A 136413-nucleotide genomic window follows, 5' to 3' on the forward strand; every position below is an offset into this window, starting at 1 on the left:
GGCAAAGGTGGCTCTAACTTCCAAGGGAACCTCCAGGCTTGGGCCCAGGCTTCGGTAGGGCGGCAGGCGAAAAACCTCACCAATGGACAAAACAATCCATTGCTGGTGGAGATTGTCAACACCTCCCGCCAGAGGAGGAGAGCAGCTGTCCTAAGGAACTGCTGGGATCACCTGCCTAAGAACCGCATCTATGCTGACCGAGCTGATCTCCTTGCCCTGCGGCTCCCTGTGCTGGCATACTGTCATAGGCTGCAGTATCGTGGGGAAGGGAGGGAGGCAGTACACTTGATAGGTCTGAACCACACCCTGGCACCCCAAGCCCTAACCCTGCTCTGCCCCAAATGCCCCTGAAAGGAGGCAGACTCTGAAGCCTGCCAGGATGGGCAGCTATCGGGGCGGGGGGGGGGGGAGAGAGGGCTCTGAGAGGCCAAGGGAAACAAGCTCTGGGGTCACAGATGCAGACATGACCCACGCTCAACAACTTTTTCCCACAACTCACCAACATCCCCCCATTCCTCTAGAGTGTGGGCCATAAACCACTTGCTTGCACCAATGCCCCAGCCTTGTACCGTCCCTGGCTAATTACTGCCCCAGCACCAGCTGAGTCTGACATGAGCAGGATGTCAGGATGCTGAGTACCCTGCACTTTCAGCTCAGCACTAGCTCTCACAAAAGCTGGATCATTACACAGATTGAATCTATTCCCTCCCCCATGTTAAGTATTCTCAAACCTTTTTGTCAACTGTCTGAAATTGGCCATCTTGATTATCACTACAAAAGGTTTTTTTCTCCTGCTGATTATAGCTCATAATTAATTAGCCTCTTAGAGTTGGTATGACAACTTCCACCTTGTCACGTTCTTTATATGTATATATATCTTCTTACTATATGTTCCATTCTATGCATCTGATGAAGTGGGCTGTAGCCCACGAAAGCTTATGCTCAAATAAATTTGTTAGTCTCTAAGGTGCCACAAGTACTCCTGTTCTTTTTGCGGATATAGACTAACGCGGCTGCTACTCCCATGAAACAGGAAAGATGAAGGCATAGATCTCTGCAGGATTCCCCCAGAGGGCCCCAGCGTAGGAGAGCAATTGCTTCAAACTCTCCTCTGCTAGGAAGGATTGGACATATTTATGAGCAGTTCAGTGTCCCCTGCTAATGATGGTTGAACTGCTGCCAACAAATTCTGTGTTAATTGTGTTGGATGCAGCTGATGGATCTAAAAAAAACAGTACGGATGCTTTGTGGGAGAAGATTGGGCTAGCAGGATCAGCATGGTGTTTTCCCCGCACCCATGCGTACAGCCTCGCTGACAGGCAGGAAGGAAATTCATGCCTGCGGTTATAAAGGTGACTAAGGAGAGGTGTATTAACAACACCATTGTCATCCTGAGTGCCAGGGGCAGGCTGGAGAGGACCCTGAAGGCTGCCATCCACTCGCTGTACGTGGAAATCCAGAAGTGTAAACTGGACCAAGGTAAAGCCTGGTTGACCAACAAGTGGGATGCCAGCAACCACTTCCTCTCCAGGGGCAACTTCACCCATTTCGCCAACTGGTGGTTCATCCACCGTGCCCAGCTCAACTGTGTCCCGCTCAATGGAGCTGTCTGCCATGGGAACTGAGACAAGTGTTGCAGGAAGTGCAGCTACTCCAATGAGACACTGCCCCTCATCCTGTGCAGCTGCAAGCCCCACTCTAGAGCCTGGCAGTTGCACCACAACACCATCCAGAACTGCCTGGTGAAAGCCATCGCACCTCACCTGGGGGAGGTGTGCCATCCTCGGTACCGACAGCCAGCTACGACCTGACAGCGTTGTCACCAGTGAGGCCCAGAAAAAGATCATCCTTGTCAATGTCACGGTCTCCTTTGAGAACAGGACCCTGGCCTTTCGCGAAGCCCAAGCTCATAAGCTGGAAAAGTATGCTTCCCTGGCCAACACCCTGAGAGCGAAGGGCTACAAGGTGCAGATGGATGCCCTGATTGTCTGAGTCCTGGACGCCTGGGACCCCTGCAACGAGAGTGTGCTGCGGACCTGCAGGATCGGTTGATGCTACACATGGCTCATGCATCACCTCATGGTCTCAGACACCATCCAATGGTCCAGGAACATCTACACCAAACACATCACCAGCCACTGGCAGTACCAGGAGGCGTGAGCTGCAGTGACATTGTGCATTGACTACAAGAAAAGGACCAAGAGACTTTATCCGTTGGACAATATGAACTGGAACCATAAACTCACTGAACTAGGGTGACCAGACAGCAAGTGTGAAAAATCGGGACCGGGTGGGGGGTAATAGGAGCCTATATAAGAAAAAGACCCCAAAATCGGGACTATCTGGTCACCCTACACTGAACTTCAAATCTCACCAAATGAGGGTCAATCCATCCTCATCATTGTATCCACTCATTATACTCCACACCTGAACATAGCCATTCTATGAACAACATACCCTCATATCTCAATGTCTGTACTTTGACTCATTAACCATTTACCCCCAGTCCGGGATATTGCAGATTATGTATTCCTTACTGTCATAAACAGATAGCTAAGGGTTAATGTCTCTTTCACCTGAAAAAAAAAGTATCCTGAAACACCTGACCAGAGGACCAATCAGGAAACCAGACTTTTTCAACTCTGGGTGGAGGGAAGTTTGTGTCTGAGTTCTTTGTCTTCTGCCTGAATCTCTCTCAGCTAGAGAAGGATTTTTCTATTTCCTGCTTTCTAATCTTCTGTTTCCAAGTTGTGAGTACAAAGTTGGTTTTTTGTTTTGTATTTACATGTCTATAGTTGCTGGAGTGCTTTAAATTGTATTCTTTTGAATAAGGCTGTTTATTCATATTTCTTTTAAGCAATTGACCCTGTATTTGTCACCTTAATACAGAGAGACCATTTGTATGTATTTTTCTTTCTTTTTTATATAAAGCTTTCTTTTAAGACCTGTTGGAGTTTTTCTTTAGTGAGGAACTCCAGGGAATTGGGTCTGCAGCTCACCAGGGAATTGGTGGGAGGAAGAAGTCAGGGGAAAACCTGTGTGTGTTAGATGTACTAGCCTGACTTTGCATTCACTCTGGGTGAGGGGGGAAGAGAGATTGACTCTCGGTAATTCTGTTCTCCAGGCTGGGAACGGGGAGGGTGGAATCCCTCTGTTTAGATTCACGGAGGTTGCTTCTGTGTATCTCTCCAGGAACACCTGGGCGGGGGGGAAGGGAAAAGGATTATTTCCCTTTGTTGTTAGACTCAAGGGATTTGGGTCTTGGGGTCCCCAGGGAAGGTTTTTGGGGGGACCAGAGTGCCCCAAAACACTCTAATTTTTTGGGTGGTGGCAGCAGTACCAGGTCCAAGCTGGTAACTAAGCTTGGAGGTTTTCATGCTGACCCCCATATTTTGGACGCTAAGGTCCAAATCTGGGACTAGGTTACTGACATGAGTGGCAGCGTTGGGAAAGATAGAATCCAGAAGCCAGTAGGAATATTATATTTTTCTTTTCTCTGCTAGGGGCTTTTTAGCAGAGAGAAACAGTTTGGTTTTAAAAGGGAACCAGAGAGAATTTTTTTTTCTCTGCTCTCTCTGGCTGCTGTGGCTTGCATATTAAGCAAGCAACCATTAAGAGACTGTTAAGGGTCTTTTGTCACAATAGCACTCCCATTAGGAGGCAAATACCAGCACTATATACATGCAAATAAAGTGGTTTTTCTGGTTTACTTTACATTGAAAAAATTAGCTAGGAAGAAAGGGGAAAAGGCACTGTTGCTAGGCAGACCCCAGGAGGCAACAGAGCCTGCAGTTCAGAAGATAAACACCGGAGGGCACCCCAACACAAGAAAACAGGAACCATGCCTACCAAGACAAAAGTGGAGGCCGAAGAACAAATCAAAGAAGCTGAACACAGGCGAGAACTGGAAAAAAGACTACAAGAGATGGAGCTGAGAGAAAGAGAGGCAGCCTACAAAAGAGAGCAAGCAGCCAAAGATGCAGACCACCAAAAACAGCTGGAACTCCAGAGGGAAGCCCACCGACAGGCCATGGAATTAGAAAAGGCTAAGCAAAACACAGCCAACCCTAACAACCCTGCGCCAATAATTGTTCCACAGCACAGGAAATTTCCCACCTACAAGGCAGGTGATGACACTGAGGCCTTCTTGGAAAATTTTGAAAGAGCGTGTCTTGGGTACCGCATCCCTGAAGACCAGTACATGGTAGAATTGAGGCCACAGCTCAGTGGACCTTTAGCAGAGGTGGCAGCTGAAATGCCTAAGGAGAACATGAACGACTATAAACTTTTTCAAACCAAGGCCAGATACAGAATGGGGATCCCCCCGGATCATGCCCGCCGGTGTTTCAGAACCCAAAAGTGGAAACCAGATGTGTCATTTCCCAAACACGCCTACTACGTTGGGAAAAATTATGAGGCCTGGATATCAGGACACAATGTTAAAACCTTGGAAGAACTGCACCTCCTCATACAAATGGAGCAGTTCTTGGATGGTGTTCCTGAGGACATAACACGGTACATACCAGATGGAAAACCCAAAAATCTCGCTGAGGCGGGGGAGATTGGAGCCAGATGGATGGAAGTGGCAGAAAGCAAGAAAGCTACTGTCAAGGGGAACAAATACCCCAGGGGGCACACCGACCATAAACCCTACAACCGAGGGCAGCCAAAAACCCCACCTACAACCCAAGTAAAGCCACAGACACAGTATTCTTCCACCTCACCAGTCTCCAGTAACTCACCTCGGCCCAGTGATCCATCAGATGGAAGATGCTTTAAGTGTAATGAACTGGGACATATCAAGGCCAACTGTCCAAAAAACGCCATCCGAGTGCAGTTCATTACACCACCATCACACAAAAGATCCCCAGGCCCAGATGCCTCTCAAATACCCTTGGAGCAAAGGGAAAATTTGAGAGTGGGCGGAAAGAAGGTTACTGCGTGGAGAGACATGGGGGCACAAGTGTCAGCTATCCACCAATCCTTCGTAGACCCCAAATTCATCAACCCAAAGGCCAAAGTGACAATTTACCCCTTCATGTCACAAGCTGTAGACTTGCCTACAGCTGAACTGCCTGTCCAGTACAAAGGCTGGTCAGGAAGGTGGACTTTTGCAGTCTATGACAATTATCCTATCCCCATGCTACTGGGGGAAGTCTTGGCCAACCAGGTGAAGCGGGCCAAGCGAGTGGGAATGGTTACACGTAGCCAAACCAGGCAAGCTTCCAGACCCATTCCTGTTCCTGAGCCGTCCACAGACGCCCCGTCTGTGTTACCAGAGACCCAGACAGAGGTAATGGACCCGGATTCCATGCCAACCACTGAAACAGCCACAGCACCTCCAGTCCCAGGCCCGGAACTGGAACAGCAACTAGCACCAGCAAGTGCAACCACATATTCAAACTCAACGCCAGAGGGCGCCAGCAAGCCAGAACTGGCAGAAGCAACAAACAGCCATACCCAAAAGGCTCAGCCAGAGCCTGAAATACCCTCAGGTGCGCCAGTGGACAGCGGTTCACCAGCAATGGAAACAACCCCATCACCTACATCGCTTCCAGAGGGACCAAGCCCAAGTCCACAGTCTGAGGAAGAACTGGTAACCCCAGCCTCAAGGGAACAGTTCCAGACCGAGCAGGAAGCAGATGACAGCCTTCAAAAAGCTTGGGCGGCGGCACGGAGCACCCCACTGCCTCTCAGCTCTTCTAATCAATCCCGGTTTGTTATAGACCAAGGACTTTTATACAAGGAGATTCTTTCTGGTGGACACCGGGAAGAATGGCAGCTGCAAAAACAGTTGGTGGTTCCAACTAAGTACCGGGGGAAGCTCTTAAGCTTAGCCCATGATCATCCCAGTGGCCATGCTGGGGTGAACAGAACCAAGGACCGGTTGGGGAAGTTCTTCCACTGGGAGGGGATGGGCAAGGACGTTGCCAAGTATGTCCGGTCTTGCGAGGTATGCCAAAGAGTGGGAAAACCCCAAGACCAGGTCAAGGCCCCTCTCCAGCCACTCCCCATAATTGAGGTCCCATTTCAGCGAGTAGCTGTGTATATTCTGGGTCCTTTCCCAAAAAAGACACCCAGAGGAAAGCAGTACGTACTGACTTTACTGGACTTTGCTACCCGATGGCCGGACGCAGTAGCTCTAGGCAATACCAGGGCTAACACTGTGTGCCTGGCCCTAACAGACATCTTTGCCAGGGTAGGTTGGCCCTCCGACATCCTTACAGATTCAGGATCTAATTTCCTGGCAGGGACCATGGAAAAACTGTGGGAAACTCATGGGGTGAATCACTTGGTTGCCACCCCGTACCATCATCAAACCAATGGCCTGGTGGAAAGGTTTAATGGAACTTTGGGGGCCATGATACGTAAATTCATCAATGAATACTCCAATAATTGGGACCTAGTGTTGCAGCAGTTGCTGTTTGCCTACAGGGCTGTACCACATCCCAGTTTAGGGTTTTCACCGTTTGAACTTGTGTATGGTCACGAGGTTAAGGGGCCATTACAGTTGATGAAGCAGCAATGGGAGGGGTTTACGCCTTCTCCAGGAACTAACATTCTGGACTTTGTAAGCAACCTACAAAGCACCCTCCGACACTCTTTAGCCCTTGCCAGAGAAAACCTAAAGGATGCTCAGGAAGAGCAAAAGGCCTGGTATGACAGACATGCCAGAGAAAGTTCCTTCAAGGTAGGAGACCAGGTTATGGTCTTGAAGGCGCAACAGGCCCATAAGATGGAAGCATCATGGGAAGGGCCATTCACGGTCCAAAAGCACCTGGGAACTGTGAACTACCTCATAGCATTTCCCAATTCCTCACTAAAGCCCAGAGTGTACCATGTTAATTCTCTCAAGCCTTTTTATTCCAGAGACTTACAGGTTTGTCAGTTTACAGTCCAGGGAGATGATGCTGAGTGGCCTGACGGTGTCTACTACGACGGGAAAAAAGACGGTGGCCTGGAAGAGGTGAACCTCTCAACCACCCTGGAATGTCTGCAGCGGCGACAAATCAAGGAGCTGTGCACTAGCTTCGCCCCATTGTTCTCAGCCACCCCAGGACAGACTGAACGGGCATACCACTCCATTGACACAGGTAATGCTCACCCCATTAGAACCCCACCCTACCGGGTGTCTCCTCATGCCCAAGCTGCTATAGAATGGGAGATCCAGAACATGCTACAGATGGGTATAATCCGCTCATCTACCAGTGCATGGGCATCTCCAGTGGTTCTGGTACCCAAACCAGATGGGGAAATACGCTTTTGCGTGGACTACCGTAAGCTAAATGCGGTAACTCGTCCGGACAACTATCCAATGCCACGCACCGATGAGCTATTGGAGAAGTTGGGACGTGCTCAATTCATCTCTACAATAGACTTAACCATGGGGTACTGGCAAGTACCACTAGATGAACCTGCCAAGGAGAGGTCAGCATTCATCACCCATGCGGGGGTGTATGAATTCAATATCCTTCCTTTCGGCCTTCGAAATGTACCTGCCACCTTCCAGAGGCTGGTAGATGGTCTACTAGCAGGACTGGGAGAATTTGCAGTTGCCTACCTCGATGATGTCGCCATTTTTTCAGACTCCTGGCCCGAACACCTACTACACCTGGAAAAGGTCTTTGAGCGCATCAGGCAGGCCGGACTAACTGTTAAGGCCAAAAAGTGTCAAATAGGCCAAAACAGAGTGACTTACCTGGGGCACCAGGTGGGTCGAGGAACCATAAACCCCCTACAGGCCAAGGTGGATGCTATCCAAAAGTGGCCTGTCCCAAGGTCAAAGAAACAGGTCCAATCCTTCTTAGGCTTGGCCGGGTACTACAGGCGATTTGTACCACACTACAGCCAAATCGCTGCCCCACTGACCGACCTGACCAAAAAGACCCAGCCAAATGCAGTTAACTGGACTGATGAGTGTCAAAAGGCCTTTACCCAACTTAAGGCAACACTCATGTCTGACCCTGTGCTCAGGGCCCCGGACTTTGACAAGCCATTCCTAGTAACCACGGATGCATCTGAGTGTGGTATAGGAGCAGTGCTCATGCGGGAAGCAACAGATCACAACTTCCATCCTGTCGTGTTTCTCAGCAAGAAACTGTCTGAGAGGGAAAGTCACTGGTCAGTCAGTGAAAAGGAATGCTATGCCATTGTGTATGCCCTGGAAAAGCTACGCCCATATGTTTGGGGACGGCGGTTCCAGCTACAAACTGACCATGCTGCACTAAAGTGGCTTCATACTGCCAAGGGAAACAACAAGAAACTTCTTCGTTGGAGTTTAGCTCTCCAAGATTTTGATTTTCAAATTCAGCACATCACAGGAGCTTCTAACAAAGTAGCTGATGCACTCTCCCGTGAGAGTTTCCCAGAATCTAGTAGTTAAAAAGTGTTCTTAAAATGTAGAAGTCTGTTAGTTATATACTTAGTGGTATATGTAAAGGTGCATGTGTTGTAGTAATCTGTTTATTTTAAAGTTCTAGAAGGAAATTGCCACCAGTGAGCTTCCCCACTGTCTGCAATTTGGGGGGCGTGTCATAAACAGATAGCTAAGGGTTAATGTCTCTTTCACCTGAAAAAAGAAGTATCCTGAAACACCTGACCAGAGGACCAATCAGGAAACCAGACTTTTTTCAACTCTATGAACAACATACCCTCATATCTCAATGTCTGTACTTTGACTCATTAACCATTTACCCCCAGTCCTGGATATTGCAGATTATGTATTCCTTACGCCATCTGACCTTAAACCAAACTTTGCACCCCTTGATAGTCTGTATCTTATTTCCTGATAACCAGAAACTTCTACCCTTAAACTCTATACTGTTCATCGGTCAGCAGCACTGAATGTCTTTTAGGGCTAATCTAGTATGACCATGGGAATCTCTGCTTTCTGTTTCCTAGCTCCAGCCCTGAGATTCTGAACAGAAAAGAGATGAATAATTTTCTTGTCAGCTATTTTTATATCTTTCTTTCAAAATTCAAGGTGATGCGATGAGCCCTTTTACACACTCTTCCTGGGTGTGAAGGGGCAATTAACAAAGTCTTTGTCCTGTATTGTGATGTCCCACAATGGCCCATTTAGTTTTGATAACCATCCTGATGAGCAGGAGACAATCCCTCCCGACAGGTTCATAGTTCCTGACCAAACATTTGTTACAGTTGCAAAGCAACTATTATCTTATAGCAGATGATAAAGATATTATAAGTGAGATTAACGCATGCAGCAACATACAAGCATTTCATAAAGGCTAACCCCATTGTTAGAAGTCCAATACCCATCTTAGTCATACTGCAGAGGTGAGCTAGTATGGTTTCCAGCAATGAATTTGTCAGTGCTTAGGTGAGGCCTAAAGCCTTGGCAAGAGCTGGCCCCTGGTTTGCCAGCATCACACATGGAAGTACTGGGGGTTTAGGGAGGGGACAGGGGAGAAAGGAACAGTTTGGACTGCTACACTGTGCATGGGAGGGTAGGGTAGAAGGGACAGCAGGCTCTGAACTGTGGGGCTTTTCACATTCTGGGGGCTCCACTCCCTCCTTCCTGCTTCCTGCTGCAGAACGTGCACTGGCCCAGCCCCAGGATCTACCCATTGCCCATGTGTTATGCGCTCCCCCTGCCCCCACACCCTGCATGGGAGAGAAGTGCTATTGTACCCTCAGTACCTAAGTGCAGAGGGCCTGATCCTCCACTGAGGGCTTATCCCCAGCAGAAATGTAAATGAATTGCCTCATGGTATTTAAGTCCCAGAGCAAGGCCATGTCATCCTATGCTCTGTAACTAGAGATGTTTCTCTTCCCAGCTCTGTTCTGTAGGGACACATGATCTTTCACCAGACATCTTTGCTAGGGTTGCCAGATATCCGGTTTTTGACTGGAAAGCCTGGTCGAAAAGGGACCCAGGCAGCTCCAGTCAGCACCACCTACTGGGCCATTAAAAGTCTGGTTGGCAGTGCTGCGAGTCTAAGGCAGGCTAGTTCCTAGCTCTCCTGGCACTGTGCTGTGCCCCCAACGTGGGGAGCAGGTCCAGCTCCTAGGTGGGGGGGCCACAGGGCTCCACGCGCTGCCCCGAGCATTGGCTCTGCACTCCCATTGGCCAGGAACCACGGCCAATGGGAGCTGCGGAGGCAGAGCCTGTGGGTGAGAGCAGCGCATGGAGTGTCCTGGCCCCCCTGCCTACGAGCCAGAACTGCTGGCTGCTTCTGGGGCGCAACATGGTGCCAGGTCAGGCAGGGAACCTGCCTTAGACCCACAGCACTGCCAACCGGGAGCCACCCAAGGTAAGCCTCTGCCTCAACCATGAGCTCTGACTCCCTGCTCCAGCCCTAAGGCCCCCCAAACCTGGAGCCCCCTCCTGCAACTCCAGCCCTTCATCCCTGGTCCCACCCCAGAGCCCGCAACTCTAGTCCAGAGCCCTCACTCCCCCCACCCCAAACCCCAGCTCAGAGCCCCCCCCACACCCTGAACCCCTCGACCCCACCCCCCCAGCCCAGAGCCCCCTCCTGCTCCCCAAACCCCTAATCCCCAGCCCAACCCCAGAGCCTTTACCACCAGCCCAGAGCCCATACCCTCTCCTGCACTTCAACCCACTGCCTCAACCCACGGCTCCCCCCTGCACTTCGAATCCCTCAGCCCCACCCCCTAGACTACAGTCCCTTCCTGCACTTCAAACCCCTCATCCCCAACCCCACCCCAGACTCCGCACCCCAGCCAAAGCCCTTACCCTCTCCTGCACCCCAACTCCCTGCCTCAGCCTGGAGCTCCCTCTTGCACCCTGCACCCCTCATTTCTGGCCCCGCTCTGAAGTCTGCACCCCCAGTTAGAGCCCTCCCCACCTCCTGCAGCCCAACCCCCTTCCCCAGCCTAGTGAAAGTGAGTGAGGGTGGGGGACAGCAAGCCACTGAGAGAGGGGCAATGTAGTAAGTGGGGCCTGGACTTCGGGGAAGGGGCAAGGCAGGGGGTGGGGCCTCAGGAAGGGGTGGGGTTAGGGTGTTCATTTCTGTGCAATTAGAAAGTTGGCAACCCTAAGCTTTGCCTTGTGCATTAGGAAGCTACAACAATGTCTGGAAAAAAAATCATCTTCCCCTTTTGAAAATAAGGAGCATGGCGCTGCGATGGGACTGCTGAGACCTCCCGGTGTGGCATGTTGAGCTGCAATATAGGGGCAGCTAGAGCCTGGCTATTCCCTGCCTCTTTCTCAGGGCAGGAGCTCAGTCCGGAGTCCCATCTGGCTGCTACACAGTGCCATTTGCTGGCTCAGCTTTGCTTTATGGCATGGCCGTTAAAGGGAGGAAATCAGAAAGGAAACTAAATGGAAGTTTAGTTAATTCGGGAGAGAACCCAAAAGATTAACCTAGTGTAGAACACAGTGTAGACACCTCATTTAGAACACAACTGCATAATAGGAGAGGGAATGTATGTTTAATGGGACTTTATTGCCATCAACAGTAATTCAAGAGTAGAGTGTTTACTGAATATAATGCTAAGTATAGTGAGATTGGTTATGTACTCAGGAATTGCCAGGCTTGGAAATAAATGGACCCAAGTCTCCATCTAAGCAGTGGATATGCTATTCTTTTCAGCTAGTATTCTTGCAAATGGGGCCCTTGTATATAACAAAGCAGCCACTGATTAAGAGTTGTGAAGAGTGGTTCAGATTTTGGAGTATCATTTGCACTGCTAAGCTGAAGCTACTCAGGAGAAAGAAAGTGCCTTGTCAGGCTGTGGAATGGAAAGGGTTCCTCTGCAGTTTACAAAGGGTGCGTGACTCACCAAGGTCTAGCAAACTCTGTATTTGTCCTTATGCCTAAAGCTCCCTAGCAGGTCTAGGGACTGCTTCTGCAGTCTGATTTGCTGGAAGGCTGCCAGCAGCAACCCTGTCTCCTCCTCCTAACTGCAGTCAGTCAGTTCAGAGATGCCTCAGCTGATTCTTCTCTCATCACCTGGGTCTCAACTAGTCAAATGACCTGCCTGGAGGGTGAGCCGAAGGGACCTTCCCCAGGCCTGGCACTGAAGAACGTCTGAGCGGCAGATGCAGGAGGAGGATGCACAGCAGGTGCAGGCAGGTAAATTGTTTGGCATGTACAGTTTCTGTGTCGGGTCTTAGCAGATTTTCAAGAACTTAAGCCAGGGCCTAGAAGCTGCAAAGGCTGGGAATTGCTGTCCTAGACAATGTCAATAGCACCCAGTGCCCGGCAGAAGGACAGAATCTGACAGAAATGCTGCTGAGGGCTGTCCAAAATTGCTCAGGAATCATGCTACCTGCAACTATTCTGTAGGGCAAGACTGCAAGAACCCTTTCATGCATTCAGAACCACGTTGGGGTCCTCACCATGCCCTGTGCATGTATGCATGTGACACATGAGCGCTCCCATGTACGTGTGCTCCCAGTAAGATAGGCTGTGTGCATGTCCACCTCGGAAGATGCACCTGTGCTTTCTCTTTGTAGGTTCCTGTGTATATGGTGCCCATTGGAGGGCTCTGTGTGAATGCCCTTCAGCGAGCGCTGTGCATGCTAGGCACCGCTGGCTAGTTTAGGGTTTGTCGCAAGCCTAAGTTTTATCCTGGCCTCGCTTTTCAGACCCACAATTTTGTAGGAGCAACCAATGATGGGCACATTTGATGACATCATTTAGCCCTCCGCGTAACACGTAGCTAGGCTTATAAAGGGTAGCATTGATACCCACAAATAATTGCAAGCACAGAAGGAAGGCCAGGCTGGCAAAATCTGGCCCTTCAAGTCAATGGGACTGGTGCACCACGGTTCCCTAGGGGCTTTTGTAAGCCTGACCTGCATGGTGATCTCCTCACCATGACGACCTGGGCATTTCCATACTGTATGCATTGTTACCATGGCCCTTCCTGCTGCTGACTCCAGCCTATTTCTAGAACACCACTGCTCCTCATTTCACAAGGCCACTGTGCCCATAACCGTCGAGTCTTGGAACATTCTGCACAAAGAAAGCCAATGGTGAACTATGGAGAGGGGAGTGGTCCCAGGGTGAGATGGGGCAAGAGGCAGCCACTCCAAGAGAACTCTGCTGCGCTCTGGGGGCAGAGACAGACTTGGGAGCCCTCTGAAGGCATGGAGGGTGTTTTTGCCTGGGGCTGGATAAGGGGTGATATGGTGGGGAGCGATTGAAAACAGACTGACTGAACAGGTACCTTTATTTATTTAGTGGGAACCAGTGTTCCCTCTAATTTTTCCCACTCATGTGCGTAATGAATTTTGTTATGTGCACCAGTATGGAGGTGATGTGTGACCAAGGGGTTTGGAGTGTGGGAGGGGGCTCAAGGCTGGGGCAGAGGGTTGAGGTCTAGGGGTATGAGGGCTCTGGCTAGAGTGCAGGCTCTGTGGTGGGGCCAGGGATGAGGGGCTGAGGGCTGGGGTAAAGAGTTGGTATGCAGGGGTGAGGACTCTGGCTGGGGGTGTGGGCTCTGAGGTGGGGCTGGGGATGAGGGGCTCAGGACTGTGGCAGAGGGTTTGGATGAGGTCTCTGGCTGGGGGTGCAGGCTCTGAGGTGGGGCTGGGGATGAGAGGCTCAGGACTGGGGCAGAGGGTTTGGGTGAGGTCTCTGGCTGGGGGTGAGGGCTCTGGGGTGGGGCCAGGGATGAGGGGTTTGGGGCACAGGCTGCCCCAGGGCTACAGTGGGGACTGCCCCCAGCCCTCTCTCCCTGGAGCAGCACCTGGGATCATGGGATAGGCACCTCTCCCCTGACTACAGCAGGTCCGGACCGGGTTGGGGCCATGGGAGAGGTGCCTCTCCTCCAGCCATGGCAGGTCCGGGGCTGGGGGAGAGACATCTCTCCTCGCTGCAGCTGGAGTGGCGCTTAATAGGCTACTGCGTGGCTGTGCAGCTTAGAGGGAATTTAGGTAGGAGCAGCCCAGTCTGGAGGCTGCCTTGGGGCTCTTGACGTTATACTGAGTGGTGCTCTACTTGCAGTGTAATGGCGTTCCCTGGCTGACTAGGGACCTCCCTGCAACGGTTCATGTTCCTCCCGTATTGTACTGTACCAGTCATATCCTCAGCAGCTAGATTCTCCAGCCTGGTCACCCAGGCTCTGGCAGCTGGGAACACTCTCACAGCCCCTGGCTGGCAGCTCAGCACTCCCACCCTCCACCCCCATGGCTGCATTAACCCTCACCCACACTTGGCAATTCAGTGAACAGCACAAAGAAGAGGGACCCAGGTCAGGGTCCAGACTGATAGCTGTTGTGCCCTACACATGCTGGGAAATGGCTTAATATGAAAGGTGTTCCACTCCCACTGTGCTTACAACTCACTTGCTCCATGCATGGGGCCATCACCGCTGCTAAGCTGGAGTCTGAGGAACACATGCTTCCCAGCCAGGGTAAAAGAGAAGTGGCCAAGGGTCAGGGGGCTACATGGCCACAGCTAACCGTTATCAGGCCAGAGCCTGGCCCTACCCACATCGACATATGCTGGCTGTAGCACTTTAAATGATGGTGATCCTTCCCCGTGGATAGGATTACTGAATACAGTCCCCAGGCTAGCCAGAACTCGGCCGGAACAGCTAACGGAGGGTTCCGTCGTGAGATCAGGCACAGGTGGGGAGCTCCCACAGGTAACCAGCCAGCCCAGCCGCACAGAGCGAGTCCTTGGAGAGCAGAATCTTCCTTGCAGCCAGCGGGCTCCTGATCTGTAAGCAATGAGGGGTGCCTCACAAATACCAGTCCAAATTGCTGGACATTACACCAGTAACAAACAGGCACCCAGCAAACCAGGCAAAGGGAAACTTGGATCTTTTATTGTCCCAGGACATATAAGGCTGTAGAACTAGAGTGCAAGTCCTGGAGCAGTGGATAGGAGATGGGGGAGATGGATACAAATGGCTTTAGAAACTGATTCTTATCATATAGTGTCTTTTGCAGGGAATTAGTATGGCTGTTGTGGATAAACCTGCCTGGAGAGCAAACAGGTCTCTCCTAGTGCTGGTGGACTATGCCACTGGGGCCCCTAAAGCAGTGACCCACTTCTCCACCCAGTGCAAGCAGAGCCCTGATTACTTGCAGGGAATCTTCAGCAGAGGGAGTTTTCCTTGGGAGGTTTTATCTGGCCTGGAGACCAAATTTTTGTCAGCCCTGCTCCTCTGGGTAGTGGGAAATTGTGAAGCTAGTGTGGCTGGGGTACTTTGTGTGACATGCAGGGATGGTAGCAGCTGGAGCTGTGCTGAGCCTGATGAAGTGAAGGACATGGAAATGGGACACCTTTTTAAAGAGTCAGGGACAATTCTGGAACTTTTGTGAGTTACTATACTCCCTTTCAGCACCACGCTACCCCTTTTTCCAACATCTATACAAGTAGATACCAGAGAGGGTGAGATGGGATTGCCTTCTGCTGTTTGATGGAGGCACTGAGCAAAATATTAACTAATTGTGATTGTGTTCAGCCATCTCTAGTGCATGCTCAGGATTTCTTTGATGTAGGCCAAGGCCCTCTTTAGCCAATATACTGTTTCTCCCCGCTAAAATGTCCCTGCCTCATTCCATGCAGAGAGTGGCTAGTACGTTGGGAATGAGGCAGCTTCTCAATGTTTCTCTCTCTCCACTCATCATTCAGTGTGTAACCCTCAGGCCTTATTTACTGCAAACCATCCCAAATAGGCACTAAATACAGAATTATCAGATTCTGGGCCTGCTTATTACTACAGTACCTGAGTGCTTCGTTCCCAAATATTAGTGACTTTGTCTTTATGACTCCCTGTGAGATAGCAGTTTTTGAAAATGTTACCTATGGGAGCCTAGCTTGAGACACCCATCAGTGAGGTCCTCAAAAGGCAGTGTACATTTTTTCCTGCTTTTGATCTTGGCAGTCCCATTGGACACCTGGGAATAATAATACGCAGCTAAGTGACTTAGGAGCCTATGTTCCATTTTCTAAAGAATGCTAGGCACACAGGGCTCAGATGCTCAAAGGCGCTTAGGTATCTAGCTCCCATTGACATCCATGGGAGAAATGGGAGTTAGGTACCTAAAAGCCTTTGAGGATCTGGGCCGAAGAAGCCCAAGTCTCTCTGCAAGTCAATGGTATTTCAGCTCCTGCATGCCCCTAAGTCACTTTTGAAAGTGGGATGTAAGTTGTTAAATTATTTCAATGGTTTTGAAAATTTTATCTCAAGTGGCTGATTTTTCATAGGGGCCAATCACCCACAGAACCCATTGACTTCAGTCCCACGTGTGAACACTCAGCCCTTAAATGACGTATCTCTGGTTAAATGGGCAGAAAATGAGAAGTACAGAACTGGCGGCTACTTGTGGAAACGTTTGGTGTGATGATCTAGCCAACATCTGCATGGAGGAGAGCAAAGGCCAGAACCTAGGTCTCCTTAGTGGCAATCAGCTGCCTTAACCACATGCCCATTCTCATTCCTCCTGTAGTTTTCTGCCTCATTCCTGACACACTTTCCAACTTTTGCAGTGAAAAAGCAAAGGGTTCTACTGACTGTAGCTTCATTTACCGCTTAACTCCAATGCATTCAGGGAGCACCATCCAGCCTGTGCACTGAATAAGGCAGTGTTTCGGGGGGAGGGAAATAGCATGTGATCATTAAAGACAGCATCCTAAGGCACAAGAGACCTGAACTAAGGTTGCATGGATTTTTCTTCATTTTGGTGTTTCCTAATTTTTCAGTGCTTGATTTTGTAAGGTGATTAGAAGAATGTTAATCTAGTTTATTGTATGTCATTTCCCAGGTTATTTTAAAAGAAAGATGCACAATCTATCAATTTCAACAGTGAGAAAACCATCAGGCATCAACAGGGCTATCAGTCCATAGTCTTCACCCCCATAACACAGCCCATGAGGGCAGGGGACTGGACTCGATGACCTCTCGAGGTCCCTTCCAGTCCTAGAGTCTATGAGTCTATGAGCCCTCCACCACTTGAGCTAAGGGCTAACTCCATTAGTTACCAGTGACAGAAGGGTGTGAGCTTTTCTGTGGACCGGCCACTGGAGAGGGGAATGCAAGACATATGCCTAGAACTTAAATACCTTTTAAAATCTGGGCTATAGAAACTATGGGCAACCTATGCAGGCGTAGCCCTATTTCATAGGCATATAGCCAAGTAGAGGTGGCACCTTTCCCTTCCTTCTTCTGCCTGAGAAGCTGTGGGGCTAAGCAGCTGAGAACTGGGGGTAAATTTTCATAGATTCATAGACTCTAGTACTGGAAGGGACCTCGAGAGGTCATCGAGTCCAGTCCCCTGTCTTCATGGCATGACCAAATACTGTCTAGACCATCCCTGATAGACATTTATCTAACCTACTCTTAAATATCTCCAGAGATGGAGATTCCACAACCTCCCTAGGCAATTTATTCCAGTGTTTAACCACCCTGACAGTTAGGAACTTTTTCCTAATGTCCAACCTAAATATCTCTTGCTGCAGTTTAAGCCCATTGCTTCTTGTTCTATCATTAGAGGCTAAGGTGAACAAGTTTTCTCTGTCCTCCTGATGACACCCTTTTAGATATCTGAAAACTGCTATCATGTCCCCTCTCAGTCTTCTCTTTTCCAAACTAAACAAACCCAATTCTTTCAGCTTTCCTTCGTAGGTCATGTTCTCAAAACCTTTAATCATTCTTGTTGCTCTTCTCTGGACCCTCTCCAATTTCTCCACATCTTTCTTGAAATGTGGTGCCCAGAACTGGACACAATACTCCAGTTGAGGCCTAACCAGTGCAGAGTAGAGCGGAAGAATGACTTCTCGTGTCTTGCTCACAACACACCTGTTAATGCATCCTAGAATCATGTTTGCTTTTTTTGCAACAGCATCACACTGTTGACTCATATTTAGCTTGTGGTCCACTATAACCCCTAGATCCCTTTCTGCTGTACTCCTTCCTAGACAGTCTCTTCCCATTCTATATGTGTGAAACTAATTGTTCCTTCCTAAGTGGACCACTTTGCATTTGTCTTTATTAAACTTCATCTGGTTTATCTCAGACCATTTCTCCAATTTGTCCAGATCATTTTTAATTATGACCCTGTCCTCCAAAGCAGTTGCAATCCCTCCCAGTTTGGTATCATCTGCAAACTTAATAAGCGTACTTTCTATGCCAACATCTAAGTCGTTGATGAAGATATTGAACAGAGCTGGTCCCAAAACAGACCCCTGCGGAACCCCACTTGTTATACCTTTCCAGCAGGATTGGGAGCCATTAATAACTACTCTCTGAGTATGGTTATCCAGCCAGTTATGCACCCACCTTATAGTAGCCCCATCTAAATTATATTTGCCTAGTTTATCAATAAGAATATCATGTGAGACTGTATCAAATGCCTTACTAAAGTCTAGGTATACCACATCCACCACTTCTCCCTTATCCACAAGACTCATTATCCTATCAAAGATAGGATAGCAGAGACCTGGATTCTATTCCCAACTGTGGCAGAAATGACTGAACTCTTCCAAAAGAAAATTCAGCCTGAGGCAGAGAGCAAGCATAGAAAATTGCAGTCTGAACAACTGGCAAAGCAATCCAGCCTGGGGTTATAATTAGAAATGTTAGGCAAGCTTAGTAGTAGGAGTTGCTACTGTTAAGGTATAATATCATCAAGGATTAACTATTGTTGCCTTCTTAGTCTTTGCCTCTCAACGTCCAGCCTATTTCCTTTGAGATTATCAGACACAACCACAGAGGAATCACTTCCCCCGGGATGCATTGCAGCTACCTCTGGGGTGGAATACTGCACCTGTACAACTGTTCACAACAAGGCTAGGCACCACTTTAGGATACAAGGTGCAGTCTGGAAACACACAAGGAGTATAAGTACAATAGGCAGAAAGCAGTGTGACCAGGTCTCGGAGGTTAATAAAGTAGCTATTCTACACAAAGACTGGGGGAGTGGTAAATAAAGAGGGCAGGTCACTGATATAGAGCAACCTAGGCACAAGCAAACATGCATTTTAATACAACCAAATATAAAGCCATACATCTAGGTCCAAAGAATGGAGGACATGCAGGACGAGGGACTATCCTGGGGAGCACTGAGTCTTAAAAAGAATAGGCAGTCATGGTATATAGTCAGCTGTACCCAAGCTCCCAGTGGAACTCTCAGACCAAAAGGGCTAATGCAACCCTTCATGAACAGGGGAATCTCAAGTGGGAGTGGAGAAGTTATTTTACTTCTGTATTTGGCACTAGTGCAACTGTTACCAGAACACGTCCGGTTCTGGTACCCACAATTCAAGAAGGATGTTGATAAGTTGGAGAGGGTTCAATGAAGAACCATGAGAATGATTAAAGGATTAAAAAACATGCCTTATAGTGATAGGCTGTCAGGACTCTAACCAGGGTAGTCAGGACCAAAGGTCAGAGCTGGGTCAAACCTGAGGCTGAGAGTAGCAGAGGAGTCTGTAGTCAGGTTCCAGGCTAGGATCAATACCAAAGGTCAAGTGTCAAGGTCTGGGTAAGGAGGCAAGGCCCAAATCAAGCCAAAGCCAGGAGTTCAGAAGTAGGAATGGTAAAAGTAGTTATAGGAGATCCACACTGCTAGCTAGAGACTTCCTGGAATATCCCTGGGGATTATATATGGCAGGGAGCCAGTCAGGAGCCATGAGGTTGCTGCCTGTCTGTTCCCTTGAGACGGAACTTCCCAGGGGCTGTGTCCACAGCTGGTTGTGGGTAGTGGAGCTGGAGCTGGTTACAGCTTCTGCTGGGTGGTAGCATGGTGCTGTTTGCTGCCTAGCAGCTCTGCCGGGCTAGGTTTAAGACCCACTGGGCTTTACATAGACTCAAGGAACTCAATATATTTCACTTAACCAAGAGAAGGTTGTGGGGTGACTTGTTCACAGTCTGCAAGTGCCAGATAATCAGAAGCTCTTGAGTCTAGAGACACAGTTGTAACAAGATCCAAAGGCTGGAAGCTAGGTAAATTCAGGCTAGAAGAAAGGCGTGCATTTGTAACAGTGAAGGTAAGTAACCATTAGCACAGTTTCCCCACAGCTGTGGTAGATGCTCCATCACTGGCCATTTTTAAATCAAGATTGGATGGTTATTTGTTTTTCTAGAAGATCTGCCCTAGTTCAAACAGGAGTAAATTCAGGGCAGTCCTATGACTTGTGTTACACAGGAGGTCATACTAGATGACCACAGTGGTCCCTTCTGGTCTGAAATCTATGGAAAGTGCCAGAGAGCAAAAGAGGACAGGAACTTATTTTTACAACAATATTTCATGTGAAACATGGCATTTGCAGCACAGTTACACCAGCTAGTGCCATACTGGGGCACTGGTCCCATATTGTGCCACCTATTGAATTAGCAATAGCATCTGGTAGCATCTCAGAGGCCTTAATGAGGGAGACAAAAAAATTAGCACATCTAATAAAACAATTATACATCAAGACTACAACATTTGAACTTATCCCTTTGCTGGAAAACTGGCTTATTTGCTCATGACCCAGACAGATTGTGATGTGGTGGAGGCTGAATCGTTCTGCCAGGTGTATGAATAAATAATAATCATAACACTTTGCTCTTTTATAGCATATTCCATCTGAAGATCTTAAAGTGCTCCACAGACATGAATGAAATTAGCCTCATAGCACTGAGGGCACAGTTGTGGCTTTAGACCACAGCTACAGGTGGAGTCTGTCAGTCCAGCAGGGCTCCCATGAGCAGCGTGCCTACATCTCGCCCCGGGGATCTGGGAGTCAGGGTGAGCTTGGAGGGTGCTACACCCTTTGAAAGGAGGGAGCATGCACTCTGGCTGCCTGACATTCTAAAGAAAGGACAAGTAACATACTAGCTCGGTGTGGTGCAGGGGTAACTAAGGGTTTCGTCTGTATGTGGAAAGCGAGCTGGATGAAGGTGGATAGCTGATGGGTAGCCGGAAGGTGCTTGACCCACCCCAGCAGGGTGAATAGAGAAGACATGGGATTTCTAATCTATAGAGATAGGGTGGCTCAGATAGATTGGGTATTTTCCCATTTGGTGGAATAATGGCTTGGTGTGAGCAAGGTATCATTTCTGGGCTGTGTGTGGGAGATATGAGGTGTTGAGCTGAGTGAGGAGTTGAATCTCTGCTCTGTGTATGGAGGGTAACAAAGAAGATGGCAGTATCTATGGTTAACAATGAATGTCTGACTTGGAGAATGGTCTGTGGTTGTGTCTCTGGGTCATATGCCATGGGTGATAGATAAAAAATTAACAACTCAGCTGTTGATGATATAGATATAAGCCCACAACTAGGCATACATATTGATACAAACACTTACATTTAGATGCAGTGTATGTTGCTGTTTTGTTTTTTTAATTAAAATCTTCCCTATCTCATAATTTAATTGGCTTAATTTGCAGCAAGGGAGATTTAGGTTAGATATTAGGAAGAACTTTCTAATTATAAGAATACTTAAACACTGGACCAAGTTACCTAGGGAGGTTGTGGAATCCCCCTCATTGGAGATTTTAAAAAACAGGTTGGACAAACACCTCTCAGGGATGGTCTAGGTTTATTTGGTCAGTGGATGGACTAGATGGCTGCTTGAGGTCCTGTCCAGCCCTACATTTCTGTGATTCTGTGATCATTCATTCAGGGCCTGAATGAATAGGAAAACAATAGATGAATTTAGAAGTCTGTGCTGCGTGACATGCATAGCTGGTCTAGTTCACATCTGAAACAAATCCCAAAGCATGCTGGGATTGGAGGGAGAGGATTCATGGTAAGGGGTGTTCTCCTAGCAGCAAGCACCAGCTCAAGTGTCCTCGTGTTTCTGATGCATGTTTAGTATTTTCTGTTTCATTGCATTTCAGTACTTCTCGGCATAACAAACTCAAGAGGCTGCGTTGAGGGTGACGAGAGACCTGCCTGTAGCTGGGAGTGGCATGCAAACCAGAATGCTACGCCCAGAGCTGAATGGAGTCTGCCCTGATGAGGGAGACAGCTGCGTTGTGCATCCTAAGATTTGTGACCTCGAAATGGTTCCCAACCTCAGACGCAGCAATAGTGCCTTCTGTAAGAGCAAGGGGAAGGCTCACTTTGCCACTGGCAATAATGAAAAGGCAAGTTTAGACCAAGCCAAGGTTAGGGGGAGGCCAGCAAATACACTGACCATGTGTAAGAGTCAGAGGCATAACCAGGAGATGCTCTGAGCCCAGACGTGGGTTGGTGGGAGTAGGCTAAAAGGGCTTCTCAGTCCAGGAACAGAGTATCATTTGGAGGAGGTAGTAGTTAGAGTCATTACCTGCTTTTCTCCAATAGCCAGGGAGACAGACAAAGTGCCCTGGGAGACGTGGACACATGGAGGGGAACCGTTCTGCCAATCCAATTCACACAAGGTGAAAACAAACCCGCTAATGGCATCACTCTCAGTCCCAGAGCTGTTCTGATGCTTCTGGAATGAGGAAGGGCAGGGCATTCACATTCCTTAACCTTTGTCTGCAGGGATCAGTGGCTCACCTGAGCCCCTCTGGCCAACCCCCAGCTCAGGTGATGTCCCATCCCTCTACCCACCTTCCAACCCTAAGGAGTGGGGATTCCTTAAAGGAGCCACAACTCCTTTCTTCCTGCTTGACCAGACAAAGCCCCCACCAATCAGGGCTGGCTCAGGCTTTTTTGCCGCCCCAAACGGCGAAGGAAAAGAAAAAAAAAAGCCGCGATTGGTGGCACTTCAGCAGCAGCTCTACTGTGCTGCTTCATTCCTCAGCGGCAATTTGGCAGCAGATCCTTCACTCCGAGAGGGGCTGAATGACCCGCCGCCGAATTGCCGCCAAAGACCTGGACACGCCTCCCCTTCCGATTGGCCGCCCTAAGCACCTGCTTCATTCGCTGGTGCCTGGAGCCGGCCCTGCCACCAATTTAACATGAAATAACTCAAGTTAACCCGCAACACATTCAAAGTGTGAATAAGCTATTAGACTCAGCCCTCACTGCTCCTTCGTGTCTCGCCATCCTCAGTTTTGGGCACACATTTGTCTGTCTGGTACACAGTGTGCTGGCAGAGTCCTCACTCTGCTATCTGTCTAACTGAAATTGTCAAATTCCCCTTGGGTTTTTTGCTGTTATGACCTTTGTTTCTCTATGTACTGGCTGCGAGGCATTGCACGCTGAATCTGTGATGTGCCCCTTTTTCTGTGGATCAGTTGTAGGAACCTATGTAATCTGGTCTTTGTCTGAAACCGTTTAGGTCTGCTGTTTCCCTTATTCTCTCCACCCATTAGGAGAATCTCAGCTCGTGGATTCCTGAAAACATCAAGAAGAAGGAGTGTGTATACTTTGTTGAAAGTTCCCAAATGTCAGATACTGGGTAAGTCAAATGCACTGATGTTTTCCCCCTTCCATCTGCTTCTTGCTTTCCATCCACATTGCAGGAAAGTAGAGTCAACATCCAGTGTTAAGCCCATTTCTGCTACAAGGAGAGGAGTGCAATGATGGTCTGGGAGCTGCACAAAGAGAATACAGAGAAAGATTTCCTGGAGAAGAAATGTTGCGTTTCTTCAGCTTATTCTACAGTGCTAAGCGCAACTGGTTGAAAAATGTTGTTCTTATTCCTGTGGAAAACTTTGATGGAAACAAAAATAAAAAATGTAGTTTTTGTTTAAATTTTCTACAGAAAATTGGGATTTTTTTGGTGGAAATTTGAAAACGGATATATTTTGATTTGCAAATACAGCCATGATGCCTCATGGGAGTTGTAGTTCTGGTGCCTCCCATCAGGCAGGCCATTCAGCTGAGTGTAAGGTCACACCAGTGGGAGTGGAGTGGCATACTCTTCCAAATGATGTCCTCCAAGTGGTGTGACCTTACACTCACCATGAGTGCAAGGTCATGTCAGCAGTGGTGGGTCCATGCCATTCCCAGAAGTACCATGTTTTCTGGGAATGCATGAGTGGCTACCCTCGCTCTCTTTCTTTAAACTGACAATGTATACTTATACGTATGAGTTACCACCCTTTGAAAAGTGCTTTGAGATCTTCTGATGGCAAGCACTATATAAACAGCTAAGCATTATAGGAATTATTATTATTTATAGGCTGAGCTGTCTGGTTGGATATTTCCCATGACACACCACAGTCTCCTTTCTTGGAGAGGGAAGCTGGTGCAGCATGAGAGTCCCTGGTGATGGTGCACCATGGGAGGTGTAGTCCAGCTGGGGAGCTCCACACATACAAGGGAATGGAGATATAAAGAAACTGAACTATAACTCCAATAAGGCTCTGCAGCAGTATTTCCAGATAAAAATTTGGGCGGGGGGTAGCCAAAACATTTCAGTTTTTTGTGTGTTCTGTGTTTGAACAGAAAACTGAATTTTTCTGCAGAAGGCAGATGCTTTCACAAAAACATTATTTTAGTCAAAAATCCAACAAAATTGTTGAGCAGCTCTAATATAATGTCAGGATCAAAATCTGGGCAGCTGCTCTCCCAGGCAACAGGAGATGGAGGAGACGGCTTCTAAACATGGGGCTAAGGGGAAAGGCTTGAATCCTAGCTAATGAATACAGTAGGACTGTGCTAAGTGTCACTGTACAAAGTTGCAAACATAGGTAATCCTCATAAAATCTCCAGTGTTCCCACTGCACATTGCTGATGACTGTAGTGAGGTTGCATTTACTTCAGGAAAATATACTATGGTAATGTATTACTATTGTAACATTTAAAGGCCCCACTGAGATCAGGGCTCCATTGTGCTAGGCGCTGTGCATAGTAAGAGACAGCCCCTGCCACAAAGAGCTGACAAACCAAATAGACAGAGACTGGAAAAACCGTTATCCCGTTTTAGTAGTTCTGGAGCTGAGATCCACAGAGCTGAGGCTTGAGCTCGCACAGGGAATCAGTCCAGTGCTTAGCCACAAGCCTTGGCTTGTTACACTGTTATGAAGCATTGTCAGCTATAATAATAGGAAACCCTGGGTTCCTTCTGCAATGCAGGTGTGACTCCTGATTATGGTTGTTCACCTACTGACTAGTTCACAGCACTGAGCAGTGTCCATCAAGTCTCCTGGACACTGTGCAGATTAGTGAGCTTCTACCACACTTAACAAGTCAGTGGTGCAAAGCACTCTGCACTACAACTGGTTGGGAATTTTCAATCAAAACGAATTTTTGATGGAAAATGCAGTTTCCGCAAAGTTAAAATTTTCTATGCGAAAATTTCTATTTTGCCTAAATTTTTCAATATCCTAATGGAAAAATATTTCATGAATTATTTCATTTTGGGTCCATTCACCACTGGACTTCTTTCCCCTTTAGTGGTGCATTGCCTCATGGGAGGTGTAGTTCCAGTGATTCTCCCCCTATGATCTGAGCTCCAAGGCTGGACTACATGTCTCATGGTGCAGCATGTGGCATCCCCTCAAACTGACCTGTGTGGTGCATCATGGGAGCTGACTACAGTGCATTAAAGGAGATGTAATCTTGCCATGGAGACCTGCTACTGGGGACATTAGGACATGAAGCACCCAGAACTACACCTCCCAAGAGACAATGCAAAGCACTACCAGGATGTGTAGCTTAACATTGAACTATCTCAGAACAAAATGATTCACCATTTCTGAATCAATATTTTCCAGAACTTTTTGTTCCACGATTTTTAAAATATATTTTGGCTTAATTTGGGGTGAAAACAATGTCCAGATATCGGAATGTCCTGCAGGATGGAAATGCTGATTTTTGCTGCACTCTACCATGCACAATGATCTCTTCCTCACAGTGATTTTGTCTCCATAGCCAATGGCCGATGAGCAAGCTGGGCAGGAGATTTAACCTCCCTAGGGACTGGTGTTGGGCATTTTCAAAGTAAGCCACTGCCACTGCTTCCAGTCTGAGATTGCCAAGGGACTCATCTGCCTGTAACTGCCAGAGACTCCCCTTCTGAGTTCAGGGGGTTGCTGATGCTGTTTTCTTGCAGGAGGGTCATGTGTGAATGTGGTTACCCCAGGGAACAGCACCTGGAAAAGGCTACAAAGTCATCTGTTTTCCTGGGGAAAGAATGGGACCCCAAGAGGCACATCCAAGAAATGCCGACGGATGCGTTTGGTGATATCAGCTTTGCGGGTCTGGGACCAAAGGTGGGAAAGGTGGGTCAGTCTCTAGTGTCTAGGGGACAGGGATCCCATATTGAAACCCTGCTGCTCGGCACTTACGGCTGATGGAATGGGCCTATTGCCTGCCTTTGATGCTAGATGGGGAGAGGCCCCAAAGGCAGCCCTGGTCCCAGCAGAGAAAGGGAGGGGGCAGATGGGGTCACCTTGTTCACCCTACCAACAGCTGGAGCAGCTCTGGGGAGAGGGGAGGAGGACCAGGACCAGGACAAGTAAATCTGAGGCCTCCTCTGAAGCCATTTGGTGGATCAAGATTCAGTGTGCAACTTCCTCCACTTCTCCTGCCTCAGACTCCTGGGGGTCTGAATCTCATGGAAGTGGGAGGGAACAGGTACAGCATCCAGCTCTGAGTCAACCTCACACTCCCCAGGTCTTGGCACTAGAATAGCAGTAGCATACGTCGTGTTGTCATCTCAGCCTCTCCTTGGAGGGGGGAATCTGTCGCCTCGGGGATACTGTGCGGTGACAGAGTCAGCTGCCAGGCTGGACTGGCCCTGAGGTGATGCATGGGGCAGTGGAGGGAGATGTTCCTCTACACGCAGGCCTAGTCCTTTACAGGAAGGTGAGGAACTGGGGTGGGGAGAGAAAGGAACTGCCTAGAGGAAAGAAGTTTGATTCTTCCCATGTTGGCTAGGATGAGTCCCTGGCTGGCTTTTCTCTCTGGGTAGGTGCAGTGGGTTTTACTCCCTCCCTTCCCTGTGTTTTGCACCACCCACCACCCACAGTATGTGCGCGTCTCAGCGGACACCCCTCCGTGCATTATCTACCAGCTGATGACTCAGCATTGGGGCCTCGACGTGCCCAACCTGCTCATCTCTGTGACCGGGGGAGCTAAAAACTTCAACATGATGCCAAGGCTGAAGAACATCTTCCGACGGGGGCTGGTCAAGGTGGCCCAAACAACAGGTAACACCCGCCAGTGGTATATAGTCCCTGAGGGTGGGCAGAGCATTCCTGGGGCTGTGCTGGAGGAGAGCCCTGTTTATATCCCTGAGGGAAAAGAGCTGGGGTGTTCTCATTGGGGGATAATGTGTTAGGGAAGGAGCTCAGCTAATACGGTGGTGAGAGTGGTGTCAGAATTGGAATGGAATAGAATAGAATTCCGCTCATCGGTGGGTCAGGTAACGCTGTTCTACCAAGTCTAGAGGGTAACTCATCACTGATTAGCGACTGCACTTGGCAGCCTCGGGGCGGAGCAGAGAAAAAAGCTCCAGCCGCTCTCCTACCTGTGAGTTACTGCTAAGAAACGACCAGTCAGTTACAAGCATCTATTGCTCCATTGTCCAGGAGGCAGCTGGGGGCAGATGCGCCATGCAGGGGCTGAGTCTGAGGACCTCACAGAACTCCCTGGCCTGGAAGGGCAGGAACAAAGTAGTGTTACAGACCGAAGAGAGCTGCTGTTAAACTGGTCTGTTTAAGGTGGGCTGCTGGGTCCATGCAGAGCCGCTCAGATCAGCAGCATGTAAAACACAGCCGGGGCAATGACAGAGCCTGCCACTGTGAAACCCTGGTCTCTTCTCTCGCAGGAGTGAACTTCAGTCTGGATCAGTGCAGCCCGAATGGAACAGACCCCTACAAGCCCAAGTGCCCTGAGAGCAATAAGGACAAGCGGCCCGTCTTCCCCGAATGGCTGACAGTCATCTTGCTCTGCCTGTATCTGCTCTTCACAAACATCCTCCTCCTCAACCTACTCATCGCCATGTTCAAGTGAGTCAGACCCAGCGCCCCACCCCTGCTCAGTGCCCCTGTGGGGGGCCATTGCTATTGTAAATGGGGGAAGGGGCTGCTCAGTGCTGGAGCGTACCAAACTAGGGGGAGGTAGGGCAACAGCGTGCCAGGCATACTGCTGCTCGGTGGCAGGCAGTGAAGGGGGTAGGGGCTTCAGCAGCGAGGCGTTGCAGGCACTAGCCTGAGTGGGTCCCAGGAACCGCTCAGACACGGGGCTCAGGGCAAGGCCTTTCCTAGGGCTGGCAGGAAAAGGGAAGGTTGCACCCCAGAGACAAGAGGCTTCAACTCAGCTCAGCATGAGCCAAAGTGGCTCCTGTGTGGTCCTGGGACACTCCAGCTGAGAGTCTGGCTCTTTGGGCCTCGTGCCTGGGGTCCCCTCTCCCGGCCTGGCTCTAGCCAAACAAATAAGCATTGCGAGTTTCCAGGCCAGGCTCGGTTAATATCTCTCATTGGGGCCCCTCTGCACTGCTCACTGCCTAGCTGCTGCTGCTCCCCGATAAGCCCCACATGGACCTGAACCTGGCTGTCACAGCCTGTTCCACAGGGCTCTCCACATGGTTCCTGGGGCTTCTTCTCTGCAGCTCCCTGCTTGCCATAAAAAGTCCCTGCTTCCTGATCATGGCCCCTCCTCCTGCCTGGCCCAGGGCAGGGATGAACAGCGGGGAGGGGCTGCAGGGAGTTGTAGTGTCTTGCTTAGCTGATCCATCCCGCTGTCCTGTACTTGAGGGGAGCAGGTGCCCTGACCTGCATGTGTATGGAGGGTTTGGGGGCCGCAGGCTCACTGACTTCTATGTGTGGGCCCTTGGTGCACTGACCTGCATGAGGGGCAGATTGGGGGGCCCCAGGTGCACTGATGTGTAGGGGAAGAGGTTGTGGGGCCCCCAGGTGCACTGACCTGTGTATGTAAGAAAGTGGACTTGGGGGACCCCCAGAAGTACTTGTCTATATGTCAGGGGAGTTGAACTGGGGACCGTGGGTGCATTGACCTGTGTGTGAGGAGATGGACTGGGGCCCCCAGATACACTTGTCTATGTGGAGGGGGGTGGATTGAGGACCCCAGCTGCCCTGACCTGTCTGGGGGCTGGATGGACAGTCCCAGCTTCACTGGCTTGCCTGGGAAGGTGGACTGGGGAGTCCCAGGTGCCTTGACCTGCTTGGGGGTGGGGATTGGGGATCCTGGGTGTCCTGACCAGCTTGAGGGGTGGATGTAGGGTCCCAGCTGCACTGGCTGGCATGCAGGCTAGTTCCTGGGCATGCTGGCTCAGATGTGAGATGACCTGCTCTAGATGCAAGCCTGAGATACCAGCCAAAAGTGCTGAGGAACCTCGTGAGCTGATTGGGTGCTGTGGTGCCGGCACATTGTCAGGCACTCAGGCTAGGTCCACCTGCCCCTCCTTTGAGAGCCCATCCACCCCTCTGTGCCAGGGCCAGCCCCTGTGCTCTGCAAGCACCAGGAAGGGAGACCAGGAATGAAAGAAAAGTCAAGGCTGGAAGCCAGCGAGAAGGGCAGAGTGCAGTGCCTGGGGTGGTGCCCAGCGCTGGCTTGCAGACCCCCTGCCTGGCACCCACTGGCATGACCGTAGCTAATCCCTTGCCCCTGGGCCCTCCTCCCAGCTACACGTTTCAGCAGGTGCAGGAGCACACCGACCAGATCTGGAAGTTCCAGCGGCACGACCTGATTGAGGAGTATCACGGCCGGCCTGCTGCTCCCCCGCCCTTCATCCTCTTCAACCATCTGCAGCTCTTTGTCAAGAGGGTCCTGCTCCGGCAACCAGCAAAGCGGCACAAACAGCTCAGTAAGGAGTTCCTTGCCAGGCCAGGCCGGTTGTGATGCGATGGGGCCTCGCCTCCGTTAGGCTGGCTCGAAGGGCTATGGGGAGGTGCTGATGTTCTCCAGGCCAGACTGGGATCTGGAGGAGACATAATGCCACTAGTGTGTGAGTGGCATGGAATAGGGCCTGGGTCTGAGGGACCTGGGGGTTCTCCTCTGGGTCTCAGCTCTTCGGTTTCTTCTGCAGAAGAAAAGCTGGAGAAGAACGAGGAAGCGGCCCTTCTCTCCTGGGAGACGTACCTGAAGGAGAACTACCTGCAGCACCAGCAGTGCCAGGAGAAGCAGAACATGGAGCAAAAGATCCGAGATGTTGCGCAGAGGTACCGGCTGTTCTCGCCCCGTGTTCCCCTGGAAAAGACCTGTGAGTGTCAGTGCTCTCTGATGTCACGAAGGGAGCTCTGAGTGGGGGACTTTGGACAGCTGTCCCCAGGGCCCCCTTCCTAGTCCCCCTGAAGCCGGTGAGAAAAAGGCTTTTAAAACAATCTCGTCTACATGCATGTCTCACATACTTCAAGCCCCGGCATTCCCTGATGGGAACCCAGGTTAGCCTGGCTTCTTCACATGCCCCAGTCTGGTTCCCCCAAACAGCTATTCCTCTTTCTTGAGGGAGAGGCCCCCTTTTTAAACCCCACTGTAGTTCTTTGGCGCTCCAGTGTTCCTGGGCCTTCCCCATCCTGGCGTTGTCCCTTAACAGCCCTCAAGTGTTTGTGGAGAAGTGGCTTATCCTTTTCTTCTTGTTTCTCCTGACAGCCCCCTTTAAACTAAACTCAAGCAGTTTGCACAGTAACATGCCAATAACCAGGTCGACACAGACTATTACCAACCCATCATACCCTGCCCCCAGCTCATGGAGCTGGGATAGCCCTGGGACATTCCCATCCAGTGCGTCCGGCTCAGGTGTGACAGTCTGTGGGAGGATTCATCACACTGCTGGGACAATAGATCAGTGGTCTTCATTTGCCTTTCGCAGCCTCTTTCCTTATAAACCAGCTGTTTTGCTCCCATTTCCATCGCCCCCAGCGCGTTAACAGGCCGCTGGGGCTCCCTCCAGAACCTGTCTCCTCAGTCAGGGGGCCACTGCAGAGTGAGACACGCTTTTCTTTTCCCTTGGGGCTGCATGTGTGGCTCTGCAGCACCAAGCACTAGACCAAGGGATCAATGACTAGTGGCTTTGGGGCTCACAGTGCAAACTCAACCCAAGATAAGCCAAGCACTTGGTGTATCCACCACTGGAATGGCCATTGAGCCCTACCGAGGGTGCATTGCAATGCACTAGGCTTCTCTCCCTGGGTCCCTGGCTGGCACTGGCTGGGGATGCTGCAGGGGCATTGCACTCAGTGGTTTGAGAAGGCGAGCATCCCTCTGGAGTGATTCCTCCTGTAGACTCAATGGGCTCGGAGTGAAGTCCGGAGCAGAGGGTTAGGTCAGTGGAGGAGAGCAGTCTGATTATTAGGGCTCAGATGCACTGGAGACAAGCTGTTAGTTCTCTGGCCTTGGCCACAGGGAGCCCGGCGAGGCCAATGGAAGCCCCTCTCCAGCAGCAGCGGAGCTATAGGGTGGATGTGTGGGAGTGATTTGAGCTCTTGCACATCCAGAGGGTATGTCTGGGGTGTGAGGGAGCAGCTTGGACCTGAGGCTCCGTGAAGAGCCCTGTTCACACTCTAGCACAGGCCTGCACAACTTGCAGCCCGGGAGCCGCACGCAGCCTGCGTGGGCTCACTGTGCAGCCCGTGGGGGGTGAGTGGGCAACCAGCAGGTGAGGGAGAGGGGCTGAGGAGGCAAGCAGGTAGGCAGTGGCTGGGGGTGAGGAGGCGAGCGGGGGGCGGGCTGAGGAGGTGAACAGGCAGGCAGTGGCGGGGGGCAGGTGAGCCAGCGGCTGAGGAGGTGAGTGGGCAGGCAGTGGCGGGGGGCAGGTGAGCCAGCGGCTGAGGAGGTGAGTGGGCAGGCAGTGGCGGGGGGCAGGTGAGCCAGCGGCTGAGGAGGTGAGCGGGCAGGCAGTGGCGGAGGGGCAGGTGAGCCAGTGGCTGAGGAGGTGAGCGGGGAGGCAGTGGCAGGGGAGCAGGTGAGCCAGTGGCTGAGGATGTGAGCGGGCAGGCAGTGGCAGGGGGTAGGTGAGCCAGCGGCTGAGGAGGTGAGTGGGCAGGCAGTGGCGGGGGGGCAGGTGAGCCAGGGTCTGAGGAGGTGAGCGGGCAGGCAGTGGCAGGGGGTAGGTGAGCCAGCGGCTGAGGAGGTTAGCGGGCAGGCAGTGGCGGGGGGCAGGTGAGACGGCGGCGGGGGAGGAGGGCTGAGGAGGCGAGCGAGGAATCAGTGGCTGACCTGTTCTTCTGATCTGATCTGGCTCTCAGCCCCTCTCCAAGGGTTGCAGCTGTCTGGAGGTGCTGTCTTCCACATTCACACCTCATTCATTCAACAGGGCAATTGATTACAAAGTTGGGGGAAGATCTTATTCTACTTCTAGCAAAAAGACAGTTTTCTTTTACCTTAATTATACTACCTTAAGGGCCCGCTATAACATATTACCAAGGTTCAATACCGCTGTTTCGGTGGGGCAGCACTGAGGAAGGAGGGTTTGTTTCCACAGGGCGGGTGGCACTGGGGGGGAGGGGTTTGTTTCAGGGGGCTGGGCGGAGCTGGGGGTGGGGGGGGGGTTCCGTGGGCCGGGTGGCGCTGGAGGGGTTGTGTTTCAGGGGGGCTGGGTGGCACTGGGGGGTGTTCCGTGGGCCAAGTGGCGCTGGGTGGGTTGTGTTTCAGGGGGGCTGGGTGGCACTGGGGGGTGTTCCGTGGGCCAAGTGGCGCTGGGTGGGTTGTGTTTCAGGGGGGCTGGATGGCGCTGGGGGGGGTTCCGGCGGCGCTGGGAGGGGTGTTCGGCAAGGCCGAGGGGGTGTTCAGCCCTCAACTGTTTTCTTTGAAGTAATATGGCCCTCGCTGCTTTACGAGTTGTGCAGGCCTGTTCTAGCAGTTACTCCTGGCACAGTGGCTCCCAGACACTCCTGGGCTGGCACAGGTGTCAATGAGAGCAGGATGTGGCCCACTCTCTGCAGGTCTATAGAGCCGCGATAAACCTGCTGTCTGCCGTGGCAGAGGTGCTGGTGAGGGAGATGGTGGGTTGTTGCATGTGGGCTTGTGAGGGGATTTAGTGCACACAAAAGGTGCCTGGTAGCATTGGGCAGAGCCAAGCAGAAGGCAGGTGGGTGTGTGCCAGCCCTCGCTCAGCCCACATTGCACCTCGGGGTGAGCTTGCAGCATCCTGCCTCTTGCACTGTGGCCTCCGCTGTCTATGTGATCTGCAGAAATGGGACTCGGCGGCAAACAAAAGGCTACAGCACTAGCCAGATGCAGCAGCAAGCGAGCTCCTGAGCAGCAGTTCTGCATGGCTAGTGCGTGTGATCCGCGTGTGCTGCACCTCTCAGTATGGATCAGACTGGCCCTGCTGCCAGCGCAGAGAGGGCAAGGAGCTGGCCCTACTTCCATGCATCCTGCACCACTGTGTGCACACAGGGGCAGGGAGGAGCAGTCCCCCAGCACGGCTGCTGCGGTGCAGGCCTCTCTCCCAGATAGGACGTGCTGCTGTGCCAAGGGATGTGCTGCATTCACACTCAGCTGTGCTCCAGGGAGCGGGGGACACTGAGGCACAACTCTCTGCAGAGGTGCCCCTGGGCAACTCCACCCTTCCTCCTCATAAGCAGCACCCACCAGGGATGACAAACAGTGGGGGGCACTGGGAAGGCAAAGGCAGGAATTTGGCACTTTGAGCTGGCAGGCGGCTCGAGGAGCAGGGTGTCTGTGGGTAGCACTGCGTGAAGGTATGCAGGCTACCCTGACCCCAGAGCAGCACCTCGCTGGCTGTATGCCACTGCACGGGACGCCTAGTCGGTGTCTCATCCCCCAAGGCTCCTGTCTCCTCTCGCCTGCTTGCAGGGTAGACGTGTTGGTGGAGTTGCTGGATTTGGATCGGGTGAAGAGGACCGGACTGGTGGAGCAGAGGCTGACTGGTCTGGAAGAGCAGGTGAGACAGAGCTCGAGGCGCATCAAGAGGACAGATGTTGTCATGGATGGGCTTGCGTGGAGTGGGTGGCATTTGGGATTGGGGGCTATATAAGGGGCACTTGGGATTGGGAGAGGGGACTGGTCTGGGGCCTGGGCAGCCAGCCATGTTCAGGATGAGGGGGTCATGCGGGGGGCAGGGAGTGGGTCAGAGGCCAGAGAGTGGGTCACGGTGAGGATCAAGCAGGCAAAACATCTCATCCAACTGCTCTGGGAAGACTTGCACTACTGGGGGGCGATACAGTCCCATCCCACCCCCAAGCCTCAGCTCCTGTTCTTATAGACCCCTGCAGCAGAGGAAGCCCAGCAGAACTGGGCACTGATTTCAGTCCCAAGGTCAGAGGAATTACCTGGAGGGTTACGCTCCCTGAGATAGTCTCCTGCCGGGGGGAGGAAGGTGCTCCAACCACTGTCCTGACAAAGCGGGGCCATGCCCCTTCTGGCTCTCACAATCATGGTAAAATTGAGCTAAACCAAAATCCAAACACATCCCTACGCCTGGAAACGGGGCATCCATGCACCCACCCCCATGTCCAAGCTGAGCCCTGGGCAGGAGCTGCTGGGAGATGGCTTTCCCTGATGGTTTGCCCTGCTTTGGATAGATGTTGCAGACAGCCAAGACCCTGGCCTGGATCGTGCGGGCCCTGCGTGGGAATGGATTTGGTTCAGAGGAGGATGCCCCCACCATGGGTAAGTCCAGCCAGTCTCTGGCTGCCAGCGTGTCAGACGAAAGACCAGCCTTTGTCTTCTAGGACCCCTTTCTCCTCTCACTTCTCCAGGGTTCCCACCTGCGTCACTCCGCTGGCTCCAGCGCAGGCCTGATTGGTGCCAGTGCAGCTGCCAGGGCTGAGAGCAGGACGGGGCAAGAGACTCCTGGGTGAGCTGGGTGGCAGGCCCTGCCCCACTGCAGAAGGAGCACAGAGAGTCCTGGATGCCCTGAGCTGGGGAAAGAGAGGAGGGGTTTTTCTCAAAGGGCCTGCTCTTGTTCCCAGGGCAGGCAGCAGGCATTGCGCCCAGGCTGGGAGGCTCGCTGCCAGCTTCTGCATACCCTGTGTGGTGTGCCGTGGCAGCTGGGTGCTACACAGTGCAGCAGACTCCTACTAATTCCACTCCTCATCTCCAGCCCCACTGTATTGGAGATCGTCCTTCCCACCCCTTCCCCAGCAGCTCCCCACCTCCACTTGCCTCAGCTCCCTCCCATGCTGGATTCCTTCTCCGGGCCCTCGGGGTCTGTGCAGGGGGAGCAGGGCTGCGGGATGGGGAGGGGGCAGGGGCGAATGTGTGACTGTGCTGGGGAAGGGAGGAGAGGCAGACCCACTTCTATGGGGGCAGTGCAACAAATTGCAAGTTCTAGGCTCAAATCTTCAGCACCCAATGTCCTGTGCAGACAATGCCTGCCACTGAGGGGGTGGCCAGGGGCACAGGGTCTGAAGCCTACTGGCCCCAGCAGGAGACTTTCCAGTGTTCCCAGGCCCAGAGAACCTGGGTCAGGCCCAGAGAGTGGGGAAGCAAAGCCGTTCTCATGGGGAAACCCAGCTAACCCTGGCAGCAGGTGGCACGAACCCCATTGCTTTCACCCCAAATCTTCTCAGAAGTCACATTCCTCTGCTCCATGGAGGTCTCGGCTCTTTGCGTTTGTCTCCCAGTCCCCAGCAAAGCCCCGGAGCTGAAGGAGTACGGCTCAGAGGAGAAGCCCGAGGAGACGACAGCTCCGTACCATGTGAGCGCCCGCAACCTCCTCTATCCCAGCTCCTCCACAGTGCGTTTCCCAGTGCCGGACGAGAAGGTGCCCTGGGAGGTAGGAGAGCGCGACTGTAGGGAGCAGGGCTTGTGGATGGGAGACCTGCCCGGAGGAGAGGGGCTGTAGCCTGTGACGCTTGGGTTGTGTTGATGGAAGCATGCAGGTCCAGTGGGCAGAGCACAGAGCTGGAGCCAGGAACCCCTGTGCCTGGCTCTGATGCTGCCTCATTCAGTGACCCTAAGCCTAAGATGTCAAGCGAGGGGGCCTCCAGCCATCGTTCGGCCACGTGGTCTGGGGAGGGAGCTCAGCAGCTTGGCACAGCAGGCCAAGGGGAGTACGGACCTACCTGCGGAATTAAACGCCACACTTTGCGCACTTCTCACGGAGGATGCGGGGCTCCCCCTTGCCGTGCCCATGTCTGTGCTGTCCTGAGTCCCGTTTCCAGCAGTGAGTCGGGTACTCATTGCAGGTCCCACCCCCATGCCAGCATCCCCCTGGAGACAGGTGAGACTCCTGCAGCACTGGGTGCACTTGAGGACGTTCCCTAGAGGGCGCTGTCTGGGCTGCACTGCCTTAGGGGTGCTGGGCCTGGGGCTGCCCCGTCCCACTGGGAGGCCGGCCCACTCCCTGGGGATCCTAGAGGAGACTGAACTAAACTCGGAGCTCAGGGACCAGCTGTGCCAAGAACAGACGCCCATGTGAGGCTCAGTGAAATGGGGAGGGCAGAGAGGGGCTCAGGGGAGCCGTGGCTTCGGCAGCCCAGGATCAGGCCTTCAATGAATCCTCTCCTCTGAGAGCCCCGCTTTCACTTTGGAGTGTGGTTCTCCCCACCCTCGTCAATTTCAGCAGAATTCCCCAGCATCAGTGCTCCACGGCTGGGCTTGGATAGGATACCAAGGAGGCCAGTCTTTATCTTGCTCGGAGGGTAGTTCCTCTGGGCCACCTTGGGGTTTGCCAGCTCTCTGGAGGGAGGGGGCTGTGCCATCCTGGAGCCACTGGCGGGAGGGCTGTGCCCCTGGGCCGGCAGGACGTGTGTGAAGTGGTTTGTGTGCTCTGCAGGTGGAGTTCCAGATCTATGACCCTCCCTTCTACACGGCAGACAGGAAGGAGGTGGTTGCGTGTGATCCTCTCAGAGAGTGAGTGTGGGACCAGGTAGTCTCAGTCTCTCTCTCTCTCTCTCTCTTTCTCTATCTGTCTCATTCTCTCAACCCCTGACCTCAATTCCAGCCCCCTGCCTTTGTGTATCCATCTCCCCCACTGGCTGGCACTCTCCTGCTCTCTGCCCAGCCCCGGTTCTCTCCCAGGCCGGCCGGCTGGCTCCGTTGGTGTTTGCAGCTGCTCCTCAGTGCTGTGTGCTGAAGAGGACAGGGGCTCTGTTCTGTCTTCCAGCTCCCTGGAGTCTCTTTCGAAGATAAACTACAATGCGATGGACGGACTGATCAACCGGCAGAGCTTCCATGGCACATACGCCGTCCAGAACAGGCTGCCGCTGTGAGTGAGATGGGGAGTGGAGGGGTGGGCTTCTCACACAAACGCTGCCAAAGCAAACTGGCTCTGGTGCCTTGGTGCTCTGGCTCCGGCTCAGTGATACCATTTTCCCAGGCAAGGGTGGCTCCACGCACCAGCGCAGCAAGTGTGTGCAGGGGCTTTCGGCATTGCGCCTGTGGGATGTCCGCCAGCCCCATGGCTTCGACGGCAATTCGCCGGTGGGGACGCCAATGGCGCGGCACCGGCAGACCTCCCGCAGGCATGCCACCGAATCCACGTGACCAGCGCACCGCCCGCAGGCATGCCGCCGAATCTGCATGACCAGCACGCCGCCCGCAGGCGCACCACCGAATCCCCGTGACCAGCGCACTGCCTGCAGGCGCGCCGCTGAAAGCCGCTTGCCTACTGTGCTTGGGGCAGCAAAAACCTTAGAACCGCCTCTGCTCCCAGGGGTAGGGAGGAAGAGGGCAGCCCAACTTCAGACCAGTCACAAGCCACATGTGCCTCCTGTGGTCTCACAGTGCAGTGCACAGTCACTCAGATCTCATGGGCGGCATGTGAACACCTCCACTGGGGAGGCTAGTCCAGGGCCACCCAGAGGGGGCAGCAAGTGGGGCAATTTGCCCCAGGCCCCAGGCCCTGTGAGCCCTGGCCGAGAATCCCTTCCCTGGCTAGAGGCGCCTTTTTAATTTTTACTCAACCGGCGGCAGTCCGGGTCTTCAGCGGCAGGCCCTTCACTCGCTCCGAGTCTTCGGCGGCACTTTGGCAGCGGGTCTTTCAGTGCTGCCGAAGACACGGAGCAAGTGAAGGTCCTGCCGCCGCTGAAGACTCAGAGCGCCACCCAGTGAGTACAAGCGCCACAGCAGGTGGTGCCTTTTTTTTATGTTCACTCCCCCATTTTGCCCCAGGCCCCCTGAATCCTCTGGGTGGCCCTGGTAGCCCCTGGCCCTGCCCCTTCTACCCAAGGCCACGCCCCCTCCCCCGCAAGAGCCCTGAGCTCCCTTCCCCCTGTGGCCAGAGGAGCCCTGGCTGAACCACCCAGAATCCCAAGCTGCGGCTGGCCCAAGCACCAGCCCAACCCCTGGGCCGCCGGCCAGCCCAATCCGTCCCTGGCCATTGGCCGGCTTAAGCTATTCCGGGCCGCCGGCCACCCTGGTTCACCAGCCAGCCCAAGCCGTCAGCTGGTTGAGGTGTGGGGAAAGTCCAGGGAAAGAAACCCTAATGTGTCAAAGCAGGTTCTACAGGAGCAAATATTTCTACCCAATGTCACTCTATAAACTTCTCTCCATGGATGGGGACCAGACCATGTGTCTGATGGTGCCTCTGACACTGTGGAAAATAGTGCTCTTGATCCTAAACCAACCAAAGCTCCATGCAATTGTCCCCTAGAAGCCTCATGACAAAGTGAAATGGAAACAGCCAATGGCTCCCCAGGGAAACGGGATGGTGAACATGAACCAAGAGTCATGGCCCTTTCTATCCTGGTGGAAGCATTCCCACCTTCCAGTGCGCTCCCCACTGCTCTAGATAACTCCACTGTGCACTCATAACTAGAAGCCACCGTGACTTCTCCCATCCTGGTGAAGGCGTCTGGAATGTTCGTTTATGTTCATTTCCTGAAATTGGGTTGAGCAATTATCCTTTGATGGTTGGAATTTTCCAAAGCTCCAAGAAGCGAAAACGGGAGTGGAAATGTGTCTTCCTCCAGGGCTGTGCTGAAACATTTCCAGCGCCTTTGTTGTTTGCACAAACACAGCGTCACCCCGTGACATTGGCCGTTGAGTTCCATGAGCGACGGCATGATTGAACAAGCCAATAATCCTGGTGAAGGAATACCAATGCCTCTCTGGCTCTTTCTGTGCTAGGAATCCTATGGGCAGGACGGGGTTACGAGGCCGAGGAAGCCTACGCTTCTTTGGACCGAACCGTGCGCTGCACCCCATAGTGACATGGTGAGTACAGTGAGTGAGATCTCGGCTTGCACATCTGGGCACCATTCTCCTGGCACGTGGCAGTTACTGGACTAGAGCAGCACCCTCTACTGGCTGAGCTAGGAACATTATGTCTGTAACGCACGGGGCAGAGGCCTCTGTCGTACAGAAGGAAATGTATTGCTAAAACGATGCCTGTTCTTTGTTTTAAATAAAGAGCAGCCTGTTCTTATTTCATAGACCATGGTGCTATTGTGTAGCAATTATATCTTTGATAATCGTCTGTTATTTCTTAGCACTTACAGTAATCACCACTTAATGCTTTCAATGCACTTTACAGTCATTAGCTAATTGATGGTCACTGCACTCAGATAGGAAGTATTAGATCCCTGGAGAAGGTAAATGACTAGCCCAAGGCCACGTGGTGAATTGGGAGTAGAAAAAGGATTAGACTCCAGAAGTCGCTGGTGTCTGTCTGGCCCACGACCAGGCTTAACAACTTGTCTCAGGAGCTGTGCTTTCCCCTTGTTATCCTGGAAACAGGGCTGGGGGATCTTGGGAAACTGGCTTGTTTTCTAACAGAGGTAAAGGCTAGGAGTGTGTAATCTCCTTGATGACGTTCATGAGAGCCTGGGGTCTCCAGCAAAGTCCATCATGGCCCTCCCTGAGCACTGAAACTGATCTTCGCTGCCGTGCCACGGGGAGGTACTGGAGGAGCCAGCTCCCAGGGCAGCATGACACATTTCTCTTTTGTAGCTGGAGAAGGAACATGGATGGATCCATTTATAGAAAGAACCTAAAGAAAATGCTGGAGGTCTTAGTTGTCAAGTCTCCTGTGTCAGATCACTGGGCTCTGCCAGGGGTAAGTGCTAAGGAGCCCATCGACCTGACCTAGGTTTCAAAGGCTCAGAAAATGTAGGCAGAGAGATGTTATTGGCATCACAAGCTATACCCATGTTACTAAAATGTAAAACATAGACAGGCCCTGTGGGTCACTGCAGGAGGGAGATACAATCTGCCTTCAGCTGTGGATTCCGTGCATCATATCCCCCATGCCCAGAGGTCTCATAATTCTGCCAGAACAGCCCAGTTGTCCATCTGGCCTTAGCCTGTCCAGTGCAGAATGCACCTTATAATGCAATACAATACTACAAGTGGCATTTCATCGTCCCCCAGCCTAGCAGGTGATTAATAGTCTGTATCATTTTCCTCCTTGTTAGTTTAACAGCCAGTTCTGACTCAAGAGTGTCTGCTCAAAGCCTGGCCTCAGAAACATCATGTGGCAGTGAGTTCCAGAGGTGAATTAAGTTATGTGCAATATGTGCAAAACCATATTTTCAGGCACACCTAATGAGTTTCTGCCATGGGTGTCCCTTCACTCCTTGCCCAGAGCAGACCTGTGGGATGCTCCATGCTTGTTCCCCCATCTGGGACAGTGTATAGTTTGGGAACTCTGCTTCCTTAGTAGTAAGCATGGGGCCTGCTGTCTTTGCTACAGTCAGGGAGGAGTCCCAGCTGTCTGTGCAAACAGTGCCCAGTTGTGATGGTCTGGTTCTGTGCAGGGATCACTGGAGCCAGGGGAATCGCTGCCACTGAAGCTGAAGCGAGTCCTGAGGAGGGAGTTCTGGCCACAGTTCCAGAACCTGCTAAACCAAGGTGCAGAGGTATGCTGGGCACGCCACATGGCACCGTGTTGGGAAGCAGGACAAGAGTCAGCCGCACATTCCCATGATGATAACATGCCAGTTCCTCCCACGCAGGACAGGGTGACCCCAGAATGGGCCCAGGCGGCAGTTCTGTGTACATGACGCTGGTGTGGTCTGTGGAGGAATGGTAGAACAGGCCAGGATTGTCCTGCCGGTCACAACAACCATCGTGTGGGACTTGCTGTGTTTAAGCAGAGTTCCCAGGCAATGTGCCAGAGTTCCCTTGGGACACCACTGGCTGCAGGACCGTCCCATGACCAGGATGGTGTATGTGAAAGCAGGACTTTCCCCCAGCCCCCACTCTGTCACCAAGAGTGGCAAAAGTTCCCTATGAGTGGGCGGGACCGCCAGTGCCCAAACCCTATCCCTGTCCCCTATGCTGCCCCTTTTCCCAGAAACCCTGCCCCCACACAACCCCTACTCCTAGAGGCCCCACACTCATGCCACCCCTTCTCTGAGGCCCTGCCCCCATCCCATCTCTTTCCCCGCAACACCCCGTCTCCTGCTCACTCCTCTCCACCCCCTCCCCTTCTCTCTCACCCTAACGGGCAGGACCGGTGCAACCATTTAGGCAAACTAGGCAGCCGCCTAGGGCACCTAGTGATTGGGGGCACCTAAAAGCCCGCTCAGGTGAGGAGGTGGAGTGGAGGTGAGCTGGGGCAGAGGGCGGGGGCACAGGGAGGGCCGCCCACAGTAATGGGGGGGACGCACAGGGGAACCGCTCCCCGCCCTAGATCACCTCCACTCTGCCTCCTTCGCTGAGCACGCAGCCCCTGCTCTAAGTCTCCTCCAATCGGCGCCGCAAGCCTGGGAGGGGAGGAGAATTAGAGCGGTGCCAGCGTGCTCAGTGGAGGAAGAGGCGCCGAGGTGAGCTGGGGCGGGCTCCCCAGGTGCTGTTAGCTGCCGTGGAGGGGGCGAGGTTAGCTGCCGCGGGCGGCGGGGGGGGGCTCCCCGGGCGGGGTTAGCTTCCATAGGGGGAATCTCCTCAGGCGAGGTTAGCTGCCACAGAGGGGCTCCCCAGGTGGGGTTAGCTTCTGCAGGGGGGGTTTCCCCGGGTGGGGTTAGCTGCCACAGAGGAGGGGGGGGGTCTCCCCAGGCGAGGTTAGCTGCAGAGGAGGGGTAGCTGCTGCAGGGGGTCTCCCCACATGGGGAGAGTGGCGGGCTTCCTGCCGGGGGGGGCTGGGTTAGCTGCCGGGGGGGGGGGGCAGGGTGCGGGGGTGGCGCAAGGTGGAAGTTTTGGCTAGGGCGTGAAACTTCCTTGCATCAGCCCTGCTAATGGGGGTAAAAGTGGGGGTGCCATGGCCCCCTGGCCCTCCTGTTCTGGCACTCCTGAGCCAGGTCACAGCTGACCTTCTGCAGCACACTGAAACCCAAAGGGAACTCTTCCCAGCTGCCCTCTCTATCCCTCAGGTATACAAAGGCTACGTCGATGACCCCAGGAACACGGACAATGCCTGGATCGAGACAGTGGCCATCAACGTGCACTTTGAAGATCAGAACGACATGCAGATGAAGCGGCTGAACTCGGTAAATGCCTTTTGCCTTCTGTCCCACAAAGCACTAACTTCCATGAGGAAAGGCCTCAGGCCTGAGACAGGGCTGAGCAGGTATCTCCGCAGGACCTGAGCCAGCGTTCACTGAAGTCAATGAAGAGCCTCATGCCAACTTCAGTGGGTGTGAGATCAAGCTGCAGAGCCCAGGGAATGGCCCAGATCTCAGCAGTGTGGTGGTGTGCTCACATGTCTTGTGGTCCCATTCCATCCTGCTTCTCTGCCTGCAGGTGGGGGGGACCCAGCCTGGACAATGCAGAAAAGGAGCAGGTGAGAGAGGCATTTGCTCCTGGATAGCAATGGGGGTGGTGTAGAAATGGAGCTAGGCAGAGGAGAGACAGAGTGAAAGGGGCTGCAAGAGGAGAGAAAGAGGAGAGGGAGGAGAGGCCAGGGTAGGGTTGCTAACCCTCCTGGTTTGGCTGGGAGTTTCCTGGAATCGGGCTTGATCTCCTGGAGGGTACTGAAGCCAATCCAGGAGATTTTAGGGAACTAAAAGTCCAGTGGTGCAGAGGGGCTCAGTCAGGCTACCTACCTGCCCTGGCTCCGCGCCACTCCCAAGAAGCAGTGACATGTCTGGCAGCGGTTCCTAGGGAGAGGCACAGCCGGGGGTCGGGGGGGTCTCTGCGTGCTGCTCCTGTCCCAAGTGCCGACTCCGCAGCTCCCATTGGCTGGGAACGTGGAACTGTGGCCAAGGGAGCTGTGGGGGCGGTACTTACAGGCAGGGGCAGCACACAGAACCACTTGGCTGCCCATGAGCCTAGGAGCCGCTGACGGACATGCTGCCGCTTGTGGGAGCCACCCGAAATAAGCACCGCCTGGCTGGAGCCTGCACCCTGAACCCCTACCGCACCACAACCCTCTGACCCAGCCCACTCCCACACCCAAACTCCCTCCCAAAGCCCGCACCCCGAACCTCCTGACACACCCCAACCCTCTGTCCCAGCCCTGAGCCCCCTCCCACACCCAAACTCCCTCCCAGAGCTCACACCCTGAACCCCTCCTGCACCCCAGCCCTGAGCTCCCTCCTGCATCCAAACTCCCTCTCAGAGCCTGCACCCTGAAACCCCTGCTCCAGGTCAGAATCTCCTCCTACCCCCAAACTGCCTCCCAAAGCCCACACCCCCAGCCTCCTCCTGCACCCCAACCCCCTGCCCCAGATCTGAGCCCTTTCCTACACTCAAGCTCCATCCAAGAGCTCACACCTCAAATCCTCTCCTGCACCCCAACCCCCTGCCCCAGGCTCAGCCCGGAGCCCTCTCCCATACTCTGAACCCCTCGGCCCCATCCCCTAGCCCAGAGCCTGCACCCCATCCCCCTGCCCCAGCCCAGTGAAAGCAAGTGAGGGTGGGGGAGAGCAAGCAATGGAGGCAGGGGGGCTGGAGTGAGCAGGAAAGCGAGGCCTCGGAGAAGGGATGGTGCAGGTGCAGGGCCTTGGGAAAGGGGCAGGGCAGGGGGCGGTGCTAGGGTGTTTGGGTTTGTGTGATTAGACAGCTGGCAACCCTAGGCCAGGGAGAAGCACAGCAGTGGAGCAGGGCGTGCTGTTAAGTTTAGTGTGGAAGGACTGTACATGCAGCAGCAGGCACCATGAGACCAGACCCCAGGAAAATTCAATGACTTCCTTCATTCGAAATCTATTACCTGCCTGACGCTCTACCTCCGCTCAGCACTGAGGTAGAGCAGCCGGGCCATTGCTGTGTCCTGTGGGAAAGAACGGCATCTCATCATTGGGGAGGACATAGCCCCAGGAACTAGCTTTTATTCAACACCGTTGGAGTCCCCTTGTTAAAAAACCAGTAGTTAGTGCTTGTGCTAGTCTCAGGTAATCAAGGCTTGGGGAAAATAGCTCCTCCGTCCCTGAGCCATTCCGTCCCAGGCTTTGCTGTGCCAGCTGCGCGCCGAGTGCAGCTGGAAACACGCCCTCTGTGGCAATGTCAGCCTGCGTGTAACATCTTGGATTTCCACTCCCAGTTTCTCCAGGGCAGGGACCCAGAGCCGTGTGTCCGGTGGCAGCTGGTGGACAAGAGAATTCCGCTGTATGCAAACCACAAGGAACTGCTGCAGAAGGTGACTACTCTTTTGGGGGCCTATTACTGATATTACGGCTGCCACCTGGGATGGATTTTCCAGAGCTGGGAGAAGCGTCATGGAGATCTGCTTGCCTGGTCCACTTATCTCCTGTTGCTCTAGACTGGGGCTTTGGGTGTGTACCTTGGCTTAACCCTTCAGGCTCAGCGGGACCATGAATAACATGCCATGCTACATGACTCTCCTTCTCACTCTCTTGTATCATTACTTGCGAGTGAACGTTACACTCTCGTGAGTCACAGATGGCAGCGGCTTGTGCCAGGCCCTCCTCCTTGCAGGAGCTTCCCCACACAGCTCTGCCAACGCACAACAAATTTAGCTGGCAACTTCCCCTTTTGTTGTGGCCTTGGCTTTCTCCTGGGCAGAGCCTGACACTTTGGCTGAGTTAGCAGTGGGTTTGGGATGTGCACAAGTGGGGCCTGGAAAGAGACTTAACTCATGGGCCAGTTTTTCCACCCACGTCTGTACAGGTGAAAGGCTCCTGATGTGTGGTGCCACCTAGTACCCGGCCAGGACACCTGCATTCAGTTCCTTGCTCTGCCACAGACTCCCTGGGGGAGCTTGGGCCCATCACTTAGGGAGGGACTCACAAAAGTTCAATGTCCCATAGGTAGAGGAGCCCCTCTCTTAGGTATCAGCACCTCCCCTTGGCTGGCTTAGGCAGGTCCCACCTAGTGTGCCAGCTTTGTGGGGCACAGTCTCAGGGCCATCTCTCCCCATGCATTGTATAGGGACCCTAGGCACCGAATGCAGCTTTGTGGATCCCCGTGTGAGCTGTGATTTGGTAGGCTCCGCAACACCCAACGTCACATCACCTAAGTCCCTTTGTGACTATGGGCCCGAGTTTCTTTAGGCCTCAGTTTCCTGTTGGTACTGTGGCTCCTCTGGCTCACCTGTGGGGATTGTAGGCTCTGTACAGCAGGGGCTGTCTCTACCTGTGTTATGTACAGCGCCTAGCGCAATGGGTGCCTCATCTTTGCTGGGGCCCCCAGTCCCCACTTTCATGGCGTAAGCTAACACTAACGGGGAGGGGCAGCAGATCCCATGGCTGCCCTCACTCTGCTGCTGACGCACCTGGGCTACCGTACATCCTCTCGCTAAATGGCATTGTTCCATTCACCACACTCGCCCCGCTCCTAGGGGCACCTGAGCTTGGATTTAGGCCAGCATCTCACTCCTAGGCCAGTCCATACGGGGTCTTCCCACTGCCCCCTCCCTTTCATTACAGGTACCCTCTGTTTTTCTCTTGATGCCTACTCTGAATCTTGGCTGCTCCTGTGTATATCAGCCATGGTCATGCTCTCCTGGGGCTTGGAGAACAGCAGGGATCTTTCTCTAGGCTGGCACTGGTTCTGCTTCAAGGAATACGAAGCAGGAGATGTCACCCTTCCCCCTATCAGCCAGTTGATATGTCTCACTCTTAGCCCTGAGCTCAGACATCCTGAAGGGCATGTGCCTGGAAGACGCTCCGGAGCCCAGGGTTTCCAGAGCTCATGTCATTTCTCTACTTCTGCCAGAGGCAGACCTGGCTGTCAGACCCCTCCCTTGCACCCGATCACACTCACGTCACTCACCCTAGATCCAGAGGATGCTGAATGCTGTGGCTCCTCTACAGACTTATGTGTAAAGTGCTTTGGGATCTTTTGGACTAGAAGTGTCTATAATGTGTGTGCGAGCTACTTGGTCCTGTTGCCATCTCACTGGGTTTGACATAAAAATGTTGACTCCCAAGTGGGGTTATGGGACAGCACGTTACAAAGGAATTAACCCCAAACTAGGCTGAGCATCCACTGCTATTATTTATTTCTTGCTCTGGTTCTTAGGTTGTGTCCCTGGCACCCCTGTTAAAGCCCAGAATCCTCATATTTGGCCCTGAATATGCTGGGAACTATATTGTATCTGAGCTTATTCCTTGAACCAGCTCTAGTTGCCTTCCTTAGCTGCTAGCATGCCAGCGGCCTGGGCAGAAAGCACCTAGCCATCAGGGCCTAAATTGTGCCCCCAGCCATTGCCATCCCCTCCCAGGGCTGGAGCAATAAAACGTGGCTGGCGGGTGGTTCTGGAGGACAAGGGGGATGACTCGGGAAAGCCAGGTTATGGAGACAAGGTGAGTGAGATTGCGTATTTGGGTTTGAATTTGAAATAGCTGCTGTTAAAGTGTCAGCGTCGTAAATAGGCACATGTCCGGACCAGGCATTGTGGGGGAAGTAGTACCATGGGAGATAGACTGCAGATCCCTTTTCCGGTCATTCTTCCTTTGGATTCCTGTGCAGCCCCCAAACATCCACCTCGGGGTTCCCATTCCTTACGAAGCCGCTGGACACAGATCCTTGATTTCCCACCCTGACACAATTCAGCGCTAGAAATGAACAGCGTGGTCACAGCCTTTCGCCAGCCAGTCACACGTAGCTCCCAGGCAAGCCGACCAGGATCTCCAGATCAAAAACAGTTCAAAACAAGCTACGAAAGAGTTTGCATATAAACCTACTTAGCGAGAACATCTGTCGAGCCCCCTCAGTCCATTAGCTAGCTGTGGGGCAGGAAGAGGTCCAGACTCTAGCACTTTGGCCTCGGTTCACAAAGGGATTTAGGCATCTAAGTCCCAGCTATAGGCTCCACAAAACGTCCTCTGAAGTCTGTGGCTGCCTCAAGTCACGTTTGTTGCAGTAAAATATTCCGTGGGCACCAAAGTTTCTGCCTCTGAGCATGTGCCAGGCTGCCTCCAGGAGGGTGTCCAGGTGCCTGTCTCCCACCTAAGCCCTGGCATGACTCGTGGATAAGGAGGGGATAGGCGTTTGCCCACCTAAGTTGCATGTGGGACCGAATCCAATGGGTGCGCCCTAAGCATGCTTACTGGGTCAGGTGCCACATGTGAGTTTACACAAAACAGCTGAGGGAGGAGGAGCTCCCTCCTATGTTTTAGCCCAGCGATATGGGGACTCATCTGGGATGTAGGAGACCCCCATTCGTGTCCCCCCTCCATCCAATGAAAAGAAGGGATTTGAACAGGGCTCTAGCTATTCTGCAGTGCCCTTCTTCCCTCAGTCTCTCCAGCTGACGCTGTTGAATTGTGGAGAAATACTTAGTGTCATTGGAGCAGGGGGACTGGTGCCTGGGAGTCTCAGCTCCTGGGTAAGTGCTCTAACCAGCAGGCTATACAATCATTCTCATGCGCTCTTTCCTCACTTCTCCGCTGTAGGACAGCTTTAACCAGAGAGGCTGAGGGAACCCCACAGCCCAGCACCTGTGAGGTGACAGGTCGCTGTTCAGAACCCTCCTCCTCCTCAGGCATAGGGGAAACATGATGCAGGGGCTCTCCCCACCCCCGATGAGTGTGGTAATACTCAGCAGCCCAGCGCCTAAGTCCCTTTGTGAAGCTAGGCCTTGATGACTGTGGCTGGTCTCAATGGGATTTTTTCCTGTCATTTAGTCAGTCTTTGCCCAATCAAACTATTCCTTCCACAATAATACACTGAGCAGAACAACAGCATCTCACCTGCAATGACACACCAAAGTGGGCTTCAGTGTTTGCATAAGGGGACGGAATGATGTTTTATTTAATGCCTCTCTTAACTCAATTATTCTAACAATTAAGACCCATTGCATATGATGTCCTTTTAGTAAATGGTCACTATGGAACTTAACTCCCTCCGCGCTAGGGCCACATCTGTTACTGCGTGTAATTCCACACTCAGAATGTTGGAATTCATTGATTTAGACAGCTGTACCGAATAAAAACACACCGCAAGAGTTCTGGATGTTAATGGGATCCGAGATGGAGGGTTGCAGCTTCCAAGATAAACAGCTTTGCTTCGCCTCCACATGGCAGTGACTAGGCCAGCATTAATGGCATGACTTGCATTAGGGCCAGTCACATTAGCTCTGCAGGGTTGTTGTGCTAGAAGCTGGCTTTCCACTATAAGCCTAATTTAGTCATAAACATAAACTCCCCAATACCCAAACAATTTGTGGACAAATTCCTAGGCCACAGCCCCTAGCTTACTCCAGTACAGAAATGGTTGGGCAAGTCTGTAGCAAATCTGAGACCGTATTTAGACGAGATTAGCATTGTCAGACCACTGCATTATTTGGCTTGCTACCGATCTGGAATGGCTTTCCCTACAACCACCATTTGATCGTATTCCTTCCCTTCTGCCTGGAGCGGGGCCTTTCCACATCGGCCTGGGATTTCTTGGCATTTGAGGAGATCTCAGCACATTTAACATGGACATAGAGAATTAATTCAGTAAGTGTCCTCTCATGCCATTGATACATTTGTAATAAATACCTGTGTCCAGGGGGAAATTAGTCCTTAGTAGCCACCAGGCCACTGAGCGCTCAAGGGATGGCTTTACTCATGCAATATGCTTTGGGCCAGATCCTCAGCTGGTAGAAACTGGCACAGCTAGTGGTCATTTCTGCCAGTTCAGGATCTGGCCCGTTATCTGCCATGTGCAGAATGGGACTGGTTCTGCTTGCACATACACAGGTTTTGCACAGGTGTAATTCCATGGCCCTCTGTGGAGCTACTCCTGATTTACATCATTATAAGTTAGAGGGAATGCACCCCAGCCTCCCTGGCATGAATTCATGCTTTGTCACATAGGCCTTGCTCATCTGCTGCCCCGTCTCCTTCTCCATGTCTGGGCTGAAGGCCTGCAGGCCATGTGGGGAGGTACACTGTCTGTACAGCATCCCCCCTAGAAGTGATGCCACCATCCTCTGCCTGACCTTTGGACTCCTCTGCCTGTATCTGGGGGTGTTGACTGGGAAATAATGTCCAGCTTAGGCTAAAAAGACAGAAATGCATGTCTGAGCCTAGAGCAGGGGTGTCCCAGATCCAGCCCAGCTGAGGCATTTGAATGCATCACAAGCCAGGTTGGCTTGTACAGAAGTTCAGCTTTTGTTTGAAACCAACAAGTCCATTTCTAGCCCTGGCACTTGTAAAGAAAAACATCTGAACATGGATTTAGTATAAACCGCTGCAGTGCTGTCTGCCTGAGTCTGCAGGGAGCCTGAAACAACAGCTCTGAGCTGTGACCTCTCCTACCTGCTAGTCATCTAATTGGAGTGAGACCCTTACAACCCAGTGATGGCACTTCCCCTGTCATTAACTACTTCATCGCTGTATCTGGTGCAAGGTGAGGAGGTGCTGCTGCAGGAAAGGAACAGCAGACGGAGGAACAGACAGGGAAGGGGGAGAGAACAGAGGCAGAATTAGTGCTGTAAACCTTACGAGCATATCTGCCACTGATTGTGACACGAAGGTACTGAACAACTAAGGGATAATAACTAGATGTTTAGTTGCTACGTAAATGCCACATTCTACCCTTGATCTTTGAGAGTTCTGCAGGTGGAGGGGAGTGTTTAGACCTAAATTAATATGCTGACCCACAGAGCATAATTAACACTGGAATTAGCCCTCTGGCCATCCCAGGGCTAGCGCATTCCCGTGGCGAAGCTGTTAATATTCCCACAAGTATCAGCAGCTCCCAGTGAAGTAACTGTATTCTCTGTATCTGCCCATCACCCAGCCACCTTGCAGCTCCTGAGACAGGGCCATGGCATTGAGACTGGGGCAGGTAGTATCACAGATGCTAAGCCCGTCCTGTCCCTACAGGGAAGCTGAATGGCTGGGGGTGTCTTCGGGGGCACATGAGGACTTGGGGGGCGGGGTACAGTCACACGGCTCATTGGGCACATCAGCAATGCAGTTATTAACCCCCCAACATACCCTGCAGAGACGGTACAATGCCACGGGGACAGCAGTTGGCTGGTCCCTGTGCTGGCCCCAACCACTCAGCAACATTTCAGTACCAGGAGCCTCTGAGCAGTTGTGATGGGGACCAGTGCAATCCCGATGGGTTCGACTCTCCACATCCCCTCAGAGGGAGCCGATGGTGCAGCTTTAAACTGATGAGCGTAACAGGCTTCTCCCTCTGTGAAAGCCACAGAGCTGCTGGCAGGCCCGGGTCCCTGCTTGCAGGAGATGGTCTGGATGTGCATCCCCGAGACCTGACCTCTTCCACTGCATGCACCTCTGGCAGGGCTTGTGCTGGGGGGCTGAGTTTGCCCCAAGTGAGCCTGGCCTCAGCAGGGAGAGCACAAGGGCTTTGCAACGTGCTGGGCTAGTGAGGCAGTGCCGTGCAATGGCCAGCCGGGAGCCTGTCAGTACCAGGGCAGAGCTCACCCGCTTTGCCATGGCTCCTGGCTGGCTGACAGCTCCAGGGCTGGCCCCAGCGTGGCCACAACCCTTCCTGGGCCACACTTCCCTTGGCGAATGCTGCGCGGTTGGCACAAGTGCAAAGTGACTAGCCTGGGCAGGAAGAGGCAGGCCCAAGGCAGTGCGGATCACCCTGCTGTCGATAAAATGGTTTCCTTCATGCAAGCTACTGCAGGGCCGCCCAGAGGATTAAGGGGGCCTGGGGTCTTCGGCGGCAGCGGTCCCCCCACCGCCGAATTGCTGCTGAAGACCCAGCACTTTGGCGGCGGGTCCCAGGGCGGAAAGACCCCCCGCTGCTGAATTGCCGACAGCGACTCGGAGCAGAAGAAGCTCCAGGGGCCCGGGGCCCGCAAGAGTTTTCCGGGGCCCCCAGAGTAAGTGAAGGACCCCGCTCCAGTGGCCCCAAAAAACTCGTGGGGGGCCTCTGCGGGGCCTGGAGCAAATTGCCCCTCTTGCCCCCCCGGGCAGCCCTGATCTACTGGTCTGTTTGGAGCAGAGATGTCTCCCTGGCCCCTGCTCCTTGAGTGGCTGCTAGTGGATCAGGGCTAATGGGAGACCCAGAAAACAATGTGATTATCCAGCAGGGCAGCACCTTGAGGCTCCACCCAAGCTCAGTGCCCCTGAGAGACAGCCCCTGCCCCACAAAGCCTGGAGCTGGTCACTCAGGAGCAGGGGGATGGGGAGACACCCTGTATGCAGCCGCAGGATGGGGCAGTCACAGCACAGGTTTCCCCAGGGAAGCACTGCAGGTAAGCTGAGGGCTCAGTCTGCAGGGCACGTTAGAGGGGGCGCCCGGGGTCAGATGCAGGAGAGAGCTAACCTCACCCAGCCAGTATGGCAGTTGGGGAGCTCTCCCTTTGTGGGGACAAGGGGAGGTAGGGAAGGGCGTTCTACCCACAGACAGTCCATGACTCACCCCCAGAGGTGACAGTGGGGCTGAGACTAGACGCCACATCTGCTGAGTGCCAGCCAGGGCTGGCACCACAACCCTGCCCCAACTCTCACCACACATGGAGTGAGAGTCGCCCTTCTGTGAGTCTGCTGGATTCATTTCAGTGCCGGACTCGTCCACTCACTCCTCAGGGACAGAACCCAATGCAGCCAGCCACTGTGTCTCCAGTGGGAAGGGCTGGCCCATCCCTGGGACAAGGGAAGCCACAGCCAACGCCAGTGACTGCTAAGATCCAGCCTCTTGGGAGCAGTTTAAAACCCTCCTGTCAGCAGAAGACACTGCGCTGAAGACAGAAATTTGGAGGGAATTTGAAAGCACTCGTGAGAGAGCTGCTACTCCACCTCTCCCCATCTATTACCGATTGCCTGGTAATCATTCCCAGAACCTACTGCGACATACACACCTGCCAGCATGCATGACACAGGACGTGCGGGGAAGAGATTGAGGTTGTTTATGTGGTTATTACTAGGCTGTCCCTTTAAAAAATCCAAGGATGCGCAGCGAGGATGTCAGTGACAGGCAGATGCTGTCCAATTACATCCCATCTGCATGGTGTGTGGCTTGTGTGTATGCCGAGGCAAAGGAAAGGACCACAGAGATGGAGACATGAGGGCTGAACAGACAGCAACAAGTGGTGGATGGGGTTTAAACCCCGCTAGCCCTGCCAGATCTCACCCAGACTCAGGCATACCGGGCTGCAGGGACAGCAGTGACTACACGCTTGGCAGCTGAAGGAGGAGAATAACAAAACCTGAATGGCAGCCAAATGGTTTTACTTCAGCTCAGGTAAGGTGCCTTTTCATTGCTGATTTAGCAAACAAGAAGTGCCATTAGCATGTCAGGTTTCTAGTGATCTCCCACCCTACCGAAGCAGCAGTCTTGTATTCAGGGAGAGGAAAGCGGGCTGTTAGGAAATATGCCCTTTCACTAGTTATTAGCTACAAAGTACCCTGCCCAGCCTAGGTGACTGAGCATATTGCAAATGGGTCCGATTGGAAGCTGTGCCGCACTGGCATTCGCTGTAATGAAAGAACTCTTGCTCCAAACATTGCCAGGCAGCTGAGGAAGATGCAGACAGGCTGGTAGTAAAATTGTGCTTCCTAGTGAAATGAAGCTGGGCATAATCATTGTTCCCTGTTGCTTGGCGTGGCCATGACCCCTCTAGATAATCAAACTTTCAGCTCAGTGTCTCGCTTCAGTTTTCAAAAGCCAGTTTAACGTGGATTTATCAGGCTAAATTCTGCACTGATCTTACACCTGTGGAACCCCATTCATAGAAATGGTTTCTGGATCGAATGGAAGGAGTTGGCTTTGACCTATAAAGCCAGAAGACCTTGATTCAGCATAATACTTTAACTTCAAGCAGGTGCTTAATCCATCCCTATTTAGGAGAGTGTTTAAGCACATGCTTAAGTGCTTGGCTGAATTGGGGCCTAAATGCTTTGGGACCTGCTGAGTGGAGACCCTGCCTCTCTTGCCATGCCAGGATGGCCAGATCTGGGGTCAACAGAGGAATTCCATGAGGGTCTTGCAGAGCTAAAACAAGCTCCTCTGCCAGTCTGCACACACTGCATTAGGTGCTGCAGAAAGTGTGGGGTTAGATCTAGGCTGGGCAGGGCAGGCTGGGGAGTTGCTGTGGTTGAGCTCAGCTGGGTCTGGACCAATGCTATTGTTTGTTCTTGTATTTTGTGGCAGGGGTGCCCATAGCCTGGAGCAGGTAATCCTTCTAATTAGTGTATTAATCCAACTCACTCAGAGCCCCCCTGCGCTGAGGCAGGACCAAGTAAACCTAGACTAGCCCTGGCAGCTGTTTGTCCAAACTGTTCTTAGCAACCTCCAGTGATGGGGATTCCACAACCTCTGTTTGGAAGCCTGTTCCAGAGTTAACTACCCGGAGCGCTAGGCAGCTTTTCCTAATCTCTAACCTAAACCTCCCTGGCTGCAGTTAAACCCATTACTTCTTGTTCTACCTTCAATGGACATGGAACCATTAATCACTGTCAGAGGTGGCACATGAGTCTTCCATTTGGGGCGGCTCACACATAAGTGCCAGAAGCTCCCTAGAAGCTGGGGGCTGGGGGGTCAGCTGCGCCTGGACCGTGGCCCTGCCACTGAGGCCCCGTGCCCAGTCATTCTCTTCCCCCGAGGCCCTGCCCTCACACTGGCTCTAAAGCCCGCTACCCTAAGGCTCCGCCCGCCCACTGCTCACACCTCTCTGCTTCTTCCCCCGAGACTCCCCTCACCCACTGCTTGCTCCTCTCCACTCCCTTCCCAGAAGGGTGGGCCACCAAGGGGCCATCACTTTTTTCTGCCTTAGGTGAGTGGAGGGCGGAGGGTCCTCAGGGAAGGAGGCGGAGCAGGGACAGGAAGAGGGCAGGGCCTCAGGGGAAAAGGCCAAGCAGGGGTGGGAAGAGCCAGAGTGAGAGTAGGGAATCAGGGGAAGAGATGGAGCAGAGCATGGGCGGGGCTCCCTAATTCTATGGGGCTTTGCTTCTGGTGCCCAAAGGTAGCAGCGAGCTAGTGCGCCTCCGGAGGGGTGACCCATGCCACATTTGCGGTATTTCTCCTCCCTGCATCGCTGGCCTTTTGCGGGGGCTCAGCCTCCCCTGGCCTCTTATACATGCCATCCATGATCACCATCCTCTCTGTAACAGACCTTCGCAGATTTGAGGATGGTTCTCAGGTTCCCCCTCAGTCTCCTTTTCTCAAGACTAACCATGCCCAGTTGTTTTGCCTTTCCTCTCAGGGCAGGTTTTCTAAATCGTTTATCATATTTGTTGCTCTCCTCAGGACTCTCTCCAGTTTGTCCTCATCTTTCCTAATATTTGGCTTTATTTTGTTTTCAAATTAGTGTTAACTCCCATCCCCAAGTCCTATACTGATGAAATCACCATTTGTTTGGAGAACAGGCGTGTGTGTGTGTGTGTGTGTGTGTGTGTGTTAATTTCACTGTTGCCATCTCTCTCAATCCTAGGTGATATTTAGTGTTTTTTTCTTAAAGTTCCAGCTCCTGGAGTCATGTTATCCCATTATAATGTCAGCTTTCATTTTTTAAAGTAACTTTCTAATTGTCCTGGTTGCAAAGAAAAGCTTGAAATTGTGACCTCCAAAGGCTCACACACTAGAGGGCAAATCAAAACAACCCTGCTTTGATTATTTGTTGCAATCTCATGATTTGCAAGCCAATCTCACAAATTTGAATGGTCTGGTTCACAATTTTTTTTAACGCTTGAGGTTGGCAAGATTGTCCCAGCAACAGATTATAACATCTCTCGTGCAATATCAGTTCTGTGATGGGGCTCCACCTGTCCCATTCACTATTTAGTGGCAACACCTTTGCACTTGTGCACCTGGTCCCCAGGGCCAGGAAGGCTCCACAGCGGGGCATAGAGTGGGGAATTACTTCCCTGTGCCAGTGTGTATCTGTGTCACACTCTGGCCTTCAATAACTGCCCCTTTCATTTAAAAATCTGAAAAATGCAGAGAAATAACTTTCATCTGAATTGACCCTATCAGAGAAGATGGTAGATGACCTTGTTAGGGGATGGCGCACAGAGTTAGCAGATTAACCTAGTGCTTGCTTTGCTAATGTAGATCACACACTGAGAGATCTAAGTGTTTCATAGTGTCAAGAAAAATAATGTCAATTTCCCCTCCCTCTTTTTGCTGTCAGAAACGAAAGAGCGCACTTTGAAAGACAAGAGAGTACGTGACTTGCCTCCAGCTAGTCATGTTGCACACCTGGAGAGGTTAGCTGGCAAAGACTAACATTTCCCCAGCAGCCATGCAGAAGTGTGCCCCGTTGAGACGATGATCAGAATGTTCCTGGCACACCCGGCAACCTCACTGGCACAGCTGTCCTCCACCTGCGTTTTCTTCTGCCTCCTCCTGTGCATCCCTCCTGTGTGGACCGCCTGCCCCCAGTCCTGCCAGTGCACAGACCACTCGGGAGCCATGGCTGTGCTGTGCAGCTCAAAGCATTTGGATGAAATCCCAAAGGACATTCCCAAAGATGCTGTGTTTGTGAAGCTCGATGCAAATAAAATCACCCAGATCCCCAACAATGCATTCAAACACCTGAACCACTTGGAAGAGCTGGACCTCTCCAGAAACGCCATTGAGAAGATAGACATGGCAGCTTTCAGAGGTGTGGCAGATGGGCTGCGGACACTGGATCTTTCCAATAACCTTATTCAGAGTATTCCCAAGGAAGCCTTAGTCAAACTGAATGCTAAGATCCGCCTGTCTAATAACCCGTGGCACTGTGAGTGCGCTTTGCAGGAGGTGCTCTGGGAAGTGAAGCTAGATCCTGAGTCAGTGAATGAGATCACCTGCCAAACCTCTGTGCGTGAAGAATATGTCGGGAAACCTTTGATCCAGGTCTTGGACTCTGGCGTCAATTTCTGTAACATCCATCAAAAGACCACAGATGTCGCCATGTTCATCACCATGTTTGGCTGGTTCACCATGGTCATCACCTATGTGGTGTATTACGTTCGACACAACCAGGAAGATGCCAGAAAGCACCTGGAGTACCTTAAATCACTGCCTAGCACCCAGGTCCCCAAAGAGACCATCACCACGGTCCTGTAATGCTACGCACCAAGCACCGTGTCAAGAAATGCCTCGGGGAAGCAATCTGCTTCTGACCTGCTTGCACAAGCTTTTCTAGGAGGTTTTTATGTGACATTTGATAGAAACATGAAAATGTATTTTGTTATTAACTGAACCGTGGCCACAAGCTTGTAGGGGAACAGCAGTACCCCTGTTTACGTCACATCCCATGCTGTGGCAGGTTACTCATTGCTAACTAAGACACAACAGGATATGTCCTCGCCGCTGCAGAAGGTTAGAGAGCAGAATCCCTAGTCCTGTCTGCCTCTGTCATTCCAGAGGGTGGTGTTCCAGAAAGTAGAATGTGCAGCTAGAGATCACAAGTCTCCAACGTCTGGAGGGATTGCGGGGATCCTAAGTTGTGCCGCTGAGCAGTCAGCGTCTGCTCAGCACCATCAGTATGAGACCAACACACAGGGCCTGTGTCAGCAACTGACACAGCCGTGTGGCCCTGGAGCCTAAGACATCAGTAACTGCCCCAGGCTGCATTTCCCCTGCCCCACCCCAAGTTCCCTGCTAGAGGGAGCCCGCTGCACTGATAGAGGGGTCAGCCACCATTGCAGCGCCGGCCCCTCCTTGCCCCACCCAGGTGAGAATGCCTTGGGGGGGGCAGGCCGGGGAGCTGCCTGCTCATGCTATGTACTGGTTGGGCTCTGCACACGAGCATGTTGGGGTATATAGAAGAGCCTGGCAGCTCTGGGTGGAAGGCCCTGATCTGGGGCCCTGTGCTGGGAGCATCCACGGTCAGGTAGCTAGATGGGCGCACAAGCCAAAGCATCACATGTTGGTTCCTTCAGCTAGGGAGAACGCCCCAGAAGTGGGAGATCAGTGGGTCACCCTCAGTTTCTGTCATGCCAGAGAGACACACGCTCAGCCCTGGGGCTTCCTACCTGGGTCGCCGTTCAATGGAGTCGACTCGCCCCCACCTGTCCCCTTCTGGTCCTGGGCAACGTTCCCTGATGAGAGGAGAAAAACGAGCTGTTTGCCCAAGCTCTCCCCAGTACTGCCCACCCCAGTCATGAGTCAGACCCCCCCAATCATGAAAGCAGCCCCAAAATCAGGAGGATTTTGGTTTAAAGAGTGCAAGGATGGGTTTGGGCTAGTTTTGGATTTTTGAAAAAAAATTGTGTGACAATCAGTGCTGCCAGCTCTTCCGTGTGTGTGTGTGTGTGTGTGTGTGTGTGTGTGTGTGTGTACATGTGTGTGATAGTTATAGTGCTGCCAGCTCTGTGTGTGTGCATGTATGTGTGTGTGTGAGGAGAGCCTTATGAGAGTCCTTCTCCCAGAGCCCCCTCGTGGGGCATTGGTCACAGGAGGGGATGAGCCAGAACTGCTGGGCGATAGCTAGGTACTGGCTGGGCAGGTTAGCTAGTTACTGACCGCCTGGCTGTGGGGATAGCAAGTTATTGACCAGCCGTCTGTCTGGACAGTTTAGCTAGTTACTGTCTGGCTGTCTGGGCCTGGGGGGAGCTTATTACTGTCTGTCTGTTTGTCTGGGGCTGGAGGAAGGTAGTTTCTGTCTGTCTGGGGCAGGGGCAGCTCCAGGCCCCAGCACGCCAAGCGCATGCTTGGGGCGGCAAGCTGCGGGGGGCGCTCTGCCAGCGCCGCAAGGGGGGCAGGCAGGCTGCCTTCGGCAGCTTGCCTGTGGAGGGTCCGCTGGTCCCGCAGCTTCGGAGGACCTCCCGCAGGCCTGGACCAGCGGACCCTCCACAGGCAAGCTGCCAAAGGCAGCCTGCCTGTCGTGCTTGGGGTGGCAAAATGCCTAGAGCTGCCCCTGGTCTGGGGGAGTGAGTTAGTTAATGTCTGTCTGGGAGTGTTAGCTAGTTTCAGTATGTCTGGGTGGTTTAGCTAGTTCTGTCTGTCTTGGGGGGGGCGGGGTGAGGGGGTTAGCTAGTTACTGTCTGTCTGTCTGGGGGGTGGGTTAGCTAGTTACTGTCTGTACAGGCTTTCTGGACGTAAAGTACAATAGGGGACCTGTGTTGTCATTGTTTGGTTTCACTCTGGGTGTGCAAGTTCCTGTTTCCACACTTGCAGTTTTCTTTTTCCCCCAGCAGTGCTGTGCATGGGGAGCCAGTGCAGGAGGCCGGCTCATCTCCTCCCATGGACACTGTCCCAGGAGAGGCTCTGGGAGAAGGACTCTCCCCAAGGCAGCTGTGGATAATGAGAGATGGTTGGGCTACAAAGGAAATAGCCGGCCCTCACACCTGCCTACAGTTTTACTAGATTCTCAGTTATATCCCCAATGAACTAACAATGGAACGAACTAACAATGGGCATGTGTGCTGCAGAAATAGGGTGCAACCCTGATCCCCCTCCATTGCCTTTGTTGAGGGAAAGGTGGCTGTTCTGACGGTGTTCACACTCCACTACAGCGATGGCTGGCTTTGGTTAGTGAGCAGACCATGCGGAAAAGGGGCCGTTCTCTTACATTCCCACCCAAGTGCCTCCTCTGCTCTGCATACAGCACCTCAGGCAGGCACCAAAATGCTGTTGCTTTTCTAACCTTCCCTTTCTCAATAAAGTCATACTGAACTGCTGAGCTGCTCGGGTCTCGTCCTGTCACGTCATGTGTAGGAATGAGGAGGGGCCTTGTGGGACATGGAAGGGATGGGGCACAGTAGCCAAGGGTACGGTAAAAGCAAAAGAACCTGAAGTTTGCTATGCAGTGTCTTTTAAAGTGTCTCAGACACTGGGTGTAGTTGGGTCAATGGAGCAGAGCTGAAAGTGCATTTCTTCAGTCTAAGGCCCAGCCTGGAACCGATCCCTGGGACAGGGAACCTGAAGTGCTCACTGTCATAGCAATCTTTCTCAGATCTGAACCTTAGAGTTCAGGAACTGAGATACTAGCACCTGAATCCTCTAAGCTTAATTACCAGCTTAGATCTGATAGCACTGCCACCACCCAAAAATATAGTGTTTTGGGGCACTCTGACCTCCCCAACCTTCCCTGGTGACCCCAAGAACCCAGATCCCTTGGGTTCTTAAAACAAGGAGAAATAAACCATTCCTCCACCTTTCCCCCTCCCAGAATTTCCCTCCCTGGGCTATCCTGAGAGATACTTAAATCACCATACAGAGAAGCATCTCCCTTCCCTTCCACAAAGAGGCAAACAGATTCAAGGAAAACAAAGAGAGATTCTATCCCTCCCCCTCCCGTCTCCTCCCCACCCATCCTGGTGAGTAATCCCAACCCCTGGACTAAAACAAGGGAAACAAAACAAAATCAATCAGGTTCTCTAAAAAGAAATCTTTTAATAAAAGAAAGGAAAAGTAAAGAATTATCTCTGTAACTTCAAGATGTAAATATTACAGGGTCCTATAGCTTACAGACACCAGAAAGAGACTTCCCCCCCAGTACCAATACAAATCAAAATATTCCCAGCAACTACACATATAAAAGTTAACCAGCCAGATCCACAATTGCAAATAGAGTAAAAACAATCAAAAAGCCTAAACCGCCTGTTTTTACTTACTATATGAAAAGAAACTTAGAGAGCCTGTAGTAATGTCTGGTCCCTCTCAGACCCTCCGAGAGAAGAACACACAATGGACAAAAAACACACACAAAAGCGTCCCTCCGCCCAAATTTAAAAGTATCTTGTCTTCTGATTGGTCTTCTGGTCAGGTGTCCCGTTCCCTGCTTGTAACCCTTTACAGGTACAAGAGACATTAACCCTTAACAATCTGTTTATGACACTCACAAAGGAGTTTTTGCTGTACAATGGTGTGCATTTGTAACGTAGGCAATGGCTGCGTGTAGTAATAGTTACCACCAGGTGAGCGCGCACAGAGACCTTTCAGCATCAGGCAGCTGCTGTTCGGCTGCCGTGGTTTCAAATAGAAACGACGATAATGTTTGTTAAATTTTATGAAGCCATGAGGAGAGAGAGCATCTCTTGTCTCAACAAGGGTGACCCAGAAAGACATGTAAAGAAAGAGTTGGCCTTGCCAGCCAATCCGCATGGTTGAGAGAGAGAAAAGAAGAGCTGGTGGCACAAGAGGAAGGAATAAAAGCAAGAGGAACTGGGAACAAGAATGCAAACCCAAGGAAAGGAACTGTGAAGAAAAATGGAAGGTAAAAGAAAAGCCTTTAATAATGGGGATTAGCTGCGCAGAGCATTAGAATGTCACTAGTCTGTACGCACACTCAAGCCCCCCTTGCTTATTTGTAAATATTATTACTGCAGGAGACTCGAGTGGCCTCAGCCTGGGTCAGGGCCCCTGTACAGTGCCTGGCACTGTACAAACACATAGACGAGACATTCCCAGCTTCAATGAGCTTACTGGCTAAATGAGCAAAGCAACACACACAGCTAACAACTGCTGCTGCCTCACACCATCGGCTTCATTCATTCCCCAGCTGGTGTTTAGTTGTGCTGAGAACACTTCCGCACCTCCATTGTGTGTGAATAGCACTACCAGAAAAAACTAGCAGCAGCTCAGCAGAGCAGCAAGCGGTCAGGCTTTATTTTGCTACAGTGATTAAGGCTTTGTAAGCTCAGATCTCCTTATGGGGCTGATCCAAAACTCACTGGAGTCTTTCAGTGGGCTTTGGATTTGGAGCTAAAAATCAGCCTGCTATTAAATGCTCTGTGCTGAGCAGCTGGGTGTCTACTGATTATGGGGCAGGCGAGCTACTGAAGCATGATAAAAGAAAGTTCTGTGGCAATGTAAGCAGTGCTACCAATGATTAAGGTTGCCTGGCACTTCCCGTTACAAGACCCTGTTTTCACTTCTTTATAACTTTGCCAACCTTCAGTGGTTAGGCCTGAAATCTTCCTTGCCAAGGCAGCCGCGTGGCTGCCTCAGGCTGAATGTCTTTGGAAAATTTCAGCCAAAACAGTTCAGCCATTCCCAAGAACGAGCTTTGGGGAAAATGCATTGTTTTGTTCATATTAAAAGCAATCTGGTGATCTTTTCTTGGAACCACTCTAGCGTTTCAAAGTGCTGACCACACACTGCGTGCACCAGCCTCACAGAGTGACTGAGCATGCTTCAGCCTACGGCTACATGGCCAATAGGCCTTTTCCTGTCATTGCTGCTTCCAGCTACTTTAAGATGGGGCCGGGCATAGGAACTAAGGACAGGGAGTCACTCAATGACCTCCCCGATGACCCCCAGGCAATGTGGAGGAAGCCATCTGATTTGAATGCAGAAAGGACAAAAGCCAGATCAGGGGAAGGGAGAAGAGTAGCTTGGGACAAGAAGTCTGGTGAGACTGGGACTGAAGGGAGAGAGAGAAACTGGGACTGGCTGCACAAGGAGACTGGGAGTTTGAATATTAACACCCAGTCACAGCCGCTTTCCTTACTCTTACTGTATAGTAGGTGTAAAGGGGTCAGGGCTTTGAACACAGGGTCACCAAGAGGAGACATTTGAGACACACAGAGCTAGGGGCTAGTGCACTGGATGGGCCTGCTGCTGGCCCAGCCGGTTCTGGGCATTGCTTTATAGCTCCAGACACATTCCCTTTCCTCTCCCCGATCCCAGCAAGCCATGGCTCAGCGCAGTGCCCCCAACTGGGAATGCACAAGGCAGGCCAACCACCAACCTCTCCAGCTCTCCCCACATGGCAGCAAGCCACTGACCCCACAATCGGACTATTTCTCTGGCAGCTCAGTGTTGCTAGGCAATGCTTTAGCCCCTCCTTCTTGTGGTTTGGGCCAGTGATCATCTTGGCTAGCCTCTTACTCTGTCTAGCTGCGTAGGTCCTTCTATGGCCCCTCTCTGAAGTGTGTGAGCGTCTCACACACATTGAGGGATTCATCAGCACAAACCCCCTTCTCATTTCACTGCAAGATTCAAAGGCTTGTCAAGAGGATAGTAGCATCCTGCCTTCAGAAGACCATTAACCCAGGATATATGGGGGCACGGCCCTCTAGGGGGAGTTTTCAAGACAGCAAGATCAGGGGAGAAGGAACAGAATATGTTAGACTAAGAGCAGCAAGACAGCCCAAGTACTGAGCAGGACACAAATGTAGTTGATTAATCAGTTTATCAACTGTAGTTCCAGTACATTACAGCTTCTGCATTCTTCTATTTATCCGTCCATCCGAGATTTTAGTGCTCAGCGTACGAGGGGCTATAATCAATAAATCCTGGATCAGGCACATTTTTCTCTGCGTGTTAAACCATATTTCCATATCTCACTCCCAGGCCGTTACCCAGCAGTTGTCTATTTTCCTTATCTTGCCTTTCCATCTACTTGGGGCCGATTTAGGGCTGTTGTTCTTGACTCGTAGTAATGGAGAGAAAATCAGATTGTCTGTTTCCACCAAGAGGAGGAAATTAAATGGAGGAATCAGTGAACTCTGGCATCTGAACCCACTTTACACACCATCTACATCTTTGCTAAGGCAATTTGTTCTCTGACATATTGCAAATGCTGTCCCTGTCAGAAAGCTTCAAGAGCTGCAGCCCTGTACTAAAGGGAGGCTAAGACACATTGTTTCTGCAAGTGATGTGGAAATGGCTTGTATTTCTAACAGAGAGGGAACTGGTGTTTTCATGGATTTCCAAAATGTCCCCCGCACACACAGTTATCACTGCGGCAGTGCCTTCCCGGGGGCTGGGAGTTTTGTAATACTCCAGCTTCATACAGAAATTGTATGAAATAGGCGTGCTGGAGAACTTGTTTTTCCTTACAGCAGTGCCTAGGTTCATTACATTTTTCATTACACCAGTGCCTTGGCTAAGATCCAGTTCCCATTGTGCTAGGGGCTGCACAGACACCTAGTGAGAGATGGTCCCGGCAGAGAGGCAGGACATGGTTTGCCCAAGGTCCACAAAGCAGATCAGCAGCAGCGCCTGTAGAGTACCCTGGTGCCCTGACTGCCAGGTCAGTGCTGTATGACCATGGGTCTGGACCATGCTGTGTGTGCCAAGTATGTATATAACCCTCAGTCCAGCAGAGAACTCCGGCTGTGTGAGTAGTCCCAGTCTGGGAAAGGAAGAACCAGTTCCCCCATGGGGGAAGGGATGGTGTCCTATGTGGGTGTGGTAATAGGGACACTAAGCTGTTTTGCCAGCAGCTGCAGGAAATATGGCACTGGATGGAGACAAAGGGTGGTCAGCTTCCCTAGGCTTCCCTCAGACTCTGCTTGGGAGAGACAGACCAGGGGGCTATGAAGTGGGGATGGAGCCATTTGGGGGTCACTCCCTGGGGCGTGCTGAGAAATGTTCCACTGGAGAGTTGCCAGTTCTGAGCAATGAGCTAAGCCTGGCCCCGCAATTGAGACAGTGAGGGTGGAGCAGCTATCCCTGGGCTCCCACCCACTACAGAGGTGCCAGGAACCCTCATGTCACCACAGCGTTCGACTCAAGTGTGAAACTGGCAGAACTGTGCAATGACCCCCCTTGCACGCATCCCATGTTCGGAAGGACCATGGGACCTGCACGTCTAAGCCTAGACTACTGGCTAGTACTTAATAGCATCGCCCCATCGCACTCACAGGGCAGAACATGCCAGAGCCAGGCACATAAGACTTGCAAATCGGCTCAGGCTCAAGGCCCCTTAGGCCAGTGTCCCATCTGTGCTGGTGGTCAGCGCCGGCTGTGTTTGAAGACGGCACAAGAACCTTTTCGGGGGAGGAGGTAGCTCAGTGTTTTGAGCATTGGCCTGCTAAACCCAGGGTTGTGAGTTCAGTCCTTGAGGGGCCTACCTAAAGATCTGCAGCAAAATCAGTACTTGCTCCTGCTAGTGAAGGCAGGGGCTGGATTTGATGACCTTCCAGCTCTATGAGATAGGTACATCTCTATGTATTAACCACTTTAACAGGCAACTGGGGACTTACCTGAGCAGTAAGCACACATCTTGCTGAACTCAGCCAGCACAGGGCTGTTTTCTCACCTAGTACCAGGCCTGGATTAATCAATGGGCACTCATTGCCCATGCTCAGGGCTCCCATCTGATGTCCCCAGACTGCTGGGGAAAAACAGTAACCCGAGTGGTGCTGTGACCCCAGGGTGCCACTCACTACAATTTGGCCCAGTCGCCCACGAGTGGTGCGGGGCTCTGTGGGTGCAGGGCCGTGGGAGTATGGGATGAGCCGTGGGTGCTAGTGGAGGGGAGCCAGGCAGGGGCAGCCCCAGTCTGGGACTGGAGCAGAGAGCTGAGGTGGTGGTGAATGGCCAGAAGTGGTGGTGGGGGTGAATGGGGGATATTGGGAGGCTGTAGTGTGAGGGGTTGGAGGAGTGATGGGATGGGGGCTGTGGAGTGGGAGGTTGTGGTGTGAGGGGGTGGTGGAGGCGATTGGGAGATACTGGGATGCTGTGGAGTGGGGAGTTGTTGTGTGAGGGGTGGTGGCTGCGGGTCATTGAGGGGCTGTAGAGGGTGTGGCTGGAGGTGTGAGGGGGTGGTGGAATGAGTGGGGGATGTTGGGGGGCTGTGGAGTGAGGATTGAAGGAATGGTGGGGTGGGGATGTTGGGGGCTTGTGGAGTGGGGGTTTGGAGGTGCGAGGGGGTGGTGGAGTGGTAGGGGTGAGTGGGGGATGTGGGGACTGGAGGAGTGGTGGCTGTGGGATTTTGTGGGGCTGTGGGAAGGGGGGCTGGGTGAGAGAAGGTTGATGGGGTGAGTTCTGTGGGCTGTGGGGAGAATTGGGATGTTGGGGGCTGATGGAGCATTGTGAGGGCAATGGAAGAGGTTGCGGGCTGGGGTTGCAGGGTTGGGTTGCTGGGTTGGGTTGGGTTGGGTTTTGGGGCTGTCAGGGTAAATGGGGCTGAGGGATGTTGTTGCGGTATATGGGCTGGGACGGCATGCAGGAGTGCAAGAGAGGGGTGGCTGGGCCAAACCTGAGTGATGCTGTGCCCTGGTGCTCGACCCCTCCTCCCTGACCATAAGCACTAACCTCCAAAGGTTCACACCAGCTGGTAGAGGGCTGGCACGGGCATCCCGATGACATTCTGCCTAGATATTCCTTGTGAGAACCCCAATTTTCATAGCACACAGGGCCCCACATTTCTTTGCCCTGGGCCTGCCTGCAGCAGAAGGGGTTCTCGCTCTTATCCATTCAGCCAAAGCAATGTAGCTGTGCCGGCTATCGGTCTACGTGGACATGCCTCCCGCCCCACCCCCCGCATGCTACGCTCTAGGCCAAAGTACCCCCAGGCGGCACTGAGATGGCAGGAACAGCTGGTGACAGGTGCATGCCAAGGGAGTCTGGCCTAGTGCTGAGGGCACAGGACTGGAGCCTGGAGGGCTGCGTTCTAGTCCCAGCTGTGCCAATCCCCTGGAGCAGATCACCCCTCTGTCCATCCCTCTGCACCCATCATCCCGGGGCCAGCTTGACCATCAGCCCCTGAGGCTGGAGGGCGTTCATGGGGGGCAGCTGCAGCTCAGGGGGTGGCTTGAGGTTCTGGATCCCATGTCATCTCATATAGATTCTGGACAGGGACTCAACCAGAAGGCTCCTATGGAGGGGGCTCAGGATTCTCCCTCCCCTGCCCTGATCCAGCTCTCACCCCACACTCTCTCCCAGCCCCTCCCCTCACCCTCTGACCAGCAATCTCCCCTGCCCCCAGAGCCAAAACCACTCCCCTCCTGCTGCACCACACCCAGCTCTGAGCGCCCCCCTGCACCCAGCCCTGTGCCACGCCCAGACCTGAGCACAAGAGAGGCGGTCAGCCTGAAAAGCACCACCTCCAACAGCAGCCAGGCAGTTCTGGGAGCCCTCAACCCAGACACCTTCTGCACCTCTGCTTCCCCAGGAAGCACCAAAAGTTGGACCCACCCCTCCCAGGGGCTGGAAGGTCCTGATGCCCCCTGCCCCACTCCTCCCCAGGGTCTGGGAATTGCCACAGGTGCCAGGACTGCAAAGAGGGGTGAGGGAAGCAGGCAGAAGGGGGGTGCAACACCACTCAATTTTGGCCCAGCTGCCCCGAGTGGCCGGCCAGATTTCCAGCTTGTCAATGGAGGGACCTGAGCCCTCTACTCCCACCCCTTTGTTACACCCCTGCCTCTATAACAATTTAGCTAGTGCATGTTCTGGGCAACTCATCTTCAGGACCCACAGCATCTAATTGCAATAGACTTTAAAACCTGGAGTCAGACAAATTGCTAGTTGCAGACACAGCCGCTTGTCACAGTCATAGTTTACATGTAGCAATGAAATAGCCCCATGCGGCACTATGACCCAGGAGGTGGGAAAATAACCAGTGGGAAACCAAGGGAAAACATGTCTGAGCTTTTTTTACCCTGTCTGAGCAAGGCAAAAGTGTCAGGCTTTTATGGTGAGCTGAACCCAAACCATTCCCTTGGATTCAATTTGCATCTGCTAATTGAATCGTCTCGTCCCTGCGGCAGGACTCTAAAATACAGTCTGCCCATTTGTCAGGGGCGGGAAGGGAAGATGAAATATAACCAGGGCACTGAGCTTTGGCGCCAGTTGAAATAGCTGCATGAGTTGTTCTGGGACGGTAATTGGAGGCGGGGGAAGGACAAGTGGGTAGTGTGCTGGGGAGAGCAGCGGGAGGTGGGCACAGTGGGCTGCACGCTTTGAGGACAGTTCTTTCTCAGCTGGAGCATTCAAAATGTTCTTTGCAGCTGGCTGGAAAGCATGGCTCTAAACCAGACATTACTGCTTAGGAAAGCCTGACTCAGCCACTCGGTGACACATTGGGATCCAGCCTCACCCAAAGTCCTGGAATCCCTCCTGGCCACCTCTGCTCTCCTCCCTTGGCTAGGCGACACGGACATAGTTGAGGGAGAGATACAGCTCAGGGACTGAACCAGAGCGATCCCTCTCCTCATGTGGTAGCCCTTGAGAGGCTGGAGTTTCCAGGCAGAGAAGCATTCCAAGGAGCAGACTGGGGAGGTATCCCAGCTTTGTCAGTGGTTGTCTGACCCCTGGGAAGAAGACAGGGTAGGATTATAGGCTAAGGCCATGTCAACACTACAGCTGCTAAGCACAGCTCTGGTGCTGAGGCTGTGCTGTTATAGCACAACAGACATGTCCTATCCCCATCCATGCAGTTACTCCACCTCTCCGGGAGGCAGGAGCTAGGTCAATGGAAGAATCCTTCCCTCAGCTGAACGGCGGCTAAGTCACCGGAACTACCGCACACCTCGTTTCACTGCCCTGCGCACTGTAGCTAGGGTGATCTCATTTCTAAATGTCGCCCAGCTCTAGGCAGGAGAGAGGGGAACCACCCGCTGGCTGGGCTGGGGGCATATGAAGGGGGAATGAAAAAGGATGAGTGTGAGGTCAGTTTTAGCAGGCGTGGAATCACATGTCAGCACGTGAAGGCAAGGCAGGCACTTGGCAGTGGGGCCCTAGCTAAGATGGCAGTGGGTTTCCAGGTTCTAGCAGCACAATCAGCAGCAGTGGTCCTGTCACTCATTATACAGACCCTGCGCGCCGAGCAGAATGGGTATCACAGCTATTCTGGAGCGGGCCAGGCAGCTGGGACAGGGTGGGGGCTACCAGGAGAGATCTGGAGCGGAGAGCTGGGCTAGTCAAGGCTTATTCTCTCAGCATGATTTCCCGCAGCCATTGTCAGCTGAGTGCTGCAGGCAGGACGAGGAGCTGTGAGAATATCGGGCCACGCACAGGCAGCTGCTGCACCAGCTGCCCAGATGTAACCCTGCCAAGAGCCCTCCAGCCTCACCTGCAGTCCAGGGGTGCTGGGTGCTGGCTGGGGGTGCAGGAGAAGGCGTTTGTACTTGTGATGTGAGCAAGGCAGGGGCAGGGTCTCTAAGCCAAAAGCCGCGTTCACCACCCCACTGTGCCCCAGCAGTGTGAAATACATGCTCCAGTTTAGATTCCAAAGTGGGCAGCTAATGGGAAGGCTGGGTTTGGCTGTGAAGCACAAATGTGCACACCTGTGCATTGGTGGCCCGGGGGCCGGCACAGCCCCTTCTGCCCATTCACTGGGGGCCCGATGTCTGGCCCAGTCTCTTCTGTTCATGTATTAGGGGTCCAGGCGCTGGCACACCCCTTCTGCCCACACACTGGGGGTTTGGGGCCTGGCACAGCCTCTTCTGCTCACGCCCTGGGGGCCGGGGCCTGGCACAGCCCCTTCTCCCCACGAACGGGGGGCCGGGACCTGACATAGCCCCTTCTTCCCACGCACTGGGGCCCGGGGCCTGGCACAGCCTCTTCTCCCCGTGCACTGGGAGCCAGGGCCTGGCACATCCTCTTCTGCTCACGCCCTGGGGGCCGGGGCCTGGCACAGCCCCTTCTCCCCAGGCACTGGGGGCCGGGGCCTGGCACAGCCCCTTCTCCCCAGGCACTGGGGGCCGGGGCCTGGCACAGCCCCTTCTCCCCACGCACTGGGGGTTGGGGCCTGGCACAGCCTCTTCTCCTCATGCACTAGGGGCTGGGGCCTGGCACAGCCTCTTCTCCCCACGCACTGGGGGCCGGGGCCTGACACATCCTCTTCTTCCCACACACTGGGGGCCCGGACCTGGTACATCCTCTTCTTCCCATGCACTGGGGGCCGGGGCCTGGCACAGCCTCTTCTCCCCACGCACTGGGGGCCGGGGTCTGGCACAGCCTCTTCTCCTCATGCCCTGGGGGCCGGGGCCTGTCATAGCCCCTTCTGCCCTGCAGTACAGGTACAGGGGCCCCTTCTTATTTAGTCTTGCCCCACCTTCTCTGCAGTATTTCTCCCCTCGTCAGGACTCCTTCGTCAGAATCTCTGTTCCTGGTGCTTCCGTCACTTTAGTGGAATCCCTCCCTTGGAGCACACTGGGGATCCCCCAGAAGCACTGCCCAATGTGGGGGAGGACATTGGTCTTATGTTCATACAGAGCTTCTTCCCAAATCATCCCCAGGTGGTTCCATGCAGCCCACCTGAAGGAAACCGGCTGGCTGTTCGAGATACCCTAGTGCCGCATGCCGCCTCTCCTGGTGCTCAGCCTCCCAGAGCTGCTGCTTGGTGCACCAGGGGAGCTGGGGCGGGTCGGCTGGGGCTGTGATTAATACTGGCGATAACTCCATGCATGCTCAGGGTTCAAAGGGGGCTATCTCTCTGATCCAACGGTTTGGTAGGCCTCTGGTTGGCTAAGCAGAGGACCCCAAAGAAGGACGAGAAAAACAGGACAAAATTGGAACTGGAGAATTTTGCAATGCTCCCTCTGTGACTGTGAGTGAATATCTTACGAAAACAATTAAACAGATGATTCCATGGGAAAATGACTTCACCAGACTGGGGGGCGAGGGGCCAATGCTGCAAGGGTGATTTCCACCAGCTGAAGATCTGCCCTGCTACTCTAATGACTAAAATCCCTCTAAGTGCAAATCTCAGTGCAGACGTAACTGTGGAACTGCCACCACTGCCTCCATCATTGTAGGTGATAAATCATTACATTTCAATCTACCCGCATGGTTGTAAAATATACCTATTGATTTCTGCAATATGAGCACGTCACTTACAGGAAATGACTGGAAACAGCAACAATAATGGGAGGAGATTAGACGGACACTGCTTGCTGCCTCAGGATTACCGGCAGGTGGGCATGGAAACAAGAATTAATTGGAGGACATGGGCAGCATTACCGGAGGACATAACCATGCAAGGCTTGTGCATCAGACCAATCCAATGGAGGCTGGACACTCCTCAGAGCCGGTGTTCTCACCCACTGGGGTCTGCTGCAGAGTGAGCTAGGAGATGGCTGCCTAGGATAGGTTTGAACGTAGGTCTAGATTGTGCCCTCGGACCATCTCCGCTGCTGCATGTTATCCGAGCTCAGAACGGCACCAGCTTGACAGCTGCCATCCGACTCAAGCCATAGCTGGTCTTCCATGGTGCCCCGGCCAGTTTCTGGATCGAGGAATGGGAAAGGTGCTGTAGAACCACTTTCCCCTGTCTGTCCTGGTCCTGGTCCTGCACAGAGCAGGATTTGGCGCTGAGGCTCGGCTTCAGACTTTCCCAGCATTCCTGAGTTGGCATATTTCCAGCAGGGGAATAACTAGCCCGAGGAAAGCCAGACAAGTTGTTTCTTTGCCTGGGTTTGCCCCACTTCTGGCAGCAAACAAACATCACTGAATAGCTGATCAGAGAGTTTTCAGCTTCAGCACCTTGGAGAGTGGTTCCCTGGCACTCGAGTACATGAGGTAGGAGCCTGCCGTTGTGTGAAACGCTTCCCAGTCTCGACAGCCAAACGTCGGAAGACGATGAACCGCTACGAAGCCTTCATACCCTTGCCACCTGCAGCACAGAGGATATGTGTTAATACCCACAGCATGGGCTTGCATCTCCAAGGGGCCTCTCCCCACACTAGTGACTTTGAAGGGCTGTCTACATTGCAGTCAGCGGTGGGACTGCAGCAGGTGTAGACGCACCAGAGCTAGCTCTGACCTAGCTAACTCCAATAACAGCAGCAGTGAAGCCACTGCAGCATGGGCCAAGCTACCTAGATCAAAGCTAGCTCAGGTATGTCCATGCGTGCTGCAGTCACACCTCTGACTGCAGCCTAGACAGATCCTTGCTAGTTCAAACTGTCAGAAATGTTGTCCCACAAAGATACATTGGCTAGATAGAGAAATGCCCCTCCCAGCCCCCATCACTCCATTGCAAGCTTCCTTATCTGGAAGGGCTGTGACTGTAGAACTAGAGGAAGATCCCACTGCTTGAGGCTTGGTGCTATAGTAGGCCTCTCCCGTCAGGGATGTTTTGTGCAGAAGCGGACACTAGATTCATTCTCAGTCTGAATAGCTTCATAGCTCTGCCCCCCTACAGATGATGAGGCACTGATGACTGGTCATGAGATCCTGAACCTTTTCCCTCTAGGCTGATGGCTGAAAAGTCACCCAGTAGTGACCTAGAATGATCACCTGATAGCTGGGTGGGGTGGCCTATGGGAAATGGATTTGGTGACCTCAGTCCAGACCCTAGTGGACAGGGTCAGCACCACCCCCCAACTCACTGAGAGCAGGTGGGCAGGCTCAGCAAAGGTCAGTGGGCAGCCCAGCCATGGAGGCTCACACCCTGGTGGTGGCACCTCCCAGTCAGATTGCAGTGGGGCAGCACACAGAGCTCATGGGGCTGCTGCCCACACAGCACTTGTCCCCAGCCCGACAGAGGCCTTCAGGATGCTCACTCGGGTACATTTTACCAGTTCTGCATCCACTGTGAAAAGCCTGAGAGGAAAGGCCTCTGCGTGGTCCCCTCTAATCACTGTCCATGGGCACTGAACCCAACATATCCATTCGCCACAAGAGAGCAATGGAAGGTGCTGTGTCACTCCTCTCCCTGTCTCCTCCTTCGGGTCCATTGCCTTGTTTTGCTGCTTTTGGCTGAAATAGCCCAGCTCTGCATGGGTTAGAAAGACACTTGCTTTGCGCTAGGGCCCATTCAGAGGTATGGATCTGCAGTCAGGCAGCGAGAGTAGAAGGAAAGGGTAGAATAACTTCCCCTGTACATTTTCTGCTTGCTCTGCTTCTGGGCCACCTGTCCCCATGCAGAGCAGCCCAGATCCTGAGGAGGCAGAGCAGGGTGACGGGATGAGTGAATCACTCCAGCCTTCTGAGCAGTTTGTCTGCATTTCCTCTGGCCCTTGACTGCAGATAATTGACAGTCCCTCTCCAACTGCCTGTGGCTCTAAGATGGGGCCACGCTGCACGGGCATCATTACCTGTATATAATACTGTTCACAGAGAACGTGAATCCATCAAAGGAGTTTGCTACCACCAGAAAATAATCTTCTCCCACTGAAAAGAACTCCCAGTCCAGAGCACTGTGATAGGGAGCAAGAACACAGATGGGGCATTAGAAACATCCCTAGAGAGGCTCTCCAGGTCCCTTTGGGACACCAACCTGCATCCGGCCCAGGGCAGCACAGAGACACAAAGCTTGTTACCATATGCTAGCCATTCCTTGGGCTTTGTGATGAGTTGGTGGCTCCAGTCCAGTTCCTAGTGTCCCTGGGAGAGAGGCCATGACCACAACTGGCATGGAGTGGCCGCAGCAGTAGGAGGGGATGATGGGTATAAAGTACCCTCCTTCAAACAGAGATGGTTTCCCCAGGTCAGGGTGGAGGCACATTGGTGGGACAATTTCCTGTGCCACTGCCTAGAATGCACCTGTTTTGTGGACAAATAGCTGCTAATTCAACCCTTTCCACAAGCACTTCATCCATAGCAAGCCTGATCTCCAGTAACAGACAGCTGTGGTTGGTCCATATGTGGGTGTGAGTTATACATGCCACAGAGTCATGTCAACCCTGGCCAGGTGAAGGCCATCATACACCAAGCCTGGCAAACACAGACAGTGAGGGTCATTGCTGTAACTGTACTGTGATATCTAGCACCACAGGAGGTTAGGAGTTGAACGAGTGACAACATCTTACCTCCTTTCAGCATGGTCAAATTGCACTGGAGTGTCCAGACTCAGAGGAACTGATACAGGGAAGAACTGGGCCCATATGCTATATACAGAAGAGGCAAGATCACCCCTCCCTTAAAAGTGACTTACAAAAATTATGTCAGTCTGAAGGGAATGCAGCTATTTCCACATAGAGGCAGGTTTTCCCCGAACTGCCTTCAGTTATAATACATTTTGAAAAGAATTTTTTCAGCAATTGAGCCTAACATTTTAGTTCCTGACTATCATGTTCCAGAACTAGCTATCATTCAGCTAATTCCCAGCATGGGTCAGTGGAGAGGGAATGGGGTAGCCAGTTATTTTTTGTCAAGCTTCACATTTCTCAGCCAAGGTACAGTCGAGGTCCGGACTCCAGAGAAACGTTTTTCACATCGCAAACAATAATGATAAGAAGTAAACAAGATTTTGACGTCCATTCAAAAGCAGCTGGCGGTCTGGATTTGGCCTGCAGGCTGCCCATTGATTATCCCTGGGACAGGGCATGGATAGAACACAACAGATATTGCTGGTTCTTGTTATTAGGCCTGATTTTAAGAAGTGCTGAGCTGCCTCCTCTCCCATTGACTTCTGTGGGTGCTGGGCAGCCTGGACTATCAAGGCACTAAGCTTGCTGCTGCCATTTCCCTACCTGTAAAGAGGGCTAAAGCCCTTAGCTAAGTGGCTCGAAACCAGTGGCTGAGAACAGCCAGACTGGCACTATTTGTTATTGCCACGCTCCAAGCTCCACCCGCAATGGGATTGGCTGGCAGAGATTTCATGAGGCACCTCACCTGTCCTGCAGACAGCTCCAGAGTAGATGACCTGAGTGCTTTGCTCTGGGGAACAGAGTAGGATGCTGCTCATGCACAGGCCAAAGCACCAAGGGCTCACCCTCTTGCCTTTTCCATAACGGCTGCTGGTTGTGAGAAGGAACGGGATACGGGCAGCTATGGCGGGGGCCTAAAACACGTCTTCGCTTTGGTCTTGGCCAAAAGAGGCATGCTTCTCTTTGAGCAGCTGAGGTCCTGTTGGGCTAGGACCCCAGCTGAGCAGGCTGACAAACGATGGCCAAGTAGCTCACCTATGCCACGGTGCTGGTGGCATGGAAAGGCTGATTTCCCACAGGAGGAGGAGTTCAGTTAAAGACCTGCCAAGATGCAGGTGGCTCGCAGGTGTTACGACAACGCAGAGGGCTGGCAGCACTCATGAGGGAGGCTTGTTTGGGCTCAGTTTATTGCAGAGACTCTGATGGAGTCAACAGGTGGGAGCACGGGCTATAATGGCAGAGAGGAAGGAGGGTCAGGGCAAAGCTGGGAGGCAAAATCAAACCAGTATCTTAGATGCCTTTATACAAATGCAAGAAGTATGGGTAATAAGCAGGAAGAACTGGAAGTGCTAATAAATAAATACAACTATGACATTATTGGCATTACTGAAACTTGGTGGGATAATACACACGACTGGAATGTTGGTGTGGATGGGTATAGTTTGCTCAGGAAGGATAGACAGGGGAAAAAGGGAGGAGGTGTTGCCTTATATATTAAAAATGTACACACTTGGACTGAGGTGGAGATGGACATAGGAGATGGAAGGGTGGAGAGTCTCTGGGTTAGGCTAAAAGGGGTAAAAAACACAGGTGATGTCGTGCTGGGAGTCTACTACAGGCCACCTAATCAGGCGGAAGAGGTGGATGAGGCTTTTTTCAAACAACTAACAAAATCATCCAAAGCCCAAGATTTGGTGGTGATGGGGGACTTCAACTATCCAGATATATGTTGGGACAATAATACCGCGGGGCACAGACTATCCAATAAGCTCCTGGACTGCATTGCAGACAACTTTTTATTTCAGAAAGTTGAAAAAGCTACTAGGGGGGAAGCTGTTCTAGACTTGATTTTAACAAATAGGGAGGAACTTGTTGAGAATTTGAAAGTAGAAGGAAGCTTGGGTGAAAGTGATCATGAAATCATAGAATTTGCAATTCTAAGGAAGGGTAGAAGGGAGTACAGCAGAATAGAGACAATGGATTTCAGGAAGACGGATTTTGGTAAGCTCAGAGAGCTGATAGGCAAGGTCCCATGGGAATTAAGACTGAGGGGAAAAACAACTGAGGAAAGTTGGCAGTTTTTCAAAGGGACACTATTAAGGGCCCAAAAGCAAGTTATTCCGATGGTTAGGAAAGATAGAAAATGTGGCAAAAGACCACCTTGGCTTACCCTTGAGATCTTGCGTGACCTACAAAATAAAAAGGCGTCATATGAAAAATGGAAACTAGGTCAGATCACGAAGGATGAATATAGGCAAATAACACAGGAATGCAGAGGCAAGATTAGAAAAGCAAAGGCACAAAATGAACTCAAACTAGCTATGGGAATAAAGGGAAACAAGAAGACTTTTTATCAATACATTAGAAGCAAGAGGAAGACTAAGGACAGGGTAGGTCCACTGCTCAATGAGGAGGGGGTAACAGTAACGGGAGACTTGGAAATGGCAGAGATGCTTAATGACTTCTTTGTTTCGGTCTTCACTGAGAAGTCTGAAGGAATGTCTAGTATAGTGAATGCTTACGGGAAGAGGGTAGATTTAGAAGAGAAAATAAGGAAAGAGCAAGTAAAAAATCACTTAGAAAAGTTAGATGCCTGCAAGTCACCAGGGCCTGATGAAATGCATCCTAGAATACTCAAGGAGTTAATGGAAGAGGTATCTGAGCCTCTAGCTATTATCTTTGGGAAATCATGGGAGATGGGGGAGATTCCAGAAGACTGGAAGGGGGCAAATATAGTGCCCATCTATAAAAAGGGAAATAAAAACAACCCAGGAAACTACAGACCAGTTAGTTTAACTTCTGTGCCAGGGAAGATAATGGAGCAGGTAATCAAAGAAATCATCTGCAAACACTTGGAAGGTGGTAAGGTGATAGGGAATAGCCAGCATGGATTTGTAAAGAACAAATCATGTCAAACTAATCTGATAACATTCTTTGATAGGATAACGAGCCTTGTGGATAAGGGAGAAGCGGTGGATGTGATATATCTAGACTTCAGTAAGGCATTTGATACAGTCTCGCATGATATTCTTATAGATAAGCTAGGAAAGTACAATTTAGATGGGGCTACTATAAGGTGGGTGCATAACTGGCTGGATAAACGTACTCAGAGAGTAGTTGTTAATGGCTCCCAATCCTGCTGGAAAGGTATAATAAGTGGGGTTCCGCAGGGGTCTGTTTTGGGACCGGTTCTGTTCAATATCTTCATCAACGATTTAGATGTTGGCATAGAAAGTACGCTTATTAAGTTTGCAGACGATACCAAACTGGGAGGGATTGCAACTGCTTTGGAGGACAGGGTCAAAATTCAAAATGATCTGGACAAGTTGGAGAAATGGTCTGAGGTAAACAGGATGAAGTTCAATAAAGATAAATGCAAAGTGCTCCACTTAGGAAGGAACAATCAGTTTCACACATACAGAATGGGAAGAGACTGTCTAGGAAGGAGTATGGCAGAAAGAGATCTAGGGGTCATAGTGGACCACAAGCTTAATATGAGTCAACAGTGTGATACTGTTGCAAAAAAAGCAAAGGTGATTCTGGGATGCATTAACAGGTGTGTTGTAAACAAGACACGAGAAGTCATTCTTCCGCTTTACTCTGCGCTGGTTAGGCCTCAACTGGAGTATTGTGTCCAGTTCTGGGCACCGCATTTCAAGAAAGATGTGGAGAAATTGGAGAGGGTCCAGAGAAGAGCAACAAGAATGATTAAAGGTCTTGAGAACATGACCTATGAAGGAAGGCTGAAGGAATTGGGTTGGTTTAGTTTGGAAAAGAGAAGACTGAGAGGGGACATGATAGCAGTTTTCAGGTATCTAAAAGGGTGTCATCAGGAGGAGGGAGAAAACTTGTTCACCTTAGCCTCCAATGATAGAACAAGAAACAATGGGCTTAAACTGCAGCAAGGGAGATTTAGGTTGGATGTTAGGAAAAAGTTCCTAACTGTCAGGGTAGTTAAACACTGGAATAGATTGCCTAGGGAAGTTGTGGAATCTCCATCTCTGGAGATATTTAAGAGTAGGTTAGATAAATGTCTATCAGGGATGGTCTAGACAGTATTTGGTCCTGCCATGAGGGCAGGGGACTGGACTCGATGACCTCTCGAGGTCCCTTCCAGTCCTAGAGTCTATGAGTCTATGAGTCTATGTGGAAGCAGCTGGCTGAGGGGAGAACAGTCCTGCCTGGCCCAGGGCTCTGACATTGCAAACCAGGCTTTATGATGTATCCATCCTCCTAGGCTCTGCACTCAGACCGAATGGGGAGAAGCTTCCTTTCTGCTGAGCTACAAACAGCGTCTTGACACTCCCTTCTGTTCCCAGTCTCAGCACACACAAAGCTCCAACGCCAGGCCTCGAGGCAGCCTGATCCATAGCTTCTGGCAGGATCAGCACTCTGAAATCTACTCACACCCTGCCAGCAGAAGGACCTGGGCCTCCCCACTAGACCAGCCAGGAAGATCCACCTCAGCACAGAGAAATGTGTGGAGCAGAGTGAAGTGCCTGTATCTGGATGGGCCCTGGGTATGGTGGGTCCCCACTGGGCCCAGAGGGCCGAGGGAATGGACAGAGACAATGAAGGAGTGTTTTCTTTTTTCTTGTCTGGCTTTGCTGGTGATACGGACTTCGTAACTGAGCTCTGCAAAGGACACTGGGCCTGGGTTCTCCTCTGCCTTGCACCTTGGGCAGCCAGTTACATAGTGCAAAGAGGACGTATAATGCTGCCACTGAAATCCAGTGTGGGGAGGGGAAAACTGGGCCCAAAGTGGAGGCGGGGGAGGTTCCTCTAACCACCTTCTCCCAGTACTATGCTAGTAGAACTCACAGAGAGTAACTATCTAGATAGCTGTTCAGCCTACACTCCCAACTGCTAAACATCAGATAACCATTGTAGACAGCTGTGTCCTCCTCTTACACAATGGGGTTCATTGGAACAGGAGCGTTGGGAGAACCTTCATTGACAGACACAGGACTCTGCTTCTTCTGAGCACCCCAACCACCCCCAATCATCAGTCTCCCTCCTTTGCTTGAGTGGGAACATGCCTCAATTTCCAAATCTGGGGCCTGATCCTAAGCTGGTGTAAATCAGCACAGCTACTGAAGTCCATGGAAGTCGACTGATTTAAGCTAGGTCAGGGTATGGACCCTGGTGTTCCTACGCAGTGACACCTCTTGTCATGTTTCCCAAGGGGACAGGAAGCGTAATCATAGGTGTAGTTTGGGGGGGCCTCTGGGGACACTGTCCCCACAAACAGAGGGGAGGCATAGGGGTCACATGCCATTCCTTCCCCCATATCTCTGTGGGTGCTGAGCTGCCCTGCCGGGCTTGCTCTGTTCGGCCTGGGGGGCAGGGAGAGAAGAGGCTTTGTCATTGCCCTCATTTCGGCTCCCAGAAGGGAAGGAGCAGGATTGAGTGAGCAGCTTTTCCTGGGCCCTAGTGCCAATCTGACTCCTCTACAACCATGAGTGCCCTCGGGGGGCAGGGGACCGAGCAAGGGGTGTTTGGTGAGAAGATACAGTGGGAAAGGAAAGTCGAATGGGGCAGGGGGAAGAGAAGGGGAAAGGAAGATGGAGGGGATGGGGAAGAAAAGGGGATACGGGAATGGACAAGGGGAAGCAAGAGCCCAGCATGTGGTGTTCCCTGGGCAGCAGCAGCCCCACCAAGGAGGCAATCGCAGCAGCAGTAGAGCTGGGACATAGCTGCAGCAGCTGGTGCCAGAGTGGCTGCCAGCAGCAACTGGGGCTCCCCCATTATGCCGTCCTATCCCCCCCCAGCACCAGCAGTCCAGGTACCACTGGGGGGGAGGGGAAGAAGAGCCAGTGAACCAAGGGGACTGGCTTCAGCGTGCACATGTGTGTGCTTGTACATGGGTGCACTTTGCCCCCCAAAATATAGCAGTCAAACTACATCTATGAGCGCAATTCCTGGCAGATGCGGATATTATGTGAATCCCTGGATTAAATTCTCTGCCCTGTGCTATGCAGGAGGTCACGGTCCCTTCTGGTCTGAAAAATCTATGAATATCTGACTCTGTGATCACTGGAAAGGACATTGAATTGGGAACTCTCTGGGACCCAGTACAGATGTTTTTGCACTGAAAAAAGAGTTGGTACCTGTAGGTGAGAAGATCCTGAAACTTGACAAACATCTGTGCCGTGATGTTCAGCTCATAGATGGAGGAGTTGATGGCGTAGTAGTTGTTCGGCATTACGGTTCCACTGTCATAACTGTGACTGTTAGCCACAGCAAGGAAGATTCTGTCTCCAATGCGAAAGACCTCCCAGTCAGCAGCACCAAAAGTCTAGGATGAAATGAAAAAGTGAACATGGGTAACATCTCTTTAGATCATAGTCAGGCTTTTCACACCGTCCTACATGACATTCTCATAAACAAACCAAGGAAAAGGTGTCTAGATGAAATTACTATAAGGTGGGTGCCCAACTAGTTGAAAGACCATACTCAAGGAGAAGTTATCAATGGTTTGCTATGGAGCGTGTGCCTAATGGGGTCCTGTAGGGGCCAATCCTGTATCTGGTATTAGTCAATATTTTCATTAATACTTCAGATAATGGACTGGAGAGTGTGCTTATAAAATCTGCTGATGACACCGAGCTGGGAGGGGTTGCAAGCACTTTGCAGGACAGGATTCAAATTCAAAATGACCTTGCCAAATTGGAGAATTGTCTGAAATCAGTAAGATGGAATTCAATAAAGACAAGTGCAAAATATTTTGCTTAGGAAGGAAAGATCAAATGCACAACTACAAACTGGGGAATAACTGGCCAGGTGGTAGTATTGCTGAAAAGGACTAAGGGTTGATAGTGGATCCCAAATTGAATATGAGTCAACAACGGATGCAGTTGCAAAATAGATTATCATCATTCTGGGGTGTATTAGCACAAGCGTCATATGTAGGACCCAGGAGGTACTTGTCTTGCTCTACTTGTCACTGGTGAGGCCCCAGCTGGATACTGTGTCCTATTCTGGGTGCCACACTTAGGAAAGATGTGGACAATTGGAGAGAGTCCAAAGGAGAGCAACAAAAATGATAAAAGGTTAAGGAAAATGGACTATGAAGAATGGTTAAAAAAAACAGGCATGTTTAGTCTTGAGAAAAGACAGCTCAGGGGGTACCGGATAAAGTCTTCAGATATGATAAGGGTTGCTATAAAGAGGAAGGCAGTCAATTGTTCTCCATGTTCACTGAAGGTAGGACAAGAAGTAATGGGCTTAATCTCCAGCAAGAGATTTAGAAATTTAGGAAATTAGATATTTAGACATTAGGAAAAGCTTTCTAATTATAAGGATAGTTAACTCTGGAATATGCTTCCAAGAGAGGTTGTGGAATCTCCATCCTTGGAGGTTTTTAAGAACAGGTTGGACAAACACCTGTGAGGGCCGGTCTAAGTTTAGTTGGTCTTGTGACAACACAAGGGACTGGACTTGGTGACTTCTTGAGGTCCCTTTCAGCCTGACATTTCCATGATTCAATGAATAATTTTTAATGGAGGTCTCAAACCTATTACACAGGCGTGCGTATACCTGGTTTAGGCCACATTTCAGCAGAGCATTTAAGCACACGCTTTACTTCGAGCATGTGCCAAGTCCCTTTCCAGTGCATGCAGAACTTTAAGGCTTGAGAAACTGCAGCGTGTTGCATGGGAGGACCAAAGCATTGTACAGTGCTTCACCTCTCATCCCCAGCAGCTTCACACTGTGATGCTATTATACATGTATCAGGAACAGATGTCGTACGCGCTATTTCAGAGTTGGTAATCCAAAGGCTACAATTGTCACTAAATAATCTGAGCAAAGCTGTGAAAGAGAAGAGATTTTGGCAGCTTCAGGACAGGCTTTTGGGACACAGGTTCTCCTCCCCCACACTAGCACAGTCTCTGGGTGACAACCTTCCCCCAACATGAAACAGATGGGAAGCCCTACCTGTTAGAACGACACGCTTAGGAAGATCAATTTCCAGGCAATATGATTTTGAGGCCATAGTTTGCTTAGCTCTAGTTCTGAACTTTCTGCTCCTTTAGGGAGGATAGGGATTTTCACAAATCTTAAGGGTAAATTTAAAAATCAAATGGGAAGTTTGCAATTTCCCATTAAAAAGAAACCAAGCTCTCCAGACATGGAGCAGAAATAGGACTGAAATGCATCTCTGACTTGTGGGAATGTACCTGCCACATTTCACTGGTTGCAACCTGGAGCTTGTTAAATACTCCTCTATGAAAGAGAGAACATACCCCAAGAGGGCAATCGTGCCCTGCCAAAAACAACTTCCACACAGGAAATGGCTGTTATGGCCTGAAGCAAGTCCTGCTGCTGGTAACTGGCAGAGAGTGGCAGCTTTCTGAATCCTCCAGTGGCTCTTTCCCAGAGCAAAGTGTTCCAGCAAACCCTGATTTCCTCTCAGAACACTCGTTTCCCTGGCCTCTGGGGACTGAAACCTCAGCACCGTCATTGTGGATTTAAAAGTCACCCAGAAGGGAGGGAAGGCTAAATTGTATAAATAATGAACCTTCCAAGGAGCCTTGTGCAGGGGGGTGGCAACGCCACCAGGCGAGTGATTTGCTGATTTCAGCCAGTTGTTTACTCAGAAGGATACAGCAGGTGACCTTGGTGAGTCCCTTTCTTTTCTGGACCTTGGCACTGTCCAATTAGGAACACAGGCTATTATTCAGTAGGCAGAACTTTTACCCTAGCTCCAGCTAGGCCCCCGGTAGCTGCTGTCCTGGAGGTCACCCTTGGAGAGCACAGGCTGCAGCTCTAAGGGCTGGGTGAGGAGACCAACCGAGCACTGGAACTTGCTTTTCAAACGAGGACAGTCTGGCAGATGAATACTCAGGAGCTGGGTCAAACCTATGCTGTGTTCTTGGTCTTGCTGTGAAGGCAGCTCCTGGAGATAGAAAGAAACTCCCAGCACTCAGCAGAGACTGCTCCAGTAAACGGGATGAGGGTGACATTTAAGTCAATGACAAAACTCCCATAGACTTCAGAGGGCTGGAGTTTCACCATCAGTGTCAGGTCCTGCTTGGCTAACAAGCTGGGGAACACAGGGCCTGAGAGGGCAGAGGTGTGTATGAAGAGAAGGGCAGAGAGGTGGAGACTAACGGTTCGGTAGGGATGGGGGGAGCATTACGCTGCTGTCTCAGCCAGGGCTGCTCTCTCCATCAGTTTGCTCTGCTGATTTGGCAAAGTGACTTGGGAGAGCCCCACGCACCCAGCAGTGTTTTCCCAGGCAAGAGAACGCAGCATGGGCTGTACAGGTCACTTTTTCTATATCCAGAGTGATTGGAAACAGCTGTGGAGAGTTAGGGCTTGTTTGTTGTTCACATGGTTTCTGCTGCACGTTTGAGTCAGCCCATGGCAGGATGCATGAGGAGCTGCTGTAAAGCTGTGAGGAAAGGCAGGCCGTGAGCTCATTATGGCATGGACATTGTTTTCCCAGCAGTCTCTAAAGTGCCTGGCACACTACTGGAACTGTACAGAGAGCAAACTCTAATTGTGCATTACGAAAGCGGGTGTGTAATGGGGCTGGGGTTGAATCTGCGGTCATGTAGCCCCCCTGCCCCACGATCTACGATTCCTCTGCCCTGCTGCCCCAAACTGGTTTGCCACGTTACCCAAGGGGGTACCTCCCAGGCTGGTGTCAGCTAGCGACACTGTCACTGCATATAAAAGAAACCTGAACTCCGCAAGTCTTTAGGGAAGAAAACTTCCACAGTGCCCATGGGACTAGAGAACACTTGTCTCTACAATTATCATCTAGCATTGTCTCGAATACCTACAAGGCAGGAGACAGACTTCGGGTATTACACTCAAGTAGCAAAAGACAGGAGAACAAAGCCAGGGAAGAGTGTAAGGTTTGTTAGAAGGAAGAAGCCTGATTAGCTTTCTATGTTGATTTTTGTCCTCTGTAGGCATAAAATAGGCTTCTGCGAGTTCTGTGATCAAAGGGGACATTCTCAGCAGTTCTCGCTTTTTTCGCCAGTTCACGCACAAAGAGAGAGAGGCTGTTGATCTGTCCCCAGGAGATGAGTCATGCACCTCCTCCTACAGCCAGATCCCACTAGCCCCAGGAGCCGTGCTTCCTCCTACAGCCAGATCCCACTGGCCCCAGGAGCTGCGCCTCCTCCTACAGCCAGATCCCACTGGCCCCAGCAACTGCGCCTCCTCCTACAGCCAGATCCCACTGGCCCCAGCAACCGTGCCTCCTCCTACAACCAGATCCCACTAACCCCAGGAGCCGCACTTCCTCCTACAGCCAGATCACACTGGCCCCAGGAGCTGCGCCTCCTCCTACAGCCAGATCCCACTGGCCCCAGCAACTGCGCCTCCTCCTACAGCCAGATCCCACTGGCCCCAGCAACTGCGCCTCCTCCTACAACCAGATCCCACTAACCCCAGGAGCCGCACTTCCTCCTACAGCCAGATCACACTGGCCCCAGGAGCTGCGCCTCCTCCTACAGCCAGATCCCACTGGCCCCAGCAACTGCGCCTCCTCCTACAGCCAGATCCCACTGGCCCCAGGAGCTGCACCTCCTCCTACAGCCAGATCCCACTGGCCCCAGCAACTGCGCCTCCTCCTACAGCCAGATCCCACTGGCCCCAGCAACTGTGCCTCCTCCTACAGCCAGATCCCACTGGCCCCAGCAACTGCGCCTCCTCCTACAGCCAGATCCCACTGGCCCCAGCAACCACGCCTCCTCCTACAGCCAGATCCCACTGGCCCCAACAACCATGCCTCCTCCTACAGCCAGATCCCACTGGCCCCAACAACCGTGCCTCCTCCTACAGCCAGATCCCACTGAGCTGAGCAACCACACCTCCTCCTACAGCCAGATCCCATTGGCTCCACAACCGCACCTCCTCCTACAGCCAGATCCCACTGGCTCCAGCAACCGCACCTTCTCCTACAGCCAGATCCCACCGGCCGCAGCAACCACACCTCCTCCTACAGCCAGATCCCACTGGCCCCAACAACCGTGCCTCCTCCTACAGCCAGATCCCACTGACCTGAGCAACCGCACCTCCTCCTACAGCCAGATCCCACCGGCCCCAGCAACCACGCCTCCTCCTACAGCCAGATCCCACTGGCCCCAACAACCATGCCTCCTCCTACAGCCAGATCCCACTGACCTGAGCAACCGTACCTCCTCCTACAGCCAGATCCCACCGGCCCCAGCAACCGTGCCTCCTCCTACAGCCAGATCCCACTGGCCTCAAGAGCCAAGCTTTCTCCTAAAGCCAGATCCCACTGGCCCCAACAATCGTGCCTCCTCCTACAGCCAGATCCCACTGGCCCCAAAAGCTGCACCTCCTCCTAGAGCCAGATCCCACTGGCCTGCATGAACCGCACATCCTCCTAAAGTCAGATCCCACTGGCCTCCGTAAGCCACGCACCTCCTCCTGGAGCCAGATCCAGCTGGCCTCACTTAGCTGGGAGCTACTCAGTGTGAAAGGGAAGTCAAATCTGACTAATATCAACTTTTTACCAGGATTGACTGGAAGAGCTGAAACGAGCCACCAAGCCAGATATAGATGTGGGAGTCGATCTTTGTAGAGGTGCCATTAAATGTGTTGGCCACGACCAGGAAAGAGTAAGGTCCAACAGTAAAAAATTCCCAGTCATAGGCTCCAGAGGTAGGAATGGTCTGGTTGGCCTCAAAAAGTCCAGTCCTGGGGTTCCACCGATATATGACACTATTGATGTTGTGATTATCCCCTGGGGATGACAGAAAAAGAAGAGGGCATTAGCAAACGGAATGCAGTCTGATGATCAAAAGAAATGAGACAGGAACAGGACAGATCAGAGGAAATATACAAATGAGGGAAAGCAACTAAGCTGTCTATCCCTTAGGGACTAATTTCTTCCCAAGAAGTAAAGGAGTAGATGTTACCAATTCAGTTCCCTTCAGCCAATGGCAGTGTTAACCCAGCAAGGACAGCCAGGAGTAAGTAATACCTAAGTGGAAACCTCTCCTGGACATGTGGGGGCAATTCTAACAGTGCCTTGAGCCCTCTGCAGCTCAGTAGGGGTGCGGCTACAGAGTTTGGTGTGTGGGCACCACTGAAATGTTGCACTTCAAAGGGAATGTCCCAGCTACTCCAGGCAGCTGGGGGTGTGCCATTCGCCCTGGATAACTGCCAGGTGAGACTGGACCAGTCTTGCTGCTTCCGAGAGACCTGAGGAAAGATTGCCCAGGATGGATCAACAGAAAGGCAATCAGTTCCGCTCTGTGCCTGTACAGATATAGATACTACAGTGTAACCCTGCCTGTTCTCTCTCTCCTCACACACCCCCCAAATGGGCTTTACCAGCTCTCAAATCTAGAGGTGTGGCTACACTTTGGGCTGGGGTGTGATTTCCAGCTTGCAGAGACATACTCTGCTAGTTCTCCCTGAGCTAGTGCACTGAAAATAGAATGCAGCCAGGCAGTGTGAGCTGTGGGAAGGGCTAACCACCATCTGAGACTCTAGGCATGTACTTGGGGCAGCTAGACCGTCATGCAGCTCATGCCAAGCTATCCCTATGCCACGGCACTCCTTAACTGACTGAATAACTCCTTAGGGCTGAGGGCAGACAGACATAACACAAAGCAGCCCTGAGTCTGCTCTGAGTCATGCCAGGGGCTGGACAAGCCCCATCCTGACGCAAAGTTTGCTGAAAGTGACCTTTGGATTCAGCTGTGCTGAGTGCCTCTGGGCTGCAGCCATGGCACTAGCCCCATGCGAAAGCAAGAGAACTTCATTCCCAAATACCAAACCCCGTTCCAAAGCCCACCGCGCAGGAGAAAAATGAGAGGTGCTAACACTGTGACCAGGCATCGGAGGTGACACACAGCCGTGCGCAATGGAGAAATGCTGTTTGGCCCAAACACTAACACTGGCTGCATTGCCAGCTTTCCCTTTCCCAGCAAAACACTTGAGAATAGAGCTCTCTACCCTCCCTTCCATCCTCCTCACCTCCCAAAGGAACATCCTGGGCTGCCTGATTTTTGGACTTCCATTTCATCTCTCCTCCATGGAGTTACCCAGTGCTTTTGAGCAGGGCTGCCCGGGGGGGGGGGGGGAGTGGGCAATTTGCCCCAGGCCCCGCAGGAGCCCCCACAAGAGTTTTTCGGGGCCCCTGGAGCTGGGTCCTTCACTCACTCCAGGGGCCCCGGAAAACTCTTGCGGGGCCCAGGGTCCCCAGAGCTTCTTCCACTCTGGGTCTTCGGCAGCAATTCGGCGGCGGGGGGTCCTTCCGCTCCGGGACTCACCGCCAAAGTGCCCCAAAGACCCACAGCAAGGGGTCCTTCCACCCTGGGACCCGGTCTTCGGCAGCAAATCGAAGAACCCAGACCCCCTGGATCATCTGGGCAGCCCTACCTTTCAGCTCGCACCCCCAGGGTCTCCTGGCGAACGTGTGAGTCACTCCAGCCTGCCTCCAGGACACAGCCTAGTGCGTACTAATGCATGCGTAAGAACTAGAGCTGGTCTGAAAAAATACAGCCTAACAGTGTTCCATCGCACATGCAGTTCCATCAAAATCTAAACACGTCACAAAATCATGTCGATTTCACCAACATTTCAGAGACAGAGAGAAAATAGTTCCAGCAATCCCAGTGTTTTGTCTTGGCATTTTCTTAATGAAACATTTTCAGTTTTAACTATTGAAATGACCTTTTGTTTCAACATTTTTATGTTGTATTACATAATCTATTATAATAGACAATACAAGTTGATCCTTTTGATTTTCATACTGTCATTGAGCTAAAACAAGTCTCTTTCCTGAATTTTCTTTTCTTACAAGTACGTGGGTAGTGGAGGGCCCCTACAAGTACAGGGCTGATAGTTTTCATAGGCCAGTCAATATCTTCGATTCCTTTTTCTTGTGGTTCTGTGCCTAATTATTGAACAGCTGGTCACACAGGATGGTTAGATGTTTGATTCATAGACTTTAAGGTCAGAAGGGACCATTATGATCATCTAGTCTGACCTCCTGCACAATGCAGACCACAGAATCTCACCCACACACTCCTGTAACAAACCCCTAACCTATGTCTGAGTTATTGAAGTCCTCAAATTGTGGTTTGAAGACCTCAAGCTGCAGAGAATCCTCCAGCAAGTGACTTGTGTCCCATGCTGTAGAGGAAGGTGAGAAACCTCCAGGGCCTCTGCCAATCTGCTCTGGAGGAAAATTCCTTCCCGACTCCAAATATGACGATCAGTTAAACCCTGAGCATGCGGGCAAGACTCACCAGCCAGCACCCAGGAAAGAATTCTCTGTAGTAACTCAGATTCCATCCCATCACAGACCCCTGGGATTACTTACCTGCTGATAATCAAAGATCAATTTCCAAATTAATTGCCAAAATTAGGCTATCCCATCATACCATCCCCTCCATAAACTTATCAAGCTTAGTCTTGAAGCCAGATATGTCTATTGAGCCCACTACTCCCCTTAGAAGGCTGTTCCAGAACTTCACTCCTCTAATGGTTAGAAACCTTCATCTAATTTCAAATCTAAACTTCCTAGTGTCCAGTTTATATCCATTTGTTCTTGTGTCCACATTGGTACTAAGCTTAAATAATTCCTCTCCCTCCCTAATATTTATCCCTCTGATATATTTATAAAGAGCAATCATATCCCCCCTCAACCTTCTTTTGGTTAGGCTAAACAAGCCAAGCTCTTCGAGTCTCCTTTCCATTCCTCAGCTGAAGGCTGAAATAAATCTTTCCACTTTATATTTGCAGCAGTGCAGTGATTCACACCTTCTCAGGCACATCAGTTTAAACCTGCATTTTTTAATCACTCATTTTGGAGTCGTTGGCTGTAACGGTTATTTACTGCAGAAGCATAAAAAGAGAGAGTGACGGATATACAAGAAAAAGATGTCAAGGAGGTTTCAGTTATGGACATGATCATGTCTCAGGGGGAAATCAGACTTTAAATCAAGATTGGAGGCCTTTCTAATAATATGGGGGCAGGGATAGCTCAGTGGTTTGAGCATTGGCCTGCTAAACCCAGGGTTGTGAGTTCAATCCTTGAGGAGGGCTGTTTTGCGATTTGGTCCTGCTTTGAGCAGGGGATTGGATTAGATGACCTCTGAGGTCCCTTTCAACCCTGATAATCTATGATTCTATGAAAGCAGCAAAGAACCCTGTGGTACCTTATAAACTAACAGATGTATTGGAGCATGAGCTTTTGTGGGTGAATACCCACATTGTCAGATGCTCATGCTCCAATATGTCTGTTAATTTATAAGGTGCTACAGGAGTCTTTGCTGCTTTTACAGATCCAGACTAACACGGCTACCCCTCTGATACTACGATTCTATGATATGCTCTAGCTCAACCACAAAATATGGGCTGGACACAGAAATCACTAAGAGCAAGCCTCTGGGCTATGGTGTACAGGAGGTCAGACTATATGGTCTAACAGTTCCTTCTGGCCTTCCAATCTATGAATTTATTAACCATTTCCTCACACCACCCTAATCCTTTAACAAACCTTGCTCTTTTCTTTGTGGCTGTGCTGCTAGTAATAGAACAATGTGCTTTTCAGACAGATTCAGCTATTTTCATGAAACTCATTAAACCAATAGCTAGTCACTCATTTTGCTTTACATGCAAAACCTTTGCTAAACCTCTGAGTTCAGTAACTCCTCACTTAAAGTCGTCCTGGTTAACATTGTTTCATTGTTACGTTGCTGATCAATTAGAGAATGTGCTCGTTTAAAGTTGTGCAATGCTCCCTTATAATGCCTGCTTTGTCCACTGCTTGCAGAAAGAGCAGCTCGTTGCAGCTGGCTAGTGGGGGCTTGGAATCAGGGTGGACCAGCAGCCCTGCTCTCAGCTCCCCACTCCCCCAAGTTCCCTGTTCAGCAGCCGTCCAGCAGGTTATCAATTGCCAGCAGTTCAGCTGTCCCTCCCCCCACTGCCATGTGCTGCTCCTGCCCTCTGCCTTGGAGCTGCTCCCGGGAGCCTCCTGCTTGCTGGGGAGCGAATGAGGGGGGCTAATTTCAGGGTGTTCCCCTTCCCCCCATTTACCCCATCTCCATAGACCAGGGGTGGGGGGACACAACAGGGCTCAGGATGGAGGGAGCTTACTGGCAGCAGCTGCTGTCTCAACTTGCTGATCTACTTAAAAAGGCAGTGTACTTAGAGTAGGGTCAGCGTACTTAAAGGGACAATGCGCATCTCTCTCTCTCACACACACGGGGTATGTTTCTCTGTCTCTGTCTGCCATGCTGTCTCCCCTCCCTCCATTTGTGCTGCCTTGTAGAGTGTGAGGCTACATTAACAACAATGTGTTAACCCTTGAGGGCTCAGCCGAGTGCTAGTTCATCATTCAGCAGTAAGGCATTCCCTGGGAAATATCCCATCCTCTGACTCCACCACCTCAACCAAGTTTCACAATCATCATTGCTGTGTACAGTATTAAATTGTTTGTTTAAAACTTACACTGTGTGTGTGTATATATATAAATATAAGTCTTTTGTCTGGTGAAAATAATTTCCCAGGAACCTAACCCCCCCATTTTATCATAGAATCAGAGAATATCAGGGTTGGAAGAGACCTCAGGAGGTCATCTAGTCCAACCCCCTGCTCAAAGAAGGACCAACCCCAACTAATTCATCCAAGCCAGGGCTTTGTCAAGCCTGACCTTAAAAACATTAATTCTTAGGGAGAAATTAGATTTGCTTAACATTGTTTTGCTTAAAGTCGCATTTTTCAGGAACATAATTACAACATTAAGCGAGGAGATACTGTATTACTTGCCGCCCTTTTGTGTTAAATAATTTGGATGCATTGTGGTTTTATACTAACATTCCCCTCTGGGTGGCAGCGCACTGCAACTCTGTGGCTAGCCTCAGCATGTGGAGTGTGTTCAAACTCCTGCATCCTGTTAGTATGCACATAGGCTAGCAGTCAGTGAGAGCTGAAGACCATCAGTGCTCAATCTTGCAAGGTGCTGAGCATTTGGGACTCAGTCCAGGGGGGCTTGACATTTGTGAGAAGTGCCACTGAAGCCAAGTCCCAGGCACAGTCCCATTGAAGTTTAAAGGTAAGCACGTGTTTAAGTGCTTGGCTGGCAGTCAGCACCTCACGGTATCAAACATGCCCAGTGCTTGGGAAAACTAGCCCTTAGCTGATGACGTCTGGAGACGCGAGTGACACATGGGGAAAGACCACGCTGCTCTCAGAGGCCAAGGGAGAAGAGATGATGTGACAGGAACATGGACACTTTGGGGAAATAATGTGTAAATAATGACATTCATCCCATGCACAGCCAGCACAAAGTCTGGGCACACAAGTCCCATGGAGCCTCCATTCTGAGGAGTGAAGGGGTGCACAGGCATTATACCTAGAGACATTCCCCAGGGGTGGAGAATGATTGACAGCTGGAGTCTACCTATGGTAATTATCTGCTCCCATTACCACAGCACCTGAGCAACTCCTAGTAGTTAACATATGTAGGGCAGGGCTGTTATGCTCACCTTACAGATGGGGAAACTGAGGCCCAGAGAGGCTAAATGACTCGCCCAAAGTCCAACAGGCAGTCTGTGACAGCAGGGAACCCACATTTCCCACAGCTCAGTCTAACACCCTAACCACCAGACCCTGCACCTCCCTCACATCATGACCATGATGTGAGGCCTTGAGAAGTCCAGCTGGGAAACAGAGGCTTCCCCTGGAAATGAACAGCTCCCAAGGTCTCCTTTAAGTCCTCAACATCCCTGATTCCCCATTACAAACATGGGATCCATCATTCAGATTCACCCTCCCATATTTGCTAGCTCTAGGTTTTCCATAGGCAACTGCTATCTTTACTCCTGCAGCCCACAGAGCCTGTAGACTCTGGGATTGTGGGGCTCTCTCTCACCTGGCAGGTGTCTCTTACTACAGCACTTTCATTTTAGGGCCCCACCAGGCCTTGTCTGGTGGTCAGACACAGAGCATAGAATTGGGGCTTCAGCACTCAATTGGAGAACTGACTTCTATTTCTGGCTCTGCCAAGACCAAACAAGGGAAATCACTTCTCTGGGCCTTGATTTCCCCACCCTTAAAATGGAGAGAATGATACCGACTTCCTTTGTAAAGCATTTTGAGACCTACTGATGAAAAGTGCGGTATAAAGCTTAGCAAGCTATTACGGGAGATGCAGACTGTGTAAGAGGAAATGTAATTTCAGAGATTATTTTAACCCATTGGGAAATCAAGTGTGTTTTCACTGCTCCCCAGAAGAAGTACTGTCTTTTTAAAACTCTTCTGAGGAGCCACATAATGCAGCCCATCCATTGAATCTATTGCAATATCCTTCCTGGCAGAACAAACCTCTGAAGGGGGTGGTAGGTGAGCTATTAGGGAGATATCACAATGCCCAGCCGGCTTGTACGGGGGTATCCAAATCCCCATTGGTAGATCATCACAGCTGATGGTACACAAACGCCAGTGTGAACACGTGGAATGAAGTCAGGCCAGCATGGTATGCTCATGGTTGCTCCACATAGGATGGGGCTGGGGGTGGGGCATGCTGACACACTCGAATGAAGAAATGGCTCATAACTCGCAGTCCGAGAAGACAATACAAGCAACAGTTAGTCAACTACCCCAGAGTATATGGCAAGAATATAAATGTACTCTGAAGAGTGTTACAAGGCAGCCCCTGTGCTCCCTATGGTTGCTCTAACTTGAGAGTTAAAGGGACACTTTTCTCTCAGGATGAGATGTGGCCAGGCTGATGGTGCCCTTTTGATGCTGACACTTCACAATTATTAATGTCTCACAGATCAGCAGAAGGAACATCTTTAAAGGGCTGGTGTTTATAAGGCTCTTCTAGGTGCCACAAAACACAATTTGGGTAACTCAACAGGAGAAAGATGCTTCGCCGGCCTGGTGTTTCAAATACCCATTTGTACACTATCTGCTTTCTCCAGAGTGAAGCAGGAATGCATGTCAAGGACTGCAGTAAGGTGACTGGGATTGTGCCCAGTATGGAACCGTGACAAACACGAGGATTAGCAAGAAGCAACAACTGCTGGGTGATTAACGAGGAGTTTCATCAGAATCCCTCTGAAGTGGAATCCTTCACTTTAACAATGAGAAGGGAAATTGTAACTCAAATGTATCATTTCATATCTACAGCCAGAGGGAGAGGGATCTCTACAAGACAGAGATGCTGTTCCGACGATGGGCTAGAAGTGGGCTCTGGTGGAAGAGTTCACCTATGAATGACAGGGGATTAGGATCTCTTTGACCTAACAACCAAGGGAGCTCTGTTTGTGGATGGCTGGCAGGATTGGAAATTTCCCACAGAGTAAAATGGATCATTGTACACTCTTCCTCCCAGCAATGACCACATTTCTTCCCATCCCCACAGTTTGTTTGCTAACCGAAAATCACACCATCTTCTAGGAGGTGTTGGGGAGACTCATGATTGGTGGTTAAAGCCCTGGAGCTGGGAGATCTGGTTTCTGTTTCTAAGCAACTGGCTAGTTGTGTGATTGTGGGCAAGACATTTAATCACGCGGTGCTTCAGTTTCCCTGCCTCGGTAAGATGGAGACAATATCTCTCTCTCTCCGAATGGTTTAATAATTTCTAAAGAGTGCTTTGCTATCTGTAGGTGGAAGGTGTAAGAAGGTTCTGCAGGTAAAAGAGAGGTTGTCTTATGGCCTTCATTTACATTAGCTGGCTCAGGCTAATTAAGGTCAATATACCCCTGTCCCATGACAAGGATCAGTTTCGGTTGATTCCAGTAGCTACTGTCACATCTTCTTCCACCCCCTTTCTCCTGACAAACAAATGGAAATGAATCACAATATCCAGCCAAAACCAGTATCCAGTGCCCCTAGAGCAATGCTAACTCCTGTCTTTGCTGCAGACAGCACGCTGAGAATGCAAAAGGCTACCGTTTAAAACACTTTACCAGGCATCGGTCTTACCTGATGCAAAAGCGTTTTCCTAGGGTTTGGATTTTATGGGTGAAATCCTTGCCCTACTGAGGTCACTGGCAGAACTCCCATTGATGGCACTGGGGCCAGGATCCCACTCCACATTCCTGCTGTGGAGGTGCCCACACAATAACGGGGGAATTAAGGACACCATGAGGTTAGTCCAGAACTTCCCCACCCTGAAAGGGGGCATTACAGGAAGGATGGGTCCCTGAGTCCTCCTTCAACAGGCCCCAGCTGGCTGTCTCCCACTAAAACACCTGCACTCAGCACCTACCGACCGACCACTGCCAGGAAGAATAAGGGCGAGGTACCTTCTCTGTGGTTGGCAACCGCGAGGAAGGCCTCTCCCTCAATGTCAAAGGCCTCCCAGTCCCTAGCGCTGTGCGTGGCGATCCGCTGGTACGGGAAGAATTTCTCTGTTCTGTAGCTCCACTTGTAAATTACAGAGAACTGCTGACCCCTTTCATTCTGCTCAAAATTAGCCACTGCTAGGAAGATCTGAAAAATAACAAGCCAGGACATCTCAGTTTCTCCTCTTACAGGGAATGTTCAAGCACAGGTGCAGTGAAAATGGGGCACGCTTTGGAACACAGGGCTGGGTGCGGCACATGGGCACCTCCCATTGGATCACGGCAGGGCCTGGCCACAGAGCTGCTATTGCTCCCGGGGGTGGGGGCGGAGAGGGGGGCTGAAGGACAGTGCAGCTAAAGTGCACCCCCTTCTGGCCACATAGAGCAGCTCTCTCTTCCCTCTCCCCGTCCCTGCATCAGAGGAGAGGGAGAGGGAGGAGAGCCATGGAGGGAAAGGGTGGAAGAGAATGGACAGGGCATTCAGAGAGCTGGGAGGGCAGAGCAGAGTGGGTGAGCCTTTGGGCCCCTGTAAAGACTCTACCAAGGCTGCTTTGTGCCCCAACGGGGCCCTGTGGCACCAGCTGGAGGCATTCAGAGTCGGCCTAGTCTCAGTCTGCCCACCTTTCCTTCCTTCCTCAGACTGGCCCTTGTCAATGATATCTTTGATGTCTACTGGGTCCACGGGGTGGGGGAAGAGGGGAAGTGAGTTCTCCTGGTTAACAGTTACCACTGTATCACTCTGAAGGACACCACAAATTCCTTGCAAGGTGAGACTGCTCTGCAGAGCTCTACCGGGTAACAGAAGAGCCCCCCTGCCTTGACCCCAAATTCAAATAAAGCTTTTTTTCTGAGGTTCAGAAAAGCAACGTCCACTGGTTTCTCCCACCTCTGAATCTTCATCTTCTAGCTCGACCAATCAGACCCAAGGCATCTGTCACTAGCTCAGATAAGCATCTCTTCATTTTGGCACTCCCCTTAGCTGATATCCAACTCCAAGCTGTCTGAGGTTAGCTTTACAAAACCAGGCAAAGCCATGGAGCAGCCCAATCAAACGCTTGGCATTGCCACCAGCATCCCGGCCTGCCATAGCACAGCTCCAACAGAAGCTTTCCCCACAGTCGTGGGCAACTCGACCAGAGCTAATGGAATCATCCCCAGGAAATCCTTTCCGACTGCAAGCAGTTTGGGGCAGGAACTGTCATTTACTATTTCTTTGCACAATATCTTGCACACTGTGGCCCAACCTGGTTAGCCTCAAGGTGCTACCATGGTATAAATGTTTATGAAAATAAACAATAATATTAAACACAGACAGTCCCCCAACCTGAAGCAAATACTCACCAGCAACCACACACCACACAACAAAAACATTAACCCAGGAACCTATCCTTACAACAAAGCCCGATGCCAACTCTGTCCACATATCTATTCAAGTGACACCACCATAGGACCTAATTACATCAGCCACGCCATCAGAGTCTCGTTCACCTTCATCAATATGATATATGCCATCATGTGCCAGCAATGCCCCTCTGCCACGTACATTGGACAAACCGGACAGTCTCTACGCAAAAGAATAAATGGACACAAATCTGACATCAGGAATCATAACATTCAAAAACCAGTAGGAGAACACGTCAACCTCTCTGATCACTCAGTAACAGACTTAAAGGTGACAATTTTGCAACAGAAAAGCTTCAAAAACAGACTCCAATGAGAAACTGCTGAACTTGAATTAATAGGCAAACTAGACACCATTAACTTAGGTTTGAATAGAGACTGGGAATGGCTGAGTCATTACACAGATTGAATCTATTTCCCTATGTTAAGTATCCTCACGCCTCATGTCAACTGTCTGAAATGGGCCATCTCGATTATCAGTACAAAAGTTTTTTTTTCCCCTGCTGATTATAGCTCATCTTAATTAATTAGCCTCTTAGAGTTGATATGGCTACTTCCACCTTTTCATGTTCTGTATGTATGTATATCTCCTCAATATATGTTCCATTCTATGCATCCAATGAAGTGGGCTGTAGCCCATGAAAGCTTATGCTCAAATAAATGTGTTAGTCTCTAAGGTGCCACTGTCACGGAGTTTAGGGGAGACAAGGCCCTGCACCCCCGGCTTCCTGCGATTCACCATGACTCTCAGCCAGCAGTCAAGCAGAAGGTTTATTTGGACAACAGGAACACAGTCCAAGACAGGTCTTGCAGGCACAGACAGCAGGTTAGGTCCATCTGGGGCCCCCAGGGAGGCCACAGCCCCGTTGGGAAGCCCAAGCCCCACCAGGGCATCCCTCTCTATTTTCCAGCCAGTGTCAAAACTGAAACCCCCCTTTAGCCCCTCCTTCTCTGGGCTTTTTCTCTTTCCCAGGCCAGGAGGTCACCTGACCTCTTTGTCTCCAACACCTTCAGTTGGCACCTTTGCAGAGGAGGAGCCCAGGCCATCAGTTGTTAGGAGACAGAGTGTCAGGCATTTAGGTACCCTGGCCCTTTGCTCTGCAGCAACCATACACCCTTATCACGCCACCTAGATACTTAAGAACTGCATGGGGGAACCTGAGGCCCCAACACAGTATTCAGAGAAAACATTACGAACATTCCCAGTTCATCACAGCCACAAGTACTCCTGTTCTTTAAACAATAGTCTGTGGACTGATGGGGAATATTCTAAATGTAACCTGTCCTGCTTGGTTATGATTGGCCATATAAGTCACATGGTATTGCTTCTCTTCCCTGACTGGTTGAGCACAAAAGCCCTTATAATATAAATAAGTACACACATTTAAAATGTCCTTTCTGTGGCTACTCAGCATGCAACTTTGCCATTCTCTTTCTGCAAGCATTTTTGCCAGCTGAAGTGAATGGTTCTCATGTTTGCGGCAAGGGAGTACAAACAGGGCACGGAAGTGGTGGTGGCAGCAGAGAATTCATTTCAAAATTCAGAACCACGGGAGTGGAAATTGCTTTGCGTTATTTGCCCAGCTCTAACGCTGACTTTGCACCCCAGTGGCACCTGCAGAGTATGCTCGGGTACCGTGCAATCCTGGTGGCTGACACAGCACCAGTTCGACATCCCTGTGGTAGAGGATAGACAGGAACATGGCTGTGGGCACCTCTTCCTTTCTGTTCCTGTTCCTGTTTTCCTGCTCTCCTGCCATCCCTGTCAAGTCCCTGGTTAGAAACCCATAGAATTCTACCATACAAGCAGGAATTCATTGGCCCGAACACCTTGCCAGTGTAGCATTTGGCCAGTTAACTGTCTGTATTAACATGCCTCTTTGCCATAGACTTTTAGTTCCACTTATGTACAGTATTTGCTAAATCATTAGAGACCGGCCTAAATTTGGGGATGTCCAAAAATCCGAAGCTGAATTGCACATGGTATCTACTTGCCTGAATATGTGTGTGTAAGCAAGTGTGTCTACATGTGTGTGCACACTCATCCACACTCAATACACAAGTGTTTGTGTGATCACCAGCACTAGGGTGCCTATGAGTATGTCTGCCACAACACCCCAAGTCAGAGGAAGCTTGTACCACATTGGCTTTATGTAAAGGCTTTTCTGTGGTGCTCAGAGACCGCCCTGTCCACATTACTGAATTTATCCTCACAGCACCCGGGCAAGGAGCAGTGAGGGCACTTAATAAACTCATTCTGTTCTGTAGCTATTCCTGACCTCAGGGACTAACCACTGGCTGTCCCCAGGACGAGAACGTAGCCCCCATAGGAAAGCGATATTATTCCCATAGGAAAATGAGGCATAAAGAAGCATCACACAGGGTGTCTTGTGATAGAGCCAGGCACCTAATGTGTATCTCCTGAGTCCATCTTTGGTGGTCACCACCTCAGCCATAACACAGCTAGTTAACAATCCCACAAAGGCGTTACAGAAACACCGCTCCGCTGGTTCTTGATTGCTCAGGAAACACCCTGCCATGACAGCTATTGGCCTAGTGTTTCAGTGTAGGTCAGTGGTTCTCAACCTATTTACCATTGTGGACCACATGTGCAGCCCACAATGTGTTATCTGGGCCGCATCCATTACTACCTGTTTGGGCCTGAGGATGTCACATGGGCTGCAGCTCTGTGCAGAATGGGTCACAGGTTGACAATCAGTGGTGTAGACACTACCTACGATGATGGGAGGGGTTCTCCCGTTGCTGTAGGTATCCACCTCCCTGAGAGGCAACAGTGAGGTTGATAGAAGAAGTTTTTCATCAGCCCAGTGCTGTCTACACCAGGTTATTTTGGTCGGCACAGCTGTGTTTCTCTGGGGTGTGGATTTTTCACCCCTCTGAGAGACGTAGCTATGGCAATGTAAGTGGCCAGTGTAGCCAATCATAGCTCCAAACCACATGTCAAAGGTTTGTCCTGGGTCTGGATAACTCAGTCTCTTTTCTGGGAGTAAGTTGTATAGCACCATCAGAGCTGGACCACCCAAGATGGCTGCTAATCATCACCCTCCTTCTGCCTCCCTTTCCAGCCATTCATTTGAGCTATAGTGTTGAATTGAGCCAAATAAACCTTCAACAGTTTTTAAGTTATTTGAGCTGGAACAGTCTGACCGCTCCCCTCTGGCCCTCTGCGTGTTACAAACAGGGTAGCAAACTGTTGTAAATGTCCTCTGGCTGCCCAGTTCATCAGCCAGGCGATTGCCTTCTGCTGTGGTCAATGCCCCTTCGATTTCCTTCAAGGGACTGAATTGCTGCAACTCATCACAGTAGGCAAGTTCCAAATTGGCCAGAGCTTGTGTGGGCTACACTATCTCATGGCAGAATTTCTGCCCTGTGGCAGTCAAATTGTTGGTCACTCTGTCAATCTGTTTGAGCATTCCAGCCTGGGTGTGTCGTAGCTGGGTTTCCCAATCCATCTTGGCGCTTGGTAGTTGCTGTTCCAGAAGGGATCTCATCTCAGCATGCAAGTCATCTCTGAGCCCTCTCTGGGTAACCTCCAGCTCTCGCTTTAGATCCTGCTTTAGGTCTTGTTTTAATTTGTGCTGGGGATTTTTGATTTCTGGAAGTAACTCCATTATTTGTTCCATCTTGGTTCAACAGGAACAGCAGCTCACAATCTCTCTAGTCTCCTTGGAAACTTGGTCCCGCTCCTACACGTGTGCTGCCCCTCTTTGATCCAAGCAGTTAGTCAAAGCTGGAAGGATACATGGATGGAGGCTCCTATTTTCTTTGCTGCCATCTTGTTTAGTTACAAGGAACGGACAAACTCCTGCTTCTCCAAATACAAGAGGACCAAGAACAAAGGGAGCAGTTTCTTAGCTCACAGGCCCAAACCTCTTTAGCCAACAGACCCACAAGGTCTCTCTCTAGCTTTGCCAGTGAACTTAGGCTCCCTGAAGGGAGACCCATGCCAGTGTTGCTTCCCACTGGGCCCTGGACTGGGATATGTGGAGAGGGAAGGAACAGGGGTCCCCCTCGCACACCCACTTACGGGCTGTTGCCCAGATGCAGATGGAGAGCCAAAGATTCCAGATTAGGGTCACGTACCAGCCCCTCCACTGCCCTAACAGAGAGCAAGGGGCTGGAAATTGGGGCCTGGTCTACACTACGCGTTTATACCAATTTTAGCAGAGTTAAACCGATTTAACGCTGCACCCGTCCACACAACGAGGCCCTTTATATTGATATAAAGGGCTCTTTAAACCGGTTTCTGTACTCCTCCCCGAAGAGAGGAGTAGCGCTAAAATCGGCATTACCATATCGTATTAGGGTTAATGTGGCCGCTAATCGACGGTATTGGCCTATGGGCGATATCCCACAGTGCACCATTGTGACTGCTCTGGACAGCAATCCGAACTCGGATGCACTGGCCAGGTAAACAGGAAAAGCCCCACGAACTTTTGAATTGCATTTCCTGTTTGCCCAGCGTGGAGCTCTGATCAGCATGGGTGGCGATGCAGTCCCCAAATCCAAAAAGAGCTCCAGTATGGGCCATATGGGAGATACTGGATCTGATCGCTGTATGGGGAGATGAATCTGTTCTATCACAGCTCCATTACAGAAGACGAAATGACAAAGCATTGGAAAAAATCTCCAGGCTATGATAGACTGAGGCCACGGCACAGTGCCATGTGACAAGCGTAACGGAAAGCCAAAGAATCAAATGGACGCTCATGGAGGGAGGGAGGGGGTACTGAGGACTCCAGCTATCCCACAGTCCCCGCAGTCTCTGAAAAGCACTTGCATTATTGGCTGAGCTCCAAATGCCTGTAGGGTCAAACACATTGTCCGGGGTGGTTCAGGGTATAGCTCGTCAATTTACCCCTCCTCCTCCCCCATGAAAGAAAAGGGAAAAAAATCATTTTTTGACTTTTTTATATGTCACCGTATGTCTACTGCATGCTGCTGGTAGACACAGTGCTGGGGCAATGAACAGCAGCACCTTTTCCCTTCCCCTCCCCGGTGGCAGATGGCACAATATGACTGCTATCCATCGTCATCATCAGCCCATGAGTGCTCCTAGCTTGCCTCAGGTGAGGTCGGCCGGGGGCGCTTGGGTAAAAATAGGAATGACTTCCGGTCATTCCCAGTAGATGGTACAGAACGGTTGGTAACCGTCTTCATCATAGCAACTGGGGGCTGAGCTTCATCAGCCCCCTCCTTTCATGTCTAAAGAAAAGATTCTGTACTGCCTGGACTATCAGAGCAGCAGGATGCTGGGGTCCTCTCCCCCCCACCAACGTTTAATGTCTTGCCTGGACTATTATAGCAGCTGGAGGCTGCCTCCCCCTCATTTTATCTCACTAACAAGTCAGTGTTTCTTATTCCTGCATTCTTTATTACTTCATCACACAAATGGGGGGGGATACTGCAACGGTAGCCCAGGAGGGTTGGGAAAGCAATGGTTGGGGTTGTTGCAGGGGCACCCCCTACAATGGCATGCAGCTCATCATTTCTGCAGGATCTGACATGGAGTGGCTGTGCTCTCTGGTACACTGGTTCTCTAGCACACTTGCCCCATATTCTGGGCAGGACTGACTCTATTTTTAGATACAACATAAAGGACGGAATGACCCAGGGGGTCATTCCCATTTTTGTCTTTGCACCCCAGGCCGACCTCAGCCAGGAGCACCCATGACAGCAGCAGACGGTACAGAACGACTGATAACTGTCATTTCATCGCCAATTACAATAGCATGGCAGACGGTACAGAACAACTGATAACCGTCTCTGCTATCTTGCAAAGGCAAATGAATGCTGCTGTGTAGCACTGCAGTACCGCCTCTGTCAGCGGCTTCCAGTACACATATGGTGACAGTGATAAAAGGCAAAACGGGCTCCATGGTTGCCATGCTATGGCATCTGCCAGTGCAATCCAGGGAGAAAGGGCGAGAAATGATTGTCTGCCGTTGCTTTCACGGAGGAAGGAATGAGTGATGATATTTATCCAGAATCACTCGCGACACTATTTTTGCACCATCATGCATTGGGATCTCAACCCAGAATTCCAATGGGCGGGGAAGACTGCAGGAACTATGGGATAGCTACCCACAGTGCAACGCTCCAGAAATCGACTCTAGCCTCGGTACATGGAGGCACACTAACAAATTAATGTGCTTAGTGTGGCCACATGCACTCGACTTTATACAATCTGTTTTACAAAACCGGTTTATGTGAAATCGGAATAATCCTGTAATGTAGACGTACCCTGGGTGTGCTAACTGCTAGGCTGCCTGGCTCTCCAAGCACCCTATCACAAAGCCTACAAATGACAGACATCTGATCTGGACGATCATAGGCTTAAAAGGACTGCAATTTTATTTTTAACTGAACTTTGCTACAGAATGAAGGAAAAAAATAGCTTTCAGCAAAGCTCACTAACCCATCCAGTGCATGTGCCTCTCACAGCAGGTTTGTTTAGAGTGAGCAGCCACTCAAAGGCACGCAACAGGGGATTAATCCTGCAGCAAGGATGGATTTAGGAAGAGAAGAATAAATCGCCTGTTTGCAATCTGTATGCTAAGGCATCCCTGATGGGATTGCTGTTGGAGTAGGTTAATGCCGGAGACAAACCACCTTAGCTGTTTTCTTTTAATAAAAGCTGTTATTTCTACTGTTAGAAAACCTCCCATTGCAAAGATTTCCCCACATCTAGGGAGAAGTCAGAAAGTGCCTATGTAATCACAATGTTAATTTCCATCCAATACTTTACCTATTCATTCTCCAATAGCTTTCCTCTCACAGGTTGTGTAGCTGTAACATACCCTGTTAAGAACCCTTGATTCAGTTATGCGGTAACTGACCTCTAATTGTTAGGATGCTCATACTGTTGGATTGTAATTTGCTGATGTGGCTGAACCTCATGTGGGAAATAGCAGACACTTGATGAACAATGTCGAACTAACTTGATGTCTTTTTTTGGTGACATTACAAGTTTGGTTGATAAAGGCAGTGGTGCTGATGTAATACACTTGACCTCTGTAAAGCATCTGATTTGGTACCACATAACATTTTGATTAAAAAACTAGAACAATATAAAATCAACATGGCACACATTAAATAGATTAAAAACCAGCTAATAGCTCTCAAAACATAGTTGTACACAGACAATTGTCATTGAACAGGTGTGTTTCTAGAAGAGTCCAACAGGCATTGGTTCTTGGCAGGGGCACTGGAACGGGGGGGGGGGGGGGTCAGGGGCTATGGCTCCTCCACTTTTAAAAGAGGGAGGCCTATGCCCTTCCGCCTTTTATCAGCCCTAAGGATGAGCGACGGGGGGAGGGGAAGAGGTTCGGTGGGAGCAGGGCTTCCGGGTAAGGGGCAGTGTGAGGGCAAGGGAGAAGGGGTGGCACGGGGGCAGGGACGGCATGGGGGCAAAGGCTCTGGGAGAAGGGGCAGTGCAGAGGCGGGACCTCAGGGGGGAGGGACAACAGGTCTTTTTTTTTTCTTTTTTTTTTAAATCCAGTTGATTTTAAAATTGCCAGTGGCGGAGAATCCACCCTGGTCCTTGGTAAATTGTCTCAGTGCTTAATTGCCCTCGCTGTTAAAAATGTGTGCCTCGTTTGTAATCTAAAATTGTCTTGCTTCAACTTCCAGCCATTCAACCTTACTATCCCTTTCTCTGCTAGACTGAAGAGTTCATTATTAAATATTTGTTCCCCAGATCGGCAATCAAGCCACCCCTGAACCTTCGCTTAGTTAAACTAAATAGATTGAACTCCTTGAGTCTTTCACTATAAGACAGGTTTTCTAATCTTCTAATCATTCTTGTGGCTCTTCTCTGACCCCTCTCCAGCTGATCAACAAGACCATATCCCAAAAGCAACAATACATATTCCTTGACAAGGAATGACACCAGATGCCTTTCAATGCACGTTCACTTTAAGAAAAATGAGATCACTGTGTCTTCTATGTAGGTTAAAGCTTCTAGCAACCCACGTGCAAAACTGGATGAGCTGCTGGCAAGAGGGCAGAGAATACAAGCAACAGAAAAGCTTGCATCAGCTCAAGACGTGCTTTCAGCAGCAACCTAAAGGACTCTTCATCGACTTCCTCCTGTAACTTATATTTGACTGTTTGGATCTCCTTTCGGAAGGTTGATACACTGTACTCAGGGCCGGCTCCAGGCACCAGCTGACCAAGCACGTGCTTGGGGTGGGGCGGCACTTGGGGTTTTTTTTTTTGTTTTTTGTTTTGGTGGGGCAGCGCTGGAGGGTTTTTTTTTGTTTGTTTGTATTTGTTTCGGTAGCGTGGCACTTTGGGGGGCGGGGGGTTGGGTGGCGCGGTGCTCGGGGGGCAGGGGTTTGGGTGGCACTCGGGGGTGTGGGGGCTTGGGTGGTGCGGTGCTCGGGGGTTTGGGTGGCGCTCGGGCGGGTGGAGGCTTCAGGTGCTGTGGTGCTCGGGGGGGCGGGGGTTTGGGTGGTGTTGAGGGGGCTTCGGCGTTGCGGTGCTCTGGGGGCGGGGGCTTGCATGGAGCTCGGGGGGTGGGGTGGCGCAGCACTGGGGGGGCAGGGCTTCGGGCGGCACAGTGCTTGGGGGGAAGGGGTTTGGGTGGTGCTGGAGAGGTGCTCTGGGCAGTGTGGCACTCGGGGGGGCAGGGCTTTAGGCGATGCGATGCTGGGGGGGGTTCGGCAGCGCTCGCACGGGAGGGTGTTACGGTAGGGCATTACGGTAGGACAGTGCTCTTTTTGTTTGCTTGGGGGGGCCAAAAAGTTAGAGCTGGACCTGCCTGTACTTGACATGGCCAGTAGAAATATAGGTTTTCTCTAGGAAGGGCCCCAGAAATACAGCAGAAGTGAATATCTTCGTAATTTTTAAAAGGACATTTTAAGAACCTATCCCAACTTTTCTTCCAGTAAGATGCTATTACATTTTCTGGACAGCTAGATCAACTATCTATTTTATTATTCCTATCACTAAGGCTTCCACAACTGAGACATCCAGGGTACCCAGAATTAACTGAAGAGTACATCCAGGACCTTTAAGAAAAAGGGGCCAGTTCTTTCCCTTGCCACATGAGAAATTGGACAGGCGTAAGATCATGATACAGGTGCTGCTGCAATACCTGTTTACAATGGAATGAGAGTGGCAGAGAAGAGAAGGAGGAGAGGGAGGCACAGGCAGGCCACCATTACTGCCATCCTCACCATGGGATGATGAATTCTGGATCTGCAGAGTTCTACTCTTCAGCTGCACAAGGAGCTGGGTTGTGATTGTTGGGGGGGTTGGACTGGGAGGATTTGTGCATGGTCAGAGGAGATGTACAGAGGTTGGGGAGGTCATAAGCAGTGCACGTGTATAGTTTGGGGGGGTTGTTTTCAACATGTGTTTCAATCATAGCACATTATGTTCATGAGTGTGAAAAGACACTTCTCAAGTGTTTGCAGACAGCCGGCTGGCTCTCTCACAAGCTGCGGGCCCAGCTCCCTACCTCTGCCTGCAGGCACCAGAGCAGAAGCCAGAGAGCAACCACCTGAGTAACACATTCCCAACAGCGGGATTCGAAGGGTCAGCTTTGCAAAAGAGCCCAGGACCAAATTTTCAAGGTCTCTGCACTCCCAACTGGGGCCACATTTTCAAAAAAGTTTGGCCCCCAGCAGGCTCCAGGGAGAGCCACAGGAGCTGCTGAGAACTTTTGAAGATTGTGTGGCTGAGCAGTGCTGGAAATCTGCCCCTTCAGACAGGAAGCACAAAGTGAGCAAGAGAATGAACATCCACCACAGCATCACCTGCACAGAGCTGCCAGCTCTCAGCCAAGAACAGCCCTGCTAACATTCCCAGGTGGATGCCTCCCTGGCTGAGTTTGTGGTCTCTGAAACCTGGGGCCCAGCTGTTATGGTGGGCATTGGTGCTGGTAAATTTCTGATGTGGTTCTCCTGCTCTCTCAATCTGCTAGGAAAGTGCTGCCATTCTTCTACCAACGCCTCTCTCCCCAGATCAACATACATTTTCCTGAATCCAAATATTCATGATCATCATCCAAATGTCAGAACGTTCAGATCCAAACATTGTCTAAATCCAAATGTGAGCCTCTTTGCCCATCCCCAACAGACAGCACGTGCGGATGGCTGAGCATGTAACATATGCATGCAGCCTGCACAGAAAGCTCCCATGAGGCCAGAAGCAAGGTGTGAGCAGTGTGCAGAGCAAGAGGTCAGTGTGACGGAGGTGGGGCTGAGATGTAATAACATAAGAATAATGCTACTACTGATCTGTGCTACTACTGATCTGTACTAATACACGAAGTTTGTATGTGACCAGGTCATGGGCAATGTGTACTTTAGGCAGAGGTGAAAGTATGCTGGTACGCCTTGGTACTCTGTACTGGCAAGAGCCAGTACACCGTACCGGGGCGGCCCAGCTTCCCCAGGCGGCAATTTAAAGAGCCCAGGGCTCCCAACAGCGGCTGGAGCCCCGAGTCCTTTAAATTGCCTTCAGAGCCCTGCTGCTGGAGCCCTGGAGTAGCTGTGGGCTTCGAGGGTTATTTAAAGGGGGGCGACTCCTGCTACCTCTACTGCCCTGGGCCCTTTAAATAGCCGCTGGAGCCCCACTGCCACTACCCCAAGGCTCCAGGGGCTATTTAAAGGGCTGAGGCAGTAGAAGCAGAGGAGTCGTGGGCCCTTTAAATAGTCTCCAGAGCCCTGGAGTAGCGGGGGCTCCAGGGGCTATTTAAAGGGCCCGGAGCTCCCCTGCCTCTACCGCCCTGGGCCCTTTAAATAGCTGCCGGAGCCTGCCAGAGTCCTGGGGTAGCTCTGACTCCCCCATCCTTGCCCCTTCCACCCGAGACCCCTTTCCTTCTGGGGGCCAGAGCTGGCCCCAACCCAGCCTCATACTGGTAAGTCGCTATTTCTACTTTCACCCTTGACTTTAGGACTATATTGAATAGCAGAGGTGGCAGGAAGGGAACACAAATAGATAAGAAACCTCCAGGTAAACCCTTGCAAGGGGCCTCCACTAGTGAGCTAGGTTACACAGCTGTTTTCCCAGGTTGGCACAGCTGGGTTGAAAGGACTGAAACAGATCAAAAGTGACTGACGAGGAGGCAGTTGTCAGAGCCTATTTGTGGAGAAACAGACTGACACAGAGACAGGCCTTGTGGGATGGGTCTGTAGCAGCTGGTCCCTCCTAAGGGCCAGGTCAACCGACTGGTGTAAAGGTCTTTACCATTTAAAATCCTCTCTCTTGTGCTGTGTCCTTGCTGCTAAGAGGAAACAATCTGTTTTAAGAAGGCTGTTTGGTCAGGTCCTGTGCTATCCACTGGTCAGCCACTGAGCCCACTGGGACTGCTAAGCAGTCACTGGGCACTATAGCCCACAGCCCACTCTAAGACTAGGACAACCGTGGGATTCCACACAGGGCAGGTGACGGCATGAGCTCTGAAACCAGGAGTTGGGTGCACTAGGGGAGACATAATCTGGGCCACGGGGACAGCTGGCCCTGAACCATGGCAGCCACACACATAACATAAGGTGTGATTCCATTTACGAGCACATCAGAAAAGAGAAAGTAAACTACAGCAGAAGCAATGTACAAGGTACTGATTCTCTACTCCATCATCCACCACTTTTATGCTGGAAACAGACTGGACAATCCATGGAGTCACAACAGCATAAAACTAGTGCAACGGAGAAGAGAATCTGGCTCCAGATCTAGTAAATGGAAGCATGTCCTGGCTAAGATTCTAGAAGGTTCATGTTACAGACATGGATCTCTGCCCAGGTTTGGAAACCAATTGTACTTTTCTAGACAGTGGGGACTTTACATAGTTTTGTGGAATCAAAGGGGGCATGTGTCACACAGCCCAGTTCTCAGGAAAGCCAGTTATTAGACTGTGACAGTCATACCCATTAGACTTATTAAAATCCATCCACAGGACAATTCTGCTGGATACATAACCCACATGGGAACAGGACATTGCGACATTCACAAATATGATTTTAATAGAAACCTATTAATGTCTGAGCTGAGAGCAGACAGAGTCCACCCAAAATCAGCCGCAACAAATTGTTGTTTCAGAGAGTCTCGAGAACAAAATCATGGGCTTGAAGGCTTCATACAGACCTACATCCCATTGAGAATGGTAATTTAAGAAGGACTGACTGATGAGCTTTGAATGCGATGGAGAGACAAACAAGTACCTATTTCCTATGGAGTGTCAGTAATTGATATCAGCTTAGCACAGATTTTTGCTGATTTGTACAATAGTAAAACAGAAAAGTGACATTCCCTTCCCCATTATCTATGTACAGTTGAAGATTAGCCAAAGACATGGGAACAGCCCCATTATACCAGCACAACTCTATTGAAATTAATGGAGCTACACCAGTTTACACCAGCTAAGGACCTGGCCCTAAAACATTAACTCTTTCAAGACCCAAATTTGGGTCAGCCCTTCGGAGAAGAAGCTGTCATCTAGCGTTTGCAATTTGACACAGCACCAAAGGAACCCTAAAAGCGGAATTACCTTTTTTCCTATGGTGAAATAGCACCAGGACTGAGCTTGGTAGGTGGGGATGTTTTGGTAAGACTGGAATTTCCCATCAGTCCATTTGTAGATAGCTGACCCAGGTGGAGTATACCGATTGGCTGTGGCTGCAAAAAACCCCACCTTTGGAATGCCGAAGATCTCGATGCCCATGGTTTCAGAGTTGGTCATCAAGTTCTGATATTCTTCTACATAGTCCAGCCTCTCTTTGACTAGGAAATAACAAAAAGAAAAGAATGGAAATGAAAAATAGATGCCTCCTTAATTCAACTGTGTTCCAAAGTTCAATGGAGGGCTATATTTTTTATTATTTCGTATGCATGGCACTGAGTAACCAAATTAAAAGCCCTGTGCTGAAGGACTTGAAAAATAAAAGGGCAAGTTAATTTACTATTGGGCTCTACCTGCACAGTTTCCCATTATGAGAGGGTAAAAAAACAAACACCCCCCCCATGTTTTTAGTTTAAAAAAGGGTGGGGAAGGGGCACTGAACTATGAATCTCATTGAGACCATCGGAAGGAACCACCTGGAAGGGAGAAAAGCAGGTACAGCCATACACTTTAGGAGAGAGCTGAGATCAGCTGGAATTAAACCCTCTCCTCAGCACCCCAAACCCAGAACTGTGCAAAGGATTCCCCTTTCGCGGACACCAGAACTCCAACCTTCCTATCAGCCATAGGTGGGAAAACTACTGGGAGGAGACAGCCAGAAACTCAGCCAGACAGAGCTGAGCCTAGCAAAAAAAAAATAATAATTGTGGTACTATCATGCCACAAACACGTCACCATCAGATTGTTCTCTCTGCTTGTATGTTATACTCCTTTCCCTTACCCTCCTCTCTCTCATTTATCTAGATTGTAACTCCTCAAGGCAGTGTCCAGTTCTGGTGTCCCCCATTCAAGAAGGATGCTGATAAATTGGAGAGGGGTTCAGAGAAGAGCCACAAGAATGATTAAAGGAGTAGAAAACCTGCCGTAGAGTGACAGACTCACGGAGCTCAATTTATCTAGCTTAACAAAGAGAAGGTTAAGGGCTGACATGATCACAGTCTGTAAGTATCTATACAGAGAACAAATATCTAATAATGGACTCTTAAGTCTAGTGGAGAAAGGTCTAACACGCTCAATGGGTGGAAGTTGAAACGAGAAAAATTCAGACTGGAAATAAGATGTTAATTTTTAAGAGTGAGAGTAATTAACCACTGGAACAATTTACCAAGGGCCACGGTGGATTCTCCATCACTGACAATTTTTAAATCAAGACTGGATGTTTTTCTAAAGGATCTGCCTTAGAGATTATTTGGAGGAGTTCCCTGGCCTGTGCTATACAGGAGATGAGACTATCACAATGGTTCTTTCTATCCTTGTAATCTGTGAATTTTAGGCAGGGAGTGTCTCTTACACTATGTATAGCACCTAGCAAAATGGGGCCTGATATTGGTTAGGGTCTTGGATGCTACTGCAATACACATAAATAATAATCAACCTAAAAGCACATCCACAAGGAGAAGGAAGTGCATGATTTAGGCACCTGCAAAAACTGAAAGATAAGATGGAGAAGTTATGAAGATTTGAAAATATTCCATAGCCCATGCACAGTAGAAAAGAGCTTTTAGACTACAGGGTGGTAACCCAGTAATCCTCTTTTGTCCTAGGCCTGTAGAGATGTTAACTACCCACTTCACCTTGCATGATCTCTTGCAACATGGGTAACTCCTTCTCTGTTCCACGCTTGTATGTAGCTGTGACACTCCGAGTTCCTTTCCCAGAGCTGAAGAAGAGCTCTCTCTAACTTGAAAGCTTGTCTCTCTCACCAACAGAAGTTGGTCCAGTAAAAGATATAACCTCACTCAGCTTCTCTGTCATTAGCTTTTACACAGACATTTCAAACATGGATGTAGTATGCATGCACACACAGCTATTTAACTACCCACTGAAATTCCTCCTTCACCAAGAGAATTCAAAACATGCAAGCATAGGCACCGACTTTAGCAACATTTCTCAAATGCAGCCACTGTGGCCTCATGTGGCTGCCAGGGGCTTTTCATGTGCCAACGACAGCCTCCAGGGGGGATGAGGGGGACAAAACATTGGCCCCTCCACCGTCCTGCGCCGCCTCTGGAGAGAAGTGGGGCACAACACTGCAGGAGCAAGGTGAGTTCTTGACCCACCTTGGGGGAGGGGGGTTGGGCTGCAGGCTCTAGCAGTGAGACTTCAGGAACCTGGCTGTGCAGTCCCAGGCTCTGACTGCAGGGCAGGGGGTACTGACCCCACACCCCCACCGCCTCTTGCCACACAGCCATGACCTCCAGCTGCAGGGTTTCAGCCTGTGGCCCCTGGTTCCAGCTGTGTGGCAACAGGCGTTGGCTCTCGGCTCCAGTCCCGGGCTCCAACCATGCAGTGTCAGGCACTGGCCACAGGTGCCAACCTGCAGCCGCAGCCGCACGACAGCGGGCTCCAATCATAGGGTTTTGGGTGCCAACCCCTGGCTCTGGCAGCAGAGCTTCAGTCTGCTTCTGGCCCCCAGTTCCGCCGTGCGGTGGCAGGCACCAGACTCCAGCCACGTGGCCCCAGCCGCTGGTGCTGATCCCTTGCCCCAGCTGCACGGCAGCAGGCACCAAAGCACAGCTCTGTTCCTGGGCTCCAGCCACGTTGTGGTGGGAGTTGGTCCCAGGTGCCGACTCCTGGCCCTGGCCACACAGCAGCGAGCGCTAGCTCCAGCCACTCAACGGCGGGTGCTAACTCCTAGCTCCAGCACCCAGCTCCGAGCTCTGGCCATGCGGTAGCAGGCACTAGTCCTGGGTGCTGACCCATAGCTCTGGCTGCATGGCAGTGGGCAGTACTAAGTGTGCTGTGATTGGGGCGGCTCCAAGCACCAGCGCAGCAAGCATGTGCCTGGGGCGGCAAGCCAGGGGGCTAGGCGGCGTGCCGGTCATCATGAGGACAGCAGTCAAGGAGTCTTCGGTGACGTTTCTGCAGGAGGTCCGCCAGTCTCTCATCTTCGGCAGTGCGTACGCCGAAGGCACGTGACCGGGAGATCACCCACAGAACCACTGCCAAATCCGCATGACGGGTGGACCTCCTGCAGAAACACCGCCAAAGGCACCCTGACTGCTGTGCTTGGGACGGCGAAAAAACATAGAGCTTCCCCCTGGCTGTTATATTAGCAAATATACAAATATCACAGTTCACCGCAATCCCCAGGCCCCACTAAGCCGTGCATGGGGCAGGGAAAGGAGAGGGGAAGGGGGATCAGGGCCGGCTCTAGGCACCAGCAAACCAAGCACGTGCTTGGGGCGGCACATTTTCAGGGGTGGCATTCTGGTCATCCACTTTTTTTTTTTTTTTTTTTTTGCTTTGGGTGGCAAAAGCCTAGAGCAGGTCCTGAGGGGGATGCAGCATTATTTTTGTTATTGACTCAGCCAAAAAACCCTACAACTATAAATGACAATGATTTGGATGTAAATCTGTGCATATTTAATTGTTTTTCTTAAAGTTAATTAAGTATTTTAGGAAAAAAGTATCAGTGCAGTCACCACTGAGAGTTGGTGGTTGCACTCTGAGGCCACCAAACAATTTGTTATGAGAACCCCTGGACTAGAGGCTGGAGCACACACAGAAAAAAAATCATGGATGCTCAGCACCCACCAGCCATAGCTGTTCAGCAGCTGGGGGACGTGTTTGGGGGAGGGTGAAGAGCAGCAAGTGGGCGGGGCCTTGGGGAAGGGGTTGGAGAGGGTCAAGAAGAGACAGAGAGGACGGAGGAGCCTTGGGGAGGAAGCAGAGCAGGGGGGAGGAGAGGTGGAGCGGGGGTGGGGCCTTGGGGCAGGGTATAGTATGTAGCTGTGGCAGGGTGTAGTGGGTAGTGTGGCAGGGTATAGTGGGTAGTGTGGCAGGGTGTAGGGGAACACCCCCAGGGGGAAAAAAGAAAACTTAGCATCTATGCATGCAAGGAATGTTAAAAGCTGCTTTCTCCCCAACCATAAGACTTCACTGAAATCACATGGCTTAAAGGAAAGCACAGGGAGGTTTTGAGTCTGCAGCTGAAGTTCCAGTCCCACCCCTACAACTGACCCTCTTTAATAATACTTTGTACATAGCATTTTGCAAGCATTATTTTTCACTTGCTCTTTAAAGCTCTGAACTGTGCAGACCCCAGCTATGTGTAAGACCTCTTTCATAACAGAACTGTTTAATACTTAATACATAGCATTGTTCAATCCTAGATCTCAACGTGCGTTATAAAGGCAGGTGAGTCTCATTACAATGATTGAACTTGCCTTCACTCAGTAAGTTCTTCACACACAACCGACCCACTGACACACAAACAGCTAGTTGAGCTAGTTCTCCTGCAGGAGTGGAAGGCAGGAAGTAGATAAATGTTGCTGCCATTTCTAAATATTGAGAGGTGCTTTTGTGCTGCAGTGATGGGGTCAAATCCACATCCAGTTTACAGGTGGGTACACACAGGGCCACCGAGAGCGGGTTCGGGCCCCGGTGAAAAAATTTTTTTCGGGCCCCCCAGCAAGGGCAGACCAGCTAAACAGGGCCAACAAAGCCAGGGAAGCCAGGCCCAAGGCTCCCTTCTGGACCGTCAGCCCCCAGTAATTTGTACTGGCTCCCCACTCTCCATCAGCCCTGGGTACACAGAATTGAAATGACTTCCCAAAAGCCATTTCATAACAGAGCTGGGAATAGAAACCGGGTGCTCTGAACCCTAGTCTGGTGTCCTATGCAGTGCAGTTCTAGAGATCAATTTTCCTAGTACCAAGCAGTCAAGCAGTTTTCAACCAGATGCTGAATAGGTGTGAAAGCCTGACCTTTGGTCTTTTAATATTCCAGTTGTCATATCATTTTATCTCTTTTGAAAACCACAAACCAATAAACACTAGTGCTGATGCAACACTAAGGTTGAGAAATCAGAAGTCAGGAAGTACAGAGTAAGAATAAAAGCCCATCCTTAGTTCTGACAACTTGTGTTTATGCCATAAAACATGATCCCTCTTTTTATCATTATATATTATTTACCAATTAATATAAAATATAATAGAATGCAAACTGGGATTTCTGATCAGACTTGACTTACAATAAATAACAGTACATAATTTCTTAAAACTTGGCTTGATTTTTAAGTCTCTGTGCAATCTAGAGAACAAACCAGGTTTGAAATTGGTTTAGTAGTTTAAAAATTATGAAAAAGTTTAAAGCTGAATGGTTCAAAACTCCAGACAGTTTCCTGCTTGCACAAAGCTTTCTTAGCAGCTCATCCACAGAGCTGTACTGGTTTTTACCTCATAACCAGCTTATAATTCTACACCTCAAACTGAGTGACTATAGACTTCTAAAGGGAAGATTCAGGCATAGAGCTGAGTGAAAAATCAGAATTTCCATTCTGGGGGAAATGCCACAATTTCAACTTTTTCTTTTTTGCAGAATGAAAAGTTCAGAAGAATTTTGATTCAGAAATTTCAAAATGTCTTGTGACTATATCTGCAGTCATGTGACTCCCATGATGCACCATGCTACTCAGGGTCAGTCCTCACTGCAGAGTTAACTCAAATGATCTACACTTAAGTTACTCCTCTTGAGTTAGCTTAGCTTCAGTGAGAAACTAATAGCCATGCTGTGAAATGACATGCTAGCTTCTGTGTCCACATTAGTGCTGCATTCACTTGTATATGATGCTAAAACTTCTGGGGACCAATCCCGTGGTTCTTTGCACTGCACTAAGGTCAGTTACTGTATGAATCTTTTCCCAGTAAATTGTGGAGAACTTGTCTGTCCTTTTTGGGCAAACAGGGGAAATTGTGCGAAGGCTCTGGAGGACTAGCCGCACTTGAGTGGCACTAGCTTGTATCCATACTACAGAGTGATAATGTTGGCAGCTAACCCCTGGCGGGCTAGACAACTGGAGTTAAAATCACCATCAGACTTGAGTAAAGCGGTTTTGTTTGTAGATGGGACTCAGGGCAACACTCAAGTTAGAACATGAGTTAACTGCAGTGAAGACAAGTGCTAAATCAAAGAGGAGACCATGTTGCATCATGGAAGATGTAGTCCAGCTAGAGACCTGGAGACTAGGGAAGAATGGGGACATCAGGCATCCAAACTGCAACTCCCATGAAGCAGTGTGCCACCATAGGGAGATGAAATGTAACGTTGAACTGACTTGAAAGAAACATTTCCGTTCAGCGAATCAAAATATTTCAATTTGCATTGAACCATCCTGAAACAAAATAATCTATTTTAATTTTCCATCAGGAAAAACTGAAAAATTTCACCCAGGAGTTGAAACTGCATTTTCTGTCCCAAAACCCCACATTTGGATGGAAAAATTCTGACCAGCTCTAATCAGAACAAAAAAGGAGTAACCCAGATTGGTGGATTATTAGCACGATCCAGAATGGCAATAGGGGAAGAAAACAACTCAATGAGCAGACGCTTGAGGGGTATCACCTAACACCAGTAAAGGTCTGTATAAGTGGGGAAAGAGGCTGGGTGGTGCAATGGGATAATTCACTAGCTATTTCTTTCAGGAGATCCAGACAATTTAGAGATGGACCAGAGGAGCAGTGCCAGAGGATGGACCTACATCCATACTGTGACGTTGCACTCTATATGTTTTATGGAAATATGCTTATGAGAGTGAATATGATGTAACTGGAATATGTTTTATGCAAAAGGTATCTTGTAAGTTATCAAAACAAAGGTTATAACCTACTGACTATATTCCTCCTATTTGCATGCATGTAACATTCTTGTATCTGAAGCTAGAAATATGAAGTATAACTCTGAGGTCCTATTGTAATTATGTGAAAGTGGGCTATTAATGGTGGTTTAGAATCTTGATGGCTCCCATTGACTAGGACAATTGGTTGTAAATGGTTTATTTACCTGCAAGCCTTCCTGTGTACTTGTGGGCCAATCCAGGAAGAATGGAGACTAGGGGTCTTACACTGGCATGTGGCCACGTCACATAATACTGGAATTCATCTTAATCCTTGTACTTTTCCATTAATGAGGCGAGGGTGGAGCCAAGCACAGACAAAAGATTCCCACCTTGAGCCAAAGCTATAAAAAAATTCCCTGCTTACCACCTGAGATGTCTGCTGGAACTAACAAGGACTGTACCAGGGGAAAGGATTTGGCCCAGACTAGGAAGGAGTCTAGTCTGTGAAAGAAGCTTATTGGAACATCTCTGAGGGTGAGATGTTACCTGTATAAGTTTCTCAATGTATTAGGCTTAGACTTGCGTGTTTTTGCTTTATTTTGCTTAGTGACTTACTATGTTCTGTCTATTATTACTTGAAACAGTTTAAATCCTACATTTTATATTTAATAAAATCACATGTTTATTAATAAACCCAGAGTAAGTGATTAATACCTGGGGGAGCAAACAGCTGTGCATCTCTCTCTATCAGTGTTATAGAGGGCAGACAATTTATGAATGTACCCTGTGTAAGCTTTATACAGAGTAAAATAGGTTCATCTGGGGTACAGGCTCCCAGAAAGGCTGAACACTGGGCACTGGGAAAGTCCCCGTTAACAGAGACGCTCCTGGGCTGAGTGAATCTCAGTTTCAGTGAACTGCAGAGAGGCATGGTCCAACCTCTGGGTCTGTGCTGGAGTGTCTAACTCAGCAAGACAGAAGTGGAGAGGCGCCTGTTCTTGTAGGAGGGTTGTTCTCAGTGGTATCCCAGCTCATAGAGTGACAGTCTCAAGAGGAGTCTCTGTGACAGAACCCATCACACATACAATGAAAAATGAGGGCAGGAGAGCAGTGAAAAGATCTTTCTGTACCTCTGCTGAGATCTCACACACCCACTAGCAAAGAACAACCCCACACAAGAGACGAAGAGAGAAAACACCTCATCTTGCCATACTTACACCTTTTGATAATCATTATTATTCATATAGCACCAAATATATGTTAGGTGCTGTCACGGTTCAGGGCAACTGCACCTGTGTTTCCCCTCAGCGGTACAGCAAGAGCCCCCAGCTTCCCAGCCATCACCTCTCTTGGGTGGAGACCTGTGTCTCTTTTCTTCCTGAACAGGGTGTCTTCAGGCTGAACAGTTCCCAGCAATTATTCTAGTATTATTCCCAGGAAAAGACAATCTGTCTAAGCACACCTGCTTGCTTTCTTTCCAGGGATTAATAGTGTTTGCTGATCACAATTAAGCTACCGCACAGCTCTTCCTAAGCAAGCACATTTATTCTTTGGGTAAAAGCACTCCAGAGGAAACTTATTAAAAACAATAAGTGCATGCAGACAAACTTACCAGAGGTCACTCCAACTCCACCATAGCAGGAGTTCTTTCACACCCCACAAAGCAGTCTTTTCTATGGTTAGAAGCCTCAGCTCCGAACCAGCACCAAGTCTTATCAGGCCTCAGATGGTCAAATCTTTCCAACACTAAAGACTGGGGCCCTCTGCTTTGCTGGATCAGGGAGAAGGCCCTGAGTCATCTTTCTGTGAAATCCTTTCTGTGTCTGTTGGTTCCTGGAGAATCCAGATTGTGTCTCTGAACTGCCCGCATGTAACAGGTGATCAACAGACAACAGGTGCCCCCCTCAGGATGAAGCTTCAAAGACTGAGTGTGTAGGTGGGGGGTTGTAACGCCCTCACCTCACGTATTTCCTAGGAGCTCCACTTCACACTTCTGGTCCCCTAAAAGTCCTCGAAAGTTCCTAATCCATCCCAGAGATTGCACTGGTCAGTCTCCTGTAGAAGCTCCACAATAACACATCTACACTTGCATTTTTAATACAATAGATCCCACGGTATTAAACTTAATTCAATAACATTTATCTTAATTTCATAAGGTGCGTCCAGGGGAGCGTGAGAGCAGTCACAGGTGCTCCCAGATGAGGAGACTGAATCTAAGCTCCATAGAGCTCGCAATCTAAATCTCTACCACTAGGAGCAACAAAGTGAGCCATAACGGCAGAGCTACCCACAGGTCACAGATCCCTTACCTTCTAGCATGGTGACCCATGCACTCCCATCACATAGATAGAGGCCTTTCCGAGAAGCATTAAACCACAACTGGGCCTTTTCATTCTTCGTGCAGGGAGGTCGGGATCCCAGAGTCACTTTCATGTCAGTCTCTGAACACAAAACAAAAGCAAACAGGTCCCTTTAATGCCCTCGATACAATGAAAGTTTAAATCGGACCATTAAAAATGGAGACCCACTGCGCACGCTGCCCTGCCTGAGTGTATAGCGTAGGGTGGCCTGGATTGGATAGAGACTCCTATGGATCACAGTGGGTTACATGGCTTAGGACCCACACCCCACAAAGCGCCTAGGCACACAATTAACTTTAAGTACGTCAGCGTAACCCACTCATGTCAATTAGAGTACGGCTGTGCTTAATGTCAGCATGTGCTTTAGCGTTGTGCTGAATGGGGCCTTCACTCATGAGAAAGAGACTGCATGTCCACTTTGCAGGAGCAATAGCAAGGGCACTGTTCCAAGACAAAGCCAGACTCAGCAGATATGCTGCAGATCTCCAAGGGCCTAATCGATTCCATATCTGTTAAGGCCCCAGGTCCAGAAATTTGGAGATATCATACAAATGTACGAGAGCTTAATTTGCATATTGATCACTATGCATTGCCTCATTTCCATATGTTTTTAAAGTGGAAAAATGTTTCTTTTTTTAATTTTCTCCCTCTACTCTGAGCTCTCCCCCTAGTATCTGTTATTCTGTTACAGGGACAAGCAGCATATCCAAGTCAATCCTAGGGGACGTCTACACTTGGAGCTGGGGGCATGATCCCCAGCTGGAGGGGACATGCCTGTGCTAGCTGAGATGGAGCACTAAAAATAGAGGATAGCCACAGCAGTGTGAGCAGCAGGAAGAGCTAGCTGTCCCGAATATGGGCCTACAGTGTAGGGCATGTATGCACTCAAGGCACTAACCTATCGCACTGCTCACGCCACCATGGCTAGTCTCTATTTTTAGCATGCTAGACTGATCAGGGCTAGCATGTGTATGTCTCCTAGAGCCAGGATCACACTCCAAGCCGTACCCCTAGGGAGACTGGAGCATAAATACAAACTGGAATTAAACACTTGAGCCCAGACGCTGCAGGAGGAGAGGGGGATGTTCTACTATCCCAGCCAACCCCCCCAAAATGCCATGGGGTAGGGGGGAGAGGACGGCGTCTCTCTCTGAGGGCTGTTTGAGACCTTACAAACTGGGCTCAGAGTCTGTCTCTAGGCCTTGCTCTGCCAGTGCAGATGGCTGTGCCAGGCTCTGGCCTGACAGCCTCAACTCCTTCTTTGACAGCCCCCACCCGCCCACACAGAGGGAAATGCTCCGCCCCCAGCATACCCCAGCTGGTGTCTTCTGCATGGGGGGTTAGGGGAAGGAGGCAAACACTCGCTACACACCTGTTTGCCTAGTCTCTATGATCTCAGCTAGCTTGTTCCAGCTCCAGCCCCAGCCTCAGCCTGAGTGTGGGTGGGGAAACATAACACCCCCTCTCTCTGCTGAGTCTCCCCATTTCCCCATGAAAGCAGCTGAGATGGAGAGTCTGCCAGGGAAATGGGAGCTGTTCTCAATTCAGCTGCTAGTTCAGTTTCTCTGAGCTGCCTACTGCAGAACTCTCCAGAGCCCAGTGTCACCTAACTCCGATTTGGGCTGGTGGGGCGGAACTGCTCTCTCTTTCTCTCCTCCTTCTGGCTCACATCACCCGCTGCCACAACCACCCTGCGGGCCACAGAGAGTACTGTCAGATCCCTCTGCTCTCAATGCCCGGCTCTCCTTTGCTATCCAGCGACTCCCGAAACTCGGGCCTGATTCTCCTCGCTTTTACACAGGTGCAAATCAAGAGTAACTCACTGACATCCGAGGAATCACACTGGCGTGAGCCAGAGGAGAATCAGGCATGGAGACTTACTAATGGATTCATCCCAGAATTCCAGAGTGAGCTCCCCGCTCTATTCGAGCCCAGACCTCACCATCCTTCCGCATGCTACAAGCCCTGGAAGAAGCTGCGCTATGCTTAGAATGATAGTAATTAGCCTGACGGAGAAATAGAACCACAGCAGTGCTTAGAATAACTGCATAGAGAGTAACGCTGGGCTGTTTTCTGAGCAAGAGAGACCAGCCCAGACCTGTTTCCACAGAGCTCCGCACAGCAGTGCTCTTATGAGAATATTAATGTACATTAGAGGCATTATATCCCCAGGACAGCTCTCACCAGCTGATCTGCGATTCTGAGGGCTGTGCCTTGCTCCCTAGCAATTCTCAGAAGTGGCCTTTGCAAACTGACATGTACCACAAAGATCAGACTCAGAAATGCAGCTTCTCTTGCTATTTCCAAGGGATAAAACCTGCTTCCTTATTGACAGGGCTCTGCAGAATTTGCCACACAATCCACCCCTTGCCAGAACTGGACGCTAGCCTAAGCTTTCATGTTAAAAAAAAAAAAATTACGGTGGTAGCTATTATGGTACTGACAAACCCCTTCCACACAGGAACAGAATGCAAAACACAATAGTGCTGTCTGCCTGAGCCTGCAGACAGCTCGGCACAATGGATATGAATGGCCTGAACTGTCTCCATGCTACTTAATGAGCTCTTTGTGCTAAAGTCTAATGAAGACTGAATGCTGGATTTATTTCAGGAGTGGGTCTCTGGACTGCTGTATGGGCCAGCTCTCTTCCCTGCATCATCCCGCTGGGCCTCCTCTCCATATGCCCCATCCTAAGACTATTCTATAGTATCAACTCTTACCCAGACCAATAGATTAGACCAAATCAGTCATTTCTGGGCCAAGCCATTTTGGAGTTATGACAAGCCAAATAAAACCTTCAGAAGGGGAAAAAAACTTTCATTTTTAACCTTCGTCTCTCTCAAAACCTTTGATCAACACGCCATTCACTTTTCAGAGAGATGCCCTCCCTAAAGTCATCCAGGAAGCTCGTAGCAGAACAAGAACCTGGATCTTCTGCTGCCCAGGCCCCTCACCTTAGTCACTGTACTATCCTTCTTCTAAATATGCTACTGTTTTGAGATAAGATTCTTCCTATACTGTACTGTCAGGAAATTGCTTAGGGAAATAGTTAACAGCAATATGCAAGATAATGTAAGTGTTGTTCTGGGAAAGGAGATGAGCTGCAGATATTCCTTCCAAGCGTGGCACAGGTACATAATAGGAAATACCCTCAAGATTGCTCTGTTCCATGACTGATTCTGCAAGTTTCCAAGAAAAACAATAGGATAAAATCAATGGAAGACAAAAATTCCTTCCCCTGAGATGCGAAACACCTTGCAGCTCTTGCCTTCTTGCTATGCAGCCTGCTCACCATGGTTGGCTTTCCCATCAGACTAGCATCAGGCTACGAGCAGTTAGAAAGCAGCAATAAGCTTCTGCTCTAATGTTCTGCTAATGCACGATGGTGAAGCACCTCGTGAACTATCAGTAGCATGTTACTGACCGTAAGGGTATTTCAGCACCTCATTGCTCGCTGGCTTCACTGGGAGATCCTGCAGTACTGGGGGGATGGAGAGCACTGCTAGCTTAAAGTTCATGTTAGTGCACATCCTTGAGGTAGCATCAGATCCTGGCAACAGGACTAGCTGTCTTAACAAGCCCTGAAAAGAGAGGAAGAAAAACTAGGGAGATCAAATCCATCAAGACTGCAGGTCATGGTGAATGATAGGTGATGGTCTGTGGTTTGAATTTTCCTTAAACTCCTGCAGTCCAAGTGGGTGTGATTCATGAACAAGGGTCAGAGTTTAATGATACCATCTTAGCTTTCCAAGATGTCCATCCACAGCAGTTCTAGAGCCATCATCACATCGCTGCCAAATTAGGGACCAAGAATGACCACAGGCAACTGTCCCCTTGCCTTTACAAAATCCAAATCCCTTCTGTAGTGGGGGGACCAAAACGAGACACAATACTCCAGGTGTGGCCTCATCAGTACTGAAAAGAGGGGAATAATCACTTCCCTTGATCTGCTGGCAGTGCTCCTACTAATACGGCCCAATATGCCGTTGGCCTTCTCGGCAATGAAGGCACACTGCTGACTCATATCAAGCTTCTCGTCCACTGTAATCCCCAGGTCCTTTTCTGCAGAATTGCTGCCTAGCCATTCGGTCCCTAGTCTGTAGTAGTGCATGGGATGCTTCCTTCCTGAGAGAGGGAAGGATAGCTCAGTGGTTTGAGCATTGGCCTGCTAAACCCAGAGTTATGAGTTCAATCCTTAAGGGGGCCATCTAGGGAACTGGGGTAAAAATCTGTCTGGGGATTGGTCCTGCTTTGAGCAGGGGGATGGACTAGATGATCTCCTGAGGTCCCTTCTAACCCTGATATTCTAAATGCAGGACTCTCCACTTGTCCTAGTTGAACCTCATCAGATTTCTTTTGGCCCAATCCTCCAATTTGTTGAGGTCACTCTGGATATTCACCATGCCCACTTCTCTCAGAAAACACACAAGTTAACCTGGTGTTATTGCCAATGGCTTGGCAAAGTAAAAGCAGCTTGAAATACAGGCCTGACCATGGCACATGGAAGAAGGATTATGTCCTTGCTGCACCACCGTATGAGCTCAGGTCCCTCCCTTTGCTCACAGAGGATGGTAATTTACTGCTGGCATGTCTCAACAACAAATTACTTCCCCAACTCTCTTCACTGGTCAGAAAAGGGGAAGTGGAGTCAGTGCTCTGCCCATTCCTAGTCCAGCCCCACCCATCTGCCCCACTCACTCCTGCACCTGGCCTCAGGGCCTGGTCTCTTGTGTGGGGCAAAAGGCTGGCATTCATCCCCACAGGGACACCCAGGCCAAGCCACTGCCCTGCCCTTCAACGGCTGCTCTTAAACCATGTCACCCTCAAGGTGAGCTTGGGGCAGAGCCCCAGCGTGGAGATGGCACTCAGACCTCTCCAAGTCCTTCCTCCTGGGAGCTGCGCTAGCAGCACTCCGAGCCCAACCCAGCTCCTGAACGGCCTCTGTCCTCAGGGCCATGACTCTGTCAGCAAAGATGGAGGGAGGCAGGCCCCGAAATGCCACCAGCCCCTTGCACAAGCAGAGGGCCCAGCACAGTGAGGCCTCTTCGCCCCTCCTGAAGCCTCACCAATACAGCCAGTTCCCTCACGCCCAAGTTTCCCACCTCAGTCCTCCCAAACTCCTAGCCTCTCCTTCCTCCAAACTCCTTTCTTCCTCTTCCCCAGCCCCCTCATTCTCTCCTCCCCCTCCTACCAACCCCCCAAACCTTCTTCCCTAAACTCCTACAAATACTCCCCTCCCCAGCCATCAACCCCCCAAATTGTCCCTCCCTCAAACCCCCAAACTCTCCCTGTCCCCACTCACCAACCCCCCAAATCTTCCCCTCCCCCCACCAACACCCTCATTTTCTGGAGGGCCCTATTTCCTGGAGCTCTGACAGCCCATTCAGAGGAAAGAACTTGGCATGTCCTGCAGGTGACTCAGCAATGGCACCCAACAGGTTGCTGGATTGTGTGTTCAAGAGCAGCAAGAAATGACTCCATTAGCAATCCTTTTCCTCCACGGCGTGCTCCACCTCTGAGCCCCTTCCACAACCTCCTTTGCAAGAGTCGCTCACCAAGCTCTCCACCTGTGCAGCCAGTAGTGGCAACTCAGTGGACCCTGGCTGATGGCTCTGACCCTGTGATCACAGGGTGGCTGAAGGCCATTCTCTTGCTTTCAAGTTATCCATGATATCGCAAGCATGCTTCATTTCATATTTGTAGCCTGTGGATGTGGGCCTGGGGAAGGGAAGGTCTCCAGGGATAGATCACTGGGTGTGGAGAGTGTTTTATTTGATGTTGCTATTTCAGTGAAGGATGAGACGGGTTTCAGGATAACCCATTTATCCAACTAGCACCAAGAGATGAGAGACAGGAGAAACAAAATTACTGTCTAATGTTTTAACAACTCACCTGACTGCATAGCTGACTCTGGAAAACAGCTGTGAGATATTGCATCTCCTAACTGTCAGGACGGTTAAGCACTGGAACAAATTGCCCAGGGACATTGTGAAATCTCCATCATCAGAGATTTTTAAGAGCAGGTTGGACAAACACTTGTCAGGCATGGTCTAGATAATACTTAGTTCTGCCATGAGTGCAAGGGATTGGACTTGAAGTCTCTTCCAGTCCTATGATTCTATGATAGGATAACTAATTTTCCAACAACATTCACTCCCACATTTAAATGAACTCTCTTTGGCCACATTTGCGCCCTACGTGCTTGCTTTCCACACTCAACGAATTGAGATTTACTCACATCAACGTTCAGAGAAACCCAATTTCAAAGTCAAACACATGAGTGTTTGTGGGGAAACTAACTTTAAATCCCCACCCACAAGTATTTGGAGCTCCTTGCAGTCTCATCCAGCCACAATACCATGTGACTTTCTGGCTACCACTGCTCAGATTTTAACTGGTGAGTACTGAAATTCTCAGGGATACCAGGTCTCAGTCAATTCAGAAGGTAAAAAGTCAATTCAATACAACATTGACTGAATAAATGTGGATAACTAATACGTTAACGGAAAATCACCAGGGCTCACAGATATTCACCAAGCAGCAGAGATGCTAAATCTTGATGCATGTGTTGTGAATGATTTGCTCTGCTCTCTCAAGGAGCTCACCATCAAGTTCCTGAGAGAGGGTGAAGCTGAGAGGCAGAAGTGTTGCAGTTTTTAGCACTGTGAAATAAACCCCCTCCTGAGTAGTCTAGACCATGCATGTAGTGCCCAGCCGCTAGACTGAATCCATCCTGCCACACTTGGCTCTTACATTTGTATGTACAAAGAGCTCCCACACACTCCTAGGCTTTCACAGCTGAATAAGCTGCATGGGGGCTGGAATGAAAATGAGGTTTCCCCCCAGCTGACTAGATGCTGATATTGCAAGCCCAGGCACACTGGATCATTTCTCTGCACAGCTCTGCCAATGCACCTGAATCTGGCCCTGCAGCCCATCCCCTATACCAGCCTTGATGCTCTCAGTGGTTGAGGCTGTCTGTTATGCTGGACTGTGCGGTGATGAAGTTAAATGAATTCTTTTTATTGCTCTTGTAGCAAAGCAATGACTCACTAGCACAGCACCTCCTGCTGATCATCCTGGGAATTAGCTCAACTTCAGCTTCAAAGCACCCTCTGCTGGACAGTGTGTCACCTGCCACTGGCCCTGTGTCCTCTCACACCCTGGTGCCCTTTGCCAGGGGTTCTGCCCCAGCAGTACCCGGACGCTCTGGGTCACTCTTCCCAGCGGAACCCCCCCCCCAACCCTCTATCCCCACCTTGCCTCAGTGGCTACTGCTAGTCATCATCTAGCCCCCACTCACTGAGGCAGACTACAGTCTATAAACCACTCATCACTGGCAAGGAGGGTTTGGACCTGCTGCCTTTCCCTGCAGCCCACTACCTCTCTAGGCCTTCCTATCAAGCCACAGCCTGGGAAGTCGCAAGGCCTGAGCTCCCCAGCTCAGCCTGCCCCTTCCCCAGCACTGCTGTGTCTACGGTACCCTGAGCTCCCAGGCAGCTAGGTCCATCTTTTTCCAAAGCTAGAGACTCCTCAGCTCCTGGTTCCCAGCTCTCTTATCAGGGCCAGCTGGGCCCTAATTGAGCTGGCCACAGCTGTGGCTGCTTCCCCAATCAGCGTAGCTTGGCTGCTTTTGACCCCTGGTCTGCAGGAATGAGGCAGCTGTCCCACTACAGTCTTCACTGGGGAGAGGAGGTTGGCCAATGGAGACTCCTGTGACTGTGGGGCTTGTTTCCGGTCCTTAGTCCATTCACGTATCCGGGCAGAGTTCCTCTGGGCGGTGTCCACTGGCTTCCTTGACGCCTTCGAGGAGCAGTGGGCACTGTCCGGGGTTCTCTGCTCGGTGTCCCCGTCAGGCTCCCTCCTTATGACCCTCTGACTGCACTCCTGTCCCTGTTCTTTCATTAGTTGTCCCCCGAAATCAGTGGGGTTCTGAGGTCCTGTAGATCCTCCCCTTAGGCTGGGGGAGGGATCTGTTAGCAATGGGCAGGCTTCCGCCCGCCCAGTTCCCAGACACCCAATAGATACAGTCTTCACTGAGGAGGATACGAGGGAGATTCCCACACTTGAGCCGTTCTTCTCAGGTGATAAATCTGACGAACTGTCCCAGGCTGATGAACGGCAGCTATCACAAGACTAGCAACAAAATCACGAGAACTGGCACCATTGCATATGTTTGGGTTTAAACTTGTCACAAGGGGTTTGTAACTTAAACACGACTTGTGCCAGAAAGCCCCAGGGGGAAACTGACTAGCTGCTCTTCACAACCCAAGCTGAGAGAAATGCAAAGACTGAACAAACAGCACAAATGGGGAAAGATCAATTAAGTTTTAAAAATTCCTTTAATCTGATGCTATTGTGCCATGTCCTGTGCATGCTCTGGTGCAGCAGAGAACCAGTCAGGCAGGCAGGGGATGGTACCTCCCCTCAACCCCACCCCCTGCTCAGGGGTATGTTTCATGATGACCCTCTCCCCTGGCAATGGGAGAGGGCATCAGGATAGCAATGCCCATGCACAGTGTTTCCCCAGCTCTACAGGGGAGCACTTTTCTCTGTGGTTCTCAGTTAGCTGGGAACAATCATGGGCGGTGCAGCCTAAGACAGGGTGGTCAAAAGCTGCAGCTGTTGGGCAGGAATGGGGGATGGTACCCAGGAGGGCCCTCCTCTGTGGTGATCAGGATGGGCACAACCTCTACCCCCACACCAGTGACCGGCCCCCTGAATCCCCCAAACTCCAGGGGAGTCCTTATCATTTGACATGAGGATTCGTGGCTCTCTGTGTTTTGAGCACAGATGCAGCAGCGCCCAAACACACACAGGACTGGGTGAGTTGCTGCAGAGCCAGCTAACTTGTTTTCCCTGCCCCTGCCTGCCGAGTGATATGAGTTTGGGATTTCTCTGCTCCTGCTTTGCTACTAATCCAAGTAAGGAAACGGTCTTTAAAAAGCAACAAGGTTCTTACCCACTCATCATTTACTCAACCCCAAAACACAAAACCCTTTTGAAAAATAGAAACAAAAGCTACATCAGACACATGGATCAGTCTCCAGTATAAGACCCATGCACCTATCATTTCACTATAAATCAAGACGATTATACCCTTCACCTATTAAACTACGTAGAAACCGTTATTCTCAAAGAAATTGTAAATACTTTAACAAAACAAAATTTGGTGGCCAGTTAATAAATACATTTAATGGACATTACTTCCCTGTTTGCCAACACCTTTTAAATGAAAATTATTTAGGGACCAAAACAGAAACAACAAAACCCCACCAAACCATTGACCAAAGTGAAAGCTGTTCTCTTGTGATGAAATTGGTCTGATACTCTATGAGAATAATGGGGTTGCTGATTACATGGGCAGTGGAAGGTTTATTATTATAATGATTGGTATTATTGATAGAGATTTATATTGTAATAACACTCAAAGGCCCCATTCCTACTCGGGGCCTCTTGGTGCAAATCATGTGAGTAATAAACATGCAGCAGTGCTCCATTTTACTGGTTGCTGCATGAACACAGAATAAAAAGTCAGTCCCTGCCCCAAAGAGATTCCAATCTAAGTACAAGAGGGGAGACAAAAGGCAGACACAGATTGATTCCCCTATCTAGTCACTTCATTGATCTTAAGTGCTTGCATTTGGTAACTAATGTGATTGGTGACATACACTGTTTTCATTCAGCAACCGTAACCTGCTGTGAAACAGGCAACTGAATAATGCTTGAATTTTGGTTGGCGTGGCTGTTCCAAAAATAAGAGTAATCTGGTATCTGTCATTGTCTTTAAGGGAGAAGCTGAGTGCATCATCCAAAAATAGCTAAAAGGAGTAATACCCCCGTCTTGCAAAAAGAACCACATGGGTAAATCCGTGTGCCCAATGCTCATAAAGGAACTCCACACTGGCACAGCAGTCTGCCCGCATGCTGTCAGTTGCAGGACTGGGTCTACCCTATTAAGAAGTGACCCCAGATTTTCTAGGTTTGTTCTGCGACTTTGGTCATGCTGCCTCCCACCTGAATTCCGTACAGGGGGCAAGAAGAAGAAGCCCACGGGAAGAAGCCCACGGTCTCGGCTCAGAAATGTGCTCACGTTTGCAGCCATAAATCAGCAGGGAACAGAAGCAGCCATGTGAATCTCTATTAAAATTCTGTAACTGCCACAATGGTGAATGGAGAAGCCACAACAGTGCAGATCAGCACCCTCTGTCCTGGCTCCAATCCTACAGGGTTTGGTCACATTAGCAGAGCCATCCAGAGAATGTGTGATAAGCCCTTGCACCCTCAGGGGAATCCAAAGAACTCTGCAAAGAACTAAAGGGTTTCCCAGGACTGGCTGCTCTGCAGTGATCCTGGCATCTCTCTATTGTGTATGGTGCAGGCAGGGACTGTGGTTACTGGACGGATGCCTGGGCTTGTGAATAAAGAGCTGGAATGAAACCCAGTGTAGATACTATCAGAACAGTGACCGGAGGCCAATGTGGCTGGGAGCCAATATGTGGTCAGAAACTGCCTTGGCCATTAGATGCTGTTTAAGGGAGGGAGACAATAGCGGCCAGCAGCCTAAGCCTTTTTCAGATGGATGAGTTTTAAACCGGGATCCGCTCCCCCCGCCTTCGGGAGCTCAGCTTAGAAATGTGCAGCCATCTTTCCCAAAGGACAGCCTGGCCACTCTGTGCTACCTGGGGCCAGTCTTACTGAAAGGAGAGTGTGTCTCAAACCCATGATGCTTCTGGCCCAGAGATGGGGGCAACCCTGCACTGCCACTGCTAACTTATCTCGCTGGAGCCCAGGTGAGCCAGAGCCTGCCCTGTGTCTGATAATCGTGTTCTCAGAGCACACTGAGTCAATCCCACGCCACGAGCGACACTTACCGTGAATAGCCCTTTCCTTCTCCTCCTGCTCCCAACATAAAACCTGGATCCCTTCACGGCCAAGGATGCAGGGAAGGGTGTATCCAGCACCCTGGAGGGATTACAATAAGAGGCACATAAGCACAAAGCAGCTAACTTCATGGCATCCACCGGTGACTGGAGAGACCAACCCTCGGCCTGCCTGGCCTAAGGAGATTCGTGTAATTACAGTGCTCAGCTGCTAGGAAGACAAATGGAAACACAGGCATTGCCAGACTAGTTCAGCCTGGGATCCTGTCTTGGCTATTCATATTTGGAATCCTACTAAAAGACTTTTGCCTCAATGATGATTTCACGTGGCAGAGAGTTCCACAAGGTAATTCTGTGATGGGCACTAAAGTCTTTCCTTTTCTCTGTTACAGACATGCTGCCTTTGGATTTTAGGGAAGAACCGGGTCTCACAGGCTGCGTTGACTCTGATCTGGACAGAACATCCGGTGGCTTTGCAGATGATAAGTCCCCAGTGCAGGTCTTCAGCGAGATCACTTAAGCTGAGACTGTGTCTGCTCCCCTTCACATCTGCTTACCAAATCCTTCCTCTCCATTTGTAACACTGCGGATGCCCCAGATTATCTCCTTCCCTCTGGGGAAGGCACCCGCTTTCCCAGATCTTCCTCCTGAGCCAGTCAAGCTACAGGTGAGCCTCTTCCTCCCCAGTAATGCCCCTCCTCCAAGGGGGAACCAATGGTGGACCCTTCTCACACTAAAGTCACCAGACAGCAGAGCCAAGCAGCCTATGGACTGCCTGCAGCCGGTTTGGTGATTACTATGTAGCATTTATACTGCACTAGCACCCAAAGGCCCTTCTCCCCAGCTGATCCATCTTGCACTGAACAACCCTGGAGCTGGACAATACACATTTTGTAGGGGTTGCAAAAATATTGGAAAGAAAATGAACAATTTTTGTTTTGTCCAATGTTTCACTTGGTTTCGAGTTTTCATTTTGCTATGAAAAATTGCAAAATGAACATGGAAATTTTTCATTTTATTTAGAAAAAATTCATTTTGATTCCAAAAATATTTCAGTTTTAGCAGGGCTCCCCCCTTTCCCACACTTTTACACCCCCTCCCTTTTTTCAGTGGGGGGGACTTTCCCCGCTATTTCCAAATGAACTTTTAGATTTTTTTTTCAAAAACTCCTTGAAAACAGGCATCTCAGGTAAAAAAAAAAAAGTCATTTTTCAATGAAACCCTGTTTTTAACTGGCTTTTTGGTGACATTTTTCCAGCCAGCCCCAACACAGGCTAAAGAGACGAGACCAACAACAACAGAGAAGCAGGGCATTGTGGAGCGGGGGTGAATGAGATGAAAGCAAGAAGACACCTTCCTTTCTCCATTCCCTATCTCCTCATTCCCAAAACATCTTCCCCACCCTCACTCAGCTTACCCTGCCAATGCTGCCCAAGTGTACCCTCCTGCTGCCCTGCCCACCTCATGGCACCTGTCCAGAGTGACTGACAAGCCTCTAGCCCGGCATGATGGGACTTCAGCCAGCTCTGTTCTTTGTAACTCCATGGCAGATTATCACAGAAAAGGGGAGACCATGAACCTGGATTATCTCAGTGCTCCCGCCCTGGAGGAGACCTTTGTGGAACTCCTCTTGGGGCAGGCAGGTCACCCCCAGTACAAGGATCCTGGCTCCAAACTTGGGGAAGAGAGCTGAGTCCTCCAAAAAACTACTGACATTACTGGGTATCCTCTGAGAATGCCAGGTTGGTGAGAACTGGAGCAAGATGCTGCTTTCCAGGACTCCCTGCCTGAGGGCCAGGGCCAGGACCTAGAGTTCTGTCCTATGTGCAGCATTGGCAAGCATCCCGGTTCTCTGCTTTGTTACGTGTACCAGGGTGAGCTGGCAGGAGTAGACAGAGCAACAGCAAAGCCTGCAGAGCACCCACATCTGAAAAGCTTTCTCCTCCCCCCAGCCAGCCCTACACCCAGGAGGTCCCCCTGAATTGCACTTACTATACATACACGTCAATGGGGATACTGCAGTCCACAGTCAGGGAGAAGAATTGCCCAGACACGGCCAAGACAAGCGTGTGCCACTGGTTGTCAGTTAAGGAGATGCCTTGGAAGGTGACCTGGGTCTGCCAGCCACTGGAGAGCTCTCTGCTCCAGAAGAGGAAGTGGAGTTTGTTCAGCGAGTACCTGAGCCCAACCAGCACCATGCTGCTCTCCTCCTTCATCACAGTGAAGATGTACTCGTTTTTCTGAAAGAGCAGGGAAAGGGTTAGTTCTGAGCTCAGCATTTGGGGTGTGCAGGTTGCCCATGGACGACTATACATTCAAACCTTTTTTCTCATTGATTGCACTAGAGAACTGAGAGCTCACAGGCAGGAAGGGTGAACTTGTAGTTGAGACACTGGAGTGCAACTCTGGTCTGGATATGGGCTTGGATCCTAACCATACACCAAAGGGGAGGGGCATCCACACCCAGGGCGCTGGTGCAGGCCCTTCTTCATGGCGTGGTTGGTGTTTACCTTTGATGGAACGTTGAGGACCCTCAGGGTGACGATGATGGAGAATTCCTCTGGGAAGAGGTCACAGTAGAGGAAAATCTGGGAAGCTGGAAAGCTCAGGGCACGGCGTGCTGATGCAGAGAACTGAAACCCACGTGTCCCCTGCACTTGGAGCATCCGAATCCCACTTCTCACACCACTAGTCGGAACCACTTCTGAGAGAATATCCAAGGGGCGCAGGTCTGTGCCAGAGAAATCACAGAGCCACGTCACTAAGGTTGCTTCACCACCCTTGCCAATGGCATGAAGATCATCAGTAGGACTGAGCTAATAATGGATTTTTCCATTTGGGTCCTGAACCAGAAACAAAGCTGGTTAATTCAAAACCATTTTTTTTAAAAAAAATTCTAATAAAATTCATTTTGAATCAACCAGGTGTTGATGGAAAGTGGCTTCTCCCTTCCCTCCACTGTGGGACCCGTATCAGAGCGGCCAGGGAAGCTCTGATCTAGCAAGTCTTTCCCATGGATCCCTGGCCGTAAACTAATGCTGCCCACACCGTTCAGAATCCCCAAGAGGGAAAGTCACACTTAGCTCCACCTCTGACTAAGGATTGGTGATATCCACGTACCACACAGCATGGACAGCTGACAAACTGTATTTGTCATGCGCCTTTGAGCACCGCCCCTGCACTCTGCCCATCTTCCGCGGGACTCACTCCGACAGCCCAAACCAGTAAGATGCTTCAGACAACTGCTTAAAAAAAACATTTATTTCCTTCTTCAGCCCCCTACTCCCATCCTTTGGGGAGAGGGCATTTCCTTCCCCTCCCCATCCCAGGGACACAATGACCCTGCTCTGAGCTGCAGGGCAGTCGCTGCTCAGTACTGTGCCAGGGACAGGTTAAAGAGCCAGTAGCTCTCAACCCATCAGGCCAGCTTCCCGCTGAGACATAGCACTTGATTGCCAGGCCTGCTATGGCCCAGGAGATTGGCCCTTGCAATCCTGGCATTGTAACGGCTACTTCAGGGATTGCTCAGTGGCGTGGCATTGAATCTGTGTGCTGCAGACAACATGCCCAATGACTAGATCGATCAGTGACTAAGCCAATCAAGCATGCATGGGGGTGGTGAGGAGCCAGATCTAGAATCCTGGACCTTCTCTTCTGAAGCTACTGGTCACTGTCATGCAAAATAAAAGCCATCTCCCTTCAATGGGGCTCATATTCTCGCTGCCACTAGGGGGCAACACACACCTAGTATAATACAGTCTTCCAAGTATGGTACTGAGGTGCCTGGCTTTACATGCCCCCTGGGACACAAGCAACAGTGTCAGCACAGCTTTCCAAACACTCCTGGAAGCACAGAACACCTTGGGGAGGACTGCGGGCAGTCCAAACTCCTGCTGGTAAATGCTTTGTACAGCACTACCTCACCCTCTGCGTGTCTGGCAGGCACAGAGATGGGCAGAGGCGATGGGGATGCGGATCCCAATATAGTTTTAGGCTAGAAATCATCCTTAACCAGAGCCTGCATCTGCATTTGGGGAAGTTCAGGTCTGGATTTACGCTACAATTCAGCCTGGAGGCTCAAGCAGCATTGGGGTTTGGGTGCAGAATCAAGGTCATCAAAGCCTCTGGAGCCATTCCCACAGGAATTCAGTCAAAGGAGGGGAAAGTCCTGGGAGCTGTGCTGCCCTCCTGAAGTTTCAGAGACCCAGAATCCCACAAAGGGCTCTGAATGTTTCTGCATCTGAACTGAGATCGAAGTCGAGGGGGCAGGTTTAGATCTGGGGCTCAGAATTCAGATGGCCCATCCCTAATTACGCATCCACCCACCCGCACACAGAGCCATTGGACATCCTTGTTAAAGAACTAACATCTACTTGGAGAAGAAAGCAATGCACATATGGCCTCAGGGTATCCCCCCCGGACTGAAAAACTCAGCGAGGAGACAGCCTCTGATTGGGTCCAGCTGGGAAATGCAGACGTCAGCCTGGCCACACACAACCTGTCTGCAGCGCTTCAAGCCCATACCAGCAATGCCGAATTATAACCAGTTAAGAGCACCTGCCATTTGATCTCTTCACAAATATCGTGCTGTGGAGCAACTGCAAAGGAGCAAACTTTGCCCATCGGTCTAATTTTTCTTAATTGCTGTCGGCGTCCTTGACAACGTTCTTTGTGTAACAAAGGTAGATCAGACCAGAGTGCACTGGTTGTGCACTTGAGTAAAGATCTGTCCATTGCGCAGAATCCAGTGCATTGATGTTCCTCCCCCCCCCCCCCGTCATAACATTTTTTCCCAGATCTGGACCTTAGAGTCCAAAATATGGGTGTTAGCATGAAAACCTCCAAGCTTAGGTACTAGCTGGGACCTGGTATCGCTGCCACCAGCTAAGAATTATACAGTGCCTAGCTCACTGTGGTCTCCCCAAAACCTTCCCTGGGGGACCCCAAGACTCAGATTCCTTGAGTCTCACAACAAAGGGGAATAAACCATTTCCCTTCCCCCTCCTCCCCTCCAGGTGTTCCCTCCCTGGGTTCCTGGAGAGATATACAGAAGCAAGCTCCGTGAATCTAAACAGAGAGATTCCACCCTCCCTGTTTCAAGTCCTTGAAACACAAGCACCGAGAGAGCTAAACTCTCTCCCCCCTCACCCAGAAGGTATGCAAAGTCAGGCTTAGTAAATCTAACACAAAGAGATTTTCCCCCTGACTTCTTCCTCCCACCAATTCCCTGGTGAGCTGCAGACTCAATTCCCTGGAGTCCCCACTAAAGAAAAACTCCAACAGGTCTTAAAAAGAAAGCTTTATATAAAAAGAGTGAAAAAGGACATAATATATAGTCTCTGTATCAAGGTGACAATATACAGGGTCAATTGCTTAAAGGGAAAAAATGAATAAACAGCCTTATCCAAAAAGAATACAATTCAAAACACTCCAGCAACTACACACATGTAAATACAAAAGAAAAACAATATAAACCTATTGTCTTGCTATCCTTGTACTTATAACTTGGAAACAGAAGATTAGAAAGCCAGGAGATAGAAAAATCACTCTCTCAGAGCCGAGAGGGCACAGACCCAAGACAAAGAACAAAGAACTCACACCCAAAACTTCCCTCCACCCAGATTTGAAAAAGTCTTGTTTCCTGATTGGTCCTCTGGTCAGGTGTTTCAGGTTACTGTTGTTACCCCTTTACAGGTAAAAGAACATTAACCCTTAGCTATCTGTTTATGACACCCCCTTAGCTACACCGATGCTTTTAAGGTGAAAATACCTTTCAGCAGAACTGTGCTAGACAGCTAGCTTTCCTGGCTTCGGTATCTACTGACTCCTGCTTGTAGAAGAAGATATTATATTATTAATTATTATTATTATTTGTATTACTGTAATGCCATGGAGCCCGCATCATGGCCAAGGACCACATTGTGCTAGGCGCTGTACAAACTCAGAACAAAGAGACTGTCCCGCCCCAAAGAGCTTACTAGTACCTGCTTCGGGAACTCCCAGAATTCAGTGTGAGATTCCTCAGGTGTCTGTAGCAAGTGAATATTTTCTGCCTGCAATGGGCCAGATTCTGATCCCTTTCATCCCAGGGAGTGGCACCTTGCTCAGAGAGCAGGCTCACTAAATGCAGTTGAGTATGATGCTACTCCGTGTGAGTCTCCATGCATTTCCAGTGGACCAGCACCATGGGATCAGAGTGAAATAAAACTCACCAGGCACTCGGGAAACCTAAACCTCATCTGTGGAGCAGCTGGGCTGGCTGGCTGGCAGCACTCTGTGGCACCAAGGAGATGACCCTGGTTACCATTCCAGGTTCAATTTCTCACCATTCTGGGATGCAGCCATTCTTGTTGCTTTGGCGTTTGTCAGCTCCATGCTGTAGCCTCCCTTTGAATTGGTTACATTTTAGGGAATGAAATTAACACATTTTCCATACAAATTTGTCCTGGTTTCCATAATCCAGTTAAACAGAGGAATTCCCAGGTTCCTAGCGGAGCACCCAATAGTTAGTTGGGTTATGAGTGAACACATCATTTATTGAATTTCACCTCTTTTTCTGCTGGTAAAAGGTTAGCAAAGAAATCACAGAGTTTTTGATTGCATGCATTACACCAAATTCCTCGTTCATTTCTTCCTGGCTATTTTCCTTATATGAAGACCTTATGAACACTCAGTTGGAAATAATCTGCATTTGAACTTGGAGTATGGCTCCACGATGGTTAATATCATAAGTCACAGGCTATTATTTCTGCCCCCTAATTTATGTAATGAGACACCAGATGTACAATTCAAACAAATTACAATTCAAAATTCCCTTTTAGCCAAAATGCCTGCATTCAAGCTTAGCATTTGCTTTTAGCTGCTATTTACGCTCAGCCTTGGCTGCTTAAATGTTCATGGCAAGCCAGCTGCGAAGGGTCATGAACAAGGCGGAACCTGAATTTGTGTTTGAATTCAAATCAATGATTGTGGGAAAGTCTCTCCCCACCTACTCCCTGAATTTTACTCAGCTCTACCTTGCTACCATCAAATTCCAGCCCTTCCCCACAGCCTCTGGTCTGCACGGGGCTGGGGGGTGTGGACATTTATGAAGACCACCTGGTACACTTTTCTTCCAGAGAACAATGGCTGTCTCTCTGTGAGTAGGACTGTGTTGCAGTCCCGTGGTATGATGCAGCTGGAGTAGATCTACCTGAGCTAGCTCACATATGGCTAGCGGTGCAGAGAGCACTCTTCAGCGTGGGCTGTACAAACCTGCTCAGACCCCTGGCTAATTACTCGGTGGTTAACCTGTACTGAAGCCTGTTCTCCACTGCTCCAGGCCCTGAGCTAGCTAGCTGTCTATGCCTGCTGCAGTCACACCTCTGGCAGCAGTGCAGGCACACCCTCAGAAACACACTCCAGCTCAACCAACATTGTGGGCTCCATGCAGTACTCACTGGGTGATACCCTCTGGCCTGTGTTGCACAGGCAGGCACACTAGATGATCTGATGGTCCCTTCTGACCTTAACATCTGTGTAACTATGAATTGGTGCTAAGGGCTGGATCCTCCACGGCCTGGCAGCTTGTTTAGTCACTGAGACTTGAACAAGTAAAACACTATCCAATCAGAATTCTCTACCCCCCAGGGTGGGGCGGGGGTAGCATTTTGTGACCCATGCACAGCTGATGGGTAGCTTACACGACTACTGAACATGACCCAGAGACTTCAGTGGGATCTGTAGCCTCCGACAACAGATTTGGATTTGTTCTGTTTCCTTGGGGAACCCATGGAGCTTTGCAGAACAAGTAGAAAAGAGGTGCCATGTGAAATGACTCTGCAGTAGGGTTGCCAAGTTTGTAATATTTAAAAACTAGACACTCCAGCAGGAGTGCTGGAACCTTCCCTGCCCTGCCTCTTCCCCCCAAGGCCCTGCCCCACTTCTTCCCCTGAGGCCCAGCCGCTGCCCCCAAGCCCCACCCCCATTCATTCCTCTTTCCCATCACTCACTGCTCTTGCCCCATTTCCTCCCCACCTACACGTGTGGGGAGGAACTTGCCTGTGGAGCCGGGGCTGGGAGCTGCAGCCACCCAACACAGGTAAAAGGTGTCCCTGACTGAGTAGGGGCTGGCACAGATGATGACCCAGCACCTCACCACCTCCCCCACCCACAGTAACTGGACTTTGGGTGTCCGGTCAGTAGATCTAACCGGACACTGTCAGGTCCCCTTTTCAACCAGACTTTCCAGTCAAAAACCAGGCACTGGCCACCCCCTCTGCAGGCAAGAAATGAGCCAAGCAGAAAATGGAGATGTTAGAGCAACAGATTAGGAACCACACCAGCGCGAGCCTGCAGAGTATTGTTCCAGAGCCTAGCACCACAAGGATGGGTGGGTGGGGCAGCGCCACATCTTTCCTGAGCCTTGGCAACGGAAGCCTATCAGCTCAGCCTTGGCCAATGCCAAGATCCTGGAGGGTCCCGATGCTTTTCTTGGATCTAATAGCTGGCAATCCAGCCTGCAATGGCATCTCATGTTTTGCTGCTTGATGCCCAAAGCGTTTCACTGCTTGCTGCATTAGCAGTGAGACAGCTTTGACTTTGCTGCACAGTCTGACCTACCAGGAGGGTGGGCTCAGCAATGACCTAACTCAAGGGTTCTCAGACCTCATTGTGCCATAACCCCCTTCTACACAACCCCAGGAGGGGGGACTGAGGCCTGAGCCTGCCTGATAACTGTCACCCCAGGTGAGGGGCCAAAGAAACCTGCCCGGGGGGAGCAAAGCCAAAGCCCTCAGGCTTCGACCCCAGACAGTGGGGCTCAGGCTAAGTCAGCCCTGACAACCCCATTAAAATGGGGTCGCAACCCACTTTGGGGTCCCAACCCACAGTTTGAGAACCGCTGACCTAACTTACCTCCTGTTGAAGTCAATAGTAAAACGCCCGCTGACTTCAATAGGACCAAAGCTAGGCCAATACAGAAGATTCCAGCCGAATGCATGCACCAACTTTGTATGCGTCTGATGCTGTGACAGGACCTCCAACGGGGCGGGAGAGGAAGAAAGGGGACAATTGACCAGGGGCCCTGGCAATTTCAAAGGGCCCAGGGGGCCCCCAACCACGGCCAGCAGCGCAGCAGGGCAAAGGCAGACTTCCTACCTGCCCTTGCTTTGCACTGCTTCCGGAAGTGGCTGGCATGTCCCTGCAGTCCCTGGGGATGGGGTCTCTGCGTGCTGCCCCCGTCCCGAGCACCAACTCCGCAGCTCCCATTGGCCAGTGCCAACCCCCTGCCCCAGCCCAGAGCCTGCACCTCACACCGAAAATCCTCCCAGAGCCCGACCCCTCATCTTTTCCCACACCCAAACTCCCTCCCGCAGCCCACACCCCTTCCCGCACCCAAACTCCCTCCCAGAACCTGCCCCCCACACCCTAATCCCCTGCCCCAGCCTGGTGAAAGTGAGTGAGGGTGGAGGACAGCGAGTGACGGAGGGAGGGGGGATGGAGTGAACAGGGATGGGGCCTCAGAGAAGGGGTGGGGCAGGGGCATGGTTTCAGGGAAGATGTGGGGTAGGGGGTCAGGGCAAAGGTCGTTGGGTTTGCCCAGTTAGACAGTTGGCAACCCTACCAGGTGGGCATGTGGAAGCCCTGGCCATGCCAGAAGAGCAGGCCCAGCAACGCAGCTAGTAGCTCACTGGGCACCAGCAGCAAGCTGGCAGCTTGCTGGGCACCAGCCAGCACAGATGTAGCATGACTCAAAGGTCAGGCAGGCCACATCCATGCAGGCATGACTTGTGCACGTGTGGAGAGCCCATTGACTATTCTGCCTTGGGGCCCAGAATTTCTGTCAGCAGTGGGCCTGGGCTGTGATGTTCTCCTGTGGCCAGCCAACTCTCAGCAGAGGGTGATCTTCTTTGGCTCATGTGGGAGACATCTGTACTTCTGAGGCTGAAGAACCAGGGGCCTAGGACTGGGGTTCCAGCTCTGT

At 50.8% G+C, this 136413-nt stretch overlaps 4 protein-coding genes across 6 annotated transcripts; 3 read left to right on the forward strand and 1 right to left on the reverse strand.

Annotated features, from left to right (window-relative positions):
- The first annotated feature begins 11922 nt into the window (after window positions 1-11922).
- Window positions 11923-27473, forward strand: LOC127056913 (transient receptor potential cation channel subfamily M member 2-like). Its single transcript, XM_050965245.1, has 6 exons — window positions 11923-12055; window positions 21769-22017; window positions 23176-23261; window positions 25863-26031; window positions 26781-26961; window positions 27343-27473. The coding sequence occupies exons 2-6, from the start codon at window positions 21841-21843 to the stop codon at window positions 27471-27473; spliced, it is 744 nt and encodes a 247-aa protein (XP_050821202.1). The 5' UTR covers window positions 11923-12055; window positions 21769-21840.
- Window positions 27159-44338, forward strand: TRPM2 (transient receptor potential cation channel subfamily M member 2). 3 transcript variants are annotated; one of them, XM_050965538.1, is made up of 14 exons: window positions 27159-27176; window positions 27582-27762; window positions 29398-29579; window positions 29802-29934; window positions 33533-33620; window positions 34261-34348; window positions 35305-35456; window positions 36459-36535; window positions 36789-36890; window positions 38753-38839; window positions 39575-39680; window positions 40381-40482; window positions 41935-42051; window positions 44043-44338. In XM_050965538.1, exons 2-14 carry the CDS (start codon window positions 27755-27757, stop codon window positions 44166-44168), a joined length of 1368 nt encoding a protein of 455 aa, XP_050821495.1. In that variant the 5' UTR covers window positions 27159-27176; window positions 27582-27754; the 3' UTR covers window positions 44169-44338. The 3 variants fall into 3 exon arrangements, with proteins under 3 accessions (XP_050821495.1, XP_050821493.1, XP_050821494.1); XM_050965536.1 differs by having other exon boundaries at window positions 27159-27762; XM_050965537.1 differs by lacking the exons at window positions 38753-38839; window positions 39575-39680; window positions 40381-40482; window positions 41935-42051; window positions 44043-44338 and adding an exon at window positions 38277-38736 and having other exon boundaries at window positions 27159-27762.
- Window positions 44339-51923: 7585 nt separating this feature from the next.
- On the forward strand, window positions 51924-56096 carry LRRC3 (leucine rich repeat containing 3). Its single transcript, XM_050965678.1, has 2 exons — window positions 51924-52120; window positions 55008-56096. The coding sequence occupies exon 2, from the start codon at window positions 55145-55147 to the stop codon at window positions 55925-55927; it is 783 nt and encodes a 260-aa protein (XP_050821635.1). The 5' UTR covers window positions 51924-52120; window positions 55008-55144; the 3' UTR covers window positions 55928-56096.
- A 13326-nt stretch (window positions 56097-69422) lies between these two features.
- Window positions 69423-132824, reverse strand: TSPEAR (thrombospondin type laminin G domain and EAR repeats). Its single transcript, XM_050965247.1, has 12 exons — window positions 132776-132824; window positions 128960-129180; window positions 128451-128689; window positions 126441-126531; window positions 118991-119147; window positions 115516-115647; window positions 106516-106748; window positions 92556-92742; window positions 83796-84025; window positions 78408-78595; window positions 71524-71625; window positions 69423-70097 (listed from the first exon to the last, which is right to left on the reverse strand). The coding sequence occupies exons 1-12, from the start codon at window positions 132822-132824 to the stop codon at window positions 69944-69946; spliced, it is 1983 nt and encodes a 660-aa protein (XP_050821204.1). The 3' UTR covers window positions 69423-69943.
- Between the last annotated feature and the right edge of the window lie 3589 nt (window positions 132825-136413).

Source organism: Gopherus flavomarginatus, chromosome 8 (assembly GCF_025201925.1).
Source record: "Gopherus flavomarginatus isolate rGopFla2 chromosome 8, rGopFla2.mat.asm, whole genome shotgun sequence".
NCBI classification, from domain to species: Eukaryota; Metazoa; Chordata; order Testudines; family Testudinidae; genus Gopherus; species Gopherus flavomarginatus.

What these genes read in the sequence shown, in the direction of transcription:
- TSPEAR (XM_050965247.1), bottom strand. Translation starts at nt 132,824, where the DNA reads ATGGAGCTGACAAACGCCAAAGCAACAAGAATGGCTGCATCCCAGAAT. An exon ending in TCCTCAACGTTCCATCAAAG is followed by an intron (nt 128,690 to 128,959) that starts GTAAACACCAAC and finishes CTGCTCTTTCAG; the next exon opens with AAAAACGAGTACATCTTCAC. An exon ending in GTGAACAGTATTATATACAG is followed by an intron (nt 70,098 to 71,523) that starts GTAATGATGCCC and finishes TCTGTGCTGCAG; the next exon opens with GTGGCAAGGGTATGAAGGCT.
- LRRC3 (XM_050965678.1), top strand. Translation starts at nt 55,145, where the DNA reads ATGATCAGAATGTTCCTGGCACACCCGGCAACCTCACTGGCACAGCTG.
- TRPM2 (XM_050965536.1), top strand. Translation starts at nt 27,491, where the DNA reads ATGCAGAGCCGCTCAGATCAGCAGCATGTAAAACACAGCCGGGGCAAT. An exon ending in GTCCAGAACAGGCTGCCGCT is followed by an intron (nt 36,891 to 38,752) that starts GTGAGTGAGATG and finishes TTTCTGTGCTAG; the next exon opens with GAATCCTATGGGCAGGACGG. An exon ending in AGATGAAGCGGCTGAACTCG is followed by an intron (nt 42,052 to 44,042) that starts GTAAATGCCTTT and finishes TTCCACTCCCAG; the next exon opens with TTTCTCCAGGGCAGGGACCC.
- LOC127056913 (XM_050965245.1), top strand. Translation starts at nt 21,841, where the DNA reads ATGCAAACCAGAATGCTACGCCCAGAGCTGAATGGAGTCTGCCCTGAT. An exon ending in TCCCAAATGTCAGATACTGG is followed by an intron (nt 23,262 to 25,862) that starts GTAAGTCAAATG and finishes GTTTTCTTGCAG; the next exon opens with GAGGGTCATGTGTGAATGTG. An exon ending in TGGGACCAAAGGTGGGAAAG is followed by an intron (nt 26,032 to 26,780) that starts GTGGGTCAGTCT and finishes CACCACCCACAG; the next exon opens with TATGTGCGCGTCTCAGCGGA.